Source organism: Platichthys flesus, chromosome 3 (genome assembly GCF_949316205.1).
Source record: "Platichthys flesus chromosome 3, fPlaFle2.1, whole genome shotgun sequence".
Classification (NCBI taxonomy): Eukaryota; Metazoa; Chordata; class Actinopteri; order Pleuronectiformes; family Pleuronectidae; genus Platichthys; species Platichthys flesus.
The window spans coordinates 18,063,115-18,190,187 of record NC_084947.1 but is presented as its reverse complement, the minus strand read 5'-3'; the positions used below and the strand labels follow the sequence as shown (position 1 = coordinate 18,190,187).

Here is a 127,073-nt window from a genome sequence, read left to right as displayed (position 1 = left end):
CACATGTAGCTGAACGTCCTTGTGAGCCACCATCTGCTTTTATTTATGAAATAAGAACAATGTCTATAGTGGCTTGTATCAGTGTACAGTCATACCCACTTCCTCGTCATATCTGAATCAGACCTGATGATAAAATAGCTAAATGAATCTAGATGATACTGATACTTGACCAACCGCTTCTTTCATTAGAGGTTTGTATATCAATAAGTAGGGGTGAGCTGATAAATGAATAGTCAGTGTGCACACCACATGCCTCTGTTTCTCTTATTCTTATAGTAATGCTCACAATTCTGTGATCAATATCTGTGAGTTGTTGTGCCTTTTGTGGTTATAAAACCTTTTCACAGTGTGATGAAGAATGAGAAACTGGTCGCAGATATTGTCTAAGCCTTGTTTGGTGATGCAGGTTTCTGGATCCGTTCAGCTAAATTACACATCTGAATGTGTGTTTGTGTATATGTGGTTGTATAATAACAAGTTTTAAAACAGAGATTCGCCTGGCTCCCACAACGAAAACTATTACATTTTATGTTTAAGGTTAGTATAAGGATTGATAAAAGTAAGAATAAGGGTTCGTGAAGGAAATTATAAGGGTTGGTTAAGGTTAGTATAAGGTTGGTTATGGTTAGTGTAAGGGTAGGTTAATGTTGGTATAAGGATTGGTTAAGGTTGGTAGATCAGTTGGTAAAGGTTAGTATAAGGGTTTTTTATGGTTAGTATAAGGGTTGGTTAAGGTTAGTATAAGGGTTGGTTAAGGTTAGTATAATGGTTGGTTAAGGTCAGTATAAGGGTTGGTTATGGTTAGTATAAGGGTTGGCTAAGGTTAGTATAAGGGTTGGATAAGGTTAGTATAAGGGTTGGTTAAGGTTAGTATAAGGATTGGGGTTGAGGTTTCATCTTTAATGATATTGCCATATCATATTATCCACAACTTTAAATATACCATCTTCAGAATTTCAGGGAGAGCTCAGAGTTTAAGAAAATCTAATTCTGTACGCAGCTTGTGTGTGCAGAACAAATCATGTGGTCAATAGAACCATCAGCGTTAAGGGTAGGGACTAATGAGGCTTGATTCCTGACAGGACATGAACCCACCAAGAACAGCAAGGAGGTGAGCACCAAGCCAATGAGCCTGCAGAGGGCGGTGTTGCTCTACACTACCAGTAGAAAAAGATCTATGCCTTGTGAAAGATTACTTTTATCGCAAACATATTTGTTTTCTGCATGTGTGTCCGAGTATGTGTACAGTTTGTGCTGGCACAAGTGGAAAACGTCTAGCATGTCACACCTGTCTGTTTGTTTATACGCGTATGAACTCGTGTGTGTTTGAGCAGGGGAAAGAGCAGGAGACATATCAGTTTCCTGGTGCTAAAGTTGGCTGCAATTTCGAGGAATCATTGAACACAGAGGCGATGAGTGTCATCGAGGCCATGTGAGCAGAGAGTAGCATCGAAACAAACTGCAGCCACTGCACAAGATGCCGCTGACTGTAAATGGATACATCAATGTGGCACATACTATATCAGGATTACCGAGAGACTACAAAGTGGTTAAAAGAAGTAACAGGATATTTTATAACTGATACAGATAAAGCTATATTACTTAAAAAATATTACATTTTTAAGGATTCATCCAGTCAATTAGTGAAGAATGATACAACAATACAAATTTACCTCAGATTTGTATAGTCCATAGATGATAAAGATAGAAGACATGACAGCTCCCCCAAATTATGCCGAACCATCTCAGTTGGTAGCAGTATAGGTCATTAGTTCCACCTCCTCCATGTTAGTGGATGGGACATTGACCAAACATAAAAGTCAAAGTACACGTCAAATAAATGTCAAAGATGGTTACTTCCTTTTAGTTCCACCCCCAAAACTACAGATTGTATTTGTTTGAGATGTTATGAGTGGTAAGAAAGAAAGTGTTTTTTAAGAACAACCTGATTAGTCAGCATTATCCACAAAAAACGTTTTCATTAAATCTACTTTGTACTCCTGATAGTCCCTGGCAAAAGATAATTCAAAAGTATCCAGTTACGACCGGTGAAATGAGAAAACTCCTTATCCTTAGTAAACTTGGATGATCAGACAGAACAGTCAAAGAGTAGGATTTGTACAGGTGATGTGGCCTTATGGGTAGATGCACGGTTTCAATATGATTCCTTCGAAGCTGAGTATGTGCATTTTTCATGATTTAAATTGTACATGTCATTAAAGAACTGCATTTCTTATAGCAACCCTACAACAAGACTTACATGTGCTTAAATTAATCTAATCTAATCAAATGTTATGTATTTGAAAGTGCATTTTGTCCCGGTCTGTTCTAATTGTCTAAGAGTACTTATGGGTTTCTGAGCTGGAAATGATAGGAGTGTATTGCTGTTCATACACAGCACAGTTTGTCTGTACTGTTTTTTTTGTCTGTCTGGTGAAAGGCTAAAATCATTTGAAGCTATCAGTGTGCAGGCGATAGACAGTGATTCATCCATCTGTTGGCTTGACAAAAGGCTAGTGAGCCCTGCAAAGGGCCTGAATGTTCTGTAATGAGTCAAACAGCAGCTCAGCAACAGATGATCCGTCTGTCACTAGGCTCCGTTCACCCTAATGCAGGTCAGAGCCGCAGGAAAAATAGAGGTTACCTCTTTTTTTTCAAAACAAAGTGTACCTATTATCAGTCAAAACAAATGCCAGTGGACTCCTATCCTTCTCAACTGGTATCAATCCACCCGTGAACTTTGTATAACATTAACGTCTCCTCGGCTCAGGACAGCAAATGCAAAGCAGCAGGGAGTTGTGGCCTCGAGGGCTAATGTCTGGCTTGTTTTTGTCGGAGGGAAGGAGGGAGAAGAGAGGTGAGAAGAGAATGTGAGTTATACACCTGTAACTCAGAAAACAAACAGTGGAGCACTCAGTGTAGACTTGTCATTAAAGACGTCCGCAGCCCAGTGTCTCATGTGCATTCTCACTGTGACACAGGCAGTTTATCTGGAAGACTGTTGATTGATTGGGGAGAAGTTAGACTTGTTTTTCAGGGTTTACGGGGAAAACAGACGTCAATGAATATTGATGAGGTTTATCATCAAGTTGTTAAAATGAAAACAAGAGTGGTCGTTTGGAATAGCCACGTGTCTTTACTTGGAAAGAGGGGCCCCAGGGTTGGCATTTTTTTTCTGTATCTCTTGTTTTCCCCTTTACTCAATTCCTCCTTCCTGTTTCTACTCGTTCATGCAGAGAGCTGACTGTTTTGGTGGAAGACAAAAAAGAAAGAAATCTCAGCCTGCAACAAATCAAGTGCAGGAGAGACCTTTTGCAAAGCGTGCTCATGACGCTGCCACGGGGAGACGGTGTGTGGGTGTGAGTGAGGGAGAGCAAAAAAGAGAGAGAGCATGGTAAGTATGCGTGAGTAAAACCTCGTCATCGAGCAGGGGGGCGGTCCCTGTCCCACTGTGGGTAGTGTGAAGGGCGGGGCTTGGCTGCTGCAATTGACAGATTATACAGACGGAGGCGTGGCTTGTCCTCACAGACAGAGAAGCACGTGGCTAGGCCCGTCTGCACGAGGGAGCAGCAACAAAGCAGTCAGTCTGAGGAGCAGAACACAGGACATCTGCTGCACACACATGTACACACACAATCCCACTCTCTCCCCTTCACACATGCACACACGCACTCACATGCAGGGGTTCTCGTTTGTTCGCCACACGCAGGCACCCAAGCGCCCATGCAGTGTCATATATCAGCTGCAGAGGACAAACCCATGCAGGGCAGCCAGTAAACACACATGGACACGTTGTTAAAGGCATAGTAAGTATTACTTATCCTGCCACTTTACACAGGAGCCACATTTGCACATACACACACTTTTTTCACACGCACACAATGTGCTAGTCCAACAATCACCCAGATGCCCATGTAAGGTGAAGTTTGTGTGTGTGAAGAAGGGAGGAGAAGGGAAGAAGAATATAGCTTCAGCAGAGAGCGCGAGCTGGGAAAGTTTCTGGGGGGGGGGGACTCCTCCCTGGTCAGAAATAACAAGTAACACATTCACCAGAGGAGTGCAGAGAGGAGTCGTGTAGCAGCACAAGTGAGGGCCTGAATGGTCAGTGGCTGCTGAATCAGCACATCACAGTGAATCAAACCTGTTTTTGTTGCCCTCTATTCATCTCTCCATCGCTCTGTTAGGGTTTAGCTTGCTTCACTTTTCCTCCAGTGTTTCTTCCACTCAACAATCACAGCCTCAACGGTGTGAATGGACCTGAACGTATAGAGGAATCACAACAAAGCTGTCCCTCTTCTCCCCTGAACCACAGACAGGCACCTTCTGTTCAAGAACATGCTTCTTCCTACTTATGTCAACACACAAACACATGCACACACACTTAAACACGCGCACACATGTCGTCACTTGCCTCATAAGGGGCTGCACGTGAACTTGAATGTTGACAGAGCAGGGTGGGGGGGATCAAGTTTTCAAGCAATGGTTTTAGTCAACCTCGGTCCAGAGCTTATCAAGCCCCACACACAGCTTATGTAAATGGCTAAGCTGCCATTTCCACCACTAGCCCCTTTATCAACAGTGTCTCACCACACTGACGCCAGACACTGGCAAGCTGTGACTGACCGTGTATGTGTGTGTGTGTGTGTGTGTGTGTGTGTGTGTGTGTGTGTGTGTGTGTGTGTGTGTGTGTGTGTGGTGTGTGTGCGTGTGTGTGTGTGTGTGCGTGTGTGTGTGCGTGCGTGTGTGTGCGTGTGTCTGGTGGGCCAATATCTGCCTAGTAACTACAGACAGGCTGTTCCAAATTCACATAAGTAATCCTTGCACCCCCCCCCCCCACACACACACACACACACACACAAAAACACACCCTCTCTCTCACACACACACACAGCACAACAAAAAAAGATACTGCAAATTGTATGCATCTGTTGTCATGGCAACATTGTCACTTTCACCTGCTCGCGTGTGTCCATCAAGGAAAAATGCCCCCCCTTCTCAATCCCCAGCCCCCATGCAACCACCCGCCCCATAACCACCCACACACACACTCTCGGTGGTACCAAAACCTAAAAACACAGACGCACGCATATATATGGAGGCCGAGCTATGACAGCGAGGGGGGATGGGTAATGATACTCAACACCTCCCACTCTCTCCTCAGCTGCCCCCTCCCTCATTGAAACCCATGAACCTTCACATACTAAACAGACATACATTTCACACACTCCTTCTTTTCTGCAAAGTACAGGGCTGCGTTAACACAACACACACGCACACACACACACAAAGACCTCAGTGTAAAACACAGACTAGATTCTCCCGCCCTCCCTCCCCTGTGTTTTCTTTACTCACATATGAAAAAGCTTTTCAGCTCATGCCTGTAAGTGAACCCTACGATTACTGTAGGTTATACTCGGAGGATCGTTTGCATCACAAAGCCACGTGATGAGTTTTTATGATCAATATCAAAATTTGGCCATAAAAATCTGAAGAACTGACTGTCAGTTTGTCACTTGTTTACCTGTTTTTGATGAAATTGTCTGTTTAATCCGAGAATAATGCTCCTTGTTTTTTAAGACACCCTTGATACACTGGTGATAAATTGTAGGCAAATTACCTCACTGTCATCATAGTGAGTCTTTCTGAAAAGCTGAAGAAAAAGAAGACAGAATATTTACATCATGTGCTTTTGAGTAATTTGCTGAAAACTGTGTTACTTCTCTTTCTCTTTTTGATCATGCCAATCTGATCAAAAAGAGAAAGAGACCAATCTGATATGGTCAGTGTCTCTGTAAGAAAGAAACAATGACTATGTATGTCTTTTAAATGACTTAGATAATCACCAGCTGTCTTTACAGAGATTAACAATCTGACCAAACCTGATCAGGTTGTTGCTAAGGAAGACTTCCCCCTGAGTTTACTTTTGATCCGTTGCCAGGTCTCCTCGACTCGCTCAACTTGTGTTTCACATTTTGTAAGTTTTATTGATCAGTTTCCTTTATTTTAAAAAGAGAACAAATATAACATATTATAATGAATATATTCCGCAAAAATGTTGGGGAATATATTACTTGGGTTGTAGGTACCAAAATATGCTTACACGGTCATATTATGAGGATTTGAATTCCTTATAGGGACAAACAGCATGTTTTGAGGTTTGGTTTGGGTTACATTAAGATATGGGTTAGAGATTAGGTCATTACTATAATTAATGTTAGGGTAAAGTTCCATGAATTGAATGTATGTCAATGTAATCGTAATGTATGTGCATGTGTGTTTGACTGTATTTTGCATTTTTCTGTTGATGTTGTTTTATGTGAAAAGTAATGCTCTGGTTCCTCATTTTTTAGCTGATGCTTCATACTAAAACATTTGAAACCCTATAATAAAATATTTTCCCCTATAAAACTGTACAGGTTGAAGAAATTAGTAGTTCCTACTTTTACTTTCGCTTGTCTACGCTTTTCTTTTTCAGTTTCACCATGAATTCTGGTTTGAACTGGAGCACAACAGGTTGAGTTAGCCAATGGCTTCCGGACTGTACTCTTCTTTCCAAGAATCCCTTCACTGAAAGATGACAACATGTTCACTCAACACACACACACACACACTATCCCACCTCAAGTATTTGTTTTCAGATGAGCATGGCCTGCGGTGCCTGGGGTAGTGTGTGTCACTACACTGACGAGGTGGCGGAATACGCTGGAACATGTTAGATCTGCAGGATGAACCATACAGCTCCCATCACTCACTGCGAGTTACATGTTTTCATACTTGAAACCAATGCATGATATGCACTGGTGGTTGATGGTGTTAGAAATGTAATGTAAAACTCGATAAAGAATAATTGCCTGCATGATTTGTTTAAGACTTTCCTAAGGAATATGTTCACCACCAAATTTTTGAAATACTGAAAACAAGAGTCCAGAGTTCCTCGTTTTAATCCAATACATCGCTTACATTTACCGATTTACAACACAAAACTGTCTAATGGAAACTCTTCCAGTTTTGTTTCATTTCTCTTTTAAAATATGTATTAAGCAAATGTATCTATCAACACAACTGTCTAAATGGTTTTCAATATATATATATAATAATAACATTAGTCAAACAATTCTTCAGGAAAAGTACCTTGTTTTGATTCATGTTTTTGACATCATATTCAAATTTAGGAGTTTTAAATATCTGATTGTAAATTATATCACTCCATATTCCCTGAAACAACACTAAGAGCTCAAGCGCCCTCAGGTCTATATAACCTGATCTACAGGTGCTGTTCAGTTGTTGTTTTTTGTAACCGCCCACAAGGCATGTTTACTATCTTAAACATACTGAGAATGTTTTTCTCCAAATAGAAGACATTTTGCACCAGATCTTCCAAAAAAACAGTTTCAGGGCTAAGAATTGGTTTTAGGAGGTACAGTATGTTTGATCTAAAGGTAATAGGTTGAACACATAACTGTGATAGTTTGGGCTAATAATAGGAGCCAAGGGCTATGCATTGTGTATATGAGGGTCCTCAGGGGTGGGGGACGTTACCTTTAGTATTGATACTACAAATTAAAGGTCTTTATTTAAAGGGAGGGTTGGTGTTGATGTTTATGAAACAAAGTTTATCTCATTGTTGAAATCCTTCTCACTTGATCCTGGTAGCCTCAATAAATAACGTCTTCTGAAGTCAAAAGAGAAAACGAGGGTGTCCTGTGACCCACAGGACTGCAATAAACACGACCCATCATTTTATTGGAACCAACATACACAAGCAACATACACAACTTCGACCAGCTGTCAAGCAGTTTGCGTTCATGTGTTTTGGGTGCGTGGCTTTGAATAGAGGATCCAATGGTAGGGGAGAGTATGTATCTGTGTAGCTTACCCTTGTTAACTTTTCCTGGCTGGCCAACCCTTGCTCTGAGTCTTGCTACTAAAAGACTGGTTGGTCAAACAAACACTTCTGACAATAAACATTTTCTCAAATTAAATATATGTATACATTTATAAGCAGATTCATAGAGTTTTAACTTGTATTTAGAACAGAAAAGTGGTAATTAAACATATTCTGAAGTTGTCTACTGATAATAACACATTCATAAGTCAAGTAAGATGCCTCCATTTAATACAACGTAAACTATTTTGATTATATATAAGTATTGTTATCAGTGATTGAGACCCTGGTCAGTATCAGTTTGAAAATAGTGGTAATGCTATCACCCAACCCTCTTTTTTGTTGTTACCTGCTGGAAAACAAAGTGTGAGGCAGCCACCAACAAACATGCTCGTATATCTGATCAAGCTATAAATGTGCGCTTGTTTTGTTCCTCTGACAGAAGTAATCACACTGAGGCAGGAGGGGCGAGGCTGTTTTCCACCAAACAAAATAGTTCCTCCTCTCTCCCACAGGCACAGGAAGAGACAGCCCATGAAGATCACCCTCCTGGTGACAGCATTCTTTTTTTATCTTTTGAAATTCAGTCGTGTCAGCACCATTATTCATTCACCCATTCGTCCAGGGTGGATTACTCAATAGACGAATAAAAAAAAAAGACAAAGATTCGTGTCCTTGTAGGATGATGACGAATGGATGTGTAATAGCGCGACCCCTTGGCTACGCGCACGCGCGCAACCGACCGCCCTCCTCCTCCTCGTCTCGCGGAACTGTACAAAGCGCTCGGGGGCTCCGCGGACAGCCAATGGCGACACGTTGTTTCACCCGTGACATCATCCGCCAGCCCTCTTACTAAAGAAGGAAACAAACATCCATCCAGAGGGAAGAGGAGACGGAGAGAGAGAGGCAGAGCGAGGCAGGAGGGCAGAGGAAGGGAGAGGTGAACCGACCTGAGGCTGTCTGACGGAGGAACCAGGACCTAACAACAAGGACCCTAAAAACAACATCAACAACAACAAGGACCCGTCCGCCGAGACCCTGTTTTTTCCCTTCTTCTTCTTCTTCTGCCAAGACAAACGGCCACACGTCTCGCGAGAAAAAACCTCGTCGATTTCCAGCAGGTGATGATCTCGGATTATTGTTTTGTTTTTCTCTTAACGACGCGGATGAGTTTTGAAGTTCGGCTTGTGGAGGTAAAAAGAAAAGAGAGGGGGGGGGGGGGTGTCAAAAAAAAAACAGGCTCGACGGTCGCTCATGTCATGGCGACCTTTAACTGGGGCTCGAAAGGTCAGGTGGTGTGTGCGTGATGAGGCAAAACAAGTTTTTCTCCTCTTCTTCTTCTTTAATTCGATCTGGTCAGTGGTTGAACTTCTCGCCACCACCTCCTCCTCTTCCTCCTCCGCCTCAATGGAAATATCACAGGCGCTCGAACGTGACTCCGTGGGCTCGATGGGGGAAAACAAGGGAGGGAGGTGTATAGATGGAGAGATGGCTGCTTACTGTCTGTGTTTGTCGGCTCGCTGGGGGGATGGGGCAGTCCAAGCTAATTCCTGTCCACAAGTAGAAAATGTATAAGCCGGAACGGGCAAGTAGGGCGAGAGATTTGCTCTGGAACGTCTACGTGTGTCGAAATATTAAATGAAGTGCCAGCACAGCACGCAGCCCTCTGCCCTGGTTGTTTTTTTTGTGTAGTTTCGGGTCCGCTCGTCCTTTAAAAGACCTACGTGGCTCCACCAAGTCGTTCATAAGTACCAAAGTGTGGTTATATAAGCGATGCTGCTCGTTGGAAACACGCAGAAATGGTTATTAGTGGATAATCGCGAGCAGGAGGACGATGGCCAAACAGGAAGCAGAGAGAAGGCAGACAAAGGGATAAAGCAGAAACAAAGGGAGCAGGGACCACAATGTCTAGACTGTGGGTTTATTCCACCAAACATCAGAGCTGTCGTTCCCTCGCAGGAATCTCTGGTTTTTATGCGATATGGTGTTCTATTTTCTAACGCTATGATTTACTGCTTGTAACAAAGCGACGGTGGGCCGTTTCTCCTCTGTCCTTCCTTGTGACTCAGTAGTTTTCAGCCCAGCAGGGCCTGAAATACGAGCTGAGCTTGTGGCTGATACCGGAGCGCAGTCGATCCCCCTTTTGTTGTGTTTGTTAGCCAGAGATTGAGCACACCCATGTTTTTCAAAATGTTTCCTCGCAGCAAAAGGCAGGATTTCGAGTCTGATCACACATTATCCGGCCGAGGTTTTTAACGTGAGAGGAAGTTGTTGGTGAATGATTGTGACTGGTGATCTGCCCTGTGCTGGAAAACCCCTGACTTACCCCGCAGGCTTTGTTTTACAACACATCACTCCAATTGGCATATTTTGGGTTGTTTCCGCTGACTGTCAGGAGTGAGACACTGGTATTCGCTTGTGAGCAGTAACAGAACCTTTGATTATATGAGGTGCTGGTGATGACAACATAAACAATTTGTTTTTGTATTTCATGGATGGTATGTGTGGATACATGTTAGGATGAAAGCTAGGCAGGTTAACATTGGTATCCCTGTCCACCTCATCCATGCTGGTGAGGGGTCTTGCTAAGGGTTAAGTTGAGAGTCTAGTTGTGTTTCTTGACAGCTGGGGCCAAACGTGACAGCTGAGACACCCGGTCCATTGTTCCTCTGTGGGACAAAGTCAACAGCCATGGTTAATCTGTCGTTCTTTGTTCTTTTTGGTGTCATTTGTGACAAAGTCTTATTTTCAGTCCCCACATTCCCTCTCAGGAACTGTCTTGCCCCAGAAACCTTGTCAAGCGCTTGGGGTTTAGATGTGTCGCTAAAGTCCAAATGCAGACATCAATGTAATAGTAAAGTTGGTGGAGCTGGGTGTAAAGATAACAATTCTGCTGATCACGTGTGAAAAAAAAATTCCGTTCGAGCTGCTAGGCAAATACCAACCTCTGGCTCAGACCTCATGCCTGGTATTTTTTTTAGAAGTCAGCAGCTGAACACGTGACTGGACAGGATAGACGGTCCTTGTGGGCTTTTCCAAGGAAACCCTTTGTTGGCACGACAGTAATAGCGTGCATGGGTAAGAGGAGAGGGGGGTAGAGAGGATCGGTGTTAGTGGGGGTTGACTCATGCTATAATGGCACTTGTTTGGTGTGTTGGTGAGGTCAGTACAGCCCTGGTGAACTGACAGGACGTTCTGAGACAACTGTCAGCCTCTCCTGGAACACTAAGCTTGCCTGCCCCCTGTTTGTGTCCCTGACCAGAATGTAGATGAGTAAGCAGCTGCCATGTTATAGCACAACAGGACCAAAGGTTGTTTACAGGGGAAATATGATACTGTTGCTGTGAACACTGGTTGTGTGTGCTTTTGTTTGAGTATCAGTTTGGTATCAGTTGCCTCTTGCCTAACTAATCCAGGCCTTCCTGTCCCTCTGTTTGTTCATTCAGCAAGTTGTTTTTGATCTGTTGCCTTAACGGCAGTGTCTCCCATGATGCAACTTCCTGTTGTATTGCATTGCAGCACAAACCGGGGTGACCACGTCACAGGGCTACACACGTTTTTCCAAGTTACGCACATGCTTGTTTCCTGGGCATATGTGCGAGCAGAGATGACTCAGGAAGTTTGGAAATACCTTTTGTGGCAAGAACCAAAGGGAGGAGAATACTGTGTGTGAAACTGCCGACGTACTTTGTTCATTCTCAGTCACTGTGTCGTCACTTGGAATGGACCAAATGTTTTTTTACATTCTGTGTTTGTTCTTTTGAGGCTGAGCTGCTTCTTGTGAGTCAGGGCGTCATTTTGTGTCTAGAGGGAGGAAGTTAAAGGCCCGATGAGGAGTCTTGGTTATTGTCAGTTTTGAGTCATGATAATCATGACACACAGCGATGTTGCATTAGTAGTCAAAAGATTTTGTGGTAATGAGGAGGCCCGTTGTTGAGCTTTATTTATTTTCTTTCACATACAACACAAATAGCTTTTTAGGTGTTGAGGAAGTAGTTACTTGATATTACTGCGATTAGCCCTGAGAAAGGAGAACAAATAGTAGAAAGATAAATTCTCCCTAAAGCAGTTTGTTGCTAAGAAAATGAAAGGTGGGTCAAACGTTTGGAAGAACGATGCAAAATAGTGAAAAGGGGGTAGAAGAGCTGGAGGGAGGGAGGGAGGGGACACAACAGTGAACAGAGCTGTGGGGCAGAACAGAGTCCAGCCTCTGCCAAAGGTGCTGAACAGAACACAGTGAGTGTTGTTTGCCCTCCAGGCGTCCTGCGGAGTAGCGTTCACTATTGCATTCATGCTAAAGGGCAGGTCAAAACAGACGAGCTCACTCATATTTTCACAACATGACTCTGCTGTTATCTGGAAGCCCTGTTGACTCTGCTTCAACAAGTTTCTTTGGGAACACAGGGAAACGTGTCCTGTGATGGAAATTGACTTCTCTGTGCGTGTTTGTGTGACCATGTCTAATAAGCATTCTAATTCTTCTCTTTCATTCTGTTAGCAATGGCCCAAGAGACGAACCAGAGTCCGGTGCTTTGTGCCATGGGCTGCGGTTTCTACGGCAACCCAAGAACCAGTGGCATGTGCTCCGTATGTTATAAGGACCACCTGAACCGACAGCAGAGCAGCGACCGCATGAGCCCCCTTAGCCCAATGGGTAAGACGCCTACACAAAAACTGTTATTGTGCACTCCAAACAGATCACAGGTGCCTTGTGTTTACGGTGTAAACACAGATATGTAGTTCAAGCTATATATTTTCAGCTCAAGATAAGGAGGGTACGAGGAAGAGTTCAAGTCGAGTCAGTGTTTTCTCAGCTCTCCTCCCCCCTGCCAGCCCTCTCTGTTTTTCCACCCAGTGTAATGAAAGACAGCTGTTTTTCTTCAGGACACTGTTCAGGTTTTTTTGTGTGTGGGGGGGGGATGTGTTCCCTTCTTGAGACATTTTTTTAAGGTCAAACATGGAAGTCTCTCTCACACTGTGACGCTGGTAACCTATTAGAACTTGTTCTTCATCCAAGAGAAAGGCATTCAAAGTTTAATTCAGCTTTGAGCAGAGACAATGTCACAAGAAATTGACACTTCTACTGAAGATATGTTGCCGTGAACTAGTTGTTTTTCATCAATACAGTCAGCAAGGGAGTAACTTTGGGTTGAACATTGGGTGGGTTGAGGTCAGTTACTCTGTATTATTATATGTTAATGAATCACTTGATATACCTATAATCACATAGTACATCATACATGCCAGATAATACAAACTAGCTAGTAGCCAAAATCGGGGTTAAAAGGGTTTTCTGAGATTGTGCTGAAAATGACATTAAATTGTGAGAACCAGCTACTTTATCATGTTTTGTAAAAGTCAATATATTTTTCAGTGTGACTGTATGATTATTTTAGGGAGGGTTACAACCCCTCAACCCTTGGTAAATTACACCCCTAGCAGTGCAAGGCTCAAAACCAGTATTTGTCTCCCTTTTCGCCTGTTATCGTGCAAACGTTGTATTCATCTTGCATCTTGTATTCATTTCGAACTTGATTGTTTTCTATGAGTTTAAGTTTAACAGAGTTCACTCTATTCTCTTCCAGCCTCAGCTAGTAGTCCTACCTCAGAGGCCTCGGCCATCAAGAGACTAGAAGCCAGTCTAGCCAAGGTTGATGCCTCCCCTTCCTCCTCACCAGACATGTCTAGGTCAGTATTGGATCAGTTTGATTGCTCAAGGTAGTTCTTCAAATTGCAAAACATATGAACCGATGCTTGACTGCCTCCTTTCTCCTGCTCAATCCCCCCTTTCTCCGTTTTTATGCAAATCTCCAGAACTGTTCAAGGATCTCTTCCTGTTACTCAACAAATGACAGAGATGAGCATCTCGAGAGAAGACGAGCCAGAAACCCTAGAGCCTGGTAAGCCTCACAGACGCACATAAACACAGTTGAAGCAAGAGACAGGCCAGTTGACACAAACTAGAAGACCTTAGACACACACAGGTGACTCCTCACATGCAGACTTTGTGAGGCAAACATTGTAGGACCCTCTGCAGCCACAGTTTATTTTTTATGCCTAACTGCATACCTTAAGCTGAACTGCTGGTTTTACTTACTGCCTTCAAAAAAGGGAGTCTGTCTATAAATAAACCGGTTTAAAAATACCTCAACACCAGAGGGCTTCCTCAGATTTGATGCAGCCTGCTCAAGGCTTTCTCAGAGCCGTGCACTATTTTCAGCCAAGACTAAGAGAGGGCAATTTAGAGATAAGGGGCACTCTAATTTTCATTAGACAAAAGTACACCATTCTAGCTGCCAGCATGTTTACATGCCACACAGATCTCTGAACAAAACTCATCTGCTGCTCCTACAAGTTAAAGTGTACAGATAATTAAACCTAGCAGGACTAATATGTATGTTTTTTTTTCCTCCTGTTGTCTTTATCTGTAGTTGTAAGCCAACCTGCTGCTTCTAGTCCTACTCCTGTAGCTTCTTCCAGCAGTGAAGATGGAAAAGGTGACAAACCCAAGAAGAACAGATGCTTCATGTGCCGCAAAAGGGTGGGACTCACAGGTGAGCAGTGGCTGGCGTCTGATGCAACACATTCACAATCACATTATTATCCTACGTGTTATTTTTAGAGCTGTAATTGTTTTACTGGACAGAGGAAAGACAGAGTTTTCTCAGCACCTCAAGTGTAGTTTTCCCACTTCTTGTTCTGGTGTTGACCACCATATGTTTGTGTTTCCAGGGTTCGGATGTCGCTGTGGGAACCTGTTCTGTGGCATCCACCGCTACTCGGACAAGCACAACTGCCCCTACGATTACAAGGCCGAAGCTGCTGCCAAGATCCGTAAAGAGAACCCTGTTGTGGTTGCTGACAAGATCCAGAGAATATAGATTTGACAAAATCAGGAGCAACGACATCAATGAAAACCACCTTTGACAAAGACTGGAGAATGAGTGCGAACCTTTTGAAATGAGCACTGGCACGAGTGGCCAAGTGAGGATTGAAAGGACTTGATTTACAAAATTACCACCTCAAGAAAACAATGGGGGGAAAAATAAGTAAAAAATGAAAACATCCTTCCTGAGGGAGATGCATGAATGATCACTTTTCTCCTTTTTGATTAACTCATTAGTTTGTTTTACCCTATTTTCTGTGGTGTGATTTTGCTGCTGATGAGTCCTTTTTTTTAAAGAATATGTATTGTCTTATCAAAAGCAGCCCAGGCTAACTGTCCAGGATCAGCTGTGCTCCTCCCACCCAAACCAGGCGCCATTTTGTGCCAAACCGTAGACAGCCATTTTACTTGGACCATGTGTCAGAAGCTGGCGGGTCTTTCACAGCATTCAGACTACACAGTGACAGTCCACACAAGTTGTGCCCCTCAACCTTCGATCTTCTTGTCCCGCGTTCCGTTGCTACTGGAGTCAATGTTTGGAGAGCCGTACATCTGTCCCCCCTCTGTGCACAAGGGACTGTGTTACTTCGTCTCTGTCTTTCCTAGCTTTACCTACCTCACGGCTGCTGTGTTAAGCTTTGTTGTTTTCCCGTTGTTTCCCTTTGTGTCTATTAGCTTTGACCCCAGCAGAACAACGGATCATCAGTGACCCAGTCATAGCAAGTCCTGACTGTGACATGGCTGTTTCCATTATGGCTTGAGGTATCACGCTAGGCACGGACAAACAAATGACTCCACGTTTCACTGGGTGTAAACGTTTTCAGTGGACATATTGTGTGAAGAGGTTTCCCCTACTGGTCTTGAGCTCAGATTGCAATCTTAGACGCCTGGTGCAGGGCTGTGTGTACCGATGAGTAGCCTGAGGGGAAGGATGGCTCTCTTCCCTGGCAGACCTGGTACGTGACTTTAGGCTACGTTATTGTAGGGGCATGAATGAATGGGATAATGCATGACTTACGCATTTGTGTTTCAGAAAATATTAGGTATCACTCAACCTAGGGTTTCAGACATTTTATTTGCTGAGAGACAATTATTTGTTACGCTACCTTTTTTTTCCTCTTCCATTGATATTGTGCTGATGTTAGCGCATGTATTCAGTGCATTTGTGGAATTAGAATACATAAACCATTTTCTTTTCTGTTTAAATTTTTTTTAATGCGCTAACAGAACATTCATGTGAACTGCGTGTGGGTGGGAGGATGTGGATGGGTGTGGATGCGTGTGTGTGTGTGTGTTGTTTCCCAACCCTTTTGTCTGTGGAGCTACCCGGTTTATCAGCACATGTTTACAGAACTACAGGAGCATGAATTATGAAAAATAATAGATTCCAAGATTAGATGTAACTTGTCATCTGTCTATCAGCTATTGGTCCGTGTGTCTGCATATTGAGCACCGTAGAGAAGTGTGTGTGCGTGTGTGTGTATTTGTGCGCCGGCTCGTGCACTTACCTGTGCAAAAGTGTTTTCATGGCGGCCTGACACAGTGAAGCCCATGTATGTTTGTGACTTGTGTTAATCCCCCTTTTTTTCTGCCTAAGGATGGTTTTATTTTTTTCATTTTAAAGACAACTGTATGTATCCGTTTGAGTTTTTTCCCTTTCTGATTCTTAGTCATATGCAAATTTGTACAAAAAATGAAAAAACAGCAAACTGTGTTGATATTTATGTATTACATATAATCTTGCTATCCAGCATTACGACAGAATAGTATCATGTAAATAAAACTGTACAGAGAGACATTATTAAGCCTCATTGTGTACTGATTAACACAGCTCACTTTCTTAATATTACTGCGTTTTATTGTGTGTAAGTTCAGTATGATTGTCTATTGTGACTGTTTGTTTCCACATTGCCAAGGTATTTGCTGTGAAGTTAAACGCGTCAGGCCAGACAAAACATTTAGTTCCAAAGGCGTAGAGGTATTGATGTTTGATCTGCTGATAGGGCCAGATGCCTTTCATAGCACTGCCATGAAAGCCGTAGCTTCAGATTTGCCTTTAGCCTCAGCTTAGCCTCAGGTTCAGCCTGTATCGTTGATTAAAAGGCCACACTTGTTGACACTAAGGCGCACAACCCAAGTCAGGACCTTAACATCCGCTGGTGGCCACTAACTCCTGCTAACTTCGACTGGTATTTGGTACCTAAATTGTGCAGAAGACCTTCAGAGAAGCAAGGGACATTCAACATCTTGTCCTTAATTCTAGATAAATGGAGTCAGAATCTGGTTCATTATAGTAAATATGACGAACAGAAATAGCTTTATGGTGAAGACGGGTTGATGATGAATCTGCATTAGATGGTTAAGAGTGAACTGCGTGGATCTAATTTCAGTCAGGCAAGAATAGAGTCGAAAGCACATGTCACGAGCTTCAGTGTTACCCTGTAATACCTCACCTAGCCTAACCCCGGCTTGTTAAGTATCCTCATGTTAATACAGAGCCCTGGCAGCACAGACTATTAACTTCACACAGGAGACTTGTTCAAACCAAACCATGTCTGGTTCACACAGGAAGTATTAATCCTAGAAGACACTATCCTGCTCCCTTCTTACCTTGGCTGAACTCTGTACAAGCAGCATGCTCATGATGAGTGTATCGGGGACAATCGTGTTTTTCTCACACACCCATCAGGAGCTCGAGGGGCTGAGTTAGTTCACAGATGGCGTCATTCATGGCAGCAGCTGCTCAAACAGCTGAGGTGTGCACATGTGTTGTTCCTGTGACAGAAAGCTACAGAGATCACACTGTCCAGACGCAACACTTCAATACAAAGGAGGATTTGCCCGTCAATTTGGCTGAGAAAACATCAGATCCTATTAGTTTTCTTTATGATTTTTATTTTTGCTGTTTGGAACCACGCACTGAGAATGTATTATGAGGCAAATGAATCACTGATCATGTGATCCTCCTCACTGATCACAAGTCTCAAGAAAATGTGAGGCATCTTGACTCTCACTTTGTGTGTGTGTCTGTCACTGGGTGTGGCTGAGGTAAAAGCTGGATGTAGACGTCAGAGATGTTGTTAACAGATGTGCAGGGGGTTGGAAGTTACATGAGGCTACAGAGAGTAAGTAAAGGGCCACCGTACAAAAAAACACAAACACAAATTGACATCAACTTCCTCCTCTTCTTGTTTTTTTTTTTTGTACTATCTCACTTTTTAAACATCAGGGCTCTCAAAAAAATAGGTATAAGAGATAATTTGGTCTAAAACACCAAATGCACAATTAAATGTGAAATCCTTGCACATTCACTTGGAAGATTTATGGGGGTATTTATAATTTATGGAAGATGAACATTCTCGGGAGGCCTTTGTACATATTTGCGGGCAGATGTGACTGAGGAGGTTGAACGGGTTGCAAATTATTGTCTGGATTGGTAGTTTGACTTATGTCAGTGACCCTGAGCAAAACACTTAACTCCAAACTTGACTCAATGCTGCCACCTGGATGTGAACACTGTAGAGGGGCAGTCTATTTACTGGATATCTACAAAACATAACGCAAATCCTAGTGAAACACACAATACTAAATAAATTAACATCATACTTACATCATCTAGATATATTGTATATAAACATTTGAATCTATAATAACCAGTGTACTTAAAAAACAAATAAGCAGTACTTTATGGAGAAAAACTAGATACATTTAAGTCTGATTTCTTGCAGTGTACATGATGTTATGCGTCAGATTTACCAGAACTATATTTTGTTTTAAATTGACATATTTACTCACATACTTCACAGATGTACTCTATACCAGATGTTCTTAAAAGCGTTTTTCCCTTTTTTCTTAAAGAGTGTTTGGGATTAGTTGACAGTGGACACCTGAGGGACTGTGACTCAAACGTGTACAAATCTGGTTTCTTTGATACATCAGTTATAAAACTTGATTGGAAAACATGAACGACTAATGTCATCTTTGTTGTGTCCAATGTTTCTGTTACTATTGAACAATATATGTTTGGTCTTTTTAGTGGGGTCTTTCATACCTGGTCAGAATGACTGAACAGGCCGACCAGACACAGGCTCAGGAAACGAAAACAAGACACAAAAGGCCCACAGATCACAGAGAGAAACAAAAAAACACCTTCAGTAGAGATGCAAAATGGCATAACAATTTATAAAGTGAAACAAAACAACAAAAACGCAGACCTACTACAAAGAGAAATCACAGAAAATATGCAGAAATGACTTACCTAAAATAACTTCAGTAAAATTAAAAACTGATAAAAAAAAAAACATGACCAGATGAGTGAAGAGATGGAAATACAACCACATGAGGAACCATGTGAAACAATCACAATTAAATGATAAAGTCACACAAAATAGCTAGCCATGGTTGTTTGTATCATAATCTGTCAGTGGATGTAGTATCACAGACCATTCAGAGTGCAATTGCCTTAATATAGTTAGTTATGTTATGTGGTTATGTGGTAATGAGTTGTATTGTACCCCAAAATCAAATCCCACTGGCTTTTTTCCTCCCTAGATAAAAACACAATAACATAGCATTTTAACATTGAATCGATATATTCATTAGATATATACATTAATAACATATTACTTAATGTTTATAATTAGTAAGAAACCAAAAACAACTTATTTTGCTTTGAGAGAAAACATGTTTTTTTTCACAATAGGGCAGTCGAGCCTGTGGGGGGGGCTGCTCGTTCTTTCTCAGGGCCTAATTCGTGAAACCGGAAGAGGAAACCAGCAGCGGCTTGTTGTGGGCTCGTGTTAGCGGGGCCATTGTAACGTAAGGGGAACGCATTTTCTGGTGTGAAACACGAAAACAACCCGATGCTACAAATCTGAAGACTGCGCCGATGTTTCCAGCGTCTGTTTAACAAGCAGGCAGAGTCACAGTGTTCAGAGTCAACACACCGGTTCACCTTGAGTTAGAGTGCGCTAAAAGCTCAAAGACAAAACACGCACCATGGCGGATGTTACTGCTCGTAGCCTGCAGTATGAGTACAAAGCGGTGAGTGTGGACACGTACACGTACACGCATTACACACGATGCTCAACACGCTGTTACAGTATCGAGATAACTGTGTTGTGTTTGTAATCCAAGCCACTCCGTGTACAGCTAGCTACTCGGCTAACTAGCAGTTAGCTTAGCTTGAGCCGAGCGCACCACCGTCTCGACTGATCACCTTTCCCCTGTTTTGTCAGAATTCCAACTTGGTGTTACAAGCCGATCGCTCTCTGATCGACCGCACACGGAGAGATGAACCCACTGGAGAGGTGCTGTCGCTGGTAGGGAAGCTCGAGGGGACCAAGATGGGGGACAAGTCTCAGAGGACCAAACCCCAGAAGCTGGAGGAGAGAAGAGACAAGTAAGTCATCTGTGTCAACAACACTTTTTATTGTCTTAGGCGAGTCAAAGAAGCATACAAGTTTCTGTCTAGTTTGAAATTGTCGCCACACACTACATTTACCTCACAATTAATATAGATGAACAATTTTGACTTGATTGTTAAACGCTCATTGTCAAATACTGACTTACAGAGGATGATATTTAGGGTTTAATTTCCTTTAAAAACGAGTAATATAAGATGTCAGTCCAAAGTTATAGCAAATTACTGGTGATTTGTCTGCTGATTTATTTTGAATACAAATAACGAAATTTCTCCACAATTGACGATCACAAAAGGAAACATTAAGCAATTCACAGCTTGATTTTTTTTCTTTACTTTAAAATATCCTCAGTGACTAGTCACAAGCGGAGGACCATTCATCATCATCACTGTCTCGTTTGAAAATATTGCTCATTCATCATTTCACTTGCTCCATTTTGTGGTTCCGGTGTCTGCCTGTAGATATGAGTCTTTTTTTTAACCTTCTCTTGTTCTGTCCTTACAGGAGGCGAAAAAGAGATGAGGACAGACATGATGTCAAAAAAATGAAGGGCTTTACCCTCCTTTCAGAAGGCATTGATGAAATGGTGGGCATCGTCTACAAGCCTAAAACCAAAGAAACCAGAGAGACCTACGAGGTCTTGCTTAGCTTCATACATGCTGCTTTAGGAGACCAGGTCAGTGAGAACTTCAACTGCCATTTCATTTTGGAATGACGGCTTGTGTGTTTATTTTTCATGAGTAAGCTGATCTGTTAATTTGCTTGGTGTCTATATCTCATCTACAGCCACGTGATATTCTGTGTGGAGCGGCTGATGAAGTGTTAGCCGTGCTGAAGAATGACAAAATGAGGGATAAAGAAAGGCGGCGTGAAGTAGAGCAGCTTCTTGGACCTGCTGACGACACACGCTACCATGTTTTGGTCAATCTAGGCAAGAAGATCACAGACTATGGAGGAGATAAGGATTTACAGAACATGGGTATGTACACACCAAGTGACTCAAGTGTAATCACAAGACTAATATAAATATACAGTTCTCTCTGGTGTAGTCCGCCAGTCTAATGTTCCTTGTCATTGTGGAGATATTGTGATTGCAAACAATGTTTTTTTTATCTTCAAGACGACAACATTGACGAAACATATGGTGTGAATGTCCAGTTTGAATCTGATGAGGAGGTAAAAATGGGTCTTTTCTTTAATAATTTCCCCTCTGAAGTTTAGCTTTTAAACATTTGCGCCAAATCGGCTGTGTTTCAAATTTTTCTTTGCGTAATGTGTAGGAAGGGGATGAAGACCAGTTTGGTGAGGTACGAGACGAACACTCAGATGAAGACAGCGAAGGAGAGGAAGCAGGTGTGGGCTCTGCTCTTTCAGCCAATGTAAGTGCAACATTTAGCTCAATACTATTACTGCTTAGCCTGTATTTAGACTGGATCTTTGCGATCATTGCACACTATCCTGCCTTAAAGACTAATTATTGGCTCTTCATTTAGCTTGGTGCCACAGGGGATGTGATGACAGTGAAGAAGAAGGATCTTCATCCTCGAGACATCGATGCCTTCTGGCTCCAGCGTCAGCTCAGCCGTTTCTATGACGATGCCATTGTCTCACAAAAGAAAGCCGATGAAGTCTTAGAAATCCTCAAGGTACGTTTGTCCCCTTATCTGTTCATAGTGTGTTTCTTAGCAAAGATGAGTATATATTTTTCCATCCATATCATCCCTCGTCTCTTTGTATTCCACAGACTGCCAGCGATGACAGAGAATGTGAGAATCAGCTGGTGTTGCTGCTGGGCTTCAACACCTTTGATTTCATCAAAATCCTCCGACAGCATCGTCGCATGAGTAAGTTTGTGTTGTAGAGTCACGTTGTTTCAAATTGTTGTATCTCGTAATCTTTGGTTTTGAAGAGATTGATTTTGTTTCCCCGACTCACAGTTCAGTATTGCACCATGCTGGCCAGCGCTCAAAGTGAGGCCGAAAAAGAACGGATCACAGGAAAGATGGAGTCTGATCAGGAACTGTCAAAGATTCTTTACCAGCTGCAGGAGACAGAGAAGGAGGACATTATTCGAGTAAGACCACTGTTCATGAAAACACCTTATCACTTAACAATTTTTGTTTTCTTATGTTTAACCCATTTCATCTGTTTTTTGAATGTGTTTTACTTTAGGAGGAGCGCTCTCGCAGGGAGAGGTTGAGGAAGTCTCGTGTTGATGACTTGGAAGCTATGGACATTGACCATGGAGAGGTAAATAATGCATCACTGTTCATAAAGCAACTGAACGCCATGTCAGCACGTTTACTACGTATGTTGTTTTGGACTGTGAGATGATCTGAGATTACTACAAAGGTGATAAATGACACCAGTGATTCCACCATATAGCCATCTATATAATCCTTTCTTCTCTTCCAACAGTCGATGGCCCCTCGGCAGGTGCTAGACCTCGAGGACCTGGCTTTTACCCAGGGCAGTCATTTCATGGCCAACAAGCGTTGCCAGCTTCCAGACGGCTCTTTTCGCAAACAGCGCAAAGGTTATGAAGAGGTTCACGTGCCTGCGCTCAAACCAAAGGCCTTTGGTGATGATGAGGTTAGTTGGTTGTGTATTTTATTTCTAAATTTTAAGTTTTCAACATGATAGGAACTGAATTGAAATGTTCATATCCTAAATGTTCTCATGTCACCAGGTCCTTCTGCCTATTGAGAAGCTGCCCAAATATGCTCAAGCTGGATTTGAGGGATTCAAAACTTTGAACCGTATCCAGAGCAAGCTGTTTAAAACAGCTATGGAGACAGATGAGAACCTGCTTGTTTGTGCACCTACGGTAAGAAAACTTGGTTCAACCCAAAAGCATTGTAACGATTACCCAATGTGTGTCTTAAAGTATAATTTTGATATTCTTTGTTTGCACAGGGAGCTGGTAAGACCAACGTAGCCCTGATGGCAATGTTGAGGGAAATTGGGAAGCACATAAACATAGACGGAACCATAAATGTGGATGACTTCAAAATTATCTACGTCGCACCTATGCGTTCACTAGTACAGGAGATGGTGGGAAGTTTCAGTAAGGTAAGCCTCGTCTCACCCATCCAGAGCTTTGTTTGCATTCTTTTGAGATCTCTTGAAACGCTTTAGGGACACAGATCTAAAAATAAGTCTGACTCCTCTTCTCACCTCAGCGTTTGGCAAGTTATGGCATCACAGTGTCTGAGCTGACGGGAGACCACCAGCTTTGTAAAGAGGAGATAAATGCCACTCAGATCATCGTCTGCACCCCTGAGAAATGGGACATCATCACCCGTAAAGGTGGAGAGCGTACCTACACCCAACTAGTGCGCCTCATTATCATTGTAAGTAATGTCAGAGGGTTTTGTCATGAACCACACCTTTCAAAAATGTATAAAAAAAAGGATGTCAAACACATGGTCACTTGCTAACTGTGTTGTGCAGGATGAAATCCACCTGCTGCACGATGACCGTGGACCCGTGTTGGAATCTCTGGTGGCGAGGACCATCCGCAATGTGGAGCTGACCCAGGAGGATGTGCGCCTGTTGGGCCTCAGTGCCACACTGCCCAACTATGAGGATGTGGCTACCTGCTTGCGTGTAGATCCTGCCAAGGGACTCTTCTACTTCGACAACAGGTATATTGCTTGTAGAATATAAAAGTTAATATAAGTAGTTTCTTTTCTATACATGGACAAGTTTTCTTAGCAGATAAATGAGTTTTTATCTCCCTATAGTTTCCGCCCGGTCCCCTTGGAGCAGACGTATGTCGGCATCACAGAGAAGAAGGCCATCAAGCGTTTCCAGATCATGAATGAGATTGTGTATGAAAAGATAATGGAGCATGCTGGAAAGAACCAGGTAAGTCCTGTTCTTCTTAACTTACCTGATTCAATGACCTTATTTCTGTGAAGAAACATATCCACAATGACTTGTAACAGCCAATGCAGTTGTCCCACTCTACCAGCTGAAATAACACTGACCACTGACAAAATGTCACTGGATTTAAATGTATCCTTTCACCCTTATCTACAACAGGTACTAGTTTTTGTCCACTCCAGGAAGGAGACTGGAAAGACTGCCAGAGCCATACGAGACATGTGCTTGGAGAAGGACACGCTGGGTCTCTTCCTCAGAGAGGGCTCAGCCTCCACTGAAGTGTTGAGAACTGAGGCCGAGCAGTGCAAGGTGAGCCGAGATTCACTGAGATGAAACTGCACAGCAACAAAATTAGATAAAAAAGAGTAACATTAACACCTGAACTTTCTTGACCAGAACCTTGAGCTGAAGGATTTGCTGCCCTACGGTTTCGCCATCCACCACGCTGGTATGACCAGAGTTGACCGTACGCTGGTGGAGGATCTGTTTGCTGATCGACACATCCAGGTCCTGGTGTCTACAGCCACTCTGGCTTGGGGAGTCAACTTGCCGGCACACACTGTCATCATCAAGGGAACGCAGGTGTACAGCCCAGAGAAAGGCAGGTGGACTGAGCTTGGAGCCCTGGACATTTTACAGGTCAGTCTCTGCTAGATTTCTACCAAAATGTTATAAATACCACTGTGTAACAACACTAACAGTAGTAATTCTATTATGTCTGGTCTCAGATGCTTGGTCGAGCTGGTCGTCCTCAGTACGACACCAAGGGAGAGGGAATCCTGATCACGTCTCATGGAGAGCTGCAGTACTATCTGTCCCTGCTCAACCAGCAGCTGCCCATAGAGAGTCAGATGGTTAGCAAGCTGCCTGACATGCTCAACGCAGAGATAGTCCTGGGCAACGTGCAGACTGTAAAGGTGAGAAGCTGATAAGCACAGACACTTTGTCAAAGGAGCTGATTCTATATCTTCAGTTAATGTAAATTGTCATATTTTCTTGTATCAGGACGCTGTCAACTGGCTTGGCTACACCTACCTGTATGTACGCATGCTCCGCAACCCCACCCTGTATGGCGTCTCTCATGATGACCGGAGCGCAGATCCCTTGTTGGAGAGACGCAGGACGGACCTGGTGCACACAGCAGCCAATGTGCTGGACAAGAACAGCCTGGTCAAATATGACAAAAGGACGGGCAGCTTCCAGGTATGAACGTGTTTCAGCTGAGTTTGTGTTTCCAGCATAAATTAGTCATGAACCATTGGGTTTAATGGTGGACCTCTCTCTTTCCCTGAAGGTCACCGACCTGGGACGGATTGCCAGTCACTTCTACATCACTCACGACTCCATTCAAACCTACAACCAGCTGTTGAAACCCACTCTCAGTGAGATCGAGCTCTTCAGAGTCTTTTCACTTTCCTCAGAGTTCAGGAACATCAATGTGAGAGAGGTATGTTGACTCCAGAAGGACATGATGGTTTGAATCTCCTCAACAAAACTTCATAAACCATGTGTAATTAAATAGTAACACGTAGCCCTGTATTTTAGGAGGAGAAGCTGGAGCTTCAGAAACTACTGGAAAGAGTTCCTATTCCTGTGAAGGAAAGCATCGAGGAGCCAAGTGCTAAGGTAACACACACATCAAGGGATGACTATTATTAATCTGAAATACAGTGTTTATTCAGAGCACAATTTTCTTTTTAAAGTGAAACATTCTTCTAAGCAAAGTAAAGTATTTTATTTGTGTGTTATCTGGGTTCAAGATCAACTGATCATTTGTATGATCTAGTCCTGAAGGGGCTCTTAGTTGGTTTTGTCAGGTTGTTTTTCCTGCTGACGGATTGGACAAGCAGCTCCGAATTCAGCTGAATGATAACCTCTGTACTTTCGTTGTTCTTATTTCAGATCAATGTGCTGCTGCAGGCGTATATCTCCCAGCTCAAACTGGAGGGCTTTGCTCTCATGGCAGACATGGTCTATGTTACACAGGTATGGCCAATCACCCAGTCCTGTAATTGCTCTGCTATTTCAATAAATTCCCCCAGGCACATTTCTCAATATGTTTTGGGAAAGTTATGTAATCTTAAATTGTGAGAAAACTTCATCTTTTGAAGATAAGGTCCGTACTCTGACATGTTTAAAATATGTTTCCCTGCATTAATGCCTAATGTAACTGTCCATAAACACTGTCATTCATGATAAATAAAATTAATTTGATTTAATAGTAATCTTTACCTTTTCTTACAGAGTGCTGGAAGGTTGATGCGGGCCATATTTGAGATTGTGCTGAACAGGGGCTGGGCTCAACTCACAGACAAGACCATGAATCTATGCAAGATGATTGACAAGAGGATGTAAGTCCGACCGTCTTCTCTCTTGAATTAACATAGATGTTACTGTTCCAATGCAGGTCGCTGATTCTCTATATCTCCACAGGTGGCAGTCGATGTCTCCGCTCAGACAGTTCAAGAAACTGCCCGAGGAAGTGATCAAGAAGATCGAGAAGAAGAACTTCCCCTTCGAGCGTCTCTATGACCTCAACCATAATGAAATTGGTGAGTTTTCTCCTCCACGTCATCATCATTGGATTCCCTCCCTAGTCGGGTGAGTTCTTGAAAGTCACATGCTTTATTTTTCTTAGGCGAGCTGATCCGAATGCCAAAGATGGGGAAGACCATCCACAAATACGTCCACCAGTTCCCCAAACTGGACCTGGCCGTCCACCTGCAGCCCATCACCCGTTCCACACTGAAAGTGGAGCTCACCATCACTCCTGACTTCCAGTGGGATGACAAAGTGAGTAATGAGAGCTATGATGTGCTGCACACAAAGCATCTATCACCCACCCTCCTGACACTTCATTTTTCCTTTTAGATTCACGGATCATCCGAAGCTTTCTGGATCCTGGTTGAGGACGTGGACAGTGAGGTCATCCTCCACCACGAGTACTTCCTGCTCAAAGCAAAGTACGCCCAGGACGAACACCTTGTGACCTTCTTTGTCCCAGTGTTCGAGCCCCTGCCCCCGCAGTACTTCATCCGTGTGGTCTCCGACCAATGGCTCTGTAAGTAACTTGATAGAAATGTGTTGTGCAATCTATATAAACACAAAGCATTTCAACTCCCTACTTTATTATTCCTGTTTCTTTTCAGCCTGTGAGACTCAGCTCCCGGTGTCCTTCCGCCACTTGATCCTACCAGAGAAGTACCCTCCTCCCACTGAGCTGCTGGACCTGCAGCCTCTGCCTGTTACTGCACTCAGGAACTCTGCTTTTGAGGCTCTCTACCAGAACAAGTTCCCCTTCTTCAACCCCATTCAGACCCAAGGTACAGAAACATTTTAAATAACGTGTCTGCCCCTTATCCAAAGACATTTCCATCGAAGGCTGTGTGCATTTTGTGTTGCTTTCATGACTCATTTTTATTGTTGCTTCCCCACAGTGTTCAACGCGGTGTACAACAGTGATGATAATGTGTTTGTGGGAGCCCCCACCGGCAGTGGAAAGACCATCTGTGCTGAGTTTGCTATTCTGAGGATGCTGCTGCACAACGCAGAAGGTCGCTGTGTCTACATCACCCCAATGGAAGCACTGGCTGAACAGGTGTGAAGTCATGTGGAAGCTGAAAATGCACTTATCATTACAAGCATTGCTTATTTTTCCAGCTCTAACTTCATCAATAAATCGCACCATCTTCGTCTCTCAGGTGTTTGTTGACTGGCACCAGAAGTTCCAGGACCTCCTGAACAAGAAGGTGGTTCTGCTAACAGGAGAGACGAGCACAGATCTGAAGCTCCTGGGAAAAGGTGACATCATTGTCAGTACCCCGGACAAGTGGGACATCCTGTCACGTCGCTGGAAGCAGAGGAAGAACGTCCAGAATGTCAGCCTCTTCATTGTGGATGAGGCGCACCTCATCGGAGGAGAAAACGGAGTAAGAACACAAGACTGCTTCATGCTGCATTGTCATATATGCAAGGCATGTACTATGATAAGACATTTTTAAGGCTGTGCATGCTGCTAATGTCCCTTGTTTCTTTTAATTAGCCTGTGCTTGAGGTCATCTGCTCCAGGATGAGGTACATCTCCTCTCAGATTGAGCGTCCCATCCGCATTGTGGCCCTGAGCTCTTCTTTGTCCAACGCCAAAGACGTGGCCCACTGGCTGGGCTGCAGCACCACAGCCACGTTCAACTTCCACCCCAACGTCAGGCCCGTGCCTCTGGAGCTACACATCCAGGTCTGTAAACACTGTGTTGGTCAGCTAGCGAGAGGACACACATCCCTGTTGGGTTGATTTGTTATTAACTTGTTATTGCTTTCTCAGGGCTTCAATGTTAGTCACACTCAGACCCGCCTGCTGTCCATGGCCAAGCCAGTGTACCACGCCATCATGAAGCACTCCCCCTCCAAACCTGCAGTGGTGTTCGTCCCATCCCGTAGACAGACTCGCCTCACAGCCATCGACATCCTCACTTTCTGTGCCGCCGATGTCGTTCCTCAGAGGTCAGTCAATACTCTGAGACCACGCCCCTCGATAAGAAATGGATTGTGAACGTGGTCATGTGCCACTCATCTCCACACTACTGACAAAGAGTGAACGTTTCCCTCTCTCTCCAGGTTCTTGCATTGCACTGAGAAAGACCTTGCTCCATTCCTGGACAAAGTAAATGATGCCACTTTGAAAGAGACTCTGGCCAACGGTGTGGGTTACCTGCACGAGGGCCTGTCTGCGATGGAACGCAAAATAGTGGAGCAGCTCTTCAACTCAGGTAAGACCCCCCCCTCCTGCCCCGTACCCTCAGCACTGACTTTAAAGGTTTCTGGCTGACTAAATCTTTTCGTTACCTTTTATTTGCAGGTGCTGTTCAGGTCGTGGTGTCGTCTCGTTCACTCTGCTGGGGCATCAACATCTCGGCACACCTCGTCATTGTCATGGACACCCAGTACTACAATGGCAAAATCCATGCGTAAGGCTTTTACTAGTTTATGTTCAATAGGTGTGTATGGGTCTAATGAATTGTGTTAGTGACATCATCCCCCTGTTTCTTCAGATATGTGGACTATCCCATATATGACGTCCTCCAGATGGTGGGCAAGGCGAACAGACCCATGCTGGACGACGAGGGACGCTGTGTGATCATGTGTCAGGGCTCTAAGAAGGTATAAGCATGTCAGCTCTTTCTGTCCTATTCAGTTTTGAAAACTGACCTGTGTTTAAAGCTTTGACTGTAAGAACAAACCAAACAGATTTGTTTTTTTTCTCTCAATAGGACTTCTTCAAGAAGTTCCTGTACGAGCCGCTGCCGGTGGAGTCTCACTTGGATCACTGCCTCCACGACCACTTCAACGCTGAGATAGTCACCAAGACGGTGGAGAACAAGCAGGACGCTGTGGACTATTTAACGTGGACGTTCCTCTACCGCCGTATGACCCAGAATCCCAACTACTACAACCTGCAAGGTGAGAGTCATCCTAGCGCTCAATTTTCGGTTTGGAATAAATCTAGTTTTATTGATACTGGATTAGAAATGATTTCTAAATGCTATGATTTGTTCTTACCTTGTCAGGCATGTCCCATCGTCACCTGTCAGACCACCTGTCTGAGCTGGTTGAGAACACATTACATGACCTGGAGCAGTCCAAGTGCATCAGCATAGAGGATGAGATGGATGTAGCACCTCTCAATTTGGGCATGATCGCTGCGTACTACTACATCAACTACACCACCATCGGTTTGTGCCAACACTGATGAAAATCTCTCCCGTCAGTTCCTGACTATTGATCAACGTTTGGATTCAAACATAACTGTTGCTTTATGTTTGTGTTTGACAGAGTTGTTCAGCATGTCCCTGAATGCCAAGACAAAGATCCGTGGGTTAATTGAGATCATCTCTAATGCTGCCGAGTACAAGAACATTCCCATCAGGCACCACGAGGATTCACTTCTCCGACAGGTAAACGCAGCACACTGACAGTTAACCATCCATCTTTACACAACAAGCCATCCCTTTTAAGTCAGGAAGATGACATCTAAATTTGATTACTCGTCTCTGCTTTTCAGCTGGCACAGAAAGTGCCTCACAAACTGAACAACCCTAAGTTCAACGACCCCCATGTGAAGACCAACCTAATGCTGCAAGCTCATCTCTCCAGGATGCAGCTGAGCGCTGAGCTGCAGTCAGACACCGAGGACATTCTGAGCAAGGTACAGATTAGCTGTGATATTACCACTGAGGGTCCTGTATGTTCATTTCTCTTGATTTCATTCAATTCTACACATTTAATTTTCGTGTGTGTTGCATCCGCAGGCGGTCCGACTGATCCAGGCCTGTGTGGATGTGCTGTCCAGTAACGGCTGGCTGAGTCCTGCCCTGGCAGCTATGGAGCTGGCACAGATGGTCACACAGGCCATGTGGTCCAAGGACTCGTACCTCAAACAGCTGCCCTTCTTCACCAACGAGCACATCAAGCGCTGCACAGATAAGGTACATCACTGTTTTGTCACCAAGTGCATTTGTAACTCATCAGGGATCGTTTGCATATTGAAACCGACCACGTGGTCCCTGCTCTTTTCATCAGGGCGTGGAGAGTATCTTCGACATCATGGAGATGGAGGATGAAGACAGAACTGCTTTGCTGCAGCTCTCAGACGCTCAGATGGCCGACGTGGCTCGCTTCTCTAACCGCTACCCCAACATCGAGCTGTCATACGAAGTGGCAGAGAAGGACAACATCAAGAGGTACAGAGCCTTTCTGTCGGCAGAATCTTTTCTAGAAGTCACAGATTGGATTTTATAATAGTCGTACCTGTTTTGTACAATTGTGAATGTGTGCTCCCATGTGTGTTTGCAGTGGGAGTCCAGTTCTGGTTCAAGTTCAGCTGGAGAGAGAGGAGGAGGTTACTGGGCCTGTCATCGCACCTCTCTTCCCTCAGGTACATCCTCTATTTGTGCACTTCTTAAAGTCTCTGACATTTCTACACTGAAAATACAATAACTTTGCTCTCAACTCTTCATTGTTAGAAACGTGAGGAGGGCTGGTGGGTGGTGATCGGAGACCCCAAGTCCAACAGCCTCATCTCCATCAAGAGGCTGACTCTTCAGCAGAAAGCAAAGGTCAGTGATCTTCTCCCACCAGAAGCATTCTGTGGCTTAACATGCTCTGGAAACCCTCATGTTAACCAGTCACGTTTCCCACCTGCAGGTTAAGCTGGACTTTGTTGCCCCGGTGATGGGCGTTCATAACTACACCCTGTACTTCATGAGCGACGCGTACATGGGCTGTGACCAGGAGTACAAGTTCAGCGCGGATGTGAAGGAGGCGGACAGCGAGGGAGACAGTGACTCAGACTAATCAGATCTTTGCAGCCTCTGACATTTTGTTTTATATAAAGGATCAGTAGGTAGTTTTTCCTTGTTTGTTTTTTACTGTAGATATTCAGCCTGGTTCGTGCCACTTGTCTTTGTAAGCGTGTCATGAATCATCATCTATGCTCTTGTGATAAGGTGTCATTTTAAAATCTTCTGAATGAATCACCTCAGTCCAGATCAGTGTACAGCATCTGTTTACAGCTAACAGTCAGAAATGCAGTCGATACAAGGTCAAATGAGGCCAGTTTGGGTTTTCAATGATTTAAATCTATTGCACACTGTGCTAGCTGATCTACTGTCAGTTTTCAGGTCTCACTGAAATTAAAATGTTGCAGATTAAAATAACATGAAACACTGGTTGACCAAATTTAGATGTTACACTATTCTTTCGGATTTGAAATTTAAATACAGAAGAAAACCCTCCACTTATGTATTTCGATTTCTTTGTTTTCTTATGAAATCTACTTCTGGAACTTGTCTAAATGTTTTTACATGATGTTCTGTCTGGAATATTTTTTTGAAATAAAGAGAAGCCACCTACTTGTTTTGTTTTAAATTTATTTATATAAACATCATGAATGAATAATTTCTCAATTGGGCAGTAATAATATAGACATGGCAGGGAACGTGGTTATACTGCTGAGCTTAGATGAGCTGTTAAAAGTTGAGTGGACAACAATGCTCCCTGTTGGAACCCGGGCTGTTCAGTGCGAGACATTCACTCTTCCTCCTGGAACCTCCAGATGGCGAAGTCTCCGTCATCACTGCAGGTGGCCAGCAGTCCCGCCTCCTTCGGGTTCCAGGCCACACAGTTGACATCCTGATCGTGAGCCTTGGTCCCCTGAGCAGCCAGCGAGAACACCGGCTGGTCGGGATCAGCCGACTCGTCCTCCTTGAAAACTCTCACTGCGTCGTCCCCGCTGGCGGTTGCCAGGGCGCCGGTCAGCCGACACCTGAACAGATTCAATTCTCAGTTTGATCTAACAGGATGACAAAATGTGTCAATACTAAGTAAAGCGGTGGATTTCTAACCTCAAATCCCTTCATATAACTGGATCAAAGGTTCTCAGGTTTTTCTCAGCCTAGGATCCCCTTCTAGACAGAAAATATTCTGGGGACCCCAGTGTGATTGTGCTATAAAATAATTTTACACATTTTAAACTTCAATTTATATAAGGGAAAGTTATTTTATCCACGTCAGGACAGAATACCCATATGATTATTTTAATCCATCAATCTGGAAACCTATTACAGACATGGCCGACCGTCATTTAAGAACCACTGATCCACACCAAGGTTGGATGGCTGTGAGAACATTGAGCTGGGTCTTACCAGGCAATGTCATACACTGTTCGTCCATGGTACCCGGACAGAGTGCAGATACATTTCCAAGTCGAGTCCCCTGTTACACAAAGCAGTGACGAAAAATAATCACACTTCTTATACTGACAAAAATGCATTACATGTAGATTTGTATAAACTTGGACCATCTTATTAAGTCGATTTTTTTTTTCAACAACTCACCCTGTCCAGCTTCATTTGGAAACTCTTTCCAAATCTTGACCGTGCGGTCATCGCTGGAGGAAGCCAGTCTCTGTCCAGTCCGATCAAAAGCCAAACCCCACACTGTGGCTGTGTGTCCCTGCAGGGTCGCCCGACACTCCCAGTCATCGTCTTCCTCCCTGTAAATGCAGATGTTGTTGTCGTAGCTGGCTGAAGCCAGGAGCTGTAAACGCACACAGTATATTCACTTAGTAAAGCAACGGTGTGAGAAATGAAGAAATCCTTCATGTGCCTATAGAGCAGAGAATCACCCACCTCCTGGGTCGGGTGCCACACAACGTGCTTGACGTCTTGTGTGTGAGAGTTCACCACAGTAACGCACTCGTACTCGTCCTCTTCATCCACTGGGAAACCCAGATGAAAAGAAAACAATTGTATTTCAAAACTCAGAGCTACAGCTCAATGATACATGAACGTAATTCCTTCTGTGAACTGGACTCAAACTATGACTCTGAGGTGGTCACACAAACTGAAGCTTCACACAAACCTTCCCAGACCCAGACGCTCTTGTCTCTGCTACATGTCGCCAGCAGGTTCCCTGAAGGAGCCCACGCCACACACTTCACCTCATTTTCATGTCCTTCCAACACAGTCAGACTCTGGGGGAGAAGGTGAGACTCAGGGTTAAATCTTCAAAAATGTGCAGCGTTGCAGAAACATTGTGAAGATTTAAATGTCTCGTCTTACCTCAAAGTCATTGTCCTTCTTTTTCCAGATGCATGTGGTTGCATCGAAGCTGGCAGATGCCAGATAATTTCCACAGGGAGACCAGGCCACCTTCCTCACGGTGCGCTGGTGTCCATCCTGAAGCACAGTCTTACAAATCCAAGAGTCACCTGAAAAATGGAAGCTTGTCAGCCATCAGAGAAGAACATTGTTTTTACCTCCAAAATGTAAACCATGAATTCGCCCTTTTGTTTGTTTCTCAGCAGGATTGTTGAACAAACTGAACAGATCTCCACACAACTTGGTGGAAGAACCATAAAGAACCCATTCAAATTTGTATCTGGACAGGAACTTCGTGAAATCAGCCATTTCTATGACATTTTCACTGATTTTCCAGGGAATCATTTATGAATCTGGATGAAAAATCAGATCCATAACATGGAACGGATATCTATGAGTGTTTACAATTTGGTGCAGCTCACAGAATTCAAGGGGGCTGCTGGGCCTTTGAGAGCCATGGTCTCTACTGAGTGCCGTTCTAGTTTTATACTAATTTACTTAACCAAAACACAATATAGACATTGCTGCCTGAATATTTTATGTCCAAAAAAATATTTTTGATCTCTTTTTTGTGGGATTGGGCTTTGCACAGGGAAGGGAGGCTCCATTTTAAAGATAAATATTTGTTCTGGTGTTGCCACTCTGAAATGTTTTACTGTCTGTCTGTATGAACACCTTAAAACTTTAAGTAAAAAAGATCTGATCACAAGAAATTGTTTCTCTTTTGAATTTCCAGATATCATATTGTATCAGCATATATGACTACACACCCAACATGTGCCAATAACAATTAAATTACTATTTGAGCACAACCAAATGTTGAGATGTGCTTTAAGGCAACATCTCTGATCTTTTAATTCCCTATGTACCTCTGTGCAGCTTGTGATCTTTGGTAAGGGTCAGCTGTCACTTCCTGGATCTAGAAGGAAAACTAGAGGGTACAGAGCGTTTGCCTTCAAAAACATCTATTGGAAGGGATATTCCTGAATTTACCTGGTCTTTAATCTCTATAATGGGAAGAGCGTGGCCTAGGGGATAGAGCGGGTGCTCTGCAACAAGAAGGTTGCCGGTTCGAATCCCACTCTATCCCATCTGCATGCCTAAGTGTCCTTGGCAAGATACTGAACCCCTAGATGGCCCCTCATAAAATGATGAGTGTTCTAAAAAATGTAAGTCGCTTTGGATAAAAGCGTCAGCTAAATGACATGTAATGTAATGTAATAATTATTATCAATACCAGTAGTATTTAAGCATCACCTTCTGTACTGCTCTTGAAATAAAGTTATGATGAATATTAGTGGTAGTAGTGATATTGTTATAATTACAGGTTATAAGTAGTAGTAATATTGTTATAATAACAGGTGAACCCATTAAATAAAACCCCTGTGTCTCCAGAGAACTAGGTCCCATTCAAGTAGCTCTGTTTGTTTTACTCTCGTGCCACTGACTGAGAATGACAATGAAGAGGATTTTCTCTGGTTTGACACACGAAACACGATCACTGTCTGTATTTGATCATCGCTGAGGGAACATCTGTCTACAGCTGCAGGAGGAACTGAAGCGAAGGAGATCGGCCTCGTGTTTCTGTTAGAAGACAACACGTCCCTTCACAATGCGCTTGGCTGTGAGGATGTGACCGGACCGTTATTCGGGCGATGTCCCCTCGTGTGTTGAACTCACCCTCTCGTCCCCATATCCGGATAGCCTTGTCCCCGCCACACGAGGCCAGCAGCGTCCCTGACGGGTTCCAGCTGACGTACCAGCAGCGGGAGTCCGGGTGGGCGCTCAGTCTGTGGAGCAGGGTCAGAGCCTGCTTCATGTCGGAGCCGCTTCCTCTGACACTTCCTGACGGTTCCTGACGTCTGACAGACCCGGTAAACAACAACAACAACAACCAGCGTGTGACAAGCTGCACAAACAAGCAGTGATAAACACGGCCCTGTGACTCAGCACCCGGCCTGCTGCAGGTGCACTCGAGGAGACGAGTTCACACCAAAGTACCAAAGTTCACAAAACTATGGACATCACTGGTACCGCAGCCATCTTTGATTATCAGATGCTTCGCGCAAAGCATTGTGGGGCTCGATTCCCTTCCGTGTTGTTTTTTTTTAATTATTTTTTCCCCCTACAATTAGATGGAATATATCAAATAAACACATCAACACGGAAACATGCCCATTTCAGGATTGTAAAAAATAATTAAGTAACGATGAATAATATCTTCCCAGTACTTCTCGTGTTGTAGGTCATTCTTATTTTACTGATTGATTGTTTTTTTTTTTTACATGAATGATTCATATTTATAATTTATATTTGTTTGTACCTTGTCCTTTGTTTGCATCTTGTACCTTGCATGCGTCTCAACATGTTTATACCTGTACTCAACAGTTTACATCATAACCTCCTTGTTTTTATGTGGCTCATAAAATGAAAATAATATAATAAGCAACTACTGCACAATTGCTTCGAAAGAAAACTAGCGTAAATAAATACAAAATATAAAATAAGGCAGAAGAGTATATTTACTTCTGTGGTTTTGAAGAGCTACCACTAGTTGGCAGCACTGAATGTCACTCTTTTGTACGCTGCAGCTTATTGAAGCCATGAAGAAGAATGGTGTGAACAAGGAAGTTGAGATCTTTTACAGGAAGCTGGCGTAAGCTGCTTTTTGTTTTGTTTTGTCTTTGTTTTTCTGTAACAGATTAGTGGTTATTTTTAATACTATCAGTTAACTAAATTATTAAATATTCTTTAGTTAGTTTAGTTTGCCTCTTTTACGTTTCTTTTTATACGACGCGCGGCGACTTTTGACGTTAGCCGTGAGTTAGCTTCAGACGCTAATAACAGCGAACAGGCCTGAAAGCCATCTGTCCATTGTGTTCCCGTCAGTCAGATACTGGACCGGATTTTATCAACAGGATACTTGTTTTCGGTTTCGCCTCGTTCGGACACATTAGACGACGCAGGTACGGCCGCTGCCACCCGCCCGTAAGCTCTGCTGGCTAACAGCTTGTATTGTTGTTGGTCAGTCTCATCGTTGTACAGGGAGCAGTTAGTGCAGACACTTCCCTGACAGTAAAGGGACTCACTACCGCAGACCAGAAGCTGACTGGATGACCATGTATGCCCCGCCGGGTTCGAGTGTTCCGGGAGGCCGGAGAAGGAGAGCGGGCACCTCCGTACCCAAGCAGCCGGAGCGGAGCCTGGTGTCGGCTCTTCCCGGAGCTTTGTCCATCACCGCGCTGTGCACGGCTCTGGCGGAACCGGCCTGGCTCCGGGTTCATGGAGGCACCTGTCCCAGACAAGAGCTGGGGGTGGCAGATGTGCTGGGATACATTGACCCCAAGCTTCTGGACGGTGAGGACCAGCACGAGCTCGTTAGAACTTGCATTCGAGATTCATGATATAGTAATAATAATAACACCGTGATGTCTCTGTGTCCCGCAGATTATTGTGTGAACCCACAGACCATACTGCTGATGAGGGTGATCGCTGCCTTCTGCTTCCTGGGCATCCTGTGCAGCCTGACTGCTTTCCTCCTGGATGTGTTCGGACCCAAACACCCTGCGCTGAAGATAACACGCAGATATGCATTTGCACATATTCTCACAGGTAATCTGTCACACTGCAGATCTCTTTCCAGGGGATTTCTTTGTTTGGAGAAGAAGGTGTCATGTTGACGTGTTTTCTCCCCCCTCTGTCTCATCAGTGTTGCAGTGTGCCACGGTGATTGGCTTCTGCTACTGGGCCTCGGAGCTCATCTTGTCACTACAGCAGCAGCACAAAAAGTACCACGGCTCCCTCATCTACGTCACTTTCGCCATCAGTTTTTACCTGGTTGCGGGCGCAGGTGGAGCCTCTATCCTTGCGACAGCTGCCAATCTCTTGCGCCACTACCCCACAGAGGAGGAGGAGCAGGCTTTAGAGCTGCTCTCTGAGATGGAGGACAGCAGTGAAACATTTCCTGCTGATTATGACATTGCCAATCAGTTTCAGCCACCGCCTGCCTACACGCCCTAATGCCGCAGGACTGGCCCCTCTAACATGCGCTTCTCTTTCAGCACGGCTTTTGGCTTGATGGGCGAACCCCGCTCTTATCAAAGGGGTATCTTTGCAAACAAGCCGGGACGCGGTGGGTTGCACTGTTAGTGCAGAAACGGTTTGACTGACAGTGCATGAAAGTTGTCTTTAGTGGTGGCAGAAATTTAGGAGATGATTCTCTCTTTAACCACTGAAGTTGTTCGTAATTTGCATGTAAATGGCTTTCAGGATTTGGTCCTTACATGTAAAGCAAACTTAACTGCAAGGAGGGCTCAACTTGCCTCACCACAAGTAATTGATGAAACAGCCGCAGACCAATTAATGCCATTTATTGAATCTCTTCTTTGGACATGGATGGAGCTCTTTTAAACATTTAATTGATTTAATTTTTAAGCTTTGCCATATGTATGATTTTATTTGACTGATTCATCTAAAATGTAGAAAAACAGAGAAGATTGTTTGAGACTTTTTTCTTTTTTTTATATAAAATATCAAATTGACTTTATTTATTATTTAGTTGTTTGTGCTGTGTCTTCTTTACTTTCTTTTGCTTTGCAGACATCTTTCACTGGTTTAGTCTTATTTAATAACATCTGTATTTGAAATAACACAGGGAAGTTGTCCAGAATATAGACAGATCTTTGTGGTGTTTTAAAAAGGATTATGTGATGTGTCGTGTGTTTAGAGCTAGCAGCCACAGACGAAATGGAGGAACAATGTTTTGTATGTTTCACAATCGGAGTGATTCGTAGGAAAAGAAATTTCACCACATAAGTTGGTCATTTCATGTTCCTTGTATTTGATTTAAAAAAGAACCCTTATTTGTACTTTGTGATTTCCATATGTGACCGTTTCAATTGTGTTTGCTCTGCATGTGTGCAGGTTTTAAACCTCTTGTCGGAACACCTTATCATGAGGTGCCCTCTGAGGCTTGAAATTGTGATTGACGTGGTGATTCTATGTGGATGTATATTGTTCTGTTTGCACCATTTTCTCTATTTTGCCCCTCGGTCCCGTCACTATACTTTCATCACCAGTGTGTAAATATTGATCGTTTATACATAAAAGTGGTTATAATAAAGTTAATGCCAAATTTGGTCTCACGTTTGTGATCTGTAACTTGACCCTGAATCTTTGGATTTCCTTCGGCCATGTGCAGCCTATCTTGTGGAGGTGTAGTTTTGATTTGGCAGTATATTGACTTTGACGTTTCCGTCTGACCAGCGTATTTCTGGGTTCACTGTCTAGACGTAGACGCAACTTAGCATTACAGTGAGTAAGAGCCTTACAACCTAATGGACTTTACAGGGCTTGCATTCTATAAAGATGAGATGTATAGTTGGAAGCAATATAAAAAAAATCTCAAATGCAGTGTTGCATAACAGCCATTATCATTACATGATTATTGCAGGATTACATACAAATTTAAACAATATTCTTACAGGCATTTTGCATTATATTCTTAAGTCTCCATTCAGGTACAGTACCAAGAGTTAAATTCTAAAGGGGTCAAGATATTTCACGAGCTACAGCACTACATGTAGAGCAATACTCCCCCAAAGCCGAAGGGTCACTCTGCTGCCAAAATACTTAAGTTAATCAGGTGAATAAACAAGGTATTAACAGGGAAGGGTGTTCGGGAGGGAAAAGGTCAGTGTCGTGTCTCTTCTCAGAAGATAGAGCTTACGTGGTAACGTCACTCTGCTGCGCTCTGGTGATATATATTCAGACGACTACAGCAAGATCAATATGACAACCATTAAAGCAGGCTCAGTGGTTAACTGTGAACTCTTGTATTCCTCCGGAAACCGATAGACTGAAGAGAAATCATGCTGGCCACCAGGACTTTGCTTTCAAAACAAACGCTGGCTGTTATTTCTCGACAGCCTGCCTGCTTCGTTCACCAAGGTGACTACGGCAACTGGGGAAATACTAACGTGGCAGTGGTAAGTGAGAGAAGTAGAAGTATCAGTGTGGGCGTCACTGTGCTTTGTGAGTCACATCTGGTTTGTGAATCACGATCTATTCCAGGTTTTCTCAGGATGTGGCTGGTGGGATGGGACTGATGTCCATGAGGGAGTGTAGTGAGTATATGACCCAGGACAGGAATGTTGCATTTATCTTGTCAGGGTGCAGAGATGGTTAATTCACAACTCTCGTCCTCAGCACCATGTACCACCTCAGCCGCAACGGGGCTCGCTTCCAGATGTTTGCTCCTAATCAGCAGCAGATGCATGTGATTGACCACATGAAAAAGCAGCCGGCCTCCGGTGAGAACCGGTAAGCTTGTTAGGATACACTTTCAAAAGGATCAGGGTCATCGAAGGGTCCACTGACTTAATTAACTCTGTATGTTACTCACCTGACACGACTAATTACACAATGTAGTATTTATGATTATTTCTGCCCTTCACATAGGAACATGATGATGGAGGCGGCCCGCTTCAGTCATGGTCAGGGCATGATGCAATTGCAGGACCTGTCCAAGCTGGACGCGAACAGCTTTGATGCAATCATCTTCCCTGGGGGTCACGGCATCACTAAGAACCTGTGAGGCATCATTAAATATGTATTTAATAGCGGTACAGCGCAATCTAGCACGATGGAGCACTCATATTAAATCCTCATCTCTTTAGATCCTCTTTTGCGAAGGACGGCAAAGACTGCAAGCTGCAGAATGATGTGGAAAGGGTGCTGAAAGATTTCCACCGTTTACGCAAACCCATAGGGTATGTATCATCTGATCACTATTCAGTGAACCAGTGCCGAGGGATCAATGCTGCAGAACTCCACGTCTGACCAACAGGGAGAATGAAGTTCACAGTTTAAATTCAGACATGAGGCAAATTTGCAAGCTCTCATTGATTAGTGCTGCATGTCAAATCGGATTACATTAGATTGCATTAGTCTAGATGAAGGCGAGATTTATCCAATCCCTGTAATGGAATTGGGACACTGGAGCTGTAGAAAGGGGAAAAGTCAGACGATGAAACTGAGCTTTTTCACAGAATCGATTTTTTTTAAATCTTTGTCTATATTTCCATTTTTTGATAAAACAGCTGCAGACGTTGAAAGGAAAATAATTGTTTTTGTTTCACGTGGTCAGTGCAGTGTTTCCTAGAAACCAAGTTTAACAGTCTCACATGTTCTCCCGCTAAAAACTATTATGTCAATAGTCATGACATATACATTTATTGAATTTGTACTAACCCTGCATTTGAAACCAGCAAAACTGTATAGAAAATTTGCTAAATGTTCAGGACAGTAGGCAAAAAATACAAATCTAAATTAATGTTAATTAAATTTGATTTAAGTCTCTGCTAAATACCAGAAATATTGTTATGGAAGTAGTTCAAGTTGGAGCTTTTGTTATCTTAAACTTACATCACAAAGTGTGTGTTTTTGAACTGTGTATAAAGAAATCTTTGTCCTGTAAGATGATGGACCATGTGAGGGATCATGTGGTGGGAGTCTGTGTCTCTCACTGCTCCCAGCAGACACAAGAGGAAGAGCGGGGGCAGAGAAACTAGTGTTAGAGTCAGGAGCATGATGTAGTGACACCAGACAAACTAATCCACAGGGTGAGAGCCGGACATGTTGACACTGAGGATCCTCAGTCTCTACCGGTGTGATCTGGTAGAAAGTGAACGATCCTTCATCCACTATATTGGTACGTGGGAGTGATGAGGGTCACAGGGCCCTGTGAGGTGACAGCCGGGGCTCAGATGCATAGCGAGTCTAACATGTCGGTGATGCAGGATTATACAGGAATTAGAGAGTGGAGTTTGAGGCTGAGGAGGAGGAAGAGGATGAGACAGCTGTCACCATGACAACACATGGTTATTTGACCTTGACCCATCCATCATTTAAAGGACATAACCACAGTAATCCCTCCCCATTACCTTCAATGCCTTTAAACAGTTGGAGCGGTTGAAATAATTTGATTAAGACATAGAAAATGCAATGAAAAAATAAGTGGATAGTGCTGTTTAATGTCGGGCTCAGAATGATTATGTCCGGGATAAATGCACGCAACTTCCACTGTGGTTTTCTGTCAGTGCTGTAAATTATGTTCTGATGTTTCAAAACAAGCATATTATAAATTTGTGATGAAAGAAACAAAGGATAATAGAATAGATAATGAATTTGTCCCTACCATCTGCTGGTGGTTGGCCACTTACCGAACTAGCGCGGAAAACATATTTAGATATATTTCATATTAATATAGTATTAATATATAAGAGATATTTACCCAATGTTTTGGATCCAATCTGTGTTCAATTACTGTTTTATTTAGGAGCTTATATAACAAAATGTAAATATATTGGATGCCCTTTTCTTTGTGGTTTGCTGGTTTCAAATCATCGACATTGCTTTGATTCATCTTCATGGAGTTAGTTTGCTCAGTGTTGGCAACTGATAGCACTGTGTAGGTGATGGACACCAGTGGTTGAGGGAGATTCAGTGTCTGGAACATGTTTTAGAATTTTAAAATTACACCTGTCATGGTTGCAATCATTGTTGATAGTAGTTCAACATGTGCACACTCAGAAGACTGGATTTGTTCCCATGGATTTATGCTTGGAGAGCTTTTCTTTTTCAGGCTTTGAATCTCTCCTTTTCGATACCTGCAATGCATTATTCTCACACCCTGATTAGACCCGCCTATTGATCTCAACTTGATCACAGCCTTATCTCACCATCCACTCCTGTTTCCAGACTGGCCAGCATGGCCCCTGTGCTGGCCTGCCGGGTGCTGCCCAGCATCGAGGTGACCATGGGCTACGAGCGGGATGAGAACACCCGCTGGGGGAACTGGCCTCACACAAACATGGTGCAGGCTGTAAAGAGCATGGGTGCACGCCACAATGTCCGTGAGCCATATATATCCTTTCAAAAGTCTCAGTTTAACATATGTATTAGTTAACAGCCTCTACACAGATCTGTGTTCATTTTGTTATTATGCCTGTTGTGAAATATCTCCTGCTTTGACCTTAACCCTTTGTTCTACGAAGCCCATGTGGATGAGAAGAACAAAGTGGTCAGCACCCCGTCCTTCATGTGGGACACAGAGTATCACTATCACTATATATTTGATGGTATTGGAAATATGGTGAAACATGTCATGCGTATGTCGACCAAGTGAGCTGTGACGACGAGCCTGAGAAATCAATAGAAGAAGTCGGTGTTGATGTACAACACACATGACTGTACTGTGATGACTTCTTACCTGCAACAATAAAAATGTTATAGTTAACGAGCAAATGGCTTGTTGTGATTAATTGATGGTATTATAGTAAAACATGCTATGTATAGTGCGTAGGCCAAAAGAGCAGATAATATTCATAATAGTAATACAGATAATATTAATAATAGTAATACAGTAAACACAGGTTTTCATCAGCTCCACCTCAGTAATTTGAAATGGGTGTGGCAGAATGGCTCAACAGCGCCATCTTAGGAAAAGGCCCCCAGTTAGCTTTCACATATCAACTTTTCATTTCTTTTATTGATCCAATGTGAAATGACTGTGATTGAAATAAACCCGCCTGTTATGGCACTTTAACCCACATCCACTGTTGTACTTACATATGGGACTGAACAGGGGTCACATGATCATATGTTTGGAATGACATTCAAATTAGTGGACTTTTTCATGTTCATTGTCACATGTTGCGAAAAATAAACACAATTTCTGTATGTTACATTAAGAATAAAGCAATTTATTTATTACAAACTTATCAAAATGACAACATCCAGGTGGCAAGATATAAAAATTTGCAGTTTGTATAAAACGTCATCAGAAATGCATACTCACTCCACATGAATATTCTCATCTGGGTTATAAATTAAGCTGAAACAAACGTTGAATCTTTCCCAAATACAGCAACAGAGATATTCTTTACACCTCTGTGCGTCAGGCGACATATAAAAACAGCTTTTGTCTTTTTGCAGTAGAAAAACAAATGGTGAATGGGCACAACTTTTATAACAGACTTGTAATTGAAACACGGAATTAGAAGTCAAAATATTCACAGTGCTGCCGTCACATCACTGATGTGAATTGTAAACATTTTTGCATATCGTAACTCACCTCAGTAAATATACAGAAATACTTATCACGTGAGCAAAAATTCATTCCAAACATTTTAAATCGTCTAATCAGTTTTGTCTGACAAGCTCGTCAGCTCAACCCTTTCAGGGTCAATCATCCAGTGTACGTACGACATTAATACAAATAAGGCAAAAATCCTTTTCCCCTGTGTTTTTTCCTATTTGACCGCTGGGGAAAAGTTTGACAGAATCAGGCTGAGTAAAGTTACATGTTTTCATCTGATGGAAGAAGAGGAACAGCAGGGCTCATTCACATTAAGGTACATATAAACATTTTTACATTATTAACAAATATGGGCTATGTTAGGTGATTTGGTAAATTAAGTCTTGACATTTGAAGATGACTCCAGTAAGTCAGGTACGATTTCAGGGAACCAACAGGTAATGTTAAATAAACTTCTTCTTTTAAATATAAACAATAAATGTTTGGGCGTATTAAAGTTGGGTGATAAAAGCATTTGTTGTACAATTATCAGTGACCTAATAATGTGATCTTTAAGTACTATTAGTTAAGTACTTGTCATACACAGAGGAGGATGGTGGTGAACATTTTTTGAGCACAGGCAACATTTTCTACCTCAAACAGATCATCAACCCGAACCTACATAATTGTCATTAGCGTCATTTTATTATTAAAGGAAGGTCTTTGATGCGACTGACATTAAGATGAAATTCAGCCCTCACTATGAAGCACGCTGCTGCTTTTATAAAGCAGGGCTTCCTCAACTCTCACCAGGAAAACTGTCTATGTAAAGTGTGAACATTTCATTCCTCAGGGGGGCGCTGTGTGCCTGATTGTCATGGTATAAAAGCATCTCCCCCAAAACAAACATGCTTCTCAGAATAATAAATAATCCCTTCGTGACTTCATTTTGTGGAACAAACATGTCATTGGATATAAACTGAGGAGCTTCAGTCCATCACATTTGATGCAATACAGAATACATAATGTCTGACATAACATTGAACAAGAACTATAGACAACGAATGTTCTTTCACATGAGAAAGCTCCAGCGAGGTGTGAATATCCAGGGCCTCAGTGCTGTCGTCTGTTCATTAAACTGCTATTGACGATCTGAGTCACATGTATCTGTGAAGACAAAAGCAGAGAGCGACGCAGCGTTAAAAGCAATGCACCCTGAAAAACGGGTTTAAACGGTTTTAATTATAAAGTGATCAGCTCACATTTTGACATGTACAAATTCACTGCACACAGATGATACAACAGCAGGCAAGAAAAGGATGCAAGCAGGCGAGCAGTGACAGGTGGAAAAATATGGAAGAGGTGAGAGGAGAGGGAAAGTAACGGACCGGGTCAAACTGCTAAAGCAGTGCGGAGTTGGCGTCAGAGTCTGAATCGTAGCCAGGGCTGAGACAGGGCTCACGGGAACAGACGGATTCCTGAGCCCGCCTGTACTCTTGGTACTCCTGGCGGAGAGCGTTGAAGCGCGCCTCGCTTAGGGAGCGGCTGAGCCGGCAGCGAGGTGGGTTGGAAACTGGCGGGCTGAGTGGGAGAGGTGGGCCTGGGGAAGGCATCGGGAAGAGGAAAATGCATGGATGGGCACGTCATGGGAGAAGCTCACAAATAATCACGGCACGAAGGCACAGGAGGAACACATGCATCATCAAGCGTTACACTCACCATGAAGCATGCAACATCAACAACATCACGCATGAGGGGGTTAACAAAAATAAATGAATGATCACCTTTCTGTTGCTGGTCCTGGACGCCACCTGCTTGATCATATCTGAGCTCGCCCCTTCCTCTCCGGGAGCTCATTTGTGACTGATCAAACCTCATGGCGTCCAGGACCTCCAGGTCCACGCAGGCATCAGCAGAGTCCCATTCATAACTTTCATCTACTGATGTGTTCCTTCTAATGAGATAGACAAAATAAAGAGGTCAGAAAACAGTCACGACAAAGGAGAAACAAAATCCACCGAACTGATGTTAATTTGGAAACACAGATGAATCCCTCCGCCAAGGAGACACTCCAGTGTGGTGGTTGTTATTGTCCAGGTGTGGTGGCGACGTTTCACCTTTTCGCTCTCCTCTCTGGCCGATCCGTCTCAGCTCTGTGCCGCTCAGCCTCCTCCGTCGTCTCGGGGGAGCTGAGCAGTGTGGGAGTGATGGACAGGGAATGTTGGAAGAAACCAGCGCTGCCTCTACCACTGCTCTGACTGGCATAACTGGCCCTCCCGCCCTCCCTGATCTCAGCCTCCCCTCCCCTAGCCATCACCCTGTCTGGCTGTCTGTAACTCTCTCCCTCCCTGGGCGGGAAGGGGGCGTAATAAGGGGAGGGCCAGCTGATGCCTCTGGGCAGGTAGGACCTTGGAGGGCCCCTCCTAGGGTCCATAGGTCTCATGCTTTCCCCTCTGGAGCCTGGCCAGTGTTGGTACTGGGGCACAGGAATGCAGGACGGCATGGGGACATATTTATGCTGGGAAGACCTCGGAGTCTCTTGGTAAGAAGGAGACCACCTGGAGGACTCGAGAAAAACAGCTGCTTGCCGTCTTGGATCGGAGGGTTCCAGCATTGGGGAGATTGAGGTGTTTCTAGGTGGGTACATAGCAGGAGTGAGGTAGCAGGGACTAGCTAATGGTCTTTGTGTGTGATGAGGCCTCTCTAAGCTCCCGATGCTCGGCCGTCTGAAAGGGACATACTCCCTCCATGACGGGCCAGGCCTGGGGAGGAAAGATGGACTGCGGCCCAAACTGTGGGACTTCACCCTGACATCTGGGTTTGGGAACTCGTCCCAGTAACTCCTCTCGGAAATATATGGCCTTGGGCTCTCAAAATGCTCCCAATTCTGTGATCCTAAACTGATGGATTTCTTTATGAAAGGACGAGGCGGTCCCATGCCTGAGAGCGTCCTACACGGGCCAACACTTAAAGATTTCCTAAGAAATGGCACAGGGACTTGATTTATCCGGGACGCAATGTTATTAGTCCTGCTGCCCTGAGGAGCATGTCTTTGGGATTGCTCTGGTAAAGACTCACTACTGTCGACAGAACTCCAGGAGTGTTTTGACACTAAATCTGCCATGCCTTTTGCCGCACTGAGCAAGGTGTGAGCCGACCTGGATCCAGGTCTGGATTCAGGTCTGTCTGTGCTTTTATTCGCAGCCCGAATTTGTGTTTTCTCATCATAGAGCTGTTTGCTTGTTTTCTCTGGACCATGTGATGAGGGTCTCATCTCGTCAGGAAATCTTACTCTGTGTGAAGAATCTCGAGTTTCAACATGGAGCGAGCGTTTATAGCCGTGTTTTCTACAAGCATCAATGCCGGGCTCTGCACCCCCACCCCCACCCCCTTGGATTTCTTTAGCATGAACCTCCCAGTTTTTAGGAACCACGTCAGGCTTTGTCACCAGGGATGTTTCTGCCTTTAGTACCGAGCTTTGTCCGGCAGTTCCCGTCACTTCCGCTTCTTCAACAGGCTCATCCACGCTCATTTCGATGAAACCTGGAAGGCTCAGGTACTCGAGAATTGCACTTGTCTGCAGTGGGGGCGCTTTGGGCGACGGGGCAGCAGGTTTGACACTGAAGGACTCTGACATTCTAGGCACAGAAATTTGGGACTGATCGCTCTCTACCTCTTCTACGAGGGTTAGTGTGGAAAGAGGGCTGGGACTATCAGAGAAAAGACATTTGTCACTCCTCCTGGAGCGTGTTCGGACACCCTCTCTTTCTAAGTCTGAATAAAACCCAGAGCTCAACCGGCCACGAGTCTCTCTGTCTTTGGCCTTTGCCCCTTCGTCCTGGTGTTCATAGGGTAATGTAGAATAATTTGAGGGACTGGAATCCCTATTGGCGGTGTAGTCTCTAGTTCTGTCGGGCTGATGATATTGAGGTGAAGCTAAACTCTGCGGCCTCTCACCGTCGCCTATAGGACCTCTGGCAGCAGAATCCCAGGGCCGATTGCCTGCATAAGCATATGAATGCCTGAACCCTGTGGAGAACCCCCCCGCCTGCATCCTTTCTTGTAAGCCCTGCTCAGTCATGGACTTTCTGCATATATCCAGCTCTCTCCGAGGACTCAGTGACCGGGCTCTGGTTGGTGTTTCTAAACACAGAACGGGCGAGCTTTTTGAGGCAACATCAGGAGAGAGCATGGGGAGGGAGGTGTTCTGGGTGCCCGGAGAGCATGAGGAATCAACTGCCATAGAGTCCTCAGAGATTTCCCTACATGTGCGAGGATGCTGTGACGTGGTCTCTCGGGGGCTCTGTGCAGGAACGAGGTTGGTAACAGCGGTTACAGGACTGATGTCCCACTGTATGCGAGATGTAGGGAGCCGGTCCATGGGACTGCTGCTCTTCCCGAAGTAACACGCCCTCCGATAGTCAGACACCCGACTTGTCTGGCCCGAGGGCCTGTGTTTCTGTCTGATAGTAACGTCTTGTGGCTTCCATACTGGCTCTTCCTCTGCATCCCTGTCTCCTGTCTGTCGCTCATCTCTTCCTCGGCTACTGCTTCTCTGATCGGCTGTATAGCTCTCTAGCTCCCTCTCCATTTTCTCTCTCTCCTTTGCCAGTTGCAAACACTTGTTAATGTTGTCCCTCTCCAGCCCACTGTCTAGCTGTGAGACCAGGGTGCTGTTATCAGTCAGCTGACTTTCCATTGGCTGGTAGCCTGAATGGTGAGGTCTATCTTGATCTCGATCCAGGAGCATTGTTCTCAGATCTTCGCTGTGGCCAGGCATGTGATGTCTCCTGAGAGAATCGCTGGGTTTTTTCTCACTGCTGTCTGAATAGAAGCTGGCTCTTTCAAGTAGAGCCTCTGAGCCTTGTTCATCGTCCGAATAAAAGCAGCCCTGACGGGAGAAGTTTCTGGCCATAGCCATTACCCTGCCAGGGGAAGAAGGAGGTCTGTTGAGCTCTTGGACGTCCACAGTGAAAGGAGAATCCTTCCTCTCCTCCTTCTCTGAGCTCAGTATGCTTGACTTTGGTGAGTCCCTGAGTGACGTCCGGTTGCTCCCTGAGCCACTTGCCCCACCATTCATACGAAGGACATCCTTCTTCAAGTTTTTATTATTTAAATGACTGGAACCCTCTAGCAGTGGATGGATAATGAAGCGTCCGTCCGGCCCCCTGGAAATAGACTCCAGAGCAGTTGGCGAGGGAGCCTGAGACCCCATGTGACTCTCAAAAAGCGTGTAATGAGGTGGTGGAGACGAGTTGGCGAGGAGTTGTTTCCGCTGGTCATGATATTCCCCACGGCTGCCTTTATCGAAAGAGGAGCGGTCAGACTGTGAAGACGAGGTAGGAAAGAAGGGAAGTGCCGGGCACAGCTTCAGCTTCAGGACACTGTCTGGGCTGCGAGGAGGCGAGCGAGCTCTGAGAAAGACAAACACAAAAAAATAACTTAATACAACTTTATAGTACTGTGGATTATAACAAAAAACTATTCAAGCCACAATCTGTAATTTCCTACTCATTTATACTACACTACACATAGTAGAGATTGTAATCAAAATGTAATCAACAACATAACACCTACAATAACAATTCAAAACATTACATAAAACGTTCAAGCTTAAATATGTATAAACAAAGCTGCAAATACAGTGAGTAATACTGAGAAAATCACATTGTCAATGAGGTAACAACAATGTTGAGAATATACAGGTGTATTTATGAGAAGACTTACTCTAGAGATGTGTTCTTCCGGAAGGAAGATGGCAGATCTAAGAGCAGGTGAGGAAAAGATACACATTTCAAATAGTTGCACAGTCGAAATCATCAAATCAAAATGTATTTAATAAAAACTATTTCACTTTTTTGGACACCAATACAACAGTAACATGTATTTCGGCATAGTGTTCTGATGTTCTACCTTTTCTTCTCTTCCTGTGACGCTGTCGTCTTCTCTGACTCATAAAGCACGCTGTCACCAAGGAGAGGATGATGGCCACAAACAGGAAGCACACTCCTGCTAACACACCGGCCAACAGGGGCTCAGGGATGATCTCCAAGAAACTGGGGCGCAGAGGGTAAATCTCCATCCCTGTAAATAGACCAGAGTCAATAATGATACTCAATTAGCACCTCACTGCTTTGCGCCTCTGCCAACCAGTCAGGCTGCAGTTTACATGCATGTACTTATAATATAGAGAATTATATCATTATAATATAGAGAATTTAAGGAAACGTTTTTGAGTGTTTAATGTAATTATTAGCATTAGATCAATAGAGTTATGGCAACAAATGTGTTGAAAAAAAATTCCCTCCCAGATTAAATGTTCCTGTTCACAATAATTGGACAGACATGAGGACATGGTGACCCTGACCGTTCACCAAATCGAATCAGTCTATCCTTGAATTCAATAGAGTGCTTGTAACATAATTAAAAAATTCCCTCTTGGTGCTCCTGACAACCGGACAAACAAACATATCTATGTAGAAATATGGCTGAAAACGTGTTTTCTCCAGCCATATCTGTTGCCAGCTAATGTTAAATGTTAAAAAATATCCAATAATAAACAGTATGTATGTCAATATTGATTTTAACTCCACATGCATATTCTGACAGAGCCACTTACCTAAGGTGGATACATTGACAGCCTCACTGGGTTCACTGAGTAATTTGTTGCTGCAAGACATCAGCCTCAAATCATAACTAGAGTCCTGAGGAGAAATAAATATGAGAGGTTTAATTCAACTCCTCAGAATGAAAGTACGGACTAGAGTAGAACATTTTCATTATTAATCATAACGCTACTTTGATATAAAGGTTTCAGCACTAGAGCTGTTTCATTTGCATTCAACCAGGCTTTGAAAGCAGGAAACAGAGAGGTGACACTGATCAATCTTTGGAAAGTACAGATTCAAAGTAAGATGAGATCATATTATTACCCGTATCAGTCCTTGTACAAGTAGTTTGCTCTGATTGGCACTGATGTCGTTGCTGAGGATGACCCAGCGGCCCTGATCCCTACGGACCTGCAGCACATAGCCTGTCAGTGCTGAGGATGGAGCCTCTGGAGGCGACCACTGGAGGAGGACGCCTCGTTCAGTGCAGTTGGCTGACAGGAACGTGGGAGGATCCAGGATTATGCTGACAGTCATAGGAGGTTCTGTGGGCACAGCTGATAAGAAGACTTGACATAAGTTCATGCTGATATAAAAAAACTAAAGATTATCATTCAGAGTAAAGGAAACTGAAGGTGTAACACACGTTCACTTGCACAAACCTTGTGTTCGCACAGAAACAATTTCGCTAAAAGGTCCAGAGCCAAGTTTATTCTGAGGTAGAACACTGAACTGATAGCTGGTGCCAGCAAGTAATCCGGTTACCAGAAGGTAATTCTTGGACGTGGGAACGGGCAAAGAAGCCCATTCGTGTTTCCCCCTGGATGCCTGCTTCACCCTGAAAGAAATTTAAAAACAGACTGAATCAAGACCAAAACTATAAATAACAATGAATAAATAAAAAATACAATAATACAACATAAATATGTATTATATGTCACTGACCACACTGTGAACTTTTGGGTGTATCCTCCATCAAAGCCAGGCACCCAGGATACGTTGGCCTGGTTCATCTCCGTGGTTACAGATACAGAGTACACAAGATGAGGACTGGTGCCTAAGGAACAGAAAAAACATGTTTGTAAGTTTGAACTGTCGACAATGCACATGAATACCTTAGGTTAAGGGTCATTAATCAACAAAAAAGTTGTAGAACTTAGGTCAGACAACTCACCCAGCACCATGACCACAGTGCCTGCACTGACAGTCGCTACGCGGTTAGTGGCCAGGCACTCCCAGCCCCCCTGGTGATCTTTACTGAGGGGCTGCAGCAGGAGGGAGCCATTGGCCAACACACTGAATGGAGATCGAGGGGTTGCTCCAATCTATCAGGACAAAAACACCACAAGTTAAATAATAAATAAATGAGATGTTCTTCTGGAGGACACTAGAGTTGGAAATCTCCCCCTGTACCTTGCTCCAAGTTATGTTTGGAGTGGGGTCTCCATTGGCGTCACAAGGGATGATCAGCTCTCTGCCCACCTCCTGGACATACTCAGCTTGAGGAGGCACTCGAAGCGATGGGGGGTCCTGAAGGAGGGAGGGGGCCTTGTTATATCTGTGCACTGATGGTAAAACGTTTCCTCTCAACCTAAGACAGTGACAAGAAGTCGAGTCTTACCTTTAGAATGACTCGTGTGGGTTCAGACTGGCCCATGGTGCCATAACTGTTATATGCAGTGCAGGCATACATGCCAACAGCATTATCATTGGCTGTTGCTATGAAAACGGAGCCCTCCGAGTTTACCATCCAACCTGGGAACTGGAGGAAAAAAGGAGGAAAAGATACACACAGTGATTCCAAGACATCCATGCATTTCCCCTCTGTGATCGATTTATTTCTACGGCACATGACTCACGTTGTCAAGATTTAAATAGTTTCCATCTTTGGTCCAGTTGACATACAGCACAGGTGGATCAGCCTGGACAGGACAGACAATGAGCCCCTCCATGCCCGCAGGCAAGTATGTTTCCCGGGACATTCGGCCAACACGTGCAGGGTCTAGGGTAACGGAAGAAATGTTAATCACAAGATGTAAATACAAATATTCAATTTAAGGGCATGCTTGGAAATGCTCCCACCTAAGCAACCTCAAACTGCAGGGTTAAACAAAATTGGTGTGTAATAGATTTAACCCTTACGTTTCACTTTCAGATGTGCAGAAGCAGAGGGTGGGGTCAGTATCCCATTAGTTGGGGTACAGGTGTAGTTGCCAGCATCTTCTGGGATGAGATTAGGGATGAGAAGAGTTCCATCCACCAAAATCTTCACTCTGGATTTAAGGGACCTAAAGTCAAAAGAGGAAATATCTATTATTAAAAATATATCATCAGAGCTTTACTTTGGTAGATGTCACCTTAATCTGTATAGCAAGATCCTTGTCTCAGGGTTCCAATGTGCTCATCACCACACGATTTAATAGTCTTATAAATAATCTAATTAGAATTGATTGCATTAGCACCATGCTTTGGAAATACATCTACTTATTCCATTGTGCGTGACACAAGTTTAGAAGCACCAAGTCAAGATCTCCCTTTGAAAACAGCTCTTTGTGTTCCATTGAAGTAAATGAGCATGTGTCTCACTATGTTTTACATCAGACAGAAGAACGATGTGGGAAATATCTTCTGCTCATGACAATGATCTCTTAAACGTAGACTCACTCAATATGGTAAACATTCTGTCCGTGTTTCAACCACTCATAGGTGAGATTGGAAGGGTAAGCATCAGCCTGGCACTGCAGAACTCCATCCTGGGACATGTTGAGAGTGGTGTCCTCTGGGGAGATGATGATGATTGGTGGACCTTTTTGGCCGAGGGAAAAAAAAACAAACACGGATATAAATAGTATTCCTGTCTATAGAGATATAGTCAGTAATGAACGAGATGAGTAGAAATACAATTGTTGAGTCTTGTTTTAAACCATTGCAAGGCAGGTAATAGACTGTAGGTGGCAGTATAGACTGGGTATTCACAATTCTTTTAACTGTAGCGGGATCAGAAAGCCATAAAGCAGACAGAGATGAGAAGAAGGGTTCACCTTTCTGAAATAACCTGTTCCTGGAAAATATGTGTGTTTGATGTTATTTTCAAAAACACAGAAGCTGTGTTTTGTTAACTGAACATCAAAGTACACATTTAAACATGAAATAAACCAGGATTCTCTCTCTCCCTGATGATTGACAGTTCATCACTGACCTTTGACCTGCAGCTGCAAAGAGTGGGTCAGGTTCCCCTCTGAGTTGGACACGTGACATTTGTAAACTCCTGAGATATTTCTTGTGACGGAGGCCAAAGACAAGGTACCATTGAGAACCTAAAAAGGGGAGGATCAAAGAAGAAGAGAAAGGTTAGAGGAGGGTTATGGAGCAGTCATAGAGTACAAAGCAGTTTTCTTTCAAGGAACATCTACAGCTACTGCTGCTACAGGAAATGCTAATTAAAAATAATTTAGTTAAACACAGCAAATGCCATCTGTTAATCCTCCTCACTTTTATTTTTTCATGTTTCTCAATTGGGCTCTCGTCTTTGTGCCAGACAACAGTTGGCCGAGGGTTGCCATGGGCTCCACAGCTGAGAGTCAGTGAATCTCCGAGCAGAACCTCAACAAAAGTTGGCGGTTTCTTGATAAACACAGGTGGAGCTAGAACAGAGAAAGAAAAGACGGAATAGTTATTTTATTTACATGACATTAAAGACAGACATTAACACTAACTTGATTTTGAGCTCTCAATGCATTACAATAGAACCCAACTAAACAGCTAATATGAGCCTGTCACAGAGATATCAATAGGATTTAAAAAAAATTACAAATTGTTTTAAAATTATGTTTACTGTCTTGATTCAACTTATACACATTTGGATGTATCTGCTGTCCTTTTATTTATGTCAAATATATCAAAGTCTTTGTCATAAAGGTTTGATAACGACATTTTAGAAATCATTGCCAATTTTCTTCTAATATATATAAATATTGAGAGTTTTGGAAATTTTTTACTTCCCATTATTGAAATTCACACCATTCAAGCTCTAATCCCCAGTCAACCACATCATTCCCAAATTGGACAATATCTCAATAAATTAAACAATTTCCTGACATTTGGAAAGCAGATTAAGATCAGGTCAGTCTATATCAATATATATGGAAGTTTACACTTTTTTCCAAATGTGGCATTTTCAAGAATCAGAAATCAAAAATGGAATAAACCTGAGGAGCCACCAAACCTCAGCAAATGATATGTCATTGTGAGAGTAGAACACACACCCAACACTGCCATGGTTAGAGTTATCTCCATTTAGACCACCCATGATAAAAAATATATGCAATTGGAGAAAGTTTAGAACAAAATCCCTGTCTATGTGCCAGGTTCAAGTTGGGTGTTGAGATTTATGGGTATATTCTACTCATTTATTGTGATGAAATCCAATACATGCACTGATGTAATGCAACCTGATGCAGCACATGTAGACCTTTCAGTCACTGTAGTTGAATTATATCCTATCCCTACTTTAAACTCTATATAACTCTGTTGTGGCTTGTATGTGTGTGTGTTTGTGTGTGTGTGTCTTTGTGTGTTTGAGAGAGTGAGAATCAGAGCTATTGACATTAATCTTTAGCTCACACAAGCAGCATTTACATTGTCCTGCTCCTGATATTCTTCAAACCAACTTATTCATCATGCAGGCTCTGCACAGACAGAGACAGGAGGATGACATCACACAGAACCTCCTCATACACTGCAATGACATTCAGCGTGCCAGGGCCTACAGAATCACGGCCAACCCCATGCTTTGGCTGTTCTAAAAAAGGGAACAGTGCCAGTGATGAGCAGTGAAAGGAGCAGCTCCTACGTCTCTCCGAAACCCTGCAGTGCTGCACCTGTGATGGAGAGGAAGGTCCATGTGCCATTTCGAAAGTCGTCTGTCTTGCTGTCCAGGAGTAGGATGCGGCATTCGAACCAGCCCTCGTCCTCAAGGGTCAGCCGTTCCACCAGCAGAGAGGCACCCCGGGTCAGAGAGACGCGACCTGTGGGTGGAGGGAGTGAGGGTGAGAGGGCCAAAAGGGGAAAGGGCCAGAGAGAGAGAGAGAGAGAGAGAGAGAGAGAGAGAGAGAGAGAGAGAGAGAGAGAGAGAAAGAGAGAGCGAGAGAGAGAGAGAGTGGGTCAGCACACAGACACACACAGCCAGACAGGCAGAGTCAGCACATGCAGGAAGAGGGCTTACCACGCAGAGGACACAAGCATCCACTGTCACAAAAGGCCACAGTCAAAGTCATGGACCTGAACCTCGCCGACCCCTCCACACAGTGTGAACATCGAATGGAGCTCTAATGCTCCTAGCCAATAAGCAGTCACATAATTCAGATTCATGAAAATAATAGATGTGTCGGACAGAAGATGCAGTTCAGAGGAGGAGACGTCAGTGGCTGTGAGTTGCGGTGAAAGTACGCATGAATCACTCGAGTGATGATCGTAATGATATGCCAGATTACAGCTGAAGATGGTGTCCTGTCATTTCGGGTTTGGGTGGTGGTGGAGCGGAAAGATAGAGTGTGCACGCCAGGAATTCCTGAACGTGGCTTTATTTAATCACCAAAATAGGACAAAAATATGTTCGAGGTCTGTTTCGTTCTTTTTATTTTGGTGATTTCTTCGCTGAGCACTTACATAATGAGATCTGTGCCCTGTTTTTGTTTATCAATGAGAGGTAATTGGGCAGAGATAAGCAATAATTCATGAGACCATCTCAGACCTATCTGCCAATTTGATAATGCCTAAATTACTACTCAAGATGGACCATGTGCGTGACACGTTCATCAGTTTACCAGGCAACATTTCATGTTCATTCACATTGGTTCCACAGGGATTTAAAGAGAGACTCTGTTCTTCTATACGTTGAACAATAATCCTGTGACATAGGTGATCACACACGTTTCCCTATCACACACACCTATATCCCCCCCTCCTCCTGCTCCTCCTCCTCCTCCTCCTCCTCCTCCTCCTCCTCCTCTCTGTACTTCTTACAACTCCTTGTCAGGCTTTGAAACTTGATCTGTTGGTTGCCTGGTGACAACAGCCCGGTACTCATGGTACTGAAGTTACACCCCCCCCCCCCCCATCCTCTCCTTTATTCTGTTTCTCAATGACCCCCCTTCAATCTCAGAGCTTTAAACGACAGGAAGATGTGTGCAGGGGTGGGGGAAACACACACATTGCTCATACCAGGACCTGGCAAAAGCAGTTTGAAAGTAAACAGAGAAATTAGAAGTTTCCGGCATCCAGTCATTCTTCCAGCAAACGAGTTGCAAAGAGTTTAAAAAAAATAAAAAATAAAGCTGCAAATAGAGAAAAAAACTCTTCAGTCAATTGTAAGTTGAGCACAGAACATTGACTTTCCAGAATTTATATTTAGTTTATAACACAAGATAATTCTTGAATGCGCTGCAACCTTAAAGCAACAATATCACCAGAAACACAATATGCTCACTATTCACACGGTTTCCCTCCGGAGGCTGTGACGGGAGCAGAGCCTGGGAGCTAGGCAATTCATACAACTCTCTACATGCCCCTAAGACACGGTGAAACACACACTGAGAGTAAAGACAGACATCAATAGCTAACAATTAACCCTGCATTCCTGACTGGGGCTGTTGCTGTGTGTAATAGTTAGGCTTAATGATTGACTGACCTACAAGACAGAGCAGAGTTTGATGGGCGGTGCTCACTTAGAGTCTCCATAAAACGCAGGCCACTGATTTCAGGTCAACATCTTGCAAAGTAGTGGGTAGGGCTCGGAGAGAGGAAACGTGCAGATGGATGATAACAGGTATGGTGATAACTATGGGCATTTTCCTTTTATCTCGCTGTGAGGGATCCTCCCTGAGGTCTGTTTCCTATGCAACCTTTTCCCATCCTATGCGGAATTCCCTGCCCACTGCAGAGGGAAAACCCTGTCATGTGCAAAATCACACAAACCCTCTTTAACACACCTAATCCTCACGTGGCTAAATATTATGGTACGCTTAAAGTTCACGGTGGCTAATAGCACCTCTTGTAATATTTGTATAATGTGAATAAGGCACAGTGTGTGAAAATCCCACCGACTGACCATGTGGCTCTGGTCTCGTGGGTTTAGAACCATGTGGGTGTGCGCACATGTTGATTTTCAAAATTGTGCCCTGCCCCCTGGGTCTCAATGAGGGCGATTCGGTTTTTCGCTGTCAAAACACTTAACCCTTTCCCGAAGCCTGCCTCTTGTCCATCACTACAAAGAGACGGCAGCCCCCACTATTCTCATTCTCCGAGGTAACCATAGTGATGCGAACGAGAAAAGCCCGGGCTATAGGTTTAGGTTTGAATCCAGTTGCTGTAGAGAGCCGGAGCGGTCAAACATGGGCAGGGGCGGGTCGATTCCAAGGGGGAGGGGTGGGTTTCTTCCGTCACATATTTGAAAAATTCGAAGAAGGGGAAAAACACGTTTGTGTTTAAAAAACAGCCTCAGTGTCGTATCCACAGCACATGAGGCAGCAAAGGGAGAGAGAAATGAATGAGAGGCAGGGAAAGAGGGGACTTTGTTTTCTTTTCAGCCTGCGGACGGACAAAAGGCCGACGCTGGGTGACAAATGTTGCTTTATTTAAATTTGAATGTCGCATCCCTGGCCTGGAAATGGCCTCAAATACAGCACTAGGCAGGTGCTCTGCCCTGAAATATTGTTCACTAAAAAGGTTGTTTTCCCTTCCCTGATGCCCTGATGCACATATACAATGAAGATATGCTGGAGAATTGAGCACGAGTTGATAAATGATCAACAACATCAGTAAAAACCTGTTTCTCAGACCAAGAGGAACTGCATGAGAGGTTACTGCGAGGTTACTTGTATTGTGTGCATCGATAATCCACTGACAACAAATGAGAGGTTGACCTTTCTGACCTCGGTGCCTCGTAACTCCCCACCAGACGCATTCATCACTCCCCTTGGTGCTACATTAGCACAATGTCCACGAGCCCTCCTCTAGAGACAAACATTATTAGTTTCTAAGGCGAATAGAGGATGGCTGAAACAATGGCCGCGGCTCCTTTCCTCGCCTTACTCCTCCTACCAGGTTTTTTCTCCAGGAGCTATCACATGACAGCTCCAGTCTACCTTAAAACGAGCCCCTTGTTTCCGACGGGTCAAGCTGGTGCAGCCAAGGGTAGAAAATGGAAACGCTAATCCATCAGAGCTGTATGAACCCTCTTCATTTTAGTGAGAGTCAGGTTCTGGCCCAGAGGGTGGCAGGTTAGAAAATAACTCAGCTTTAGGCCAGGAGCTGGTCTCGTCTCACGCTTTCTGAATCCTCAATGCTTTTTTTTTTTTTACAGACAAGATTGATGTGACTTCTCTGCAATTGAAACTGCTGCAAGTGAAACCACTGCAATGCAACCGAGCTGAGGACACCACATCACATACATTTTATTCACATATATAGTGGTTGTTCATTTTGATTTACAATGTCATTTTTTTTATCTTGTAGTACACTATGTGGTGTATTTGTAGTTACTTGTGATGCTACTAAAGCTGCAGCACACGGCTTTTGTCCTTACAGTCAACATGTGATTTTTGCACGCAGGCTTCCCACTGGTAAATACTGACACAGTAATACATGAGGTAAAGGGAATTGCATGTGATACAATAGCAGGGGAAACAGCAGAGGAAGAAAGATTATTCTGTTTGGAGAAGCATCAGCACTGCTTTTCTTTGTCCATCATTATGTGCATAAGAGAGCCAGGCAGCGGTGCATTGTGGGATGTGTTTTGATTTGAATACAATCATAAGTCTGGGACCGGCCCCCTTCCTCTGACAGCTCACCCCTCCCACTCCCCCATATTTCTCTCTTCAATCCTCCTGTCTCCCTAATCAGTCTAACCCTCTTATGAATAGCTCTTTGTCGTGAGATAGATTACAGTTAACTCTGTCCCTCTCGCTCTGTCCGGCACAACCCCTGCAGCAGCAAACACACACATCTCACGTGCCAGATTTCACGACAGCAGCAACTTAAGTCACTGCAGAACTTAGCCCTTATACGTGCTCACAATCGCAAATCAAAAGTGTTAATTTTAATATTCTTTAAATCTGTGAAGTGAGGTTACACAAGAGCTGTTCTTAGACTAGCACTGAACTCTGGACATTTTGCAGAGGGGCTGTATGTGAGAACACAAATAAGTCTGATGCTCCCAACATTTTACGGATACTTTCCTGCCAGCCCTCTAGAATGCAGCCGGAAAATGTCGAGAAAAATTGCAGCAAATGAGTGGATGTGTGACAGACACTAGAGGACAAAAACAATATAAATAAAATATTTAGGATGGACAAGATGTCCCATATGTGTAGAAGACATTATAGATGTCAACTTGGAAAGCTACTGAGATTCGAGAGCTTTTGGTGATACAGGACGACGCCTGTGTTGATGAGCTGTAAGCAAAAGCATATGATTTCCACAGCAGAAATTATACTTCATGTCCTGCCTCTTGCCAGGCGCCCACCCGTGCTGTTGTTCCCAACAACAGGAGCATTCAGGTTGACTTGGACAATCTCCGGCTATTTTCCTTAAAATAAGCTCAAGAAAATAAGTGATATACAGCGATACAAATCACTGTATGAGGTGTTTTCAAGTGCAGAGCTCTGGCTTTGTTTTCTTGTGAAAACACTGATGCTATTAACTGTCAGTTGCCTGAGGGTTTCATTGATTGAACGGACCATTAGGAAGAAATGTGCCCGTAGAAAAGTTGCTGGAAATTAATCATACTTTTTCTAAACTCTTCACTCACAGAAACTAATCTTAAAACAGTGGATTACTTCAGCTACTGTTCACACAGACCACACAAGGACTACACCTCCACAGCAGAGCAGAATTTAATATGAGAGACTGACTCATGCTCTTTAAATGAAATCTGGCCAGCGACACACCTACGGCATGAGGTAACAGGGGCCTTTGTAAAAACTTGCTGGCTAACATGAAATTCCCAAGCTGCAGCCAGCTATTCTTCTTTCATTGGCTCATTGTTTGCTGCTGCACATCACTCTGGTCTAGTTGGAGCAGAAAAACTGGTTGGAGATCATAAAGTGAGTTTCACCTTACAGCCACTGGAGTCACCAAATAGACTCATGTTTGCCAAAGCGTAGCTGTTAATTCCACTTTAAGCTCCCGAAAGGAAGTTCGTGTGCAGTGGGAGATTTAAGTCGGTGTGTGTGAGTGTGTACGTGACTTGTTCATGTGAGAGACGAATGCAGCCCTTAACTTCTCCACTGTTCAGAGGTCACACTGCGAGAGCGATGGAGGCCTGCTGAGATCTAGGGGTTTTGCCCATTGTCAGTCTAACCTCAGGTCGGAGTCCCCTTCTCATAGTCTCTGCTGATTTACTTCATTCCACAGGAGACATTTGATCTAGCTCTGCAGCAGTAAACCATCCTGACACCGCTAGACTTCAACATATTGTCTCAACAAATACACCTCAAACAGACTATAATAGTGTGTCAGTCAGAAATTATTCGTGTGTTTCCCCTTTGTTGTGAGTTGACTGATGTTCGGGCCTGCAGGGCATGCTGGATGTGGGAGCTGAGAGGAAGAGGGATGAGGGGCACTAATACCTTCCTGACCTTACCTTCACTTCACGGAAACAAGAGAAAGCTTTCTGAGAGCGAGACATGCTGGTGTCTAACAGGTTCAACAGAAGGACGCTGCTCTGTGGTCCTGACACTCCTCAAAAACAAAACACAATCTCCGGTACACCTGATATCATATCAAAAAATAATTTGTTTAATGGACTGAAATAGTCATCTGAGATATCGCCTGTGTCTTTTCTTTCATGTCAGCTTCTAAAAGTAGCAGACAGCATCAGTGTGTCTGAGACAAAGCAGCAGACCAATTGCAGATTGCATTTTGGAAGGCTTTTTATAGTTTTATTTTAATCTACCTAAATGGGAATCCACAAAAGGAAGAGCAGGACAGACTCTGAATTAAATATTACATATTCATGTCCGACACCCTACTCAGCTTTATTGGAAGCAGCTATCATGCTGTAAATCCACCACAACGTTGAACCCTACAAGCCGCTGCAAATACCCAAAATAAATTTTCTTTTAAATGTTTCTTGATCTTAAACTTTGAAATGTGAACTCATCTCTGCTCTCTTGTTCCGTTTTTAGACAAGCCAAGACAAATCTCTGAAAATGGCTGCCTACTAGATTGTGATGTGGGTTAAATCTGAAATCCCCCAACCTTTTAATTTGAGGGTAGAATACATTAGACCCACAGCGCTGACACGCTTCACATGCTGCCATCTGCCTCCAGTGGGAGGGGAGATATGAGGATCTGAGGCAGACAGGGGTAAAGCCCACACCAGACAAGTACACATAAGGGAAATGGATATGGAAAAAGGTGGGGACATCCCGAGCAATCTTCTACTCTGCTACATCCCTGCAATGTTGTTTACTTCATTACAACTGCCCATGCATCAGATGACTGCCCCGAAACAATGACAGGGTTAATGGCCTACAAGGATTTAACATGCCGAACACATGTAGCCCAACTGTGGAGGCAGTCTGTTTGTGGTTCAGCCCCTGTAATCCTTAAATGTGGTTCCTGAGTTTTCGTGACACTGCAATCATGTTTCGGGAATAAATATCTTTCGTTCTCTGTGGGATCTCCAGTTAAAAAAAGTTCTAATGCGACAAATGTAGGGGGTGTGGTTTACTGATGGTTCCCTGTATATTTCAGTGACCTAGTCGGGACAGTATGGGATTTTGGGTGTCCCAGTAGCCAGTAGGCCCTGTTAGCTTTGGCAAAGCAAGGCAGGGTTGGGATACCCCTCTTTGTCTTTTGTCCTCTGGTAGACAATGACAGGATTATAGGGCTCCAGCAAGAAAACTCCCATTATTCCCAATGCTTCATCCATCCTCCTTCCAGCACAACAATCTCCTCTTACTGGGTCACCCCTCAGCATACTAATAAAACACTGTCATCAGACCCCCAGGCCCCCACCTAGACTCCTAATCCCCCCACGCACAGCGTTACTGGTACCCCACTTCTTCTCGCTCAGCTACCCCACCCCCTTTTCACTGCCTCCATTAAAGCGGATGCATTCTTGCTATAGCCCTTCTCCCCGCAGCACTAGAAACAGTGCAAATGCAGTCTAGAAGCAAACAGACTGAAAACAGGAATTGGGGGGTTTGGAGGGATAACTTACTGTTTCATTCAAACCTCCCTGTGCCAAGTCTTCACCAATACAATGTATGTATCCTCCTCATATCTATCTTAGCCCACACAAGACAGATGCTTGTAACCCAAAGAGAAAGAGAATTGCTGCCACATGTACTCACCCAGTAATCAAAATCTACTGAACTATAATTACATAAATCGGTCAATTGGCAGTGAGTCTTTGGAATGCATTCAGAAACGCGCTGGTATGATACTAGTATTTCAAAGCCTACATTTGGGCTTATGTGCCATCAGACTGCTTAAGCAATCCAAAAAAGGATTCAGCCCAAAAAAAGGTCCAACAGGTTTTCTGCCATACTAATACTACTCAGTCCACACTAGCATTTTGGCTCTGTATCAGTTTTAATCCCATCCATACTAACACGCCTGAAAACACATGACCACTAACCTACACAGGGCATTAGCAAGCCGGTGTTAACAGGAATTGCTCTCATAGTAGCTCGTCTCCTGTGGATCATTGTAAAACACAGACTTTCACTGCACAACAGCTGTTAGAAAAGACAACAGAGTCAACAAACAAACAAACACTTTGTAATTGATTAACCATGTTGCTTTCTACACTGTCAGCCGAGGCAAATGCTGGTTGTTGTCTTCTGGAAGGGGCTCATGTTTCAAGAGCCTGACAAATTGCCAGTTATGTCATGACTGAAAAGACCCGATCAGCAAGCGGATGTGAGTGTCTACGTCATTGATTCAAAACGTCTCGGTTTATGCCCGTCCAGACTAAAACGCTTTCAAAGTAAAATGGGGCCAGCAGCGTTTCCAAACTTCTCAGTTTTAGCTACTGTAAAATTCTGTGCATCTGTAACAGCATTTTCCAATGAGTAGTATGGATGTGGCCTTAAAGGGAATGCACTTCTAGTCAACTAAAATCTGTTTTTTCTTTAAACAGATGTGTTATTGAAAACATCTGTACAATGCTTACCCTTATAGTTAGGATGAACACGAGGCGCATACACTCCAAATTTGATGAGGACGGGAACGCTGTAACCAAGACGCACCCACTCCACCACATGTAGAGGGAAGAGGTTTGGGCTGGTGTCTTCTTTGGATGTTGGAGTGAGATTGCAGGCCAGCTCTGCAGACCCCCCCACTCTGGCACGAACCAACGATGACACACCTTGAGACACACCTGTGTAGACAACAGCATAACAGCAAGATAAAGGTTGAGAGACTTTTTAAAAAGAGTTACGGCGGCAAGAGAAACCTCTCTGGAATTTTGGGGTTATTGATTCCTGTGAAAATGTTTCTACTTGCTGGGAATATAGTCACTTTGGGATGAGAGGATGGAGCTTGACCACAAAGGCAGCGGGAGATCAACGGAGAAATGTTGGTGGGAAACTAACTAAGAAGCAGCAGTGGATCTTTGACTGCTTTGTTGAACTGGAAAAGCCTTAAAACCACGAAGACTAGGACTTCCACAGAGAGTTGCCTGTTGAACGCTGGGCCATCAGTCGGCGTGTAAAACAATCATTTGCCATTTGGTGACAAGAACATGGAGCTGCAAAGCCTGCAAACACACGGGAATCCCATTAGGGACACCTGGAGCAGCTTCCCCTCTCCTTCGCTGCCATGTGCTCACGTTGGTGTGAGCACAACTGGGTGCCAGTGTTTGCTCTGCTACTCATCTGGCCTGGTGATTACTTTAATCTCAGATGGGGGGAGGGGGGGGCTGATACTCTGATGCAGGACAGCAGGATGCTCAGTGCTCTCTCCGGCCGACCTCCCAACACCCCCTGGGGTCCACACATGGTCTGCGGACCAGCACAATCAATCCCCCCCCCCCTCCCACCACTCCCCCTCACAAACACATGCATGCATACACATGACGCGTGCCTGGGGTTGGGGGTAGCATAAATCCTGGATTGATCTAAATCCACACCCAGATATTATTTAAGTTGTATTTTGGCCCCATTCTCCGCTGCCCACTCATGTGCTGAAACCCCTCCTCTTTACTTTCACCAATGTAAGGCAATGGGAGCTGTGCCAAATTCATTATGACTGTACATAGGCAGCTGAACAGCGACATATGCCAAGTGCTTTGCGATGCTTTACCATAACAAGTGACATTGGTCTTACTGGTGTTAGTACACACTGAGCTTCTGGTTAAGAAATGCAAACAAATAGCAGACAAATGAAGAATACCAAGAAATAGAAAGTTGTTAACTTCTAGTCAAAAAAATTGTGACTTCACTGAACAAGTTTTTACTTTTCAATTTAATTTCATGCAGTAAGCGAAGCAGCAAAGTTGATAAAAATTAGGTACATGTGCAAAAATGGAATTTAATTTAAATTAATTAAATAAATAATGCAACATATTGTAGTGAGTGTTTTGAGTAAGTCTAGATATATTTATATAAACAGTTACATATTATCAAGTGACACCATCATGATGTAAATGTGATCATCCAAAGCAAATTTTCTGAGTAGTACAATGTGTATGTGTTTTGCGATGATTTGTAAATTACTTTTTTGTTTTATTGTCCGCGTCATAATATAATGATAACTCCAGGTTGACATTCTTTTTCTAATAATATGAAAGCATTTTGTGACTTGACATTTTCCTGAAAAGTCACAAGACTAAGATGAGTAGCACCAAGAGCTTTGATGTAATGAGCTGTATTACAGAGAAATGCCTAATACAGTTTCAAATGGAGAGATGACTTGTGGAAATGAATTGTAAATCTATGCGATGGATCCATATTTGCATTAGCATACTTACTTAGCAGACAGATGGCTACTGCAGTGGTGACAAGCCACCGTCTCTCCAGTCCCATGGCCGTCCGTCACACTTCTTCACACATCTCCAAACCTGAAAGAGACGACCACACATCCCGTTTACTCTTCAGCCCAATACTCCTGTGCCATTCACAGATCCACCACTGCTGCACCAGGACATCCCTCACATCCCCACTCAGACAAATGTAATCCCGCAAGTTAACATCAACTCATAATCGAACAACTACACTACATTCCAGATGCTTCTTGGTTAATAAATAACTGTATTCTTTGAATACAGTTAATCCTCTGGAAAATTGCATGTCTGAGCTGTGGATGGATTAAGGCAAATAGGCTATTGCAACATGTGCTGCACATAGACAGTAGGGCACGAGATTGCAGAGAGGGTGCATCCTGTGGAAGTTTGCTTGTGCTTGTGTGTGTGTGTGCATGGGTGAGTTTGGACTGTGTGCGCGTGTGTGTTTGTGCATGGGTCCACACAGAGCGCCTATATGAGGTTCCAAGTGTATGTACAGATTAACCTGGTGCTTCTGATTGGTCCAGCTCATCCAGAAGGTCTCGTCACACGTTAAATAGGCTAACAGCCATTGACAGGGGACACGAGCAGCATTCACAGGTGTGTTATCATGACACCTGATTTTATCTTATTCAAGTGCTTAAATAACTAACTTAAGTGGCATAAGTAGACGCCATAAGATAAATTACTCAAATGAGACTAAAGTCAAAACATGGCCGTACATTTCAAGTGGCCAACAGCAGCATGTGGTTCACATGACTACGCCACTAAATACACAAAGAGCTCATGCGAGCGCAGCAGCAAGACCCACTGCTTCTCATGTACTAATGAGCCCCACAAACAGAAGACCACTTACCTAAATTGTGGACCTACTTCACAGACCGACCAGTAAGAACAGCTGTGGCAACCCGTAAGGCCCTCCACCTCAAATTGGATTAAAGGCACAAGTTTAAGTTTTTGCCCTTCAGACATAATAGAGTCACTCCATTCAGTGCCTGTAATACCAGCTTATTACTTTAAGATCATTTAGGTAATATAGGAGGGAGGCTATTCTTGGAAAACAGGTAGGTGTTGGTTTTAAGAGCTGATATAAGAACAGATGTGCTGCAGCAGCACAGGGATCAGTGAAATGTGTTTAGTCTCTGTGAGGAAATGTTTGTACTGGAGTAAACTCAGAATCCAGAATAGAGCAGGAGAAAAGATGCGCTTAATTCCTCTCACTTGACCAACACAGGGTGGGGACTGTTACTGTTGGGGCTGGCCGTTAAGGACAGTAATAACTTTAGTTTGGAACCTTTCCAGAACAAACAGAAAGATGAAACTAATGTTAAACAGTCACTGACGAAGAGTGGGACAAAAACACATTAGATGGGGGTAAAGCTGATGGAGAGGGAAGGGCCGAGGCACACAGAAAATGAAAGTGCAATGTTTATAATGAGGAGAGGATTACTGCACTGAGCAAACATTAATTGCTTAGTTTGAGTGAAGGAATAAACAGAACTCTTATAATGGCATCAGGAAATGAAGCAATACATCTTTCCAGTATGATCATTAGTGTGACACCTCACTGCGTCATCTTCGCTGTCGTCTTCACAGTCATTTTAATGACATGTCAGAAATATATCTATATAGATTGTAGCCCATATCTCGACCTGAAGTAACTTTTGACAACCACGGAACATAACAAACCTTGCCTTTGCTCCTGCCTGCGCTTCTGTGCTTCCACACCAGAAATGACTTGTGGGAACAGACAGACAGAGCAGCGCCCACACTGAGCCGGCATATTACAGAGGAAGCCTGGAGGGGGCTTTGTCTGCAGGTGCGGGAGTAGACAGAAGACAACCAGGTTATTTCCTCAGGCAGCCAAGCAAAGCAAGGGGCCATTTAATTGATATGTGCACAGAGACGGCCTAAAAACAAAAGTCCAGGTGTTTAAGATGTAACTGAACAGTCAAAGAAGAGTCAAAAGCAGCATCTTTGACTTGTCAACGATTTATGGGACTGCAAATCAAACATTATCACTTACTGAACTGTAAGCAATTATGATCTACATCTCATAATTAACTTACAAAGAAAGAATAAAGTGGATTACAGCTCCCATTTAACAGTGAGGGCATGCACCATACATACTGGTGCATGTGAGAGGTGTGAGGGGTTTACTCCGACACGCTAATCTTCTCACAAGGGTAACTGAGGGAAAGTGGACATAATTAGAGCAGCGGTTTGCAAGTCACACAGCAGTAGAGGGAGTCGATCACATTACAGAATAAGTTGTAGAACGTCCGTCCTTCACTTGAGACAAAGATGTGCAAATAGACACAACTTTGATGAGTATGAGATTACCGGGATATGATTTTCAAAAGTTAAATGTGACAACACAAAAACAACACAGAGGGCCGACTAAAAAACCCAAACATGCAGCCGAATGGCACCTTCATATCATTAGGGAGGTGATCACTGTTATCTAAGCAGTAAGTCCCTGCCTCAGCACACGACATTTGGCTCTGTGAGGTGTGCAGCAGACGTTGCTGACTGGGGCGATGTTACACTGGATTTCATTGACACAAATTGCTTTGGATCTAGTCATGGCTTTGCCTTCTGGAGGGAACATTTGTAACACCCAGACTAATCCTGCCCTGCTGCTTTGAGTGTTAATAGTGTAATTTAATTAGAGATCAAATTGGTGAGACAAATCAAGGACACTGTCATCCGGATGCGCAGTGATCAATCACTGGCAAAAACCAGTCACTAAAACACTTCCGATTTATTCTGCCCACTGGAATTCCACAAGATCAGCTGGTGGGGATAGATTGGTCAAACTAGCATGTTGGGTTTTCCACATCTTACGGAGGACACAACCCATAGCCGACAAAGACAACTTGGTTCTCAAGCCAGATTAAATAAAATGATGTTTCATACAACCTGACATTTCAGAATTTCCAACTTGACTTCCAAATTGAAAAGACCTTAAAATATTTTTGCAATACAGGGGTCTCCAGAATCATACCCTAAATAGATGAACTTGTCTTGCCATTGAATTAAATTTGTTCACCCCCATTTCAGGCATTAAATCCAAGTATAAAGCTGAATCCAAGCTGTCAGCTGCAGCAGCTGGTCAGCCTGATCTCCCCATCTCCTCTGTATCACATTGGAATAAGCAGGTCAGGAGGCATGTACATTGAATAATGCAAAACTTAAAACTCACTTTATAATTGTTTGCACAATGCAGGAGTCTTGTTTTTCAACTATCTTCTCAACTTGATACGTGACAAATAAATTGTCAGTTTCCCCTTTTAATCTAATTTCTTCTCTGAAACACAGAAAACTTATCACAGAAAGTAAACTATTGACCTGAGTGTGTGAGTTTCTGTGAAAGTGTGTGTGATCCCTTCAGTATCTAAGGAGAGCCACCGGTGATGCTGGTGACAGATACAAGTCCGATAAGCAGTAGCATTACTCTCTTAATAATCCCTGTTAATCCTGACACAGGCCGTAGCGTTGGTGCGAACTAGCCTGAGGCAGGAAGTACAAGTGTTTCCCCAGCATAAAATTTCAAAGAGGTGCACAGAGTAACACAACCAAACCACAACTTAGACAAAGGGTCTACATAAATGGTACACGGTGAATCACAACCATTAGCAAAGGAATAGATTGAAAACCACCAATTCAAACATGACTGGTTAAACCAGCCTTTACAGCACAGGGATCAATTCATGGATTTTTCTCCCTGGCACGGCAACCTAATTTAGAAACTGCATTGACTTTAGACGAAAGTAAAGGAAATGAGCTGGGCACACACTGGGCACGGGAGCGGAGCAGTCTCGTGAGGGGAAAAGCCGGCTGTATATGGATTAACACACTGATCATTGGTAACCCAACACATGGCGCTACAGGGAATAACGATATTGACTCCTGGCCAGTGGTTGAATGTTTACTCACACTGAGCAGACTGGAAGCAAGCGAATGCTGCTGCAAATGAGTGAATCACCAACATGCTTAAAGCAACAGTGGAGTGATTTCATGTTTTTTTTCTCTCCTGTGATGATTTAATGTAGCCCAGACGTCTCAGGGGAGCAGGAGATGACTTGAGTCTGGTGAAAGCTAAACAGCCCTCATGTTACTCCTGAGGCTTCCCTGCCCCCAACTCTCAGGAACAGGTCAGTCCCATAAAGCTAATTTCAAGGCAAGTCACCGAGAGGACCTTAAGGTCAAAAGTTACAGGTAACAACCTCTAAAGCTTAACCCCAGTGTTGAAGCCTGGCACTGGCTTCTTTCTGTAACAGTCAATGAGACACGAGCTTAAATGACCACAACAGACTCTTTAAACTACTAAAGCTAAACATGTTCAGACGTTCTTATTTCTTTATTCAGGACAGCTGTTACTGAGCAGATGTGAGGGACGCTTTCAGACAGGACTCCACTGATGAGACATGTGTTTATTCCTTAGGATCCCAAACTACAGACTACGTTTTAAGATGTTACAACAAAGAAATCTGGAGTAACCACTTTCAACTCATGAATAATTACCTTCCCAATGCAATCAATTTCCTGCAGCATGACAGCGTGCCTACAGGGCCCGGTTGGCTGCATGGTGTTTTGAACAGCGCAACACGATAATGAAATGTCAAGGCCTGATGTAGTGTTGATATATGCTGGATATAACTGTGTGGCACGACACCGGAGCTAAGCTCTTACAGAAAAGACATGGAGAGGATTCTGCCAGAAAAATACAAACCAAATAAATGAATCACAATCTATTACAAAAACAGATTTAGGAGTTTGTGTTTGCAAGGAGCAGAATGGAAGTAGATATTTGACTCTTGTGTACCTTCATGACAATATAAAAAGATGTTGTCAAATGCATCTATAAACTACCTACAAGCTGATGAGGAATGGAGGAAGCTTATGAGCTGTGTCCATGTCCACATACAGCCAGATGATCCAACACAAGGGATTACAGGCATCATGATGTGTGGTGTGTGCCTCTGTGCTCCTCGTGTCCAGCCAATCAGAGTCACAAAGCCCAGCAAAAACAAGGAGAGACGCTTGAAACCAGTAAACAGCAGAAGAAGAGGGCGGCTCTCCTTTGCACAAAAACACCCCAAATGAGGCTGAGACCAGCACATCGCAGCGTGCGGAGCAGCAGGCGAATAAACAAACAAGTCTGTGGTGCACATGCAACAGACTCACGCCATAAGCTACACGCTGTTCCAGTGAGCAGTGACACCACCCACCAGCAGAGCTCCTGTAAAACAAAACAGGTGCATCTTTTGTCTGACAATGAGTCAGATACATGCAGAGAGAGAGAGAGAGAGAGAGAGAGAGAGAGAGAGAGAGAGAGAGAGAGAGAGAGAGACCTTAATAAAAATATTACAAACACACACTTTCGACTGACTATTGTTCTTCTGACTGTTTTAATCCAGGGAACAGAGTTCAGGTTTGGGCCATTCCAGCGTGTTAAACCTATTCACTGTGGTTTAACGCGAGAGAGAGAGAGAGAGAGAGAGAGAGAGAGAGAGAGAGAGAGAGAGAGAGAGAGAGAGAGAGAGAGAGAGAGAGAACCCACACTCACTAGGGCGAGATTACAAATGGCACATGTGATACACAAAACGTAAACAAAGGCAAAATGCGTCATAGTGGTACTACAGTGTATTTTTAATGAGGACAGACTGATGTCACAGCAATAGTGCGAGTACATGATGATAAAAGGCCGAATCACACAGGATCACTATCACAAGAGAAATGTGCGCGCAGCGTATAACTGATCTATAATCAATATCTATCTATATGCATGACAATAAGATGGTTTGTGTGTTTAGTTGAACGCACTGGGGAAGATGCTCTGGCAGCTTCTTACCTTACTTGAGGCACTTTTCACTCGCAGCTGAAAGTGCAACCTCTCAATCCATCGGTGCTGCAGAACACATGTAGTTCGATCAAAGCAGACGACTTTTTAACTCAATGTGAGGAGAGGAGGCGGTTCTGCGTGAGGAGCAGGTTGGTCACATCTTCGTGCTCCGTCCGTGAGCGGAGGAAAAGAGGAGAATCCAAAGTGAGTCCTCAGGGTCCACGGTTAAACGACGGCGTGGGGGAGACTTCAGTAAAATCCATGAAGCCAGGACCCCTTCACCATTTAAAGACCAGTTCAACTTTCCTCTGCGTTAGTACTCCTCTTTGTCCAAACTCTTTCAAAGTACCTTCAGTCGCAGGAGAGAGTTCTCTGTTGACTTCGTGGATGAGTGTAAAGCTGCGTGTGGGTCAGAACATCTCTCATGTAACAGCAGCAGGTTTGACCACAGGGCTGCACGTTTAGTTAGTGCCCTGCTCTTCATACTGTGTGTCCCTCCTCCTCCTCCTCATCCACCCCTCCTACGAACTACTACTACAGGACCTGCTGGAGACACCCGCATTAGCATTGATTTTACCACCACACTTCCGGTTACACCTTTCAGCATAAAGCTTCTGTTGCAAGATAGGCTATTTTGTTAGAACTAGATCTGAAACGATTAGTCAGATTAGAGTTGGGCAATAAAACACATATATATAATAAGCTCAGTTTAGTTTAAATCAATGGCAATATATCAAAGGTCTAATATCTAAAAATAATGCTCATAAATATAGGAAGCACTGTGCGTGCACTTGCTACAGTGAGAAGGTCATATTATGTAAAGGTAGACACATTGTTCTGTTGTATATATGGTGTTTGTTAATATTCTCTAATAATAAAGAAGGGTTTAAAATTACAATCTTCACTCTGGAGCAAAGAAAACATCAAAGATACGACAATTTAATTTAATTTAATTATGGAGTGATACGATCATCTTAGTCTTAATATAATTTTTGCCATATGGTTCAGCCCTAATTAAAAGTATTATTTCGTAAACTATTCCGTTTTATATGTTCATTTAATAGCTTTTAGTTTATAACTGCAAAATCTGGCAGATTTGCAATGGGCATTTAAAAAAAAAAAATCTGTCATTACATGCATTACTAAATGTATCAATTTCAGATTATTTGTGTAGAAACAAGTAGAAAAGCTACAGGTGAACATAGCCAGTTTTCAGTTGTCAGTGTCCTGGTATTGTCCATGCTGCTGATCAACTGGCATAGGGGTTAATAAAACACTTGGATATTGACTAGGGTTAATATTTAAACTAGGTTGTGTTGTCCGAGCATCGATCGTTAGACTGAAGGGTAGAACATGATTTTATATTGAAGGAGCGTGTATGCGCTTCCTCTCCTTTGCCACCTGTCTCCGTGTGACTTGATGCTGCTGGTGTTTTAGCGCCTCAGACAAAAGCGTCTTTTCGTGGGAAAAACACGAGGATCGCAACAAAAGGCGAACACACACACGTAAAGACAACATGTGACCGTTTGGTGGATCGTCCAGCAAATGACCAACAAAAACATCCACAAACACCCAGTGAAGTCAAATACATGGCTACTGTGTAAAGTGGGAAAAATAGGGTGTGATCTAAGTGGTATAAATAATTGATGGGGGTTTACCACAACCACTATAACCCCCCCCCCCCCCCACCCACCCACACACAACACACACATACACATAAATTACCTGGGAAATGTTGATATTTTCTCTATAAAAAACACAACATATATATATATATATATATTCCTTGCAGCTTATCTGTATCAATATATTAATATACTAATAAGTACTCTTGATTTACGGTGGTATTGTTGGAATAACAAGACTATTTCGTAGTATAGTGACTACACTGTAAACTGCAGTAACAGACATTGAAAGATGATCAACAGGTAACTTTTACTTAACCCTAACCCTAACCCTAACAGGTTAAGTAGAGAATGAGCTGTTTCTTTAAGTATATGAATATAAATATAAATATACTGACAACATGAGAGCCGATAATAAGTCTTAAATCTACATTAGATTTGTACCTAACTAATTACTCTTACAAACTACTACTTCTGGCGCGTTCATATTTTAAGCTAATGACAGCGTTGCTAGTTAGCTTGCGGCTGAAGCTAGCAAGCTATTATTCCTTTCCTAAATGGTTATTTTGATGTCAATGAAACATTTATCACCATAAACCTAAACCGACTTTAAAGTTAGCAGTGGTGTGTTCTCAATTTGAAGTGAAAAGACGTGTTGTTTGCCCTATATTAAAGTTAAATTAGCACATTCATTCATATCCACTGATTATTTACAAGTATCAAGTCTCTTTGCTTTTCTTTTTTAACCATAGGCTCTGACATTAATGTATGCAACGCTTTATTGTGAAAACTGAGTTAGATAACTTTAAATATATAAAAATAGATCAGAGTAGAAGACACTAATTTTCATCATCTTACCTCCGTGGCTCTTTGTCTAGATAAGCTGCACATGAGCAGATCTACTGCAATACATGAGCTGACGATGGAAGAGGTCATAACTGGGATACATTTGATATACTGTCTAAAGTAGGGATGTTGCACAATATGGATTTTTCAGGCCGATACCGATGATCATTTCACGTTTCCTAAAAAGAAGTTCATAGCCTGTAGTTTATACACATAGTAAGCAAATATGGATGAATTAATACACCATTGTTAAAACAACAAAAACGTTCTGACTAATATATATCAGGCATCCCTAGTCTGAAGCTGGGACCCTACTGTTGAAACAGCCAATCCATTGCCTGACAGTCTGGATCACCACAGGGGGGCGGTATTAGTCCTGGATCAGCGGAGACTGATCAGGTTCATGACAGTGTCAATTAGTAAGAAGGGTTTAACATGACAGAGCAAAGTGTATTAATGTGCAGTGGAGAAAATACATTAAAACCCTTAACTATAGTTCACAATGACTTCTCCTTCGTGGCAATTTTGAAAATTAGATTAGAAAAAACATCCCAACTATGGTTATAAACCATTTAAGTAAAACAATACACATTGAATACTATTCATTGTCATTTATTATGTCTGCTCAACAGTTGTGTTTCTCAATGTCGTATGTCCCTATTCTAGGATTTCAGGTTTTCATTAAAAAATATTTCTTACCAGCAATTCTTGTATATCTCTGCTTTAATGTACAGTCATAATTAATAGCAAGTTAAAAATCAAAGGTCGATAAAAAGCACAAAATCCAAAGGTATAAACAGTTAATTGCAGAGGCGATAAATGTATAGATACCAGGAACTGTACAGCCAATCTCTATCTTTTCTGTGATTCCGGATGTAAGTGTGAGAAGGTAGTAAGTACCCAGAATAGCTACTAAGCTGTTTTATCTGATGTTACACAAGATAGTTTATTGCTAGTGGCGGATGCCTTGTGTAAATTTAGTAGCAAAGCATAAACATAAACTGACAAGACTGCTATGTCCTAGTGTAACCTTTACTGACAACGTGTTTTACATATGACATTAACCTGCAAAGGAAATGGAGGCGGTCATCCTGCCATAGACTCACACACGTTCAAAAGATTTAAACAGAAAAAGGGTTTTGAAACAGGTTAACAGAACGTCAGGTCCTAATTGCATGCTTCACTGTTGGACGATGTTAATTCTCACAGGACAAGTGCACCATATGGAGGTCGGAGGATCGGCATTAATCACCTGAAATCCTCCCTAGAAAGCACAAGTCTGCAGAGTCAGGAAGAATTAACCGGAGGTAAGGCTAATTGTGTTATACGGTATGCTGACCATTTTGTGGACAAACCAGCATTAGCTTTTAATTCAATTATGAATAAATTAAATTAAAGGACTCATCAAATAACAGTTGTATTAATGAATCAAGCTAAGAAAACAAATACACAATTCAAGCAATATCTGACACTGATATGGCTTCATAACAGCAGCCTGGCATTATCAGATCAGCAACGATTAGACCTAATTTTCTATAAGAGGTATCACAACTCGAAGTCCCGCCCGCACAAGCCAGACTGAGCATGTGTGCACGCAAGCACAGTGAGACTCTCTCTGAAGCTACAGTGCATAGATCAGTCGTCAAAGTCTGGGATATCATCATAGGAGTAGCCGGGGTAGCCCCTTGACGCAAAGTAAGCTATCCGGAGATGGTAAATTCCAGGCAAGAAAACCAGGATCCCAATGATGAGGACAGGCACGGTCCGGTCAGAGTGCTGAAAGAGAGAAAGCATTAGACACATTTGTTCAATAAAAATAAAAATCGTATTTGTTCTGCTGATTAGGGCTGATTTGAACAATAAAAAGAGGTCTCAAGAACAAATATATTTTTTGGCTGCGTGTCAAGTTAGAGGCGGAATATCAGAGGATCAGCACCACATTATCATGTCATAATTTACTTAAAGACGCTGACAGCTCATATCAAGTAATAGGACATTAAAAAGGAACAAGAAACTGCAATAAGCTGAGTCCATTCTGAAGAAGAAACCACACAGACATGGAGGACATGGCCTCTTTAAAAGGAGGAAGACATGTTTGGTAGTAGTCAGACATAGTTTCTCAAAAAACATGGATCAAGACTTTGGAACAAGGAGAAGTGGACCTCCAGCCAACACTGGTTCTCCTTGCTGCTTATTTACAAAAAGATAATTTTCGGGAAAATATTACAGCTCTTTTCTCAAGTACAACTTTATTCTCAGAATATTATGACCTTCTTCTCGAAATCTCTGATTGCTTCTTTTCTCTTCATCATGGCCCTAATTAATACATCATAGTTAAAAATGCTCTGTTTTGAAAAAGTACTCACAGTGACTCCAAAGTATCCAGCCAGGAGAAGGGAGCCAATGATGATTAGCAGAGAGCCAATTAAGAAGAGGACTGTGGCGAGAGCAATGGCTTTGTAGGGGACTTTGGGTGGGCTCCTTTTGAACTGGAGAGGAGGAGAAATATTTAATTAGAGCACATTTCTCAGACACAGCAAGCTTTGTGGAGCGCTGCCGGTTTTTCCCACTTATATTGTAGAAAGGCAAATTTAGTCAGGCTCATGATGTGCTGGAGATTCTGAAGTACATGACTGGTTGTCGGATATTTGTTCTTAAATAGGGAACTGACCTCATAAGCAGTTTGTTTTAACCCTTTCCTTTGTTTTAATTGTTCAAATATCCATAAGATGATTTATTTGTGAATTTAAGTATAAACCACCATCTCAATATTGTTTTACATTCTCTATGGTGGAGCAAACACATATACACATCACATTTACTTCATTATGTTTTCATGAGCAGTGTCCTTATAAATTATTTATAACCTGTGGACATTTATCCTGGACTGTAAAGTGAACAACTCTGCCAGGAAGCTCCAATCACAAAGACCCACTGTTGTGTACAGACAGCTATTTGAATTATCCTTAAGGAATCTATATTTGTCTACATGACGGGCCATTTTTTTTGCGAGCAGGGGAATGTGAGAAAGATAATTTGATAAACCTAAGAAGCAAAAAAAGACAATGCACCCCCCTCACACAGCAACTTAAATTATTCATGTCAGGGGATTTATTTTTTTAACAAATATAATTAGTGTTTCTGTCTTTTTTCACATTCAAACCTTCATAGAGACAAACCGTTCACAATTGCCTAAACCCACCAACCAAAGCTCGATTTATAACTCATCCTGAGTTATTATTGGCACATGATTGAAAACACTTATATAATGATGTCTGTAGTTTTTGGAAGTATGAGAAGAAAAATATCCTGATGATGTCAATAAGGTAACATTAACCAATTACAGACATATTTGAGATTGTGGGAAAAGTAAGATCATCTGGAGCAAAGGCTGAGAAATAAAACAATACTAATAGTTATCACATTACAATTTGTATCAATCGTAACAAAGGATATATATATATATACTTTAATAAAATGTGTTTGTGACACAGGAAAAACACATCCAACGTGTTTCCACAATTAAAATATAATTTATATCTTACAAAGTTACATTATAATGTTTTAGATGTGTAGCTTGTCATGCACATTGAGATCTTTGCTTTTTAGAGAGATTACTGGAGAGTTCCCTGCGGACAAAATCACTGAAGTCAACCTCAAAGTTAATTATTTATCAATTTAAGCCTAGATTTGCTGTTTCAAACGTAACTTGCTGATAAAGTGGATGAACTGTCACCTTCCGTCCATCACGACAATGAGCCAATCATTGCAGATTAAAAAACAGAACCATGTAAGATTTTAAAATGTGTAAAGATGTTTATGATGTCATAATTCTGGACACACTGATTGTGTGTCCAGAGTCATACACGCAGATACTCGCGGCACCCTGTGTCCAGCAGCACGCGGCGGGTCCTACCTGTAGGTCCGTGTAGCCGTCATCGTCAGAGGCTAACCTGGAGTACCTGACTTTGTTGTCGTGGGTCCCGTTGGACACGATGTTACGTGCGGGCATCTTTCTCTTATCACAGCTTCACAGCTCTACAGATGCATGAACGACCCTGGGGCCATGCCACCGTCCACTGACAAGCTGTCGGTGATAGAGTCAGTCAGATATTACACCGGGACCGCTGCTGAAGACTAAAATACTATTTATGAAGAGATAACACGGAGTGACGTCTGCGGAGCGACAAACATGGAACTTCCGTGTTTTCAAGACGCATGCGCACAAAGCAGCGTGCGACGCCGGAAATGGAAATCTCACTTCAGAGTTTATCCATTGTTTTATTCTGAATGTTCTCTATGCAATTTGCTTTAAATTAATTTAAATATGTCTTATAAATGGAATGGATCAAATATATTTCAACGACGCACCGACTGGATTTTTTTCATTTGCACGGCCCCACGTCGGCCACATGAGGGCGCAGTCGGGCGTAATTAAATGACCAGTGGGTCAGAGTGAGCAGCAGATGTCACTCTGGTGTCATCTCACTGTGGATGTTCATTTCCTCAGCTTCACAATCACACTGTGTTCTCACAGGATTGAGTTTCTGCCCAGCCTGCAGATGTTTGATACGATTTCATGAAACAGAAGAGGGCCCCACACATACACAGACACACACACAGACACACGCACACACATACACACACACACACACATACACACACAGTCTTCCCGTAAAGGTTTGTTTTTAGCCACAGAGATTCAATCCGATATGTCACATATAACGTTAAGTCTGCACATCTGTCCTTTTAAAGACTTTACATTGACTTCCATTCATCGGCCTGACCAACACCTTATCCTGAACCTTAACCACGACCAACCCATGCCTAACCCTGACCTTAAACCTAACCCTAATCTGACCCATGACCTTAACCAGGAGCTCAGACATGATGTTTTGCTTCAATAGGACCAGGCCTTGGTTCCCATGAGCTCTTCTGGTCCAGGTGTTTAAGCTGGTGAAGGTCCTAAAGAAGTAACTAAAACGACCACACAAACACACACACTGTTTTCCTGCAAGGGTTGTTTATAGCCACAGAGATTCAGTCTGAAAGTTCACACATTTTATTTTTTCACAACTTGTGCAAGGACATTTCTTTAAACAGAAACTGTGAATATTCAGTCACTGAGTCCACTACATGAAACTCATACACCATTATATCAAAATACAAAATCAGTTATCTTTTCATTAATATGCTTCTTTGTTATCCATTATCAGACTGCATTCAATAATAATAATAGAATAACACTTTGAAGAAGTGGCCTCTATTGTTTGAATATACCAGGTTTTCTGGAATTGGTGCCTTTACCCGTTAAAACAACAAAACTTTAAACTTTGTTACGAGGCCTCAATTGTTTGTGTACAGTGAGTTATCTCTGCCATGTACTGTCATCTCTCTGTTCATACACAGCAATAATCTGCCCCGTGAACAACTGACCATGAAATTGATAGACCACACAAAAATAACATTTGCTAACAATTCCCCTGAAATGAATAATTAAAGCTGTTGTGGGAGGTATAGTCTCTTTTTTCAAATTGTGTTTCTCACTTTCCCCTGCTGGTTTGTGGTAAATTGGACTGTCATGTAGACAAATATAGACTCTCGTGTTGGCAGAACTCAGATCGCTGCCGAGCCCTGAAGCTACACAACAGTGCATTGTTGTGATTTGAGCTTCTTGGCCGAGACATACACTCTATATTCAAGGGCAAATGTCCACAGGTTGTGAATCATCCATAAATACACTGCTATTTTCATGGGCAGTCACAATAAAGTAAATGCATATTCTTATTAGATGTGCCAGCAGCATCAATAATACCCTCTTTTTGCTTCTAAAGAACTTGCTGGCAGAGAACAAGTCTCGAGTGACCGTTAGAACGCTGACTGACCTTGACTGCAAGGTGCACTGCTGTAGTTTGAGGCCATGGGGGGATCTAAGGCCTGAAATCGTTAATTTTCCTGTTGTTTCTCCCTGTGTGTGTGTTAGTCACCGTGCACTGCACTGCACTGTTATCTCTCTCAGCTCAATTTTCATTTGCATAGTTTCAAATCTATCCCAGGTTCTACAGAGAATTATCTTTATAAATATATCCTGGATGCAGTTTTTTCTATGTTTTAGGGGAATTAAAGTGGCGATTCTTTTAAACGCTGCATGCTCTCAAATGCACCAGTAATGCAGCTGTGCACCGATGTGGAGTGAATTTAGCTTCCCGTACAATAGCTCCTCTTGTCCTTATCGTTATCCAGAAGAAACTCATCACAGAACTCAACTTTGCCCCCTGACATAATTGACTGTGAAACATTTTTGCATGTGCATGATGACATTTTCACTGTGCCTGTCGCGGACGATAATAGAGTTTAAATTGACCCTTTTATCATTTCTTTTATTCCAAATCCCTTGCAAAAACCTTTTTGTGCTAAGCTGACACCCGGGTTGCATCGCTGGTACGTATTTGGACGCCTAATCGTTCACGTTTATCCGTCCCGTCTCCTCACTCGCCTGTTCAATATCCACAATCAAGCTGCTTACCCTCCCTCAGTCTGAATTCAGAAAATGTGGCTTTTAATTTATCTGACTTTGAAACATCTTCAAAACAGGATAATCTGCAATTCTTTCACATTCACGAATCAAAGTGAATGGGCTTGGAAGGACGGATGGAGTAATCTATCTGGAAGTACCACATGGCCTCAGGAATTGTGCTGTTGTGTAAGTGGTGGATTTAAGGATTTCAATTGGATTTCCCTTTTAGATATTGGTGCAATGTTCTACACAGTACAAACAATAATGCGGCTCAAGTGACATCTGGAGTTGTGATTAATTAATCAGATGATCGGCAAGATGTCCCTGGTATGAGGGGGGGGCAGAGTGTGTTGCCTTGTTAGGTAATCCCTGCCAATAGACCATAATGCCTGTTAAGAGGAGCATCGGAGCAGCTGAGCCCACTGAGCCCTCGAGATGTGTGTGTGTCTGTGTGTTTGTAAGTCTGTGTGGTAAGAAGCAGCAGTCACTCCCTCATAACCCCTCAGTGCCACGCTGAACGGTAAGAGGGCAGCATTTAGGCCACGATTAGAGCCCGGCTCAGAGTGGAGTTCCGTCTGCCGAGATAATTAGGTCTGTCTTCATCACAGAAAATGCAGATAGTACCAGAACTGGAGCCCAATAAAGGGTAGAGTGATTATCCCTCTCGAACATCATGCACTATCGCCTGGAATGGTCGCATGTGGCATGTGAGTGGAGCACAGCTGCTGCTGAACGACAAGCTTTTCCAATTCGAAAATAATCTCGCAGACACAAACATGATTCTAATATTTAGAGCCTGACGAGCAACACACGGGAAAAATGAATGTTTGCATTGCTTTGTGATTTTGTGTTTTGCTCATATATTGAACATTCGATGAACACTAATACATGTGGGTGGAATGTGGGCTTGGTACAGCTAGAGGTTTCTCTGTGTTGTTATTAATAGTCATGCTAGAGGCACGGCTCAGAGGAAGGCAGAGTGGGTCAATCGGTCCACTACTTTGGTCCGGACTGAAACAATTCAACAATGATTGCACTGACTTTTGTAATCCTCTGACTTTTCATCTAATGCTGCCTCCACTAGGTCCGAAGGATCACGTGGCTGGGAAAGATATGGAAAAAAGGTTCACAGATGATGAATCCCAGGAGGTTTGGTTTTCTTTTCCTGTTGTGCCATCATGAGGCGTGAAAGCTCTTGACATTTTTAGGTGGCATTGCTATATAATTTGATCCTCTGATTTCTAATCTAACACTACATGTGACATTTTCAGATGGTTTCTGTCATTTCAGTTTGTTGTTGTCACACTGGTGTATGTCCCAGTGTTCATTTAGCTTGATTTCTGGATACTGGGAGGAAGTGGAGACGCGTCATAAATCTTTATACACAGTCTATGATTATACCCATCAAACATAAGCACGTTAGCATTGCCACTGTTAACATATAAGCATGATGAGGATCTGCTCAGGGTGCAGCCTCCCATCGACAACAATAGCTTTAGACTTTTAAGCTTTATGGTTTATTGTAGGAGAAGAGAAAACACTGACTACTAATGTGCTAGAGACATACTCCATCTGCCCAGTAATACAGCAAGTACTTCACGCTAATATAATACAATCACTTTTTAATGACTGACTTCTTGCTTCATTAAACAAAAACTCTGGCATTTGTGAATCTATAACAATATTGGATTCACGTATCTGACTGAGGATAGAAGCATTTGTCAGTTTGGATTGATTCCCAGAACATTCTCACCTGGACCAGAACACGAGGAGCACAGCGCTGTGACGTTGATACCAGACAGAAACGATGAAGTGATGTGTAATGCTTTGCTCATACCATTGCAGGTGCTATATGTCATAAAAATGGATGCAGTCATATTTCTAGTAAATATGTGTGTGGCAGTCGAGTTATTATTTTCCTCTTTAATCTGGATTTCAGGTGCAGGGCTCGAGCTGGGTGAAGTGTGGGGGCGGACAGCTGGCGGCCTCAGGACACTCCACAAGAGGAGCTTCAGCGACATTGCCATGAATTCTCTCACCTTTATTTCTCAATGTCAACTCAGTTTATGGAAAAAACACCAACCACAGTGGCTTCACGTATATGATGCATGCGACATGTTGAGCTTTTTGCATCAGTTTTCGTCTAAAGCTGTAGATAAAGTCACAAAAGCTGTCTACACGAGAGTAATCTGTGTGTGTTTCTCTTTTTGAAGGGAATTTGGTCAAAGTCACGACCACAGGAGATTCTTCTAATGTCACTGTAAATGCAAACATTATCGGTAATGCATGGCTCAGGTCTGTTGCCTCCATGATTGGGAAATGTTTCCTCCGGTGCAGAGGTATTGATTTCAGTCTCTGTCAGACTCAGCAGCAGCCTTCTGCACTGCATGGGCAACTCATACAGGTAATTGCTTTCCCAACAGGTCTTACATAGCAGGATAGTCTAACGAGATGCAAAGACACAGAAATCAATAAGCACAGGAGAGCCACACGAGTATCATTTTACTACTTAATTATTTTGCAGTTTTTTTCATCTCGTGTTTAATATCGTTTGACTGACTTGTTTTTACTGCATTCATAATTACACAACAATTAATCTGTTGCTGGGATAAGTGCTTGTTTTGAAAGTGGTCTGTCTGAGACAGTGCAAGGCAGTTATATGTAATCACTCTGTAATATTGTCTTCCATAAAATAATGAATTTGCCATGCACCAACAGAAACATGTTTTTCCCTTTTGCTGATGTGGAGGCACTTTCAAAGTTTGTTCAGAGGTTGTTTAGTTTTATCTCTTGACATGGCCATGTCTTTTTAAAAGTCAGATGTTAACTCTAAGGATGTTCTTACCATCTCTCACTGTGACACAGCAGCAACTATAGATGAAACTCTCAATACTGTATTTACCAGATAGAAAAAACAATACACAGCATTCGAATGAATCGAGAGGAAGAAAGGAATCAGCCCAAGAAAATCGATGTGTGTGTCTTTCTTGGGTGTTTTCGAGTGCTTGTTTCTGCTTCATCTGTCCGTGAAAGCTTAATTGAAAAAAGGTATTTAAAAAATGTACTGGCACAATCATTTAATGACAAAGTCCCAGATGAAACTGCGAAGCCATATTAATTGCAATTGACTGCGTATCAGTCGTTGACAAATGTGTATTGACTGAGTTGTACGAAACACAGACCAGAGTCTTGCAACTATATAGAGCATATGCTATGCTAATATTCTCATAATTACTTTATTCTCAAAGAATAATAATCTTTCATGTCAAAGCGGAGGCCTGTGTTTAAATGTGTATTAATTTCTTAGATCTGTTGATAAGATCAGGACGAAATAGTTTCAATTACTGCCCACAGCAAAGACAATGTAATTATTCAGGATCAATTATTAAGTATCACTGGGCACCACTACCCATAGAGCAGGAAGGTAAGTACAATTAATTACAGGCTATAGTTATAGTGGGATTGAGGCAATAATGTTATTTACAATTAATCTGACACTTTGATACTATATAAAAATACAATACACAAAACACTTTGGTTCAAGGATTTTTTAATCTCTTTCTGACAGTATACATTTTTGCTTTTTCTGGGGAACTAATTATTAGAGTAAGCTTTTAAAGGGGGTTTACTGATAAAACTATATGATAGTCATCTGTATGTTTTTTAGATTGTGATAAACAGGGGATTGGCCTTTAGGTCCTTAAGCATCAGATAATGATTTGTTGGCTGTAAAATAAAGATATGTTAAATTTTCCAGTCAGTATTTAATCATTATCCTTTTTTTTAACAAACACAAAAATCATTACATTTTATCATCTGACCAAATACAAGTCGGGCTCAGATGTCATCATGACATCTCCCCCTTTTCTTAAATCATCAAATAACTACTTAAAACCAAATTTACCAGAAACATCAACACTTGAACGTTTTTAGTTTGGTGAATGTCCCATCCATTAACATGGAAGAGTTGGAATTTATGACCTATACTGCAGCCAGAGACTCGGTGGCGATCAAGACACTTTGTTTGAGTTTTCTTGTAGTCGATCTTTACAGTCAGACCTGTGAACATGTTAGCATGATGATGTCTAGGTTGGGAAAAATATGTTGAGAAAATAGATTTTGTATAAAGCACTACATGTCAATTTCTTAACTAGCATCCTTTGTTAACGCAATTTCAAAAAATCCAGTAACTGACTATAAGTCACGTATTGCATCAGGCACTTTACCCACAATGCCATTCAAATTACGGTAACTAACTCCAAATATGTTCGTTTTATGGTACTTTTGCTGGGTATTTTGTGGTATTTAACCGAAAAATAGAGCTACGGTTAATCTTTCTCATACTACTGTAGTAAACAGTATTGCTGTTGTTGGAGGACAAAGTGTTGGGCTGTGCTTTGGAAGGATGGTTTACTTTTATAACAAAAAATGTATGATCTGTATCTTTATTTAGATTATGATAAAACAGAGGCATTGGCTTTATAGGTCCTGTTATATCTGATCATAAAACAATAACTGGGTATGTGGGCTGTAAAATAAAATCATTTTACTCAGCATTTTTATTGGTAACCCTTATACACTTGACAATGTAAATTTCACTTACATGACAAAACTGATATAGGAGAAAGAATTATTACCTTCACTTCAGTAAGTAAACTAAACCATTGAAATAAATTGTTCTGGATGGATCAGCTGACATCATCAGGTTTACTGAGTGAAGGAGCGTCTGTTCTGAAACAAGAGAATAAACATCAGCTCGCAGTTTGACAAGTGACGCTCGTTAAGGAAACACTTCAGAAAGGAGAAGTCCTTTAGGGCCAGACAGTGTCGGGTCGTGATGACGCACGGGAGGGGTCTGATGCTGGAGTGAGGAGTGGGGTGATGGGGGTAAAGGAGGAGTGAAGGTGGGCGGAGGAGGAACCAGTGAGTCATTTGCTGCTCCGCGCTCTACACACGAGGAGGAGACTCGGGAGCACCTGCGGGATGTGTCCGTGATGGAGAGGAGCGCGCTGGGCTCGTCCCCTCGGCAGAACCGCACCGTCCCCCCGGAGCGCGTCAACGGCCACGGCTCCATGTGCGGCTCCGGAGAGCGGCTGTCGCGCTGTGAGGATCGAGCTGAAAGTTGGGTAAGTGGGGGAACATCTTTTTGATTTCACACCTTTAAGTGAGGCTTTTACGAAGTGGATCGTGAATGGTTTTTTCTGTCTCTTTATACTTCCTATGCTGTGCGTGTAGCGGAGAGGCTTGATGGATTTTTTTTTACAGAATTTAAGCCTCATCCAAGGATGAATTGTCCAGAAAAAGCCAAAACTGATGTTGATTTAATTTATATTTCAAATCTATCTTTGGGTTTTAAACTAAAAACATCAAGAATTGTCCAATCTGGAGTTGCCTGTAAAATTCTAACACTGGACTGCACTAATCTATAAATAGATGTTTTTATACTAAGCTTTTCCTGTTGCTTCAAAATCTCTCCGTGGTTTATTAATCCCCAAAATCATGATAGATGATCATAAACAGAGAAAATGCACTATGAGGTCACAATTGAGCTTAACAAGTGTCTACAAGCAGCACCCGTCTCTGTCATTTCACTAAGGTGGGTGTCCTTTTCTGTCAGGGAGACCTGAGTTGTGCAGCTGAGAGTTACCCCAACACACCAGAGAAGAGACTGAGATTACATCTAAGCCACAATGGATGTTTTCTCCTGACCAATTACAAAATTGCCGACACAGAGAGGCTGCCCTCCACATCAATGTGGACACCCTCTGCTGCAGCTGCACATCCAAACACTGTTCACTGTCTGCCTGGAGAACAGCCAAGATCACGCAACCCTGTCTACGCAGATTAATAAGCCATATGAGACGAATTGTGATTTTTGAATATGGGCTATACAAATACAATAGCCCATCATTGATGGATTGACTATTGTGTAGTTGAGGACATCTAATTAATAGCGAATTAAAAAGTAAGCGAAGATCGATAGTGTTCATGCCAGTGAGCAAACTACGCTCCTGCTCCCCGCTGCCCTTCTGTACGTCTGTCCTCTCTCTGGGCAACCCCCACTTCTAATGGGTGATACCCTGTATGCATATTAAACAGATCGGTGCTGGAGAAGGACCAGTGTGCCACCTGGATCTATATCCATCCAAGCTGAAATCCCATAATCCTCAAGCTCATACTGCAGTTTAGTGAAATCAATGGGTCTTTTTTGATGAAACAGACAAGAGGATAAACATGATGATTAATAAGCAATTCAATTCCAACTCCCAGACTCTAATGTAATTGAGTCACAGAGGAGCCACAAGTATCATATCTTCATCCTACCACCACTGCAGGTAACTTTATCTTTTCAACAGTGCAAAGTAATGATGATGTAATGAGTTCCTGTTATGCCCCTGTGGATAAACATGTAACTCTTACTTTCATAATTAACTTAAAGGCATCAGCCCCCCACCCCTATCCTCTACTTGTGGGGGTGGAAGAAGCTCTCAGGTGCTGCTTTACGATGGCTGCTGCATGCAGGCTCTGTCACGCCTTGCCAGCTCATACACATAACGCTCACAACCGAAATGTTAAATAGCTGTACATCCCGCGTGGAGCAGGGGTTTGTGGGCCGCAGAGGAAAAGGTCACCAATTGGTTAATATTGTGAAACAATGGAGGGGGGGAAGGGGCTAAAGACGGGAGGGGACTGCATAATGCCTCTGCAAACGCCGACGTCTTTACATAGTCTTTTGCATTGTTTTTGTAGATAGATGGATAGAAGAGAGGTAAAAGAAGAAAAGAGGGCAACTCAGATGAACTTTTAATAAATAAAGCAGCTTAGCAAAATCCCCAAAACCATCAACATGGACGCACTACTTTTACTAGCTCCATCTAATCTACATTCAGTTAAGCAACATCCACATTACAAATGCCACTAATCTGCACAGACAGGATTTATTCCACATCTGTCGAAGTGAAGGAGTTTGCTTGGCACTAAGACATTGTTTTGAAGTCTAAGGAAGAAGCATTCGAAATGAAATCAATTCAATGCATCAGAGTCGGAGGGATAAACTCAATGGCATCACTTAGAAATTCAACTGAGCATCTCAGTCTCTCATTTGACTGATCTTATATATAAACACACTGTAGGAGCCCATTAACCTGGCTTGACATATGTTAATGGTGCAGTAAGGATTTTTGGGAAATATTCACATTCCCTGTCAGAGTTGATGAGACTGTTGATCCCACTCTCATGTCCGATGTGGACCAATGTTAAAAGTTAAAAAAAATGTTTGGAAAAATGCGATTAAAATAAGATAAAATGTCAAGACTGACTCATGAATGGTTGAGTGGGTGGATCTGACCCTCTCCGCTTTCAACCTCCCCTGATCGCTCCGACTCCAAATGGGAGAAAGCAGCTTTCGTATCTGGCTTATTTTAGCTGTATTTTTTTATTTTGTATAATGGGAAGAAGTGGAAATGCGTTGACTATGGTCTTCTTTGATTATTATGCACAAAAAATAATTCAAGACATAAACTACACCCTATGTCTCGGCCATTGGTCAGCACATTTTGTTAATCTAGCTAGTCTTTGTCCCCTTTCTGCAGTATTTAGTCATGTCAAATTTAACTGTGTATTGATTTGACCTCCAGCTGCGTTGAGGCTGTAGTGTGATATTTTTTTGTCTAAAGAGAGATTACGTGAGGTTAGACTCGTCTCGGTGAAGGTCAAATGAAGATCTTATTCGCACCACATTTTACACTGTCGATTTTTTCTCTAGCTATTCTGATTTGGCTGGATGCCGTGTAGAGTCTAAGTTGTGCTACGTTTCTCGGACAATTCAGTGAAACAGGCAACTGGTCAGTCCTGCTATCAGTTTCCTTATTCCTCAACATCACATTGTGTTCAGTCAATAAACAGGATGAGGCTGCATGCGGTCACATTGATCTGACAGCAACTGTGACTCAGTCGTTGTCTTTTACCCACATCTATCCACTCAGTCTCGATGGGTCTGAGTCCATCAAACGTGGAAGAGAAAAAACACTTATAAGGATTAATGCCGTTGTGTTTTCATGTATGAGATGGATGAGCCAATTCTTTTAAAGCAGATTATTTTGTCTCTCTTTTCAAAGGCACTGGACTTTGTTGCTGTAACCATCTTGCTGTGTTCACGCTGAAAATGCCCCCCTGCGCTCGACTGGAGGAAGCTGCCGACTGGTCACCAACCATCCAACCCAGAAAAGTAGTTTCTCGCTCCAACAACATTATTGGAGTATTGTTTTGATAACATTAACTTTAATTTTGTGCCCGAGCTGCAGTTTTTGGTTCGGAGAACAGGCAAGGGTTTGTCCAGATGTGAATCCAACAATCTATGCCATCATACAACTTTCAGAGCAGCTGCATAATACATTTAAACATTTTCTGGATTGATTCACTGATTTCAGCCTTCTAGGTTTTGTGTGCATAGATTATACTTCTTTCTCAGTGTTTTTGCATGTGTCCTGTAGTTTTATTTTCCTTGATGCATCTCTAATGTAATGCCTCATTTGCCAGAGGCAGCTTTTTTCAAGTTTTGTTTTGACAAAACTGACTTAATGTGAGCATTCCTTTAATGGCTTTTATGAGAATTCCCTGATGACCCCTTTCTGCTGTGGTGAACTGAGCTAGGTGTGTGTATCGGCCTACCTTTGCTGCACAGAACAGTGTCAAGCATCATTGTAGAATTGGAGCAGATGGTTCCTGTCATGGACATCATGACCCCAGCTCCTCTGACACAGAACTGCTCCAACTGCAGCAACGTTTTCGTCCCGGAGCTCAACATTGTCAAGGCTGTGACTCTGGGCTTGATCCTTGGTGTCCTCATTGTGTTTGGAATTGTGGGAAACATCCTGGTAATCCTCTCTGTAGTTTGTCACCGACACCTGCGGACGGTCACACATTATTTTATAGTTAATCTGGCCGTGGCCGATTTGCTGCTGAGCTCCACTGTACTACCCTTCTCTGCCCTTTTTGAGATCCTGGATCGTTGGGTTTTCGGACGGGTCTTCTGTAATGTGTGGGCAGCTGTGGATGTGCTCTGCTGCACGGCCTCCATCATGAGCCTCTGTGTGATCTCTGTGGACCGCTACATTGGAGTCAGTTATCCTCTGCGTTATCCAGCCATCATGACAAAACGCAGGGCTCTGCTGGCGGTGATGGTGCTGTGGGTGCTATCTATCATCATATCTATCGGACCTTTGTTTGGCTGGAAAGAGCCTGCTCCGGAGGACGAGTCCGTCTGCAAGATCACAGAGGAGCCTGCCTACGCCATCTTCTCTGCTGTGGGCTCCTTCTACCTCCCTCTCACCATCATACTGGCCATGTACTGTCGGGTCTATGTGGTCGCTCGCAGAGAGAGCCAGGGCCTGAGGGAGGGCCACAAGACTGAGAAGTCCCATTCGGAGCGGGTGATACTCAGGATACACAGAGGCAACACGACTGTGTCGGAGGCCGAGGCCCTTCGCAGCCGCACTCACTTTGCACTGCGACTGCTCAAGTTCTCACGTGAGAAGAAAGCTGCAAAGACCTTGGGCATCGTGGTGGGCTGCTTCGTGCTATGCTGGATGCCCTTTTTCCTGGTGCTACCCATAGGTGAGTATCACCATGTTTATATTATATGTGATTCTTGATTGAGCAATATGGTGTTCAAGAAATCTGTAGCATTTGTCAGAACACAATAGTGAACAAAGCATACGGCTCATATGACCATCATTTGAATAAGCCTACTCTGTATGACTTGTGTTTACAGTGGTATGGAATTGGTTCTGTGTTTGCTTTGAGTTAGATCACAGGATAGATATCACACATCTGATAATTATGAAGGGTTGGTTATCTTAGCTTGGCACCAAGACTGAAAACCATAGACCATATATAAGGATGGACAACATGGCAGTTCCCAAAAAAGGAAGCTAAATGCTGGCTGCAGTATAGGACATAAACCCCTGCCCCCTACATAATAGTGAATGGGACATGGGCCAAACTAAAAAGACACAATACAGGTAGAAGACAGTAGAGACAGATCAAAGTGAGATGTTCCACCGACAGTCTATAGGCTAAAGCTCAGTTAAGCAAACTGTCCCCTGAGTCAAGCCTAATATATCTCTTGGCTAAAAATACACATTTCGTAAATTGTAAAATTTCACAAATTAACAGCACGTTCATAAATGCACTTACACATATATAAATCAGAAAGCTTTCTAAGTTTTGCATTAATTAATTTCTTCCGATCTTGTCTTCAACGTATGCCGCTGACAGGTTTTTTAAGTGCTGGCTAATTTAATTGAATGACTGTTCTGTGGTAGCACACTGAAGCTACTACCATTCAGAGACTGGATGCTTGGCCGTTGAGTGGCCTCTCGAGCAAAGCGTAGTAAACGCTTTGACTCATCCAGGTAGACGTCTTATAAATAGGCTCAATGAATCGTTCAGATCCGTGACGGGCTCCAGTGCTCCCCTGTCTGTAAACATAACCACAGGATTTCAGCCCCGTATATATTTTTAAACTAAGACCCTTGAACAAAGCATCAAGCCGTTACTCTGACCCTTCCCCTCTCTCCTCTGTCGGTGACTCACTTCGATGTCTGTCATGGGATGACAGAGCAAACACATCAAACTGCTGTTGGACCATGATGTTCCCCTCAAGAACACTACCCAGCCTGATAGAGACAAGCGGGGGGGGGGGGGGGGTGAATGACACAGCTTGCCAACCACACTAGCAATTTATACGTTGGTGTCAATGTGGAGGGAATGAGAGAAGGAAATCTGAACCAAGTACATATGAGCTAGGGGTAAAACGTCAAAAATCCCTCTGGGTATTTATTTATTCCATGCTCTCATGCTTGTAAATATAGACGCTACCATTCGGCCGAGTTCTTTCCTGAGTGGAGAAATGATGAAAAGCCTCAGCTTACCAATGCTCCCTCACTAATGCTGGTGTCGGGCTGCATGCCGCTGCCTCGTATGTCTGCGGACAATGACAGGTTTAGCAGTGAATCAGGGGTTTGACATGTATAGCACCGGATAACTCACGATTTTCTTGTTTGGTTTATTGGAGTACACAGTACTTTGCCATTAGAGAAAAACAAATCATTGGAAATTGATCATTTAAATCAATCTCATAAAGACTGGTTGACATTTTAGTAGTTCTTATCAGAGACTATAATAAAACATGAAGCTATTACACTTATGTTTGACTGCCCTTATGCCGTAAGATTTTAAAACACTGACCATAACCCTGAACTGTTTATTTGTTCCTGTCCTCTCTTTTGCATCACTATCAACTAAAGGTATAGGAATTACCCAGAAATAGAGCAACACCTCTGATAACCCTAGATGATTTTACCTATTTTAATAAAGCTTGGATCTGGCCCTTAATCCTGCATCTACATCAACATTTAATTTGTTCTTCACAGGCCTTGACCCCACCCCTCTACCACGTTTTGTCCAAATAGGTTGTGTATTTGTTGCGTAATCCTGCTAACAAATAAACAAACAAACAGATAGGGAGTTAACAAATATATATGAACTTGGTACCAAAAAAAACAAATTATGTTGCTCTAAAATGAAATTAGCATTAAGATGTTTAAAAGTTGCAACAGACAGGTTTTTCCCACTAGTTCCTCTCCCATGAATGTATCATTTTGTTGCTGTTTGATCAAAAGACCTACAATCAAAAAGATCCAACAGACTTGGACATGGTTCCAGAATGGTCATGTAACGTTCACAACCCCGAAGTTATATATGGTTTTACCTAGAGGTAGCATTGCAAAACTGAAGTTACACAGTTTCTATGTGACAGTGCTTTATTGACTGTGGACACAATAATCACATTTATCCAACAGTTGCAATAGCTCTCTCTTTTTGGCTCAAAAGTGATTGTGTCAAGGCTACCTGCAGTTTTTTGGCACCGCTTGGGAATGAAACAAATGAGCGGCACAGTCAGGCACAAAATCATTTTCTCTCAAACTCCTGCACCTCGTCTATCTATCCATCCATCTCTATATCATGGTCTCATTTTTCCAAAGCCCACGTTTGAATGTCTCCAGCAGCTCGTCCAATAAAGGATTTCACGAGACAAGAATCTCCCCCATCGTACCTCCGAAGATAGATGACAGACAAGCTAAGATAGATAGATTCATAGATATATTGCAGCCATTTAATTATTTTAATGTTTCACTGGCAGCCACAGGATATGTGAAGATTCACAACAGGCCTGCATGTAATGTGCCCGTCAAGCCACTTTCTCTGCTTCTTCATCAAGGATCCCGCTCACACTCTGTGGACGCTTCCTCTAATCAAAAGCAGCACAATTTATGGAGACAATTTTAACAATACTTTCAACCTTGGAGGCAAGGGAGCTTTGGTTAGTGGGAACTGGATAAATCAATTAAAGATGAATGGTCTTAAGTGGACGTTAATGAGATGAGTGACATGTTTCTCTCTGTAGATGCAGATGTAGCATTTATTTCATATGGAGCAGATAGTCAAAAAAGGAATCGGATCTGAAAAAATGAACTCAAACTGTTCTATTGGTTCATCACTTTTTTTTTTTATTCCGACTTAAATATCTAAAATAGCTGTTGGATTGTCTGTTTTTTTTTGTATGCTCATGGCCCCCAGAGGTTGAATCCTGGTGTCTTTAGGGATCCATCAACGGCACCACCAGAACATCAACGTTTTTGTCTTGCCTTATTCTATAGTAAAGTACTCACACCTCTGAGTACAGCCTCCTTATAAAACCATATTTAAATACACCAGATCTAGATTGTCGAGTATAGTGAAGTGTTTGAGTCCACAAAACACTTTTGGAGTCTCAGGGGTAAACAGTCTAGCAATGATATTAGTGATACATGTCTTGGACACTTGGATGACACCACACAAGCAGTATGGAGGCATTTGGTGTTTTTTCTGTTCTTTTATTTCGTCTGAAGAAGGGCTCACCATGCCACCATGTTAACATTTGGCTTAAATCTGTTGCATTTTCTCTTCAGACCCTTAATTTCTGACATATCATTTCATGTTTCAGTCATACCTGACTTGTGTATTTGATGTTCCTTCAGGCTCCATATTCCCTGCATACAGACCTTCTGACACAGTGTTCAAGATCACCTTCTGGCTCGGTTACTTCAACAGCTGCATCAACCCCATCATCTACCCGTGCTCCAACCAGGAGTATAAGAAAGCTTTCCAGAGTTTACTTGGAGGTCGCTGTTTGAGAAGGACTCCCAGACCACAGCATCAACATCTGGGTGCAGGTCAGAGTCAACCACAAGGTCACAGCAAGCCCCTCACGCTGAGCCCAGACAGCAGGGTGGCTCCCTGTCAGCTCAGCCCCTCCTCTTCCATGGCCTTGTCCAGGACCCCTTCCTCCAAGGACAGCAGGGACTGGAGGGTCTTTCCTGGAGGCTCCACGAGTGGCTCGGGCCCGGCCACGGCGGGCAGGGCTAAAGTGGCCAAACTCTGCAGCAAAAGCTTCCACCGAACCTGCTGCTGCATCCTCAGCAGCGGGACCCCACCGCAGGAGTCAGACTGTGCCCAGCCCCCCCCTGCCGGAAACCTTCCCACCATTAAAATCCACCAACTGTCCTTGTCAGAAAAAGGAGAGTCTGTGTAACCGCTGTAATCCTTCATCCATTAGTAACGACTCCTCTTTCAAGGTCACAGAGGAGAACATATATCCTTTTTGTCCTGTTGACATCACAACTGCTGCTTTGACATTTTACATTTTTAATGTCACTGCCTTGATATCATTCTGTGATTTTTGCTTGATGTGAGAAAATCTTCCAAAGAAATATCATAAGCACTATACTGTATGTTTCCTCTTGAAGAGGAAGGAGTTCTTAAAGACAAACTACTGCAACACACAGCTTATCACTGAACTAAAAATGTCTTCTTTTAAATCATAATGGCAGAGCCACTATCTAATCAGTTTTTGGAAACGACCCTTTAAGCACTAGCTTTTTCCTGAAAAGGACCAAGATATTCCTGGATGTTTACATGTTTATATCACAGAGGAGCCATTTTAAATGTACACAAATGTTTTATATATTGCATGATTTCACCAAATGTTACAAAAAGTGCTGGTCTGTGTGCTCCCGTCGTTTGCATATAACGCTGTTCCTGAGACGCTGTGTGCTTCCATGTCACATTTCAATAAATTTGTATGACAGATTCCTAACAAGGGATTCATGGGCTTATTTAAAACAAACCTCTTTGCGGGTGTTTCATTATTTTCCGTGAGGGGGCTGATTCACTAAATATACAGCCCCTCCAAACTTTCTCGTTCGTCCGTCCACGTTCCCACAGTTACCTCCGAGCAGTGCCAGATGGATGTCTTAATGTACCGGAATTTTAACTGACCTTGTGGTCGCTGACCTCAATCCTGACCGGCCCCCAAGCCTCTTAAAAAATCCTCTAGATTTAGAGATGTCAGATGTGAGTTAAGTAACAGTCTGAGACATTCTTCTCTCAGGCCGCACACTGTGTTTTCTGTCATTTTAAGTCACCATCCGCGCTCGGCGCACGCAGAGTCTTTATCACGACCTCCCTAAAGATCTGTGCTGTGTTTGCAAGTGCAAAAAAAGGGCGAACTGAGCGTGTTCACTGTGAGTTCAAGACTGCAGTGTCTCTCTGTGTACGCAGATGCTTCAAAGGGCAAGAGGACAACCTCTAGCAGCCGTATTGATTTATTTTCCCTTGGCTACACCCTCTGTAGTACCCAGATGTACTCCCTTTGTGACTCTGGGAGAGAGGGGCATAGAGTCAACATCATTAAACCAACATCCTCCTTCAGCGCATTAAGTTCAGGGGTAGAAGTGAATTCGACAGCTCTCCCATGGGGGGGCAGTGCGCTGTGCTTTGTCTGGATCTGCGACTGGTGTGTGTGTGAACCTGTAAATCACTCCATCTGTGCACGAATGCCATTAGAAGAGGAGCTAAAGCCGCCGCAGCAATAAACTACAGATGGCCCAGACAAGCTAATTCACCCATCCCTCTATTGTCTGTGCTCACCCGTCCCTCTACATGGGCTGCAAATACCTATGCACCAAGTTTCATCAAGATATATCATCTTTCGAATGCAATCGCTGTAATGAATCCCATAATCTGATCTGCAGCCCTGCAAGAGGCAGGTATAGACTGAAGCAGAGCAAGAACAGCGCTCCCGTGTTTCACTAGCATTCCCTGATTTCATCCTGCAGCCTGATTTTATGTAATAACAGTGAGATTCTAAGTGTATAATCGACACCTCCTCTGTATAATTGTGTGATGCATTTGTTCTGATGGACGGAAACTGAACCCACAATTCCTGATTCTCCACAGTCACATTTTTTAGGCGCTTTCATTTCTTTGAGTTTGATCCCTCACAGTTACTTCTCCATAGGAGGGAGAAAGAAAGGAAGAAAGATGGTTATCACTAAGCTTTACAACCATCACTGTAAATCACCACAGAATAACAACACGTTTTTGTAAGTATAACAGTACCTATTATGATACATCTGAAAGTAGGGATACATGATAAATAATAAAAACAGTAATTAACCAAAAGGAAAAAAATACATATATTTTGTTTTATACATTTTCCTATATATCATATATAGTTTTTCTGTGTGAGTGCACTTTTTCTGTTTTTCTGTTTGTGAAGCACTTTGCCAACTTGTTTTTTGAAAAGTGCTATATAAATAAAGTGTATCATTATTTATTAGATATAAAAATGAAAAAAGGGAAAGGAGGGATACGTAATTACGTTTGCTTTAGGTATTTTTGCATTAGGTTTGGTTGGAGGAGTATCCCAAAGTAAAGCCTGTATATAGGCTTTTTTATTTCTATATGTTTGTTTTCTGTATCTTTTTCCATATTTTATCAAACAGTTTCTAAACCTGTGATTTAAAAACTCAATTTTTGAAGTTTTCTCCATTCCCGATTTCTTTAACTTGAGGTGCCTCTGGTTTCAGCATGTTATTTGTTACCTGCTTAAGATTCTACACATTCACATTCGATCATAAATGTACACAGTCATAAACGCGTGCTCACGATGATGCTGAAGTGACGACAGATCACCTCTCTGAGGACTCTTACTAAAGTGGTGTCTGTGTCACAGTTGATTGAAAGCACTGCTGGTGACTCATGTTGGAACTCTTCCCCAGAGAGGATTCATTTTAGCTGAGTCGTCCCGACGCTTTGTTCCCTCTTGTCTTTCTAAAGCTCTTGTCAGTGGACGTTGACATTGTAGGATTCCCCCTCTCTGGTTTCATCAGTGCACTCATCATATTAACTCCTAATTGTACAAGTATCAAACAGCCAGGGGAGCTTCATTCCAACTAATCACGAAACTTCTGTTGATGTGTGCACTCACTGTGATGTAGTCCTTCTCTCCATCAGTTCATTTTACCGGAGGAGTCCCCCACAGATGAAGTGACTAAAGCGGTGGAACAACAGAATGTTCCTCTGTGGCCCGAGGCTCCACGTCACGACTCTGTGCCTCCACCTAGTGTCTCTCTGCATTCACCCCGTCCACAACTTGGATGATACTTTATTCTGACAAATCATTTTAATGATCTGCTCATAAATGCTGACATTCTTAAGAAGGGGGGGATTGCGAAAATCTGTTTCTTTACTTAACTTCTAATGAACTAATTCCAATTAATTGCTTATGTGATCCAAGAGAATCTTTTAATGAGGGATGGAGGAAGTAGGAGTAGTTTTGCCACAATGTAAAAATACTCACTTGAAAGTCATTGACAATTTCACTAGAAGAAGTGTTGACACATATGTAAGAGAATCGCTTCATTTAGGTCTGGAAATGTCTTTTGAGAAAAATAGTTCAACATAGAAATTCTTCTATGTACTTCTAAACAAAACATTAAATGAATGTGTTGGAAATATGCCAAAGTTGCAGTAGGATCAAATTGAAAATGCAAGAGCAAGTACCTCTGTAATACTACTTGAGACCAGTACTTGAGTAAATGTACTTTTTAATCCTGCTGTTAAAAAGTTGTGTAGTGGGGTGCATATGTAAAACGTATTACCTCTGTGTTCTCCTAAACAATCCACAGATTACATTTTTTTTCCAGGAATGTTTTCTATTCAACAATAATCACAGGATAAAATGTTTCATTTAAATTCTCTATGGTATAACAGTTTGCATTAAAACAAGTTGCTTTAGTTTAATTTTTTTATTATTTTAATCCACTGAAGTCAACACAGATAGGGTCAAATGCTGACGGGACCAACGATTTCCCCCCAAAACCCTTGTAACCTACAAAACATACACTTCTGAGAGAGTATCACACTTGCAGGGAGAGGGGAAACAACAGTGCTGAACATTACAACTCAACAACCATCACCATGAAACACCCCCAAATGTCCATCACTTCACATTATAGCTTGGCATACAAAACCTACACTTGACAAGGCAATGAGGAAGAGAGAATCCAGTGTCTTACAGTACTGACGACCCGTGGTTTCGGTGAATATAGTTAACGACCTGGAGTGGCTCTGGTGTCTTAGCGGGTAAGGAAAGAACAACTGGATATAATTCATTCACGACACTAACAGCGAGAACAGTGGACACACTATCTGCACACTGTGAGGGATTTCATACACATACTGGAGCATTTTTCATCAGGTCTCGAAAGATCGCTGTTCCACTTCCTTACAGAGGCCTTCATAGATAGTGTGCTGTCAATATCTTACAGAGGAGGCAAGCAAGGAGTTCAACTCAACAAACATCCAAACACAAACAAAAAAGTTGCAAGCTCACATATAGGTTTACCATTTAGTGCAAAAACAAATTCTGGGAATTCTAGTTAAGGTTGGCTCGTACCCTGGCTGCTGTTATTACAAAGCTTACACCACTGTTGTTTGTGTGTGTGTGCGTGTGTGGACATCATCTGCACGTATACAGCGATGGTCTAATAGCACCAGGTGCAGAGAGGTTGTCTGCAAATCCAGCTTCATCTTAGTGCCCGTCTGCATTCTCAACAATATACGCCGCTCTGATTATTGGAAGCTTGCCCTGACAACCTTTTCACAAACATGAGGAAAACAATAAAATGGGGTGAGGGTGGAGGGTTTCATGATTCTCAGACAAAATATAATGTGCAGCCATTTTTCCTCCCTATTCCCATATTCAGGCTGAAACTAAATTAGTGGTTTAACTCTAAAATACCCTTTCTTATCCTTTCAGTGCATTCAGCATAATCAAAAAAACACAACTTCATAAAAACATAAAACATCAATTTTAAACAAAAATAAAGAAATGAAGAAAGTGCAACTATAACATCAAAAGGAAGACCAGAGTGAATTTATCAGCTCACATTGCAAACGTCAGAGATGTAAAAACAATAGTCTAGGGTCTAATCCTTCATTAGCATTTTGGAGATTTTTGTATTAACGATGTCACATTTTACTACCTGAACAGCAGAGGAGCCATGTTACAACACGGAGAGTGGAGTTTTTACTTTCAGATACCATTCTTGTTCATATCTTGGAAAGAAGCAAGAAGAGAAACTATAAACAAGTGTTTCTTAGTTGCCTGATCGTGGAATCGAGCGCTTCTTAGATCAAGTTTTTTGTAAACGTCCTGAGCCTAGGGAGACAATCGACAGCTCAAACGTGTACAGCAAAAAATTATACAACAAATGCAAACAAATGTAAACAAATTACCTCCATCAATAATCATGCTTTAAAAAAGCTGTGTCAATTCACTTGATCTTTCCTCAAAGACTGTGGAATATGGCAGGAAAGACAAAACAAAATGGAATAATGCTTTCTTTTCTTTTCTTTTTTTTGAACGAGGTGAAGCGGTGGTAGTGTGTGAATAAGAATGGATGTAGTGATTATGGGTGGAGTGCAGAGGGGCAGGAGTCAGAGGTGACCAGGTGTCATGTGACAGCGGCCTCTTCTCCTGTGTGGCCCTGCACTCAGTCCTGGAAGGACATTAGCCGAGGTTGGTGATGTTGGCTTTTCCACCAGGGGGAGCCACGATGCGCTGAGTGCTGCGACGAGGGATGTTGTCGTCAACTTGGGCACCTAAGAAAAACATTAAGATAGAGTACGATATAACTTCAAACTTCTAGTTACGACAGAGGACAACGGAACCTGTGCTTTGACTCGACTCACCTGACAGGCTGAATCCAGACTGGTGAAGGTTGCGCATCGGCTGTTGAGTAGTCGGCTGTTGCGGCTGCTGCTGCTTGGCAGGGGAGGTCTTCACCGAGGACACTGTGGACAGGACCTTGGGAGACAGTGTCACCTCGCACACCGGCCCGTCGTAGTGGCCCCTGGGAACTCCTCGCAACTCTGTGAGCTACACATGCAGGAAGATTCATCAGACCAAGAGCTCCTTATGCTGAAGCTGTTTAGTTCCTCTGCATGATGGCGTCGGCTCGGACTCACCCTGCTGCGAGCCTTTATCCTCTTGTACACGTTGTCAGGGAAAGGTTTGCGGCTGATGTAGCGCCCACAGCCTTCAGTGGTGTGAAGGTTGCCCTCTTCCAACACAATCTTGCCCTGGCTGATCACCACAGAAGGACCTCCACGCAGCTCTGTGCCCTCGAAGATGTTGTACTCCACAGCCTGAAAGATGAACACATAGTGTGTCTTATTACGTGTAACAGAAATTATCGTTTGTCTGATGCATTGTGATATAAATATGTTCAATAAAACAGAAGGCTGGTTTAAATGTATTTTCATAAATATTTGACAAAGCTATAGCCACTCATCTGATGGTTTCTGTTTTACCTGGTCCAACGGGACACTGTTTACTGTAATTTACATTTAAAAAATCTAGAACAAATTACATTATATAAGATTATACTTGCAATCCCTCAGAATAGGTTTACTTTTTAAGTGTTAATTTAAAAGTAAAATTTTTTTTTAAATAACTCTTACTTCCTCTGATTAGCTGCTCCAGATATTTGGAACAGTTCACCATGTATAATTAAGTGTTCCACTTTGTGTAGACATATTTAAGGGTAAGGTCAAGGCCCACTTGTTTTCACAGGCCTTACTTCTCTTCATGTTGTGAAATCATACAACACTTTAGTCAACTCTGGTTGTATTAAATAACAGTACAATAAACTTTGAAGCTACATTTCACCTGCATTCTGTATTTTATGTTATGTTAGTTAATATTTTGTTGCTATTGTAGTAAAGTGTTAAAACATTAAACTGCTACCATGCCTCTCTTCTTTACAGAGCTGCCGTAGAGTTATAATATGAAAAGTGATTCTACGTAACTTTTCATATTATAAAGTGCCTAACCCTAACCCTAACCCCACTACATATAGTTTCAAGAATAAAGTCCCAACATGTGACTGACCGAGTTATGATTCTTAGCTGAGATGATCTTGGTGACATCTGGGTCCCACAGCACGAGGTCAGCGTCAGACCCCACAGCGATGTGGCCCTTGCGGGGGTACAGGTTGAAGATCTTGGCTGCGTTTGTGCTGGTCACTGCCACAAACTGGTTCTCATCCATCTTGCCAGTCACCTTTTGGGGACAGGAGAAGTGATCACATACAAGCATCTCAACAAACACAAAAGGTGTACAGGGTAATTTGCTCTACAGTTCTTCGTGATAGAACTTTTTGGAATGTGAGAAATTAGCTCACCACACATTTGTCCCAGATTAGGGACATCCTCTCCTCGGTGCCGTTGGTGCCCTCGGGGATCAGGGTGAAGTCATCTTTTCCTACTGCACGCTGAGAAGTCTGGAAAGTGCAGTGAGCACTGCCAGTCACCTGCAAGTCCCCACTAGATAGGAAAGAAAGAAAATTAAGGATAACCTTAAACGATAACAGTACCATCTTTGACCAATAACTCAAGACAGAAGTGAGACACACAGTTTGCAAAAAAAGTGCCACTTTAAGTTCCACTTCAGCATCCCTTCTCCACAAAGGACATCTCCTAATGAGATGTCACAAAAATAGCTAAAGCTGGGTAAAAATAAAATGCTTCTTAAAACCGTCACACATGTCAAACTATGTTCCTGCCATTTTTAGGTCCTGTCACAGAGCGCCTACCATGATAACAAGGAGTTGAGGTAGTCGGGGGTGGTGGGATCAGGGCTGAGTGGTGGAGAGGTGACATAGGTTGCTGCCTTGGCCCAGTTCTTGCTCCAGTAATGGGAACCATCTGTGCCCAAACTGGCAGATATGGGCTCTCCGTAAACCACGGCACCTATGGGAGACGACAGGCTGATGTCAGTGTGAAGTAAGAAGTGTGTCGGGACAGTGAGAAAGTTCAAGATGTTTCTTCTTACCCCTCTTCCTGGCGAGAGCAATGACATCAGCGGCGCTCTTGCTCATCACCTTGGTGATGTAGAGGGGGCAGTTGGTCTGATTGGCTACGGTGACAGAGCGATTGACTGCCTCAGCCTCGACCTGAAGACACGTACAGTCAGATTCATCATCACCGCTCCAGCTTTCTCTTTTCTTCTTTAGCTACAGATCTCTGACTCACCTCCTCTGGGCGGCTGAGCACGTGACCTTCAGGGCCAGTGATCCCCAGATCCAAAATACGACGCTGCTCCTGAATCATCCCAACATAAACAGTATGAGCTCAAATTTAAAATGAAATAATACAAATAAAACTGAACCAACTTTGTCAGTAGGTTTGTTACCTCTGCAATGATGTCTCCGTTCTCAGCATGCACCTGTGCAATGGCTCCGAGATCCCTGATGACACTGAACACCTCGTAGATCTAAAGAAAATATAAGATACGCTCATCAGCTCAGAGGTTAGGTATCCACAGCAAAGACATTTAAAAGCCTAGATAACATATATGATCATTGCTCCCATATTCACAGACGGTTGACAGAGCAGAGATCCCACCAATATTGGCCCGAAGCAAAGCATACCTGAGAGTCAGAAAGTTGGAAAACATCCTTATAGGCCAAATAGACCAGGAAAGAGTTGACACCTGAAGACAGAAAATGTTTGAGAGAGAACAGCCAGAGGTGGAATAAAGAGAGAAAGAGAGGGGTAACCCAGAGGGAAAGAGAAAAGTTAAATCAAAGGGATACAAAAATGACAGAGCGGTAAATTCGATTTACTGTTTAATGATTCACTCAGTGAGGATGTGTTGATGTATCCCCCATGCAGTGCCTAACAAACCCTTTCTACTGTAGCCGTACAAGCAGCAGGTAAGTCAGTGATTTCAAACTGCATGTGGAGAGGTAGGCCATTGCCCACATACCATGATCCTTCACCAGGGCCTCCATGTCCTCCTGAGTGCCCTTGTTCCAGTCAGGGATGTCCACATGCAGAGAGTAGTCACAGCAGGACTTGCTGTCAGCCCACTCCCTCCACTGCTTGAAGGCAGCAACCAGACTGACGCCAGGCTCCGGCAACACATGGTCGACTACGTAACACAAACAAACAGGTTAGATTTAATGTGCATAAACCGACTGCTTAATTAAATCATATGCTTGACGGCTTGGACGTCTGCAGTGTTATAAACCCTACAAGAGGGTTTACTGTGCTTTTAAACCAGTTGAAAACCTGTGGAAATCTGTCTGATATGATACGTACCGATCATGGTCGTTCCCCCAGCCAGGGCCGCCCGGGTGCCCTGGTAGAAGTCATCTGCCGCCACCATGCCTCGGTCGGGCATCTGGAACCGGGTGTGCACGTCAATACCCCCAGGAATCACCATTTTCCCATGAGCCTCTATGATCTTAACTCCCCCAGGAACAATGAGGTTGTCTCCGATTTGCCTGAAAAATGAGAAACCCACAAATTACTCAAGAGAACATGATCAACACTAAAGCGACTTTCAGACATGCGCTGAAGTCCAGACATTTTCCAGAGAGGCTAAATGTAAAAAGGCAAATGTCTGAGTCAGTTGCTCCAGGCATTTTCTGGAACTTTACCTGCCAGCCCCCTGATAAAATGCACGTACAGTTTCTGAGTGAGCCTCTGTGAGAATACAACAGGAAAGTTGGGCGAGTGGGTATTTTGAAAGCGTTTTTAAAGTGTGACTAACGCAAAACAGAAATAAAGAGGTCTCTACCCTGGAAAGACAACAGGAGCCAGGAGCCAACTTGAGTTGCTAATATAAAAACTTAGTTAATCTTAACAATGAATCTTTAAATTGAACTTACTTGATGACTCCATCTTCCATGTAGATGTCAGCCAAGAAGGATTGGTCATCGTTCACGATCTTTGCTCCTTTGATGAGGAGACGATCGCTCTGAAACAACGAGACAACATTCACATTCAGCATAGAAATAATCTTTCAGTGATAGTTATCCTATGTGATTTCTTCACATATAATAGATATGTCATTTTAAGAGAGGAAGCGATTCTTGATCAAAACCTTCAGATAGAGTGGCGAGTGGCACATGAGCTCCACCTGTATGAGATGAAAGAAGAGTGAAGTGCGTCGGCCTACTTCTCCTACAGGCTTCCTGAGGTCTCTGAGGACACTACAGAGAGCTAACGAAGACACAAGTGTTTTACTGCAGCACTCACTCTGTTTCTCATGTTCATGATGGGTGGACGCAGACTGAAGGAATGCATAATGTATACAAGTCATGGCTGACTGGCCTGATCTCTCAGGCCATTACTCTCCTATAATGGGATCATATCACCTTGTGTCCTCTCTGTACCTGAGTGCTCAGTGATGAGTGCGCTGAGGTCGTCACATTCCTTAGATCAGACAGGCTTTCATTTTGAAAAAATAGCTGTAGTCGTAAACTCCCTAAGTGTATATAAGAGAACATAGAGGATATATAGACCTACACAGGTTTCTGCTGTAAAAATAGATCCTGTAAAGTCCAATTATAAAAAAAAAATGTATGTACTGAGTTAAGGGCTAAGCGTCAAGCAGCGGAGGCTATTCTATAAACGGAAGTAAGGATACTGAATGTGGTGCGTGCACACACAATTTAATAATTGGTTGATAAAATCAATGAAGTCTATTACACGGCTGCAACTAACAATTATTTTCAATATCAATGAATGATTAATAATGTTTTTTAATTAACCGATTTATCATTAAGTCTGTTACAAATGTAAAAGAAATGCCCATCACAACGTTCATCGACAAACATGACGTTGTCAAAAAAACATTCAACCAAAAGCCCAAATATCAAATTTATAAATTTACTATGATAATGGACAAAGGAAAGCATTAATCAGAGTTGATTAGATATTTATTCAAAGTTTGTGGTTGAAAAAATTACTCCATTACCAAAATAGTTAATTATTTTACTGTTGATTAATCGACTAATCTTTTCGGCTCTAATTCTTTACAACTGTCCTGCAACAGATCTTACTTTCATGAAGGTTATTTTTTTCACTATTTGTTTAAATGTATTCAGGCAGGTACGAATTCTTTCAACTTCCTTTTGGAGGATGTAATTAGTAGTGCTGTTTATACTTCTTTGCATCTGCTCTTAAACAGGATTGATAAATTCAAGAAAAGGTCAACAGGGACTTGTTGTAGATACTTCAGGGACGCCTCTTCTAAGATCTGAAGAAGCATGAAGGAGCCTCTGAGATGTGAGGTCCAACGTCTTCAGGTATCTACAACTCAGTCCTGCTGCCCTTGATTCTTCTTCTTGTGGACAACAATGAGCTGGATGTCAGACATCTTTACAGACAGGATGAACGAAATAAGGGGAACGCTTCATTGTCATCTTGACTCACAGAATATAATACATTTCCAGAATTATCATCGTTGCGTTGACGAACTGCTCGGCTGGGGATTTTTGTTCACACTCATTTAATGCATTCTTTACTTTTTGGTTAAAATGGTCTATAAAACATTAAAAGTCAGCAACCAAACAATCTCCACAATAATACACACAAAGAAGTGTGCTCAGTTGTTTAAACTGATCTAAACAATTCATTAATGTAATTATAATTTGTGCAATTATGCTTATTAATGAATTAACAGTCTACATGTGTAAAAGAGGACATCCTTGACACAAATACAGTAACTATTATTCAGGGTTACATCTTGGTGTTTGTGAAAATGTCTGCAGTGAGTGAAACGATGTGTTTCATTCCTCCCTGGTGAGAGGTGTGTGACTGTGTGTGTCTGGGGGCCTGAGGCTCCTGCTGTCTGCATGTTGTGTCTGTGATGTCAGGGCTGCATGTTTGCGACCCTGCCTTGACCTGTGACATGTGACAACTACCCTCATGACTGTGTGAACAGAACCAGACCAGCACACTTCACAAGACCGCTCTGTGCCATCCAATGATCCCAGTTACAGCGGCTGCTGAGATGTGTCTGAACTATCTGGTTATAGCAGCTGCATGATGAAAGCTTAGAGGGAAAAAACATGGTTTGGATGGGTGCTGTCCAATGACCTACTTTACCAAAGAGGGGCTTACTTCTAATAACCATCACGGCATCTCTACTGTCGATGCTGTGCTTTCTGGTTCAAAGGCTGCAGCACGCACACACACACATACACACTTGACAGATCCTCAAATCACACGATCAGGGTTAAATATCAGAGCTGGTCCTGGCTGCAGGATTGGGAGAGGATGGGGAAAGGGGGGAAAGGGCTGAAGGAGGCACGAGAAACCGAGAGCCTGGAGGATGAGGAGATGGCAGTAAAGTGCAGGAATACGAGGACTCCACCCTTGGAGATGGAGATGAGCAGAGCACCGATGTGAGAGCTAATTATGAAGAAAAGTAATATCCACACTTTAAACAGAGGGATGCAGTGCGTGTGTCATTGTTCGTGCCATGCTGTCAGTGTGGGGATCTGCTGCTGCTTCTGCTGCTGGGGACAGGCTCGGTGGAGATGAATGGAAACCTCAGCTAATCACTGGCTAGCTGCTGCTCTAATCTTGAGGCGTTGCACGTTCAATTTCAATCCACCGAATGATACATTTGATAATTATTAAACCCCAAAGTGATCCGACAACACTCACTGTGATTCTTGGGATGTTCTTCTTTCCTTGGTAACCCGACATTTTAGCACCGCTGTCCCCTACCGCTCGCTCGGCTAACGCTAGCTAGCTCGCCTGGAAAAGCTCAGCTGCCCCTGAAAGGATGAATGGATGCTGCTGCTTGTTGGCCGGTCGACGCCCCGGGCGGCTCCCGACGACAGTGAGCTAGGTTAACACAGAACAGCCCGACAAATGATCCTCGGTGAGCAGGTGTGCGGTCGCCTGAGAGAGCTTTGTTTGAATGTGCAGCTGGAGAAGGTCCCTGAAGACAGTACAGCCACCAAGACGAGAAGGGCCACAGAGGTACCGCGCATGCGCACTGCCCCGCCCTGCACAGCGCCAGGCTCCTCTGGTGTGAGATGAAAACAGGTTTAACACTTTATATAAAGTCTCTGGTTCAACATCATCCCTTCATCTTACTTACTGCGTCTACAGGCTCCTGATCACTGCGACAATTACATCCTGATCACTAAACAATTACATCCTGACAGCTGAACCAGCGCGGAGAAATGAATATAATTTAATATAACAAAATTTAAATGAATTTAAATTAAATTAAATTAAATACAAAAATTAAATAAAAAAATTAAATTTATAATTAAAATAAAAAACTGCGTGTGCACATCCTGCGCAGAAGCCCATTGCGCACATCCTGCGCAGAAGCCCATTGCGCACATCCTGCGCAGACACCTACTGCACACATCCTGCGCAGAAGCCCATTGCGTGTGTGTTTGTGTCATTCTATGCTGCTTTTGATAAACACTTTTGATAAAATATTTTCTACTAACTACATATATTGCACAGCCTTACTTAAAAGTTACCTTTATATTTTTATATTTTAGATACTGGATGATTTAACACGCTTTAAAAACCTATTGTTAGAGAATAACTGTTGCTTGTTTCCATGTGATGTCCTGAGGCTGCCCCCTGCTGGCTGCTGGGTTCCTCTGCTGCTTCTGCTTGGTTTGTGCAGGTTGTGCATAAAAGAAAATCTTTATAATCCTTCAAGGCCAATTTGATGTACAACCAGCAACCAGTGCACGACCAAAATAAACCAATATATACAATGTCAATAAAACACAATATAAAAACCCTATAGACTAAGTAGCAGGGAAAAATTTGCTTTTAATTAATTAATTGATAAGTCGTCTTACAGAAAATTACCTGTCAACTATTTAGATATTCTAGAAACATTCTACTTTTAATTTCCTGTTGTGTTTCTAATAATTATTAATGTTGGTCACATTTCCTTGATAAATGTGTGGAGGTTTTATTACCTCTGTTAAGGACTTTTTTGTTTTCATCTCTGATTTGTCAGTCAACAGGTTTATGTAATAAACTACTGGACCAATAACCACACAACTTGGTAGAAGGAAGCTGCATGGATCAGAGATGAACCTATAAGGCTCTGTTGATCTCTACTGAGTGCCAGTCTACTGAATGAATCTGGAATCTTCTCTCAAAAAACCTCCCCCCCCCCATAGGGTTTGTAGTGTGAAGCTAATGTGGTGTTTTATAAAGATGAAAAATTTCAGACCAAGTGAATTCACTTTTTTTCAGCGTGAACAGAAAAAAAAGAAGGGAGATTCATTTCACTTCACAACAGTTCCTCGTAGCAGCATGATGCATACAAAGAGAAGTATAAAAACCTACTCATTTTGCAGCATGGTAAGGACATTTGCTGATGTCACCACCCGTGGCTCCATGGACAGGCCAGCCAGCATCTAAAACATCCTCCTGGATGGCTCCCTGTGTTAACAATCAGGCGGCGGCTCGCACAGAATTTGCGCTTCCGCCTCAGGTGTGTCCCTGACGTACATGCTGCCGTGATAGACTGCGGTTAGAGTCAAAGATGAATCAAAGAAAGATTAAATTATCAGGTGCACAATTCAGAAAGCACCACAAAGTAGAGGAGGAGAAGAAAGAACAATATAGGCGTAAGAATCAATTGTGGACATCATTAATGTTTATCTTTGTCGACATGATATGCAGCTGATTTCAGACTCTTTTTATATTTTTCATTATATATTTTTATAGCTTACGAAATTGTCTGCCTCTGTGTGCATCTGTATACAGTCCAAAAGTTCTTGGGGATGCATGACAGTTTGCGTGTGTATGTTGGGGGGCACCAATTTGAAATCTCGCCTAGAGCCCCAACATTGCCAGGGCCGACCCTGTCCTGACCACTGCAACAATTACATCCTGATCATTGTAATAAGTTACAGTGGTCTTACAATACTTACAATAAGTTAAGTTAGTTTGCTAACTTTCGCTAGTTTGGAGGTAGAGTTTCTATGCTCATTGCTGATGAGCGTCTTCCACTTTCTGGTTTGCTTTTTTACCAATTCTCTGGCATCTCTGTTTACTTCAGAACAGGGGTGAGTGTCACTAAGCAGACTGTGTTGGAGCTGATAGATGTTGAGGATCAACAACTGAGCAAAGAAAAACTGCAACGAAGAAAAGAAAGATGTCGTCTGTATTTCTTCCTCCAACTCAATTAAAAAAGGGTGTAGGGCTCTGCGTAACAACAAAACAACATAAGGATGACTTAGAAAAAAAAAAATTTAACAAGGAGGCACCAAGACCTGCATAATGACACAAAGAGATGCAAAACAAAACAACATAATACTATGTTGTTTTGTTTTGCATCTCTTTGTGTCACCAAGACCTGCATAATGACACAAAGAGATGCAAAACAAAACAACATAATACTATGTTGTTTTGTTTTGCATCTCTTTGTGTCATTATGCAGGTCTTGGTGCCTCCTTGTTAAATTTTTTTTTTCTAAGTCATCCTTCATCTTTTTGCAGTTGACCCTCATTGTGGTTATTTGCTTGACTTGCTATCAAGAGATATCAAAGTGATTTAAAGCATATGTTCCAGCACAGGGGCCACCAGATCCCTTTGGCCCTGTGCCCGTAATCCTTAGGTCGGTCAGGCCTTTAATCCATCCACAGTGAGCGATCTTACACTTTGATGTCATGTTTCCAGTAAAACGTTCAGATGGGTGGAATCAAATTTGGCATCATCGTTTACAAAAGACAAAATGTTCATTCAGTACGGCTGCTATTTAAGTAACAAGCTCACAGGTTGTTCCATCAAGGTAATTATGATGTTATTAATAAATAAAAGGAAAGGACTTAAAAACAGTTAAGACAACTGAACCTTAGTTGTAAAGGGTTCACTCCTGAACAAACCAGAGGAGGAATAAATTACCACCACCGAGGAGCCCATGAGCAAAGACGTGAACCAATTACGGTGTAGCAGCTCAGATGCCTATACTATGGATGTGCTCTGCAGCTTCCAGGTGTTCATTTGCTACAGGAGTATGTCCATTGATGGAACTTGCTTGTACTCAAAAAGGGTCACTCAGTGCTAGTAGATATGTTTGCTACTAATTTAAGAAACTTAAGTTTTAGAAGTGTCTGTGTGTGATACCTGAAATAACCAGGGAGGAGAAAGTGAGATTTATCCTGAAAAAACCTAGACCTGCTACAATCCAACACATTCGCCTTTAAAAGTATTATTCTAATCATGTTAAAGAAATGTAATTTACTGCATGTCCACTGGCCTCTGTGTTCAGTCAACAGTACCATATAAGGTCACTAATCAGATATAAGAAAACCCATGAGGATATGTGCATTTTATTAGTTATCATGGCTTCAATAATGCATCAAGTTCTATTCACTTCCTTAGTATTCATATCTCAGCCACTGTGTACAGTACAAACTTTATTCAACTTCAAAATGTATTGCACATCGATCACCTGTACATAAGCCTGATATGATGACATGTACAGCTTATAAGTTAGTATGTCTTATGATGCATTAAAGCCTAAATGCACGTTGAGCGCTCGAAAACCAAGACTGCCAATTAGTGTACTGTACATTATGGTTGTACGGTTATAATGTCATCAATCCACAAATAGTGACAGAAGAGTCATCCAGTCTTCCAACCAGCATCAATAAACAGCCATCACATGCATCTTCTTCAGGAAATGCTTCACATATCTGTTTCTGTGATCATTCTAAACACGCTATATGCACTGTTCATTGTATCATACTATGGGAAATGATTGCAAAGTGAAAACTAGATTAAAGTTGTATAACACTTGAACATGAGTCCCCTGCAAACTCCTTCCTCTGTGGTGGTTTCTGCAACTGACACTTGAGCAACTAAATGACAGCAAGGATACATTAATTACACTGCCGCTATGCATAAGCTATAATATGCATTATTATCAACGTAAATAGAAATTAAACAATATCAAGAAGGCGTGTCTTACATGGGGTAGATCACAGTTTTAATTATGTTTCACATCTACATCTTTAAATACTTAAACATATGAGAAACAGTCTTAAATCACCAATGTGCGGTGGTGAAAATTATTAATTTGGCACCTTGCCATTGCTGCTATATTATGTCTTAAAGAAGATATGTAGGCAAAACAACTAAAATAATAATAATAGCAAATGGCTTGGTAAACTGCCATCAATCCTTGGTTCCAACATTATAATATACTCAAACAGCCACACTGTGTAGTTTTGGAGCCAGTGTTGAAGCTTTCCAACCTTAAAAACTTCTAAAAGAAACGCTCAGAAGTCAACGTGATTCAAATTCCATGCTCAAAAATCGGTGGAATTGAAAAAAATGAATCCCACTTGTGTAGCACAATTTGTTGCCCGCCCTCAGTTAACTGCACCGCGAATGTAAAGCTAAAAAAAAAAGAAAAGTTAAGGCGACATAAAAGACCCCTTCTGTTCCCAGAGCCAATTCAGTTGGTTTGTATTGGGATATGGCGCATACACACTCTGCCTGCTGAGCCACCAGAGGAGACGTGCAGCACAGGACGAGGCCAGATTACTTGTGACATCAAATCAAAAACAATTGGGAGAAACTTCAGAAACGAAAACACACAACCCCCGAAGCCGTCCGACATCAAATCCTTGTCACGTACTCGTTTTGAGTTGAAAAAGATGACTAATGTATTCCAGCTCTAACAGCATCAGTTATCTACGGGATTCAAGCTGGTGACGACTGCTAGGGTTACAACGTTACTCTGTGTCAAAACATGTTGGAGTGCGACCACAAAACGTCATGTGTTTACTTCTACAACGACTACAATGGAACAGAATGCAGATAGGAGGAGGAAGTGTGGGTGTACAAATAGGTGCAGGGAGACATCTTGAGCACAGGACGATGGTTGGAGACAGGAGAACCTACAGGCACTGCTTCCTCCTCTCATCAGTAGGAGCTGGTGGAGGCTGTGGCAATTCTCTTCCCGATGTACACCCTGGAACAAAAACACACACATCCATGAAACAGGAAGATAAAGAAGCTGAAAAAATGAGACATGATTAAAAAAAACGTTTTGAACACAGCGATAAATAAATAATACGGTTCACATTTTCAAAAGCATGCCGGACAACATCTTTTTCAGACGCTCTAACTTGTTGGTGACAGTAGCTCCTCCCTCAATCGCCGCTTACTGTCTCTTGCCCGCTCTGCAACTTGTTTTAGAATTTCTGCACCGGCCTTATTGCCTTAAACTCGTGAATCTCATTGTCTTTCCGAGATAACATTTTCGTCTATATCTTCCTTTCACCAGTTTGAGATAATTTCCTGCTGTATTCTCACTCTGACACTTTACAAGGGGGCTAGCAGCAAACGTTCCATGAAAATCTCCACTGAAACTCACTCACACATTTGTGTTCTTACACACAGCGCTCTTGGAAGATTTCAGGAAAAAATCCAGACTTCATCATTAGGAGGATTGATTTGCTGGGGTCTGCTCTTCACCACATTCCCTTTTTTATAAATGAGGCCCCGGGTCTGGGCAAACCACTGCAAGCCACTCCAAGGCTGAGCCTTGGTTTCCGCGAAGACGGAGCTGCATGAATTAAGACTTACCCGATGCCGATGGCGAGGATGTGTGAGATGAGTAAGGAAGGGATGAAGATTTTGAGGATATCGGCTGAGAAGATGCCACCTTTCTTCATGGCGCCACTCTTTCTAATACTGAGGGATTCAGAACGTCTAGGATGTCTGAAGTGGAACTCCCTGTGAGGAGAAGTCAATCAACCAGTTAATGCTAATCATCAGGTCAGAACCTAACTCAAGAGGATGGTCTGGATGACCATTAGCAGTATGATACTGGAAACGAGAGTATTCTTACTTTGGTGGAATGTTTTCTGGTCTGCTGGACCAATTAGCGACCCAGTCGACTTCATTGGTCATTAGGATGTCGTCCTCTCTGTCCTTCTCTGAACCATCTTCCTCTGACTGCAATAAACGGGGTAAAGCAATAGGTTTTTTAACATGAAATGAAAACACATGACAAGGGTTTAAATTTCTGAGTTTATCATGGTGTTTTACCCGACTACTTCTTGAGCTGGACATCTCCACATCAAACATTATCTGACCCTCATCCTGATCTGGACTTTGAGGCCTGTGAGGACTGAGTCAACACATCAGAGAAAAGTCATAAACCTCATTTTTTTCAACAGTACAATACAAGTGCACTTTATCTCCATGCATATAGCATGTGATGCCCTTTATTCCTACCTATCACAGGCAGAGTTGCTTGGGCTGGACTCATGCTGTGCATCCAAGAGGATCTTTTCCATGTCTCCATTGTGGATGGAGGAGGATGACGGCACATGCTCTAATCCTCCGATGAAGTTGTCATCATCCTCGGGCACCACTTCCAAGGTCTGCAGGGTTTGGCTCGCTTCTGCATTTGCGTTTATTTCGTCGGCTACGGGTGTCATGTGCAGGTGTGCCTCCACGCCCCTGGTCCCTGTGTTCCCATTGAGCTCCAGCTCCACCCAAGAGCCTTGGCAACACGAAGGTCAAGAGGAGGGAAGGAAGGACGAAAGAAAGGGAGATTTGGTTTGTTGGGTTAAGTGCAAATCTAAAAGCAGATTGTGCACCAAACAGAAACATGCATCTGTCCTCTATCTATAAGGAAACTGCTGACCTACGTTCCCTGAAACACTGGCGTCCATGAGCGCGTGCATTTCTTTGTGCCACTGCCCCACAAACAGCTTGCACATTTTTTTCTAAATGATTTATGTAATGTGAGCATGGGTGAAAACAAAACATCCACCTTGCAGCACATATCTCCCCTTTCCATGTCGAGCATTTAGAGTATAAATAAAAAACCTTGTAACTCGATCATGTTGTCTGTTGTGTGATCGGCTGCACAGACACAGACACAGTTTGCAGTCAGGGCTGCTCTCATGTGAGCTCTTGCATAACTGGAACTGGGGAGGGCAGTGTGACACAATGTGCCCAGGCACGTCGCTGTTCTGTTCCAGCTCTGATGTTTTTGTCACATATAAAACACACATTTCTCTGCGAGCGTCAAATCTCCTTTAATCAGTTCGGTGTTTTGTTTAATGTATTTTAGGTGCTATTTGTGCTCAGGCGGTATGCTAACACGGTGCCGTTGTCTCCCTTTAAAACTAGCATCTAAATAAACAGACAGTCGAACGGCAGCTGAATAAAAAATGACTCGACTACACAAGGCGTCAGCATCATAAGAGCTTCTACCAGAAATGATAAATAAAACAACAAATAAAAGCAATATGTATTCGGTCTTTTGTCCCAAAACTTGTTTTCATTTGGCTATAGCCCGCCCAGCGGTCGTCTGGCGTACGTGATTGGCTGCCGGGCCGTCGATCAAACGTTTATCGCCACGCAATTGGCCGACTCTCGCGGTGACGCTAAACAACACCCTCCGCCCCTCCCAGAAGGCGAAGAGGAAATTCCATTAGCGATGCAACTTTCACAATAAATTCGAAAATACGCGGATATGATCAAAAACAGACACTTTTCAATGTCGGCCACCGTGTCCCCTGTCACGCGGAGCACGGAGAGACCCGCGGAGCCGCTACGTACCGTGGAGCCCGGGCTCCTCGTTGTTGTTTCGCTGAGCAGCAGCGGTGGACATGTTGACTCCACCAGGCTGAGCGTTCATCTCAGCTGCGGGACACGCAGAGTGCACAGTGCGCGTGCGCCGAGTCAGTCCAGAGTCCACACCATCCACAAAATACAGATGCAGAAAACAAACATTAGTGCAGATGTTGTTTCTTCGCTCTTCTGTCAATTATTATTGTTTTGTGAGCAGTAATGCAGTGAATCCACATTTATAAGTGTTCTTTGCTCCCCTGCTATAAACATGTTTTTAACTCGATCCCATGTTGTTCGAGGGCTTCGCTAGAGTGTAGGTGTCTAAGTAAAGACATCAAAGATCCATTGGATCCATGATGTCTTTACTTAGCAAACGTGAAAGATTTTTTTCGAGCAGGCCAGTAGACCCACTCTTCTGTCTGAGTCCTTCCAGTGTGAGGAGGGTTTGAGCCCTGATGACAATAAAGCTGACTCCAGTCCTATCCTGTCACTCACTCCTCACATCCTCCACCATTACTGACAACTCCTTAATTCATGTCATTGCTGCTCCAAGACATTTTCTTATGTTTAAATACCTGAAACATTGATGCACCTTTATATTATGTTGGAAACTGTATCTTCTCAATCAATGTTGTAAATACCGTTATTTTGCTGTTGCTGTTATATGCGGCATATATTGCACTACTGAAGGGAACCCTCACAAGGGTCTCTCTCTGAGGCTTCTACATTTGTTCCCCTGTTCGAGTTTTGGGGTAGTTTTTCCTTACTTTTGTTGAGGATTAGGGGCAGAGGATGTTTTTCACCTTGTAAAGCTCTAAGAAACAAATTGGGCTTTACAAATTAAATATGATTGATTGAAATATATCCACTGAGTGTATGTTAATTCAAAAGCTTATTCAAAGTGTCTTAGTGCATTATGAACAGCTTGATTTAGGTAAATTACCTGATGCATTTCCACAGTACCCTGTAATAACAGGCAGTGAATCATATATTCATAAGACTTCAGATTAGCAGAACAGAAGAGCACCTGAGTGACCCTCTGGCTCTTCCCTGTTGAACCCAATTGGGTCGAAGTGGAAGGAGCAGATGTAGACTAATCATTAAACTGTAGACCTATATAACATGATGAATGCACTTCAGGTAGTTGAGATCTGAATATATTGGAGGAACAAGCAGTAATAAGGAATTTGCAGTTGTAACTCAATTTTGAGTCAACATTTGTTACTAACAGCAGCACTGTATGGCACCACTGCAGAGATTTGAAAATGTTGTGTCTGCCTTGGTGATGAGATAAGTCAAAAATAAGCCTAACCATGTTATGAAAATATTTTGTTTTCATAAGCCCAACAATACCATGGATTACTGCCATACAGTTGTGTGAATTTGCCAACCTGTCATGTTGCAGGAATTGTGGTCATAATCTCCCCTCCTAAGTGTTCCTCTTCCTGTTGGTGTTGAATTACGGCCAGGAAAGGGATTTAGCAGAACATTGACATCACAGGGAAGTCGGCCATCAAATTGGACCTCTCTCATTCTGTTAGACATTTGCTTTAAATTGTTCTAATGAGCATGTCCATTCGTGAGTTGTGACCAAAAACATTTTGTGACGTCAAGTCCAAGTGACCACTGGAGAAATTCCCATAAGGCATTCCTGAAATAGCTTGCTCAGGAGAATGGGAGGGACAGACCACCTGAAAACACAACATGTCTGGCCCACAATCTAGGGTCTGGCCTCAGCGGTCACTGACACAGAGGGATAAACATCCTCATCCCCAAAATTTTGGTAAAGCTTGTATTTATCTGATCAGGAGAAACACATTCATTTTGTTCAGAAATCATGTTCTTTGAAATTCTTTAACTTTTCATCTAAATTGTTCTTTATTACATTCGACAAACCAAGCTGTACAATGAACCATTTAAACAGATCACCGAAGCTCTCCTACAATCTTTATTCAAGAGCCCCATGAAAGAAATAAACGATACAAATTAATGAAATTCACAAAAATAAAAGTGCATTTTGCTCTTGTGATACATTAGACATGTATATAAAAAAACTCATTACTCCAATTTAAACAGCTTCCTTGAGATTTAATGATCCTTTATTAAATCTGTATGAAGAGCAAGGTTCATGCTCCAAAAGACACTACAGAAAACTTAAATGTAAAAAAAAAAAAAAAAAGAAGTATCGTCTACCATGATCTACCTCTGAGTAAGGCAGTTTTCCTGAGAAGCTGCCGGCTTTGCAGGTACAAGGTTTGATCACGGAGCAGCAGTAAATTCCCCTGAGCAGTCTCCTGTCTGGCATGCCAGAAAGTTCAAGAAACATACTTGATTATATTTCCTCTTTAATGCTATAAGAAAGGCAATTTGGGTTGTTGTGAACATCTTTGTGGTTTATACCATAGCTTCAATAAAAGCTATGGAGACATGAGGGGAAATTGAAAAAGACTGTTTTGTTAGTTGTGTTGCTGTGTCTGCAAAGATGGGATGTTGGAAAAGCCAATGAGAATATTTACTTAATAAAAAAAAAACTCAATTCTGATCTGTGTAACCTCTCTGTATAGATTTTTGCATCTTCAAACATTTGTCACAACAGATGTTTAGAACAATAATTACTCAATAGTGAGTGAGCAAACGCTTCATTTATATGACAGGCCAAAGCTTTTGATTGTTTACGAACTGACTGAATATCTTTGACTGTGGAATGGGACAAAGGTGCCACATTGTACAGGTTTTTTTACATATATGACATGAGGCAAATAACTTGAACCACCCTCACACAAACTTGCAGCAGACGATAAAGAAACACTTTTTTAAAAGGTTGCAAGAGAAAATGAAAAAAGCCAAGTGTCTTATTACCAGAGGACGTAACCCAGAGCCCTGAGAGAGAGAGAGACAGTAGCTTAACCTCACATTTGGAGATGGGTAGTCATTTTGGAAATCAGTTCTCCGTTGTAGGACTGACACATAATTGTGGCCCAGTGGACCTGCATGCCCTGATTCAATGGCTTAAGCAATCACCAGAACAATGTAATGAAGTGAAAAGAGTTGCTCCAAAGTAAAGGGGCAGCATATGACCGAAGCGTAGTGCAGCAGAGACACAGCCGAGTTAATTTGCTCAGTACAGTTGTTAATGACATCTTTGATACAATAATTGTCTGCAAACTAAGTGCTTCACAAATTCTCCTTTTTAAATAAACACATTTGTATAGGAGAATTAACCCTGCATCACAGGAGAGAGAAGACATTTCATCATCAGTAACTCTACCTAGTCAATTGACTTGACTAGCTTTAGAGAGAGCTTGATTTAACAGTTTTAATATGAATTGTTGATTAAAATGCCTTTCCCCACTTAGGCCCACAAGGACCCATTCTTTTCACAAAAAGCAACAATTATTCATAAACAGAACCATGGCACAGTAACAGAACTTTAAGATCTTAATCGTCTTAGGAAGGATATATATCTGAAGAGTCCAAAAAGGTTTTCCCAAATAGTTACAGTCAGCCAAATTAAAAAAATAAACTGTTAAGTGCTTGTGACTATGGAGATACTGACACCACCTGAAAATACTTTTCTGCGGACATCCCATGTCAGGAACGACAACACCTCCCCGATGTCACAAAAAGTCTCTCGCTCTCAAAACAAATACCTGCCAGAATGAACAAAACGTCCCAAAGTCATACAGTCAATACGAAAAGGTCACCTGACTGTCAAGTGACCTTCCATCTACAATCAGTCTGAGATAGACAGCTAAAGAAACTACAGTGATCAGACTGTAATCCTATTGCTTTCATTTATACAAAAATAAATCAGCTATAGTGGTTACTCTTCTTTTATCAGGTACGGTACAAAACATCATAAAAAAACAGAACTCTACAAACAGAAGATCCAGAGGGTAAAGCGATCAATCTACATGACATGCTCTATGTGGGGAAGCTGATGGCGGCGCTCAACGATGTTGCAAATGACCACAAGAGGATCAGGCCACAGCACGCCATGTTTATAATCTTCTGTCCTGAGCTCTGATCGTGGTCCCCACATGTGAGAGGGTGTGCGATCTGACCGACGGAAGCTTTTCTAAAAGACAGTTTTAAACGATTCTAACTTCAGAGTGAAGAGGACTAGTTACTTTGGCATGATCAGCCCCTGTTCAACTTCCAATAACACAATGCCAGACAAGCACACACCATTATTGTGTCTATGTTAAAAGGACTACGTAAGACTTCTTTTTAAATGTTTTAGCTCATTAACAAGAAATTACACATGCATTCCTGTTAAGTTTAAATGGACCAATCAGGTTCTCAGTGAACGTTTAGTCAGATTCTGTCAATGCAACTGAGACCAGCGAATGTTCTGAAAACCGGATTCTGCTCAGGACACTCATCTCAGTTGTGTCAGAAACTCTTACACTGGAGACACATTTTCAGAAACATACCTGTTATTAAAGGGATTAATTGTAGTTCATTATTTCCTGCATTAAAAGGCAGATTTTACTCTTTCATCAGCAGATGTTATAGTAGTTTCATTGCTTGCAAATTTACTACTACAGAACAATTCCTTGACATTGTCATCCTGAATGCATCTCTTGTGGACATTTGAGTTAAGATTTGACTTTTCTGCCTAAATGCAAATAAACATGGCCATCATTTGTGTACATAAAGTTTGTGTGAACTTGGCAAAAATACAAATATTTGGATATGGAGTGTTGACAGCTTGTATTAGCAGTGTTTCAGGTCTGTGTGAAAAGGAGCATGGTGACAGATAAACAGAAGAACCTCCTTTTGAAAATAATAACACATGTTAGCTACAAAAACTATTGGACAATTGGTAGCTATGACATATGAATCATGAATCATGTCACAATGGCACAAAAGAATAACAGAACAAACTAACCAACTATGTGTGTATGTGTGTGTGTGTGTGTGTGGGGAACACGTTTTCCCTTTGGTTTGGGATGTAGTGGAGCTGCAAACAGAAACTTTGTGAATGGAGTGATTCTAGTGGAGGAACCCTTGACACCAAGTCCCAAAGTCTGGTCTCAGATCTGCATGTTTATGTTAGGTTAATGTAATACACATGAAAAACTTGCTTATGGGGGTCAGCTTGGACGTAATGTGTTAATGCCACGGTTTGTTGTTGAAAAAGGCTCAAAACTTAAAGAACTACGGGCAGATCCTAGCAAGACTTGGGGATTTAGTCAAAGACAGACGGATGTTTGTTTTGCGTGTGTATCAGAGCAGTGGGTCTCAGGCAGAAACTGGGATCTGAGCGGCTCAACAGATGCTAGTTGAGTTTTTCCTGGAATATGTATAGATTGTTGGTGGTGGCCACAGCAATGATGTTGTCCAAAGGATGCCAGGCAGTGTGGAGGATCTTCTTGTTAAAGTCAAGACTGTCAACACTGATCTCATCCTTTTTGCGCTTCCCACCTGTGCTCACTTTGCGGGGCTTCAGGACTGATCGCGGCTTGCTGTTCTCCCGTGACGCCTCTAAGGTCACGTCCTGCCGGTAGCCTCGGTCAAACATCCTGAAGAAGTTGTTGTAGGAACCCGTCATCACAACGCTGCAGAGAGACAAGGTATGACTGATGCTGAGCCAAATCACAATTATGAAGAAAACTGAATAAAAGGCAAAAGGATAATTATATGCCAGACTATTCAGAGCATGGACAGAATACAGCTCCCACCCACACCACATTCTGTGCAGCCTTATGCTCTGCAGGGGACAGATAACCTCAGTAAGTGATAAGACCAGCGTCACTTTCTACGTCTTCAGATAAGGGTCTGCCAAAAACATGCATCATAAATGTTGAATATGTGAGAGAAACCAAATATGATACATTCAAATTATTAAAAGACTTCTCCTGAAGGTGAGTCTGACTCACCAGATGTAGACTGGTACATGTCTTATTATGCATTCCTCTCAACGTCCTGCCTTTTTAAGCTAGCAAACTACTCTGTTGCTATGTTGTCATCAAGTTTTAACGACAATTTGAATCATTCATTAATGTGCAAATCTTCAACTGAAACAAGTTATTTTCCCCTGACACCATTTAGGAAGGGACCTGCCCAATAAGACAGTAATTGATTTAAAGAAATACAAAAGAAGCCAAAGCATTTAGCTGCATAATGATAATGGTTGCAACCAGAGCATTCTCCAGAACTGACAGCTCTGTGGAGATAGATCGGTCAAAAAAAAAAGAAAAGTTGCTCACCTGTCGTTGCCATTCCAGCAGCATTCAAACTTGTCGAAGATGCAGTCGTTCTCATAGAGTGAACACAACTTACTCCTGAGATATTCATGCACCTGGTTAAGGAAAGAAAGAACAGTTGTGCATGAGATAAATAACATATTGACAACACTCCCCTCTTATGGAGAAACAGTAAACCTATCTTTTGTCTTGGCACGGCAGAAGCTACACACCTGGTATGTCTCTACTGGTCGGCTCTCCATGTTGAGATCCCAGATTTTGACAGTCAGGTAGTCTCGGGTCATCATGTAGCGTCCACTGTGGCTGAACTTTACATCAGAGATGGATGAGATGATTTCAGAAAAGAACGAGCGATTGTTCGGATCCTCTGGCTCTTCAAATACTTAAAAAAAAGAAAAGGTTTCATGACATTATTTGACCCTGACTTCTACTAAATACAATAACAGACTACATTTTTTTTAAAGCCGCGTAGAATTTATTGCAATTTAAAAAAGCTTAAAAAACATTGATGAGACCTAAGACACTCCCATCATTCTCTTTTAAACTTTTTGTTTAATGTGCTGCAACTTAAATTGTAAATTTCTAAAGCAGTCCTTGTGCAATCATTTTCCATGCCTCCCTCTCCCCTTACCAAAGGATGGTGGAGATAATGGGTGGTTGTGAGTTTCAGACTTCACAGGAAACTAAAGATTTGGTTAATGCTTACATTTTCTTGGCAAATGTTGTAGTCTAAATTTTTAGCAGCTATTTCCCAACTTAAATATCTGGAATTTGAAAGCATGTAGATTGATAAGGATAATTCTACCTTCATAGAATTAAAAACAAGTCTGATTTGTATAGTACTTTTATAACACTTAAAATGTAACTTACACATGAACAATAAAATTATAAGAGGATTATTATTAATTTTTAATACATTTAAATTCTGAAATAAACTACAAAAATAGGTTTTAAGAAGGGATTTAAATACAGCTTTAGATGTGGCATGTCCAATGTCCTCTGGTACGTCAATCCAGAGTTTAGGCTCTTTATAAGCATCTAAGCATTCTTTTCCACTTTCAGAGAGAACTTAGACATTTAAACCTATTTCATTGTGTATCATCCATTTTCCTTCAGCACACACCTCAGAGTGAAACTGCTCCCCTGCAGGCACACAGCATGAAAAAAATTGGCTTACTTTTGGCGTGGTTGTCACACAGGGCTGATGCCCTCATGTCACACAAACGAATGGTGCCTTTGCTGCTGCTGTAGACAAAGGTGTTGCATTGGTTGGGGTGAAACTCCGCAGCTGTGATCACCTCTGTTAACTCCTCCATATTGGCTGGTTTTATGTCAACAATATCTGAAGAAGTGAGGTTAAGATCAAGTGGCTTAACAGACATGTACACAACTTAAAGAGATACTGCCAAAATATGAATCAGACAAAAAGGTTTTCATACAGGGCTAGTACACACAGCCTGCAATCAGAATTTCCCCCACATGTTCTAAGTAATACATATTTTCTTATTCAGCTATAAGAAAATATGCTTGAATAATCCTGCCTGTGATCAGGTATTCAGATTCTACCATCATATCTAAGAGAGATGCTCAGCACTTTGTAAATTACAAACATCAATACCGGCTTATTTTGGGAATGCACGAACAATGGTAGCATTTGGCCGTCGCATAATTAATTTTACTCTCATTAGAGATTTAGGACACTTCACATCTTTAGTCAGTGCAATGCAGGAAAACATTTTCAAAATGAAACTTCTTCAGGGTCAAACATATACAACATTTCAACTATAGAGTCACTACAGTATGTCTAGAAGTTTAAAAACATAACTATTTTCATTATAATTATTATTATTGCAAATATACATGGCAATCAAAATTCTGATTCTGATTCTTTGGGGACATCTGGTGGTATAGTTAAATAGCACACTAATTACTGTATTTCAACAACACAAAAATGTGATCATTGCTTGCATGGTCTATATAATAAAACAGATGAGTGAATTACAGTTATGGATCAGAAAAGGTGTCCTTATATGCAGAGAAGTTCAGTTTTGCAGCAAGTACCGTCTGACTCTATCCAGTTTGCATGTGTTGTGGGTAGGTGAACAGGATGTATGCGAGGTCACATCATAAACCAACTGTGAGTCAGATATTAATGTTCTCGTAAAATCCATCAGAAGTTTGACATGTTTTCATTGTCAACCTATACCGAAACTACGAATGAACATTTCCAATTAAGAGTCTACTGTTTAGAGACTTGAATGCCCAATTATCAAAAACATAGAAATTCTTTGTAATGTCCTGAGGGGCTGCATTATCTCCTCCACGGAACATGAAAACTGTTGTGATCTGTAAAAGATGATGTAGCATACATTTAAACAACAAAAGGATACTGAAGCTGCGATCTGTGATCTCCAGATGCCAGAGGTTAACGCGCAGGTCATCTGCAGACAGGTAGGTCTCACAATCACTGTTGACTGAGATTGAGTTGATATGATAAGTGTGAGCATTCGCAAACACTCGTCTAGGGCTGGCTTCCACCATCAGGTCCATGGGCCTGAACACGGGTACCTAAGGAGAGGAGCAGGGTTAGGATCACCATCACTTGTGTTTGTATGTGTATTGTTCAACCTGTGCATCTTTAATAAAACGTGAGGCAATGATGGCTGGATGTCAGCATGAATCAACATTTGATCGAAAGTGCTGCAATCAATGTATTTTCATGTCGTTTGCAACCAATCAAATTATCACAGTTTGAATTCACTACCTTCATTTACTGCTATAGGGAATGCATGGGAAGCAAGGAAATACTTTTTGCTGTTGCTAATAATTACTAATCTGACATATAAAACATTTAAAAACAAGTACCAGTTATTGGGACAGTGTTAAATTAAATTATACACACCCGTAGTTTTGTGACAGTGTTGGGATCTCTGTAGCGGCCATCTTCTTCCTTCAGATTGTAGCCCTCTGGTCTCTTGTCACGCTCACTAATTTTCCACAGCTTTATGGTTTTGTCTGCCAAAGTCAAAGAGCAGAGATCATAAAATAGATTTAGATTACTTGGTGCCAAACGAAGTCTGAAACAACCAGTCGGCAAGACTGCAGTTTAAAAATAGCTCATTATCACCAATTAATTATTATTTCAGTGAATCACTTTGCTTAGCATCAGGTGGTTCTATTCACCATTTGTAGACAAAAGGAACTGTGCAGCGTTTTTCTGAGGCAGCCATCGAATCTTGTTGATCTTCTCCTCAATCTCAAGGCTTTTCAGGTAGTCAAACTCAGGCTCGTGGCTCTGGAAGGTGCTGTAAACATTGTACTCTCCTCGGCACTGTTCCTGATTCTTACTCTGAAAAAGAAAAACAGACAGCAGAAAAGAGTTAAGTTCAAGACCTTTACTGACAGCAGGAACCAGCATTTCACCTTAGATTCTGAATGAAATAAAATGTGCAGCCATAACTTTAATCAGATGAGTGACCAAAACTTACCTCTGGCTCCTGCTGAAAGATGACAACACGACCTCCCTTGTCCCCAGTGGCTAGCAGCTCCCCAGAGTGGTTGAATTCAACCGTAGAAATGATGTCCGCTGTCAATACATTTTTGAAATTAGAATCAATCAAATCATCTATTTTTTTTTTAATCTAGGCTAATTTTACAGGTCAATGTATTTTACAACTGTAGTGAGGAAACCAACTCTGTAAATCTGAGGTGTGTTCAACGTGAAAATATTTTCAAACTGATTAACAAGAGGTTTTCTAGTTGAACGATTTACTTATCCCCAATGATACCTGATATTCCTCCAGCAGCTATATCAATATTGTATGTTTACTGCCTTTTAAAAAACCTATGAGGTGAGAAAACATTGTCAACCACGGTGAGAACACAACTGATCAGTGTTGCACATGTTTAAATATACAAACACCACAACGTGGTAGTGCACTGGAACTTGAGGATGAGGTGGAAAACAAACTTTGCTGCTATTCAGTGCCTCTCAAAGACAAGCATTCTCATCAAATCCTACAATAAAACAATCAATCCCTGTTTACTGACTCACACTATTCTGAGCTAGAGCAAGCCTTAATATAGACTATGGTGTTGTTCCTCTAGTAACACAGAACAAAGTGCCTGGGACTGCCTGACTCCACACAAGCTCACAGATAAAAACTAAAAGTGAAGCAGACTATTTCAGTAGAAGTAAAATAAAACCTGCAACATTACTGTCGTGTTTTCAGCGTATGTACGGCTATGTATACTATTGACACAAGGGGAGGCTCACATTTATATATTTGTTCTAAGGCCAAGCTTACTGTAAACAACTGTGCCATCCTCATGTACTCTAAACATAAGAGTAAGAGATTTGTGAATTTACTAATTGGACTATGGAATAAAGGGTGATTCATTTTTCACTTTTGGTCTTCATGCTAGTATGGATACAAAAACTACAATGAGTATATATATATATATATATCACTTCGGCTCAAAATATCTGTGCAGATATGAACTCCTGTAAATAATCTAAACAAATCGTTAAGCCCCCCAACCTGGGTTGTAATGCATCAAATCAAAAATCCACTATTGATTAGAACCGTGTATGCAAGGAACTAGGTCGACACATTCTGTCAGGACACTTTCCTGCCAGGGTTTTCATTTCATACTGTGATGCTTTGATCACATTGCAATTCCAGTCACCTCTATTGTAATTGGTTTGCATAACATGTCCATTTCCAACCGCATGGCTAAATACCAACAGAATCCAAGTAGTTCTCCTTTTGACTTAGCTGATCAGACCCTTTAGTTCTAGGACATTCATGCACTATGAAGCAAATCTGAAGTAGAAGTCAAGTAAAATGGTTAGTCAACCAAAGAACTCTGAACTTACTTCTTAATAGCAAAATGTCCTCGGCTTGCAGAGTTTAAAACCTGTGACTTTTCAGTTCTAATATGCATTGCACTTTCAAGCATTAAATAACACACACTGGACTAATATAAACTAGGGGATCATAAAAGTAGTGGCTGTTGACAGTTTGCAGCAATAATGTCAGAAATAGAAAGTTTGACCAGTCTATAACAGGCCTACTGGACTATGAGCAAGCGTCACACACCACTGACCCCTTACCTCCAGTGCAGACAGACTGGTGCTCACAAATAGCCATTAGTCATAAAGCTTTTCATATGTATAAATACCTCAAACCCTTTAGCATTGAAGCTAACTCAACAGAGGCGTACACAGGGTGCCATATAGACAGCTCACTGGGGCAGGTCTTCAGTTCAGTGACCACAGCATGGACTTACCTTCTGCGACATCATCATCTATGGCTCCTTTGACTTGAGAGAAGCACCACTGCACATCACTGTTCCCACCACCGGCCCCTGCAACAACACAACAACATACGTTTCAACACAACAACTTTACAGGCGTTAGCTCTGTGCTACCCAGGCTAATAAAAAGGTCTTAAATTACTTGTGCTAACAGAACAAGGCGGTGTGTAACTTTTTACTCATCATATATCATTGTTGGACGAACTACCTATTGGGGCAGATACTTTAAACTTGTTTGCTGTGGAGAACACTCACTTTCACACTGACAGTGACATACACTCACACACATACACACACACGCGCGCACTAGCATCTTGGAAGTATCCTAGCTTGTCAGTTAGCCTGCGCTGGTTAACCACAACACAGGAGACAAACCCAGCATATGTGCGTGACGGGACGGACGCAGCAGAATAACAGTGACCACTCGGACACGATCACCGTCGGAGGTCTGGAGCTTTACCTGCCATGGCGCGGACGGAGGGGGTATCTGTAGCGGGCTCGGGCCCTGGACTTGGAGCAGGGCAGTGCCGCTGACCCGGGTCGGTTGGGCGGTTCTGACCGAGGAGCAGCGGAGGAATGAAGCGGGGAAGTGGTGCTCGGGACTCCGCTCACCGAACAAGTCCCAGTGCCCGGGCGACACAGACGTCCCGAAGCAGTTTCCGAGCGAGGAAAGTAAAGTACAAACCCGAGTGGTGTCTTTCAGACTTTGCTCTCTACTTTGAGATTTCCCTCGCCTCTGCCTCTCCCAGCGTTCACACTTTCAAAATGGCGCAACTCGGGCGGCGCTCAACATCCTTCACCGTGAGGGAGCGGTGGCGGGCGGAGCACCGGGACATTTGAACCCGGCTGGCTCTCAAACCGTCAACAACATGGGATGGGGGGGGGGGGCGGGTCACTTGATTTATGCACGTTTCGACCCCAATGGAAATCCAAAAGGACTTTTTGTGTGAAAGCCATACAGTCTATGTTGAAAACCCTTGATTAGCTTGAACCCCGCCCGTCTGCGTTGTGGCAGTGGAGATAATTGAGCTCACCCGCGCACGCACTGTGAATTCAGCAAAAGTGGAGTCAGAAAACTGAACTAGATTAAATAGTTTAATTTCACTTTATCTTAGACTTACATCATATGTAATGAATTCAAATCATAATGTTTCAAATAACGTTAAGTTAATTATTAATTCGATATCAATTGATTTCTTTGACAAAAACAAAATCAATTTGGATGATTGCTGTTCATTAGGCCTCAGGTAGCATCCAGACTCATTGTTCTGACAACAAATGAAAATAAACAGTACATAAAGGCACTTCTGGGGTCACCTGCCAGACATCAGTCAGTTCAGTTTAAATACCAGTCTAATGAAGTCCACCTCAGTTTGTAGATGTGAAGAGCTAGTGACAAATGAACTGCTCCGTCGGCCCG

The 127,073-nt window shown here is 42.5% G+C and overlaps 11 protein-coding genes across 14 annotated transcripts; 5 read left to right on the top strand and 6 right to left on the bottom strand.

The window, feature by feature from the left end:
- Positions 1-8,743: 8,743 nt before the first annotated feature.
- Positions 8,744-16,572, top strand: zfand5a (zinc finger, AN1-type domain 5a). Of its 2 annotated transcripts, none has more exons than XM_062382949.1 (6): positions 8,744-9,078; positions 12,384-12,539; positions 13,471-13,573; positions 13,700-13,785; positions 14,317-14,439; positions 14,618-16,572. In XM_062382949.1, exons 2-6 carry the CDS (start codon positions 12,386-12,388, stop codon positions 14,764-14,766), a joined length of 615 nt encoding a protein of 204 aa, XP_062238933.1. In that variant the 5' UTR covers positions 8,744-9,078; positions 12,384-12,385; the 3' UTR covers positions 14,767-16,572. The 2 variants fall into 2 exon arrangements, with proteins under 2 accessions (XP_062238933.1, XP_062238923.1); XM_062382939.1 differs by having other exon boundaries at positions 8,745-9,006.
- A 2,990-nt stretch (positions 16,573-19,562) lies between these two features.
- snrnp200 (small nuclear ribonucleoprotein 200 (U5)) lies at positions 19,563-31,989 on the top strand. The gene is made up of 44 exons (XM_062382904.1): positions 19,563-19,814; positions 20,009-20,172; positions 20,699-20,870; positions 20,981-21,173; positions 21,315-21,370; positions 21,475-21,573; positions 21,688-21,840; positions 21,939-22,038; positions 22,132-22,268; positions 22,367-22,444; positions 22,613-22,786; positions 22,884-23,021; positions 23,111-23,266; positions 23,377-23,547; positions 23,648-23,841; positions 23,941-24,064; positions 24,242-24,391; positions 24,479-24,721; positions 24,811-24,999; positions 25,088-25,285; positions 25,377-25,529; positions 25,628-25,708; positions 25,985-26,068; positions 26,327-26,433; positions 26,516-26,634; positions 26,721-26,875; positions 26,954-27,143; positions 27,232-27,405; positions 27,520-27,680; positions 27,784-28,011; positions 28,125-28,316; positions 28,404-28,582; positions 28,697-28,848; positions 28,938-29,046; positions 29,131-29,239; positions 29,350-29,539; positions 29,647-29,811; positions 29,912-30,033; positions 30,141-30,284; positions 30,388-30,564; positions 30,659-30,819; positions 30,932-31,013; positions 31,102-31,194; positions 31,283-31,989. The coding sequence occupies exons 1-44, from the start codon at positions 19,770-19,772 to the stop codon at positions 31,430-31,432; spliced, it is 6,411 nt and encodes a 2,136-aa protein (XP_062238888.1). The 5' UTR covers positions 19,563-19,769; the 3' UTR covers positions 31,433-31,989.
- A 4-nt stretch (positions 31,990-31,993) lies between these two features.
- On the bottom strand, positions 31,994-35,796 carry ciao1 (cytosolic iron-sulfur assembly component 1). Its single transcript, XM_062382916.1, has 7 exons — positions 35,419-35,796; positions 33,700-33,848; positions 33,500-33,611; positions 33,268-33,356; positions 32,974-33,175; positions 32,782-32,851; positions 31,994-32,402 (listed from the first exon to the last, which is right to left on the bottom strand). The coding sequence occupies exons 1-7, from the start codon at positions 35,555-35,557 to the stop codon at positions 32,168-32,170; spliced, it is 996 nt and encodes a 331-aa protein (XP_062238900.1). The 5' UTR covers positions 35,558-35,796; the 3' UTR covers positions 31,994-32,167.
- A 555-nt stretch (positions 35,797-36,351) lies between these two features.
- Positions 36,352-38,872, top strand: tmem127 (transmembrane protein 127). Its single transcript, XM_062382927.1, has 3 exons — positions 36,352-37,095; positions 37,186-37,350; positions 37,448-38,872. The coding sequence occupies exons 1-3, from the start codon at positions 36,852-36,854 to the stop codon at positions 37,756-37,758; spliced, it is 720 nt and encodes a 239-aa protein (XP_062238911.1). The 5' UTR covers positions 36,352-36,851; the 3' UTR covers positions 37,759-38,872.
- A 646-nt stretch (positions 38,873-39,518) lies between these two features.
- Positions 39,519-43,044, top strand: gatd3l (glutamine amidotransferase class 1 domain containing 3, like). Of its 2 annotated transcripts, XM_062382881.1 has the most exons (7): positions 39,519-39,725; positions 39,811-39,863; positions 39,946-40,059; positions 40,198-40,329; positions 40,416-40,508; positions 42,499-42,664; positions 42,791-43,044. In XM_062382881.1, the coding sequence occupies exons 1-7, from the start codon at positions 39,609-39,611 to the stop codon at positions 42,923-42,925; spliced, it is 810 nt and encodes a 269-aa protein (XP_062238865.1). In that variant the 5' UTR covers positions 39,519-39,608; the 3' UTR covers positions 42,926-43,044. The 2 variants fall into 2 exon arrangements, with proteins under 2 accessions (XP_062238865.1, XP_062238874.1); XM_062382890.1 differs by lacking the exon at positions 40,416-40,508 and having other exon boundaries at positions 39,520-39,725.
- Positions 43,045-43,142: 98 nt separating this feature from the next.
- igsf9b (immunoglobulin superfamily, member 9b) lies at positions 43,143-71,749 on the bottom strand. Of its 2 annotated transcripts, XM_062382859.1 has the most exons (22): positions 71,295-71,749; positions 65,405-65,494; positions 63,608-63,814; positions 55,305-55,451; positions 53,917-54,068; positions 53,624-53,741; positions 53,089-53,230; positions 52,567-52,712; positions 52,284-52,426; positions 52,046-52,186; positions 51,838-51,954; positions 51,599-51,749; positions 51,370-51,481; positions 51,087-51,262; positions 50,749-50,981; positions 50,436-50,520; positions 49,730-49,900; positions 49,544-49,580; positions 45,934-49,230; positions 45,601-45,770; positions 45,205-45,416; positions 43,143-44,983 (listed from the first exon to the last, which is right to left on the bottom strand). In XM_062382859.1, exons 2-21 carry the CDS (start codon positions 65,457-65,459, stop codon positions 45,217-45,219), a joined length of 6,000 nt encoding a protein of 1,999 aa, XP_062238843.1. In that variant the 5' UTR covers positions 65,460-65,494; positions 71,295-71,749; the 3' UTR covers positions 43,143-44,983; positions 45,205-45,216. The 2 variants fall into 2 exon arrangements, with proteins under 2 accessions (XP_062238843.1, XP_062238852.1); XM_062382868.1 differs by lacking the exon at positions 45,205-45,416.
- Positions 71,750-74,352: 2,603 nt separating this feature from the next.
- Positions 74,353-77,969, bottom strand: tmem230b (transmembrane protein 230b). The gene is made up of 3 exons (XM_062382848.1): positions 77,673-77,969; positions 76,123-76,245; positions 74,353-75,532 (listed from the first exon to the last, which is right to left on the bottom strand). The coding sequence occupies exons 1-3, from the start codon at positions 77,766-77,768 to the stop codon at positions 75,392-75,394; spliced, it is 360 nt and encodes a 119-aa protein (XP_062238832.1). The 5' UTR covers positions 77,769-77,969; the 3' UTR covers positions 74,353-75,391.
- Positions 77,970-88,796: 10,827 nt separating this feature from the next.
- On the top strand, positions 88,797-94,431 carry adra1aa (adrenoceptor alpha 1Aa). The gene is made up of 2 exons (XM_062382023.1): positions 88,797-89,888; positions 93,356-94,431. The coding sequence occupies exons 1-2, from the start codon at positions 88,991-88,993 to the stop codon at positions 93,907-93,909; spliced, it is 1,452 nt and encodes a 483-aa protein (XP_062238007.1). The 5' UTR covers positions 88,797-88,990; the 3' UTR covers positions 93,910-94,431.
- A 4,636-nt stretch (positions 94,432-99,067) lies between these two features.
- dpysl2a (dihydropyrimidinase like 2a) lies at positions 99,068-106,503 on the bottom strand. The gene is made up of 14 exons (XM_062384886.1): positions 106,191-106,503; positions 103,403-103,491; positions 102,831-103,015; positions 102,496-102,660; positions 102,158-102,219; positions 101,920-102,000; positions 101,760-101,828; positions 101,560-101,680; positions 101,321-101,477; positions 100,910-101,051; positions 100,618-100,788; positions 99,693-99,872; positions 99,417-99,603; positions 99,068-99,326 (listed from the first exon to the last, which is right to left on the bottom strand). The coding sequence occupies exons 1-14, from the start codon at positions 106,230-106,232 to the stop codon at positions 99,235-99,237; spliced, it is 1,743 nt and encodes a 580-aa protein (XP_062240870.1). The 5' UTR covers positions 106,233-106,503; the 3' UTR covers positions 99,068-99,234.
- Positions 106,504-109,836: 3,333 nt separating this feature from the next.
- On the bottom strand, positions 109,837-114,260 carry bnip3la (BCL2 interacting protein 3 like a). Its single transcript, XM_062382839.1, has 6 exons — positions 114,111-114,260; positions 112,773-113,043; positions 112,584-112,665; positions 112,384-112,490; positions 112,119-112,268; positions 109,837-111,501 (listed from the first exon to the last, which is right to left on the bottom strand). The coding sequence occupies exons 1-6, from the start codon at positions 114,187-114,189 to the stop codon at positions 111,453-111,455; spliced, it is 738 nt and encodes a 245-aa protein (XP_062238823.1). The 5' UTR covers positions 114,190-114,260; the 3' UTR covers positions 109,837-111,452.
- Positions 114,261-115,981: 1,721 nt separating this feature from the next.
- On the bottom strand, positions 115,982-126,434 carry ppp2r2aa (protein phosphatase 2, regulatory subunit B, alpha a). The gene is made up of 10 exons (XM_062382827.1): positions 126,114-126,434; positions 125,627-125,704; positions 123,823-123,920; positions 123,518-123,683; positions 123,237-123,349; positions 122,725-122,902; positions 121,512-121,676; positions 120,547-120,716; positions 120,338-120,429; positions 115,982-119,686 (listed from the first exon to the last, which is right to left on the bottom strand). Exons 1-10 carry the CDS (start codon positions 126,118-126,120, stop codon positions 119,407-119,409), a joined length of 1,347 nt encoding a protein of 448 aa, XP_062238811.1. The 5' UTR covers positions 126,121-126,434; the 3' UTR covers positions 115,982-119,406.
- Between the last annotated feature and the right edge of the window lie 639 nt (positions 126,435-127,073).

Bases quoted from the DNA above. Each gene is read 5' to 3' on its own strand.
- zfand5a (XM_062382949.1), top strand. From the start codon at position 12,386: ATGGCCCAAGAGACGAACCAGAGTCCGGTGCTTTGTGCCATGGGCTGC. The intron at 12,540-13,470 runs GTAAGACGCCTA...ATTCTCTTCCAG, and splicing joins GAGCCCCCTTAGCCCAATGG to CCTCAGCTAGTAGTCCTACC. The intron at 14,440-14,617 runs GTGAGCAGTGGC...TTGTGTTTCCAG, and splicing joins CAAAAGGGTGGGACTCACAG to GGTTCGGATGTCGCTGTGGG.
- snrnp200 (XM_062382904.1), top strand. From the start codon at position 19,770: ATGGCGGATGTTACTGCTCGTAGCCTGCAGTATGAGTACAAAGCG. The intron at 21,174-21,314 runs GTATGTACACAC...TTTATCTTCAAG, and splicing joins TAAGGATTTACAGAACATGG to ACGACAACATTGACGAAACA. The intron at 21,841-21,938 runs GTACGTTTGTCC...TGTATTCCACAG, and splicing joins AAGTCTTAGAAATCCTCAAG to ACTGCCAGCGATGACAGAGA.
- ciao1 (XM_062382916.1), bottom strand. From the start codon at position 35,557: ATGAAGCAGGCTCTGACCCTGCTCCACAGACTGAGCGCCCACCCGGAC. The intron at 33,849-35,418 runs GTGAGTTCAACA...TCCATTTTTCAG, and splicing joins CCGGATATGGGGACGAGAGG to GTGACTCTTGGATTTGTAAG. The intron at 33,612-33,699 runs GTAAGACGAGAC...CTTCTCCCCCAG, and splicing joins AGAAGGACAATGACTTTGAG to AGTCTGACTGTGTTGGAAGG.
- tmem127 (XM_062382927.1), top strand. From the start codon at position 36,852: ATGACCATGTATGCCCCGCCGGGTTCGAGTGTTCCGGGAGGCCGGAGA. The intron at 37,096-37,185 runs GTGAGGACCAGC...TGTGTCCCGCAG, and splicing joins TGACCCCAAGCTTCTGGACG to ATTATTGTGTGAACCCACAG. The intron at 37,351-37,447 runs GTAATCTGTCAC...CTGTCTCATCAG, and splicing joins ATTTGCACATATTCTCACAG to TGTTGCAGTGTGCCACGGTG.
- gatd3l (XM_062382881.1), top strand. From the start codon at position 39,609: ATGCTGGCCACCAGGACTTTGCTTTCAAAACAAACGCTGGCTGTTATT. The intron at 40,330-40,415 runs GTGAGGCATCAT...TCATCTCTTTAG, and splicing joins CACGGCATCACTAAGAACCT to ATCCTCTTTTGCGAAGGACG. The intron at 40,509-42,498 runs GTATGTATCATC...TCCTGTTTCCAG, and splicing joins CGTTTACGCAAACCCATAGG to ACTGGCCAGCATGGCCCCTG.
- igsf9b (XM_062382859.1), bottom strand. From the start codon at position 65,459: ATGGGACTGGAGAGACGGTGGCTTGTCACCACTGCAGTAGCCATCTGT. The intron at 51,955-52,045 runs GTAAGACTCGAC...TCCCTCCTTCAG, and splicing joins CCACACGAGTCATTCTAAAG to GACCCCCCATCGCTTCGAGT. The intron at 45,771-45,933 runs GTGAAACGTCGC...CTATCTCATTAG, and splicing joins CCAGAGAGGAGAGCGAAAAG to AAGGAACACATCAGTAGATG.
- tmem230b (XM_062382848.1), bottom strand. From the start codon at position 77,768: ATGCCCGCACGTAACATCGTGTCCAACGGGACCCACGACAACAAAGTC. The intron at 76,246-77,672 runs GTAGGACCCGCC...CCTCCTCTCCAG, and splicing joins ACGGCTACACGGACCTACAG to TTCAAAAGGAGCCCACCCAA. The intron at 75,533-76,122 runs GTGAGTACTTTT...TCTCTCTTTCAG, and splicing joins CTGGATACTTTGGAGTCACT to CACTCTGACCGGACCGTGCC.
- adra1aa (XM_062382023.1), top strand. From the start codon at position 88,991: ATGGTTCCTGTCATGGACATCATGACCCCAGCTCCTCTGACACAGAAC. The intron at 89,889-93,355 runs GTGAGTATCACC...ATGTTCCTTCAG, and splicing joins TTTCCTGGTGCTACCCATAG to GCTCCATATTCCCTGCATAC.
- dpysl2a (XM_062384886.1), bottom strand. From the start codon at position 106,232: ATGTCGGGTTACCAAGGAAAGAAGAACATCCCAAGAATCACA. The intron at 101,478-101,559 runs GTAAGAAGAAAC...CGTCTCCCATAG, and splicing joins TGCTCTCGCCAGGAAGAGGG to GTGCCGTGGTTTACGGAGAG. The intron at 99,873-100,617 runs GTCAGTCACATG...TTCATCTTTCAG, and splicing joins CAGCTAAGAATCATAACTCG to GCTGTGGAGTACAACATCTT.
- bnip3la (XM_062382839.1), bottom strand. From the start codon at position 114,189: ATGAACGCTCAGCCTGGTGGAGTCAACATGTCCACCGCTGCTGCTCAG. The intron at 113,044-114,110 runs GTACGTAGCGGC...CGTGTTGCCAAG, and splicing joins CGAGGAGCCCGGGCTCCACG to GCTCTTGGGTGGAGCTGGAG. The intron at 112,269-112,383 runs GTAAGAATACTC...TTCTCCTCACAG, and splicing joins CCAGAAAACATTCCACCAAA to GGAGTTCCACTTCAGACATC.
- ppp2r2aa (XM_062382827.1), bottom strand. The intron at 123,684-123,822 runs GTAAGTTTTGGT...TTTCTTTTTCAG, and splicing joins TCTTTCAGCAGGAGCCAGAG to AGTAAGAATCAGGAACAGTG. The intron at 122,903-123,236 runs GTGTGTATAATT...TCCTCTCCTTAG, and splicing joins ACACTGTCACAAAACTACGG to GTACCCGTGTTCAGGCCCAT.